Source organism: Chroicocephalus ridibundus, chromosome 4 (assembly GCF_963924245.1).
Source record: "Chroicocephalus ridibundus chromosome 4, bChrRid1.1, whole genome shotgun sequence".
NCBI lineage: Eukaryota > Metazoa > Chordata > Aves > Charadriiformes > Laridae > Chroicocephalus > Chroicocephalus ridibundus.
In genome coordinates this window covers 8,392,541-8,536,719 of record NC_086287.1, presented here as the reverse complement: position 1 = coordinate 8,536,719, position 144,179 = coordinate 8,392,541, and the positions used below count along the sequence as shown (strand labels likewise).

The 144,179-nt window shown below is 41.5% G+C and overlaps 1 protein-coding gene across 3 annotated transcripts; it reads left to right on the top strand.

The window, feature by feature from the left end:
- Positions 1–33,757: 33,757 nt before the first annotated feature.
- MPPED2 (metallophosphoesterase domain containing 2) lies at positions 33,758–143,380 on the top strand. 3 transcript variants are annotated; one of them, XM_063333616.1, is made up of 7 exons: positions 33,758–34,044; positions 39,120–39,363; positions 73,582–73,763; positions 94,572–94,797; positions 137,065–137,180; positions 139,861–139,974; positions 143,148–143,380. In XM_063333616.1, the coding sequence occupies exons 2-7, from the start codon at positions 39,236–39,238 to the stop codon at positions 143,264–143,266; spliced, it is 885 nt and encodes a 294-aa protein (XP_063189686.1). In that variant the 5' UTR covers positions 33,758–34,044; positions 39,120–39,235; the 3' UTR covers positions 143,267–143,380. The 3 variants fall into 3 exon arrangements, with proteins under 3 accessions (XP_063189686.1, XP_063189688.1, XP_063189687.1); XM_063333618.1 differs by lacking the exon at positions 33,758–34,044 and adding an exon at positions 35,238–35,314; XM_063333617.1 differs by lacking the exon at positions 33,758–34,044 and adding an exon at positions 35,270–35,323.
- Positions 143,381–144,179: the final 799 nt, after the last annotated feature.

Genomic DNA, 144,179 nt, shown 5'->3' with positions numbered 1-144,179 from the left:
CCTGGCCCAGGGGTCTTTGCGTTCCGTGCTACTCAGTACGGCATAAACGCTTTCAGTCTTCCCAGGCTTCTGAAATTATTCAGTCCACAGAGGCTTATCACATTGCCAAGCTCGTATAATCTCCTTATCACGGTCAGTCTCACACAAGTAACACCATGACTTATCCTTATGCTGTCCCGGCCAATATTAATGTATTCTTTCCAAATAAAACAGCTTCTAATTGCCTAAGCTGTGTGTGAGCTATGGTCCACATGGGTGCTACTGCTATTACAAGTATTTAATGGCTTTGTAATACCATGAGTATGAAAAAAACCTAGGTAAAAGAAACTTTGGTTTATTTTATGTCGTGTTTCAACAACTTCCTGCAACAGCACTAACTGGGATTCTAATGCAACTTTCTGATTAATGCTTTTGTTTATGGTGTGTGTTTAACTGCATTTTACCAAGAACAAAACTGTACTAGCAGAGAATTTTGAAGATAATTTCCTCTTTTCTGTGCCCACAGGTTTTGTGAGGGTGTCCCCCCCAGCCCCCAGGTTGGAATGTTTGCATTGCATTTGTTTGCCCAGTACAGGTGTTCTTCTCAATGAAAAGTAGAAGTGCAGATTGTTGCAAAGGCCTCTTCTCAGGGCTTCTCTCGTTCTGACAACACGCTAACTTTCAGAAAATTATCAACAGACAAATAAAAATTTCTTCCTATTTTCCTTAAAAACTTGTTACTAAAAACTACACCAATATTATCCTTGTATAAATTGCAGTAACTGTCTTGGGGTCAAGCTCCTTTAACTTTCAAACAATTCTCAGACGAATAATAGAAACTAAGGCAACATTAGTGAATGCGCAATAAAAAAGTTGACTATCCTCAGTCAGTTTGGGTTTCTTTGTGCTCAATTTTTGTATTTGCACATATGGCCATAAGAGAGGGAGCATATTATACTTGAAATAAGTATTTTAATATTATTTGATTGAAATAACTTGAAAAAGCTTTTATTTCGAGCAGTAGATTTGAGTTTATTTTATATATACACGATTCAAGTAGAGGGAAATCTGAGACACCCAATTCCTTCACATCTGTGACCTTCTCTGCTTTACCAGTCCACCTCTGGGATCTCCAGTATGATGCTGCTGCTACATTGGAATTACATTGTCAGAAAATCTGTCAGTACCCTAAAAATGACAGCAGTAGGCACTGATGATCAGACTAAAGCAAAACTTTTCTGAGATGACTGCATGACATCCTAGTCTCCAAGCTGATAAAATATGGGTTTGATGGACTGACAATTCAGTGGATAAAGAACTGGCTTGATGGCCACCCCCAAAGAGTGGCTGTCAGTGGGTCCATGTCCAAGTGGAGGCCAGTGACAAGTGGAGTCCCTCAAGGATCAGTACTGGGACTGGTCTTGTTTAACATCTTCACCAGCGACATGGACAGTGGCATAGAGTGCACCCTCAGCAAGTTTGCTGATGACACCAAGCTGTGTGGGGCGGCTGACACGCTGGAGGGAAGGGATGCCATCCAGAGGGACCTTGACAGGCTGGAGAGGTGGGCCTATATCAACCTCATGAAGTTCAAAAAGACCAAGTGCAAGGTCCTCCATCTGGGTCTTGGCAATCCCAAGCACCGATATAGGGTGGGCAGTGACTGGCTTGAGAGCAGCCCTGAAGAAAAGGACTTGGGGGTGCTGGTGGACGAGAGGCTCAACATGAGCCGTCAGTGTGCACTAGCAGCCCAGAAAGCCAATCGTATCCTGGGCCGCATCAGGAGAAGCGTGGCCAGCAGGTCGAGGGAGGTGATTCTCCCGTTCTACTCCACTCTCATGAGACCCCACCTGGAGTACTGTGTCCAGTTCTGGAACCCCTACTACAAGAAAGATATGGACGTGCTGGAACATGTCCAGAGAAGGGCCATGAGGATGATCAGAGGGCTGGAGCACCTCTCCTAGGAGTACAGACTGAGAGAGTTGGGGTTGTTCAGTCTGGAGAAAAGAAGGCTCCCAGGGGACCTTATAGTGGCCTACCAGTATCTTAAGGGGGCCTACAAGAAAGCTGGTGAGGGACTTTCTAGGATGTTGGGTAATGGTAGGACTAGAGGGAATGGATTAAAACTAGAGATGGGATGATTCAGATTGGATGTTAGGAAGAAGTTCTTCACCATGAGGGTGGAACAGGTTGCCCAGAGAGGTGGTGGACGCCCCATCCCCGGAAGTTTTTAAGGCCAGGCTGGATGGGGCTCTGAGCAACCTGATCTAGTGGGAGGTGTCCCTGCCCATGGCAGGGGGCTTGGAACTAGGTGATCTTTAAGGTCCCTTCCAACCCTAACAATTCTATGATTCTATAATAAATAGAGACAGAAGGCTTTTTATAAAAACAGAAGTTAGTATTTAAAATCAACCTTTGAAATACTGCAGAATTTTTAATTATCCTTAATTTAATTCTCTTATTTTAATTACTTGTCAAATGTTACCTTAATTTTTGTCAGATAGTCTTTTGGATATCGATTTGGGTCAGGCGGAAATACAGACGTGTCAGAACAGACCAAAGCGGGAAGCTGGCTATGTCTCTTCCCATCCTTTTGTTGTGTGTAGGTTTTGTACACGAGGATGAACACCTGTCACATGGCAGAACTGTAAATATTGCAGAATTTTCTCTCTTAAACCTGGGTGGTTTCGAATATATTCTTTTGTTTGAGAAGTTCAATGATAAGAGGACTGTGTCTTTCTAATGAGACTTCCTTTTAACACCTTTGCTCATCTCCAGAAACACTAGTCCCAAAGTAGCAGACTTTTTTTTTTTAAATCCAGAGATATAACAGCTTCCTGAAAGGCATGCAGCCTGCAATTAACTTTTATTTTTTTTGTGGAAGACTCAAACTTTATAACATACTCTTGACAGCCTGAGTCATTTGATGGGGTCCTTCAAGGTAAAAGGGTCATGAAGCATCACAGAAAAAGGAGACTTCTTCAAAAACCCCAGCCCTTAGCCTTTGCTATAACTATACTTCTTTTACCTCCCAAGAAGAAACACTCTGTTTCAAAATGAAATATTTCTATCATGTAGTAATAAACTAACGTTGCATAGAGAGCAGATCTAAAATTGCTCATCAGTTCTGTTCTTTTTGAGGTCTGCATTGGGAAAGGTGATTAGTATAAGGTCCATAACAAAAATGATTTAATTTATTTTCCTGTACCCTGTTCTTTGGTCCAGTCTCTTCATCCTAAATCAATTTTATGAGATACTGCTTGGGGCTTCTGCTTAAGTAATACCCATAATACCAAGAGAATTTACAAAGGTGGACTTAATAGTACAATTATTAGGATCCACCAGATGCCAACTAAACTAATAAGAATGTGTTTAATCGCACACATCAAACCTTGCAGTAGGTCTAATGCTTAATTGTACCAGTGGTGGGAATGAAATCTTGCTCCCGTTGCCATGAGTGGGGATTGGCTGCATTGCTCAGACTCTGAGCTAAACATTATCAGCCATATTGTATGCTCGCTTTTCAAGCTTGAGAGTGACAATCATAGAAGTTCTTTTATAAAAAGGGAAATAATATAAAGAAAATCTCTATGACAACTATGGCACCTTACCTGAGTATGTTAATACAGATATAAAGCACTATTGATAATTGTGTAAAATAATTTTACCCTTTAAATGGAAACTAAGGAGATGAAAATTATACTAATCTATCATTAAAAGAAAATGAAACTTCAGAAGAATTTATGACAATTCCCCTAGCTCACCGTAGCCTTGTGGCATTTGTTACAAACATTAATCACGAAAGACATAATGGTGGTGATAACAATAGTCAGATATGTGGCAAGGTAATTGAGAGAACTGTCTAATCTGATTAGAAAACTGGCAGATGCCATGAGGAACACTTGAAATGTTTATGGGCTAAGCAATGCCAAGGACCTCGACAGTAAGATGAATAGACGTATTTAGTGTGAACTGGACACCAGACACTATAGACAGTCTAAAAGCAAGGTGGGTAAGTGGTGGTGTCTGAAACACGACTGTTGAAGAGTATGCTTCATTTAGGAAAGGTAGAAATTAAAGTGATGGGTGATTTTCTGTCCTAATGAATCTGTAAATTAAACAAAAGGGTAGAATGGCTAAAACAAGGGGCTTGGAAATAAAACGCTTCAGAGTTGATTGAACAATGATCTAATGGAATGGTATCAGCAGTGAGCTATATAGTACCAGACTAAGTTTTGGTTGTGAGTAAAGAACTTTGTTACATGGTTTGACAAAGCATTGTGAGAACTGTGTGGTGGTGAAAAGGTTTAACGTCCCACATAAAAATGGGTGAAAAACTGAGAAATTGGTGGTAGGACCCAATTTTAATTCAGAGTGAGAATGATGAGTTTCTTTATCAAGTTGTTACAGAAGAAATAAGAAGTGATACTGTGCTATGGTGAGCAGTGAGTACATAATAAGCTGTTCGCAGAGAAAAGCCTTGTCTTGGTTAATCTTTTGATTAATTTCAAATTAAATAGGAATATATCTCAGGCTGTTTTTGAAGAAATGACTTAAAGCAATCAAAGCAAAGAGCTATTCAGTGGAGTCACTTGGACGGTAGGACTCTGGACCTGGAATTGCTCTCTGCTTTTGGTTTAAAAGATGTTTGAAATTTGCATCTTAAGCAAAAGGGAATAAACTTGTAAGGAAGGTTCTGAGGTCCAGTTTTGTGATGTTAAGATGGGTAAGCATCTAAAAGATTATTAAGAGTAAAAATCCCACTAGAAATTAGGAAAGAAGCTGATGAACAGAGGAAGAGATCTGTCATGGGTAGGAAAACTGGCTAGTAAGTATGACATGACAAGTGCCAAAGTAAAGATGTCTTAGTCTTGGGAAAGAGGTTGAATGTAAATCAATGGTAAATAGTTCCTTATCCATATTTTTAAAGAAAAGAAGGTGGTGAGAAAAAGTAGGACTTGCACTTAATGTAAATGAGGTGCAGACTGAGGATAATCTAGTTTTGGCCAAACCAGTTGGAGCTGGGTGGTGGTGGCAGGGTTGTCAAGGAAGCCACACGGTTCTTTGTGAGAATAGAAAGTAAGAAAATATAGTCTTAGTAAAGCCAAAATAAAATTAAAACTTGGAAAGCATAACATACAAATTTGCCAGGGAGAAAGTGGTAGAGAAAAAAACCCAAAACTGACTAACTCTGAAAAATAATGTGAAACTATGGTTCCTGTAGTTCCTTTTTATTTTTAAAAGATCAGTAAAACTGTATATGGTGCCAAAAGACAGGAGAATATAAGTTTTGTTTAAGAAGTGTGTGCATGGTGGTGAGAATGGTCCTAGGGAACTGTCTGTTGTTCTAGCTTTAACAGTAACCAGAACTTTAGAGGTTAGAAGAAGATATTAAGAATAAGCAAACAAAAAGTTCTGGAGATTGATATAAAATTGGATAACATACATTGAATTTAACAAAGATAAATTATACCACACCTCTGTGATAATTAAAATCTTTGTTAGAAGTATTTTTTTGTTTAATCCTGACTTCAATAAACCATTCTGTATATGTCTTCTGGGAAAAAACATGAAGGATGGGGTAGAGAGAAATAAGAGAAAAACTGTAAGGTAGGTGAAGAATTCTACAAAAATCTGTTCTAAAAGTAGAAAATTTTGATTGGAAGTAGATTGAATGGAGTTTTTTTAAACGCCACCTTTGAATCACTGCTATTTAATAATATTGGAATAAAAAGCAGGTACGGCATAATTAATTTATTGCAAAGCCTCAAATTATGAAGTCATTGTTATTAAAAAATGAACTTCACAAAGGAATAATTTGGTGACTGAAGTTAATGGAAATGGGAAGGCATTTAATACTACAAAGGATGATGCTATACTTTTTAAGAACTAGTCATAAGGGTTTCTTTTGCAAAATCTGAGCTAATCAACTGGAAATGACAACAAAAATAAAAACTTGAATGTATTAGCATATTACAGGATGAGGGTGAGCTACCACTGTGATGTGGGTTGTTGAAAAAAGCAATAGTTTGATGCCCCTGGAGAAGTATTCCCAAAAGGGAAAGGAAACTGCTAAGGTCACATACGTGACAGTGCTACATGTCATTTAAATTATTGCATGCTGTTCTTGCCCCTGTTTCAGTAATATAGTTCCAGTTGAAAGAGGTGTAGGAATAGGCTGCAAGGATTATCGATGGGGTGGAGAACCTCTCTCCTGAGAAGAGACTCAGATGGCTTGGGTTGTTTAAGCCTAGCAAAATGAAGCTCTAAAAGGGGTTGCTTGCTCTTTACAAGTGTGTTAAAGAAGGGATGAAACAGCTGCTTAAGAGAAGGGAAAATATTGGCACAAGAACAAACTGTATATCACCTGGTCTTAGATGCATATATTTGGGCTGGAAATGAGGAGATCTCTAAGGATTGGAGAAGAGAGATGCCAGAAATGCTGTCTGATGGTAGAAATGGGAGAGAGATGCCCACGTACTGTTAAGATGAAGTATGATTAATTTATAAACCAGATTGTATGATGATGTGGCTTGTGATAGCAGGCAATTAATTTTGATTTAGGAGGTTCCTTCCTGCCCTGTGTTTGGGACCCATTAAATTGTCTTCCCACCTGCCTCAGAGTGCACGTTGAACGTGACGGCATGGCACTGAGAGAACACCAACGATGTCATTTTCAGCTGTGTCAGAAAATCAGGGGATATACCAGTCGAGATTGTTAAAGATCCTATGACTGTTTTCCTGAGTTCTTTCTTACTGCTTTCTAGTTTGCTGGTTTTATACCTACCTTCTGCCTCTTGCAGTTTTGCTGTGCCGATATAGGTCAGAATATTTGGCCAATTCCGGCCTTCCTCATAGAGCACTGAAGGGCAAGGAAGAAACCAGACTTCCTTGGCTCAGAAGTAGGTCTGAATTCCCTTCAGGTTATGGGGTTGCATCCTACAACCCTCCTAACACCTCTGGCACTGCAGGAGTGGACGTGGGAGTCAGAGGGCGATGACTAAATTTCTCTTGAGCATCACCCGTCAAAACAAGGTGAGGCATCCCTTTTGGGAACCACTGCCAGGCAGTTCTGTGACTGCTTCTGAGGCATGCTCGGTCTGAAGTCTGGCATGAAAACTGGTCCTAGAAGCAAAAAGCTGTTGTCTTGCCAATTCCTTTTGACAGTTTTCTTCTGGTAAGTGCCTTCAGTTTTTCTGCAGTCGCTGGGTGATAGGAACCTGGCAAACCATTAATTCACTTTGTTGTTCTGCATTAGTAAGCAGCGGCTGCAGTCCTGTTCTGAAATATATATGCTTTAATGAATGAAATTACATTTATACGTAAACTGAAAAAAGTGTGAGTGAATGTATCTTACACAAGTGACAACTGATTTTTTTAATTGCATTTAGTAAATTAAAAGTGTATATGCTGATGGTAGGGTATTAACACAGATGCCTCAGCCTCAAGAAAAAAAAAACACGCGGAAATGAGGTATCAAGAATAACCTGGGAGGGGGTGGGGGGCGGGGTTTTTATTTAGGAGGTCAAATATTAATCACGAGAATTGGATCTACAGTGGGTTTTGCAAGGTAAGGTAAAAGTTAGACATTGTCTGCAAAAGCCCATGCAGCTGGATTGTTTGCCGATGTATCTTTGTAAGAAATCTTTCAAATAAGGAACCTATCTACCAGAAAGTCTTTTCATGTTTCTTTCTACGAAATTGTCATGAAGCTTTGCCTCTAGATAAGGGAATTATAATGAAATAAAGGAAACATTGTTTAGTTGTCAAAACGAATTTGAAGTGTGACATGTGTGGGAAGAAAGAAACCACAGAAAATTGGATATTGGCTCCTTGAAATTTACGTATGTAATGTGATGACTGTGGATTGTCTAAAAGAATCAACTATTTTGGTTGGTAGAATCAACTATTTTATTGACCTTTCTGGTTTTATGTTTTAAAGAGTATTAATATTAATGACACATAAACAAATACTGCAAAAAAGCTCAGGAAGTATTTATTTGTAATCAACTTGTTATTCACTGTTGCTGCTTTTTTCAAGTTTTATTATCATGCTTGCTCAAATTTCCTAATAAGTGAAATAGTAGATTTGAACTGAACGCTGTAGAGCGTCCATGAAACAAAACACTTTTTGCATCATAAACAAAATATTAGGTTTACTTAGATGATTAAGATTCGCTTTTATACAAATAAGAACTAGTCACATGCCCTGACTGTGAATTAAAAATCAAATATTTTGGTGTAAGAACGACTAATGCTATTTCTCCTAATTACTGCTCAATAACCTTCACAAGGCTAAAGTATGTAAGTATAAAGGAACATACAGAAATATATTCTCTCGCACACACATATCTATATATGAGGAGAGTCCAATGATGAATGAGCATGTTTTAAGATACGGATAGGAATTTAAGGCATTGTGCTTAGCTTCTAATAGCCAAGCATTTGCATAATCAGGATCTTATCAACTTCACAAGAAATGTATGGAATCCCGAAGTCAGCTTTGACAGCGGTAGCACAGGGACCTACCTCAATCTTTTGTTTCTGATGTGTCTTTATAGACAACGCGAGAGTATGCGATAACAATAGTGCAAATGAGCTCCTGTAAGGCAACTTGTTCTCTCAATAATATCATTCGATCCTGTATAAACCATCGGTAATTTTTTAAGTTTCTTTTGAATTCTCTAAGGCCTTTATAAAACGGCCCAGGAATATGCGTATAATATGTTTGTGTTGACAAGGCTGAGGACCTGAAGCGCGGTGGGTGTTATCACAGCGCGGTGACAGAGATGGCACTGTAAAGCTGCAGACAACATTAACTGACGCTTGGGGGGTTTGCCATTGTATGCTCAAAAATGACCCTTTAAAACTAGGAATTACAGTACTTTCCTTCACAGACACTAGCCTGAATTAAAATTTTCCTTTTCCAGAAGGGCTCATAGGAAAAATGTGCTCATACCAACTGATCGATATTTGGGGAGGGGGTAGGCCTGACTAGTTGCTGATAGGCAATCTGTCACTGGTTACAAACTGCTGGAAGCTGGTAGCCACTGGAGTCGTCACTCTCTGACAGCTGTTGGATAGTTGTGTAAAGCGAGTTCATGCTTCGTTCAACTCTTAGTTGACAAATGCCCTGAATTTGAGAAACTACTGTGGTGATTGTCACCAACTGCGATGCCTTTTCTCAGTAATTTCACACTGAAATTCAAGAATGAATGAATTACAGAGACCGAGATGTTCCTTTGCTGCTAAAGTCATAGTGGCCCTCCTCTCTACAAGTGAAAGCGTCCAGGTGGATTTATAAAGACTCACGGGATTTGAGCCTTAGCTCTGTTACACTTATGGTAGACTCTCTCCTTTTATGCTTCTACATGTGATTTTCTTTCTTGGGTGTTTTTTTTTTAGGGTGGGCTGACTGTCCAAAAGGAGACGCTTCACGAGACTCCATGTGGTTGCAGGAAGAGGACCCCAAATGAGCTGTGGGTCAGGCTGAGAGAAGGCCCTGGCTCCAGGCATGGTCCGAGGGAGAAAGGTCTTTCCATCTGCTGTGCTTGCTTCTGAGGGGAAATAATCTGCTGCCTCCTTAGTACTTATAGCACCCACCACACACACACCTTCTTCCTATACTATGAGGTGACTGAAACGTTGGAGAAAAGCTTAAGTTCATTTCTTTCAAGCAGCTCTATGCCTTACCTGCATGAGGAGGTGTGAAACTGCAGCTGTAATCCCCTCTCCCCAGGTGTGCGTTCATATGAAATGAAATTAAATGATGCCGTGCAAACGCATGGCCTCGGCAGGGTTGGGGGGGGGATGCGGGGAACCAACCAGACAAAAAACCCAGTGCCCTCACAGAAACAACAGAGAACTTACACTAATACCGTGTGAAACGCTTCAGCAGCAGCAACATTCATATTTGAACAGCAGTTTACAAAGTCAGTTGAGCAAATCAGAACCGAGTGAAAGGAAGGGTTTAGTAAAAATTTATTTTTTATTGAATGCCTGATATTTTGAGACAATTAAACCTAATCAGGGACAGGATGCATTACCAGTGAATGAAGCCTGTTCAGGAAGACCTACAGTCGCAGTTAGTCTGTGGGAGTGTTTCCCAACATGGCCTTTCACACACCCTGGCTCTTTTTTCCCTGCCCTTCCCTTTTTTTCCCCATGCACGGATGCAAGAAGTGATTGCAGCCCCGGCTGAGGCAGGCAAAGGCCCCGCTTCTGCTCTCTGTAAAAGCTAAAGTAGTTCCACTTACTTTAATGGTGTCAATCCTGATTTACTGTGGCACAACTGAGCTTGTAATCTGGCTCTGAAATAGCAAATTGATGCACACTTGAGGGAAAAAAAGGTCTTATATAAAATCAGGAAAATGCTTTTGTTAAAGTACTGTGAGATTTTTATTTTTGTTTGTGTTGCTTTGTTTCGTTTTTTAATCTCTAGTATAAATTTCAGATTTTTCCCAGCTCCGGTTTGTCACATCAGAGTAAAATGAAAAGAATATGTAGTAAATAATATTTCAGGCTTTGTGGAACTAAATTTAAACAGTGTATTGTTTATGTCAGTGAAATGCATGCCTTTTTCAACATGTCAGGGCACTTCTGATACACTTGTGTTGGCATCATTATACCACGGTAGGAGGAAGTCATTTATTTATTCCCTTTTGGCATCCATAGGATTTAGAGATGAGGCATTGCCCTTCTGGATAGATAATCCAATTCTGATGCTTTCCTTTTTCCAGTAAAACATCAATAATTTGATATGTTTCTATTGTCTAAAGCGGTTTTGTCTTGATGAAAGACATTTTAAGTGGGCAGTGTTTCGGAACAAAATTTCTCTTATGTAGCTTGTCATTATGTGTATGATATATAAGTAAATCTTATCTATTAAATTAATGAGAATGCGGGGAGAAGGAAATATTTTTGATCAGCAGTAACCAAACTCTGAGAGCAGGGAGGAAAAAAGATGTGCAAAAACCTTCAAAATACAGCGCCGCATTGTTTGCAAAAAGCCTGCTGTTTCCTTTATGTCTAAATGATCCGTGCCAGAAGCCCTCTTGAATTTCTACAAGAATAGAGCTTCAGATCATCTGCATTCAGTGCCAGAGTCATGGCCCTGGAACCGATAATTGCCTCTGACAGGATTTAATTACCTTCTCCAGGACCTTTTCTCTGTTTGATTGGAGACCACCCCCTGCCTCCGATCAAATCAGACAGTAATAACACGCCGCGGCGCCGGAGCCAATCCCGAGCCCGGCCGGCGCGGTGACCTTGCCGTGCCGGAGCCGATTGGCGCTGTCGGCCTTGTCGGTGGTGGCAGGCAGCCGTCACCGGCCGGCCACCGGGAGATAAGAGAGCAGCATTAATGCTAATGGAGTCTGTCAGCACGCCGGTTGCGGTTGGAGCAGGCACAAGGGCTGCCCAGACCCGCGGCCGGTTGCCGTTCAGCGGTAGCCCCCGGTAGCCGGCCTGTGCTCGGTGTCACACCGTGGTTATCAGGAGGGAGTCTTCCCACTCTCCCCTCCCGAAAAAAGTGGGGTGAATTTCCTAGGGTGAAACCCGCCGGTATTTTGTTATTTAGATGGAGAACGTCGCTACTTGGTATGCATCACACAGCCCCTCTTTTTAATATTAACTCGACACGTGCAGTCACTATATTATTTATGGTAGTTTTATGTAGAGTCTAAACGTACCCTCAGCTTTAAGAAAGAAAACTGCGTTCCTTTAGCAGTTGGCTTTTGGAGACCTAATGCTTTTGAGGTGAAATAGCAGCAGAATGTAGAGAGCGTTAGTTTTTAGCTAATATTTTCTCATTCTCAGAAATTAGGCAAAATCTTTTGCCCGCACCTCATTTAGCAGCTGGATGCCTTGACAGCATTACTGCTTTGAGAGTTTAATTGGCCGGACTTCAACCGTAAGGTGTGCGTAGCAGCCAAGAGTTAACAGATATTCTTTTGTTTTTGTTCAAAGTTATATTGATCTTGGTGCAGGTAAAGGGCTTGTCCCCGCTCCAGCGAAGCCAATGGCCGAGCTCCAGGTGGAGAAGGGGTAGGTCCAGGCTTATTTCATGCTGTATTTGTTGCTTCATCTGTTTTCACCTCGAAGGGAGATGTAAATGCCATGTAGTGCAATGGAGGGAGGGGGTGATTTGATGTCATGGTAACTTCTCCAACTATCGGTACAGCTGTACATAAAATCCAGTGCTGCTAGAGGCAATGCATCGCGTAGCACCTCCGACAGCAGCGGGGGGATGCTGACGTGGTTCTTTTCCTCCCGGTTCCCCAGAGAAGAGCAGCAGTTACCCTGGTGAATGCCTCACATCACGGTATCGCCCTGCCAATTTGAGAGGCCTGCCAGTACAAACGGGAAAAAGGATCACAAACAGCGCTGCAAGAAGCAAAAGCACAGAAGGGGGGGGGGCTTGTTCTGTATTCCATATCTAGCCCTTTGTGCAAATGCCCTGTCTCCATTTTGCCGGTTACCCTGTTTTTCCCTTTTCCTAAGTTTCCATATAACTGAGGATCCAAGATATTTTCGTATGCTCTGAACAGGAATTACAGGGACGTAGGGCTCTCCTATCTCAAGGCTAAGAAACTTCCATAGGAAAGCGTTGTTTGGTGAAAATAAGTTGTGTTTCTACAAGGCAGCAGATAACCACGTGTGTGTGACTCTGGTCTGACTGAAGGCCAAAGTAGTTGGGAGCTCTTTCAGCCTTCTCTGGACAGTCGGAAAACACAGCGGTCTTCTGAGGTGAAGAGATGATAGGAAGAAAAAAGGTACAGGTGCGATTTTTTTCTCTTTCTTTCAAACTTCTGCTAGCATATAGCAAAGTATGCAGGCTGCTTGTACCGACCGAGACAGCGCACAAATGCTCTTAACTGCCGTGCAAAATCTGCCCTTTTCTCAAAGCAAAATAGTGAAAGATCAAATAGACAATGAACCATCCTGAGTGCAGGTCCCTCCGGAAACATGGAGGGAAAATCCACTAACCCTGACTCTGTAAAAGTTTTAATTTCTACAGTGGGCAAAACCGTGTGTGTGTGTGTGTAATCTGAGGCAAGTAATATTTTTATTTTTTTTTTCATTTGCCCAGACAGATTCCACTGTGAACATGTAATGGTTTTCACTGAGGCACTGTGTTATTTTAAGGTAAATCTGCTGACTTCAGAATGCATAATCAGTTTCATGATCGTAATAAATTATATCACAGCTATCTCTGGTGGGAAAACGGAAAGAAAGTCACAAAGCAAGAGTGCTAGGACAGCTTACTGGGTAGGATGCTAGTCTAGAACCCATTTCTTTGTTGCTCTTTTAAGCAAATAATTTCAAAAGCATTTAGGTCAATTAAAAGCTCATTTTGAAAGCACTGTAGGCACTCAGAATTTAAGTCTCTCTGAAAGATATTTTTGAAAACGTTGATGCAGTTCAGTTCCAGAGCTGTAAATTGGGAATTGCAGCACTTCTTGCAAAGGTGATGTGTGAATAAATATACTTGAAAGGAATTGGAACAAAATAGAAGCTCTCTAAGGACCTGGGATAGACAGACGGGCTACGTAGGCTGTGGTACTGAGAGCATTTATTCCCTAACCGTCATAGCTTAAGCAGCTTGGGCATCTCTTGGCGGGTTGTTCCCAGCTCTTGCATTTGCTGCCACAACTGTTTGCACAGCGGTACAGCGAACTTGATCAAGGAATAGATCCAGCTGGTAAAAGATAAAATATATGCTGACTGCATGGCAACACAAACGTCTGTGCCAGCCAAAACACTGGTTGGCACGTGGGGCGGAACGAAGGCTGGGAGGAAGGAGGATGGGAGGTACTTAAGCAACCTGCTACCGACTGCAAAATCACAGTCTATTCTTATTTTCCAAGTACCTTAAATATTAATCTAGAACAGTAAAGGCTTTGTTCTAATGCCCAAAAAGGACTGATCGTGGTCTGATGAGAAAAGTTGGAGATTTTTGTCACCGATTTCTGTACATGTGAAACTGGCTCTCAGATTTATATGTTAGAAAAATATATAAAGTAAAACAAAACAAAATTTGTTAACAATGGCAGTAGCCCATGAAAGAGATGATTTAGGAGTCATCCTGTCAAGTATTATATTTTGATTTTTCTGAAGAATTTAATAGAAAACATAAAAAAGGAACGCTGCCTTTAAAAAAGACGGCTATAATTTTTTATAACTTTTCCTAGAAGCTTGTATTGTATGTCTGCTGCAGTATTACTTTTTTAATTACCACTGCCTAATTGTGAGATAAATCATTGTTGCATTACCCTTTTATATTTGAGATACAGATACTCATACTTCAGGTTTGTCTTTCCAGGCTTCAGTGGCAGTATACTAAAGATGAATTTCATCTATTCCATGTGACACAGGTTGTTTAACAGGAAAATGTTTTTATTAGAAGAGCTGGGTTAAGGGTCCATCTGGAACCAATTGAATTCTCTAATGGCCTAACCTTCTATTTCTAGAGGGAGAGAGGAGAAAAAGCAGGGAGGAAATTCAGGCTAACAGTGTAGTTCTGCAATGTGAATTTAAGAACTTTCCCCTCTGCTCCCTCCAGCCGCTTGTTCCTGCTCTCTGGCTGTAATTTGCCACGTCCTCAGCTTTGTACATACGGCTACTTCTATGGCTTGCTGTAAATTACACTGTTCAAATAACTGCTGTTAAAAGTCATCATCAAAAAAGGATGGGGGGAGCACTTAAATCGGACAAATGCGGGAAGAGTAAATTGTGCTGGGGGAAAGGAAATGAGCGTGTGTCTATGAGGGAAGACCAGGAGCTCCTCAGGCCATTATCACTTGAGCCAGGCATCACTAAAGCCCAAATGCCATATAATTACAGACTCAGACATAGACTTCTTCAGATTACCAAAGTATCGCTGTGTACCTCCTGGAACTACATGCAGAGGCTTTATCAATGTATGAAGTACTATAAAAATGGGAGGCTACATATTGGAGCCTGGTTTAAAGTCCAGTGATAATCCCACACGTCCTTCCGTTATTCCAAGTGGCTTTGGCCAGAACCTGTGTGTAGCATTTCCACATCAGCTGGGAGGAATTCTGCCCATCATGTGCTACAAATCAGGCTGAGCTAAAAAAAGAAAAGGAAAAAAGAAAAAAAAAAAAAAAACAAGAAAAAGAAAAAAAGGAGATTTGCGATAGCGTATCCTTAAAGGACTTTTTTGTATCAAAAAGGCATTGAGGCAGCACTTGTCCTGATACTGTGTTTATAAACCCAGAATTTATGGAGCTCCCTATTTTGTAAACCTATTCTCACATTCAGGCACGATGTTAAGCAGTTTCTTTCTCAAATGCAGACAGCCTGTAAGACAGCAAATGACTGCTACTTGTCCAGGACAAAGAGGGCTACAGTACATAGATTAATATGTCACGTGGGGTTCTGAACTTTTTTATTTGCATTGCTTGCTCGTTTTCAAAGCAGAGTGTAAGAGTCCTTACTGATATATCTCTGTATTTGTCTCTGCTATTTTAGCAGCATAAAATAAGGTCTCTGCCCCAACCATCTTAAAATTTTGTTAGTAAGCGTTACTTTGGAGAAAAAAATTCTCCGAAAAGAAAATACTTTCCCTTTTTGAAGTTGACCATCAAAACCATTTTATTTCTAAGTCATGTTGTATTATTAACTGGTATCAGGGTGGACTGATAGCACAACGTAGAAAAAGAATATTATGTTGTTAATAGAAACAAAAAGGCTTTGGAGTCTGAAGCTGTGAATTTTGTGTAGCTTGTGTTCCTTAGCACCACATCCCCGGCAAAAACGTTGTAGTGTGGAGCATAGCTAGAAAAAATTAACATTAAAAGTGTTTGTAAAATATTGGTGAATGTATTTGTGTATGTGTTTGAGGAGGAAATAACTGCGCAGTTCACTCCTAACCCCATCTGCTTAAGTGCACTGCACAGTTATTTGAAAAACCTTCTAAAAAAGATAAAATCCTGAGTGCAAAGAGCCTAAAAATGCATCTATATTGAGAAACTGTAGCCAATTGATTATTCAGCTGGCAAAATGGAAATTTCAAGTTGCATAGACAGCTAATTGTGGCCTGCCTATGGAATGACAGGTCTATAATTTTTAGTTTTGTGCACATTCAAAGCCAGTCACCTTGACACTTAACAGTCCATTATCTGCCGGCCACCGACCATATGATGATATTCAAAGAGTGACAGGTCTTTTCCATTACAGAATGATAAAATGCACTATGCTTTATTTGGATAAAGCTGTCTTCACAGACAGAACAAACCAGGTGCTTATCTGATCCTTGCACGCAACAATGACATTGGGCCACCTTTTACTCCACAGGGCTAACCCTTTTTTTTTTGTCATTGTTGTTCTTTTGGGATAAAGATGAGTGAAAGGAGTGAAATTGGTATACCCAGTATTGTTTTCTGGAAGAACAGGTAAGCTGGCATTCATATCTATGATTTTTTTCAGTAGTAAATAAGATAGATTGCAGGAAGCATTGGGACCCAGGTCATGCAACTGCATGATTCATAACCTAGGGAGAAATGTTTCTTTTTTTTATAAAAAAGATTGTTGTGTTTTCAGCATGTATACAGAGCAAGGTCATGAAACACGTCCCAGGATACTTGCTATCAAATAATAAAAAACAACAAACCGCCACAAATCAGGCTGAGACCTAGCATTTAATTCAGACTTAACCAAGGGGCTGGATCCAGCCAGGGACTCTGCTGCGCCTGCCCTGGGTGTGGTAAACGTGTCTGTGGCTCTGTCCCTGGGGCTGCAGCAACAACATGAGACTAGTGACCACCTCTCTCTGTAGGAAAAACAGAGCTTGAAGAGCAGAGAGTGCTTGGAGCTGGTTCTTTAGGTTAGGGCGTTCCTGCCTGGGCATCTCTTCAGGGGCTTGTGTAACCCAGGGAGGGCAGGGGAGCGCTGCTTCTGGAACCAAAGCTCAGGATGAAGGAGTCTCATCCTCGTACCTTGCTGTGCAGGGAAAGCCGTGCCTTGGAGCGCTACGAACAATCTGAGTTTGCAGGAGCTTGCAGTTTTCAGGAACCTAATGGGAGATGGGCCCACGCCAAAGTCATAAACTCTGTTTTGGCCTCAGCACTAATTTCTGTGCCAAATTGTTCTCAGCGAATTTTATTTATTTATTTCCGAATGTGAATTTTTAGTCGGGAATCCTGAATGTGCCTTTAGAATAAGTATTTTCAAACTATTTCTGAAATTTTAACACGAGTCGGTACTGCTGCTCTTCGCCAGCGGGGCCTGTTTCAGCTCCCAGCGACATTAGCACAGACGCTCACTGACTCGCTGTGTGCTGGAGCAAGTGCTGCATGAGTAACCCCGAGAACTTTGCAAGAGATAAGTTCCATCAGCAGTCCATTTTGAAACGGTCTTGAAATGATTAAGAAATCCTGCGAATTACAAATTTACAAAGCAATTTTCTTGAGCATTTAGAGTTAGCAACAGTAACCTTTGCCAGTGGAGAAGATGATTTGAGAATTTCCCAAATGATACAGAGATGCCACTTCAGTATTAAACATTATTCTTTTAGCTCCTTGCTTATTCAAGTAAAGATCTACAATACTTCTGTCATTTTTATTTTTTTCCTATAAGAAATGTACGTCATATGCAAACGTTCAGTCTCCTGTGTTCTCCTGTGTACAGTATATTGCATTTGTTTATAGCTCTGGAGAAAAGGCTAATGAAGAGAGCGTAACTCTGAAGAGAACAGTCATGAGGCTTCATTTGTTCCCTACATGCTGCAATAATCCTAATGCACCTTTTACTCTACAGAATGGCTTGTACTTGGGGAATTGTGTTTCATCCAATTTTCTTGCAAATAATGAACAAGTTCCCCCAGGTTTATTGGCACTATCTTGTGCACGCTTTTTTGGTGTAAATTATTTATTCTACTAATTTAACAGCAAACAGTCCTGGATAGTGAGCTTAGTGAGGCAATTTCATAGATATTGGTTGTAGGTTAATTATTTAGGGATTGAGATATCTCTGGTAATGCCAAATAAGTACAGACCTAATCAGAGAAAGCAATCGAATGCGTCTAGGTTTTCCAAATCTCAGATCATGCAACCGTTATTTGATGGTCATTAAGTTTGGTGGGTTATTGCAAAAGAACACGAATGTGTTTTGAGGTAGCCCACAAGTTAACCCTTATGGTTCCTGTCATTTCCCAGGCGGTCGACCCTTTGGTCACTGTGAGCCAGCTAACCAGAGTGTTCAGATCCACGTACTCTGTTGTTCTGGAGATGGAGACGGTTAAGGATGTTTTTGACTATGCGTCTCGTGGGATAGCTTAGCGGTTTGGCAGCTGCTGAAATATGAATGCTGAAGAATCAACAGATAAATCATATTTAGGACTAAAATAAACATTCTCTGCTGGTTTTTTTAAAGGTGGTGTATAGCCACACAGAGGAGATAGTTTAACTGTTATAATTGTGACTACTTTATTTTTATAGAGAGATTTTGATGCTAATCACTTGAAAAACATGAAACATCTCGAATCCTATGTAGCATCACTATCCAGTGTCAGTTTAATGGGAATGGGTATTGTGTATTTTTTTTAATTCAGTGAGGAAAACGTTATTCTTAATCGGTATTTTTTTTTTTAGCTGACGTAAAATAAGTTGGGCAGTTCATTGGAGAGAAGCGTAAGCTCTAAGTAGAGCCAGGGAAGACAATGAATGAAAAGCAGTGTGAGGAGAAATCTGTGAGCAATGCTTGGTGTGAATAAAATGTTGACGTTAAGGCATAGTTGTTTCCATTCTGTCGTCTTTATTTCTACGGCAAAATTACGGCGCTGTGCTCTGCTGTGCTTCTCTCCTTAAATGGCACTCAAAGCAGCCCTTCGAAAGGGCTAGAAACTGTCTTACTTCCATGTTCCTGCACCTCCTCAGTAGCGCTTGGGGGGGATGTTTTATTTTTGAAGATCTCCAATGGAGTAATCTTCTCCCGTAGGGTATTTGTGTTGGTAGTGTTTGTGTTTATTTTCTCTTTATATTTGTTTTAGTTTTGTTTTGGTTTGTTTTGTTTGTTTTTTTTTAAATGCGTGTATGGATCCCTTTTTAATGTTAAATTTAAAGCAAGCACCTAAAATGTGCCTTGAAGTTGGAGCAGATGGTGGGGAATATTTGAGATTTTCTCTTTTCCTCTAAAGCAGTTCATTCCACAGCTTTAGGTCAGCCTTCATGGAAGTGCTTGCCCCCTTCCAGATGAGCCCTATCTTCTTGCTTAAGAATTTTGCTGAAGGAGTGAGTAGCTCATTGCAAAGCTGTAGGATTCACAGGCTTTCCAGTGTAGAGAGTAGAGGATACGATGGTGAAAGCATGATAGTTTGCATTGGCGAAGGGATGTACCGAAGCATTCTGCACTAATTGGATTTTCTTTAGCACGAAAGCCTTTGTGCCAGATGTGTTGCACTGGTAAGAGAGATGAATAACTGAAGCCAGATCATTAACAAGCAGGATAAGATGGAGTCACTTAGCGGCAGATTGAAGGAAGCCCCGTTCATTGCCACATAAGGGCATTCTGCTAGCAAGGATTTCAAGAGGACAACTAAATGTGTTTCCCATTTCACATTCAATTGATCTGAGATGCATCCTAACAATATGTTATCTCTCTGTATTTCACTATGTAAAAATAAATACAATCCTTCAAGGAGGATGAACAGCTCAGATGTATCAACCGTTCTCTGGTAGGAAGACACGCAAATCTGCTAAATTCTCCAGTTGCTGTGGGATTTTTGCATTTCTAAGGAGACAGCTAATAAAACCCGTGATTAGTGGAAGAAGGTAAGAGAACCTTGGCTAGTGCTTTAATGATGGGGTGCTTCGGGGAAGCAAGGAGGAGACCTGGGGCTAGAGTCTAAAGGCCAGCTTCTTAAAAGAAGCCCCAAAAGATGGGTGTTAAAGTCTGTCCAAGGTTCTGTGCAGCTATGGGGTGGAATAAAGAGATACTTCCAGCCATGAGCGTAGACATCATTCAGCAACTTATATTTTATGGAACCCTGGAAACTAAAAATTAAAAACATGAAAGGAAGACTGTAATAGTTGGAAGAATATATAAGGAATCTTGGCAAACATATGAAATAAAACATATACAGCTGTGTTAAGAAAAATATTTAACTCCATTTTAAATGCCATGAGTCATTAGGATGTGTTAAAAGGCAAAAAGCAGCATAGTATAGTTTTGCAGCAAAAATCAAGAAGGAAAGCTGCATCTCACCTGATTGTAGGATGCTTTAATCACGGGAGTGTGTTGCACTTCTGCTTAGGTGCAGTCCCTGTGCTCTTCAGTCCATCGGCTTAGAATTGTGCAATTAGATGTGGAAATGGAAACACAGTCAAAGGCTTCAGTTACACAGGGTGAATGTAGGAAGGGCTGAACGGGATATGTGGAGGATTTGGCACGATTGGACGTGTGCTAGTTCTTGTTATTTTAGAATCTTATTTTGTTAAGACAAGATGACAATGACAAGTAAGAAAAATTACTTTTTCATAATTCAAGATTTTTATGACCTGGCAGGCTGGAAAAAAAGAAAGAATCTCTTAATATTTGGCTTCTGTGGACTATTCATGCAGTACAGCTATATTTTCTACGAAGTTGAGAACGTGTAGGAAATTGAGCTGTGCGGTGTAATTAGAATTGAAGAGTAGCACATCTAATTTTGTGATACCAGTCTGGCCACTGAGTGAGAGCAACAAATGAAAGTCAGAACTTCATAAAGGGAACGCTTTTCTGACTGTGATAAACCACGTGTTCATTCAGTACGAGGAAGAAAAGTGGATATGGACTTAGAGAGCAGTGATGGATCAGTCTTTAAAAGCCTCCTAGTTTGGGGAAAAAAATAAAATATTTATTTTACTAACCTAGATGGGGACACTTTACCTAGTCCAGTGTTTAAAGTTATGCCTGTATTATACATCTTAGAGTTCTGTAAGGAGATATCTGAAATAGATGTAAATGAGCAAGCCAGGTACTGCAAACAATCTGGTTTCTAATAGTAAGGAACTCAACAAGCCCTAATTTATCCTGTTTGAGAAAACACTGGTTTTGAATTTCTCGGTCTTTCCTTCCTTCTTATACATTTTAAATCGTCAGTGCGGGATGCAGTGAAATTAATGGGTTATGAAAGTGTAATTTTGTTGGTTGTGATGCTACTTCTGGATGAGTATTCATTAAGAAAACCCTGGATCTACCCTGCCAGGTTCCTTCCTTCTGCTTTGCTGATATGAGCTGAGACACGCTTGCTGTAATATGACACAAGATCCAGCACTGTATTTCTAGTGACAGACTTCTTCAAGTTCCCCTCTCTCTTTGTGGCATTAAATTTTTTTCAGAGAGGATATTGTAGATGGGCACGGCAGTAAGGATTTTTAATCCTTTTCATAACAAAACTCAATGAAAATCTTCAGAAACTCAACATACCTTGTCTGCTAGGCTTTGTGCAGTAGTTGCTTTTTTATTTCTGCTGAGAAGCAGTTCTTAAACAGGGTGGAAACCAGTAGGGAAGACTGTACAAAAGGTGTGATGCTTTTCATTGGATTGTCGAGCTGTTTCCCAGTTTACTTTCTGGCATCTCTAATGGCATGGAGACAAAGCGCTCAGCCTATCCACATGAAAAGGAGAGCACAGGGCTCATTTGGATACAGCCAAACTGATCAGGGAAACTTGAAATGAGAACACCTGACAGATTTAGGGGTTTCTGGGTAGAATATAGCCTTTAAAAGGCTCAAGAGAATAACACATTGTCTTTCAGCGACATGTCTTTCAATGAGTCCTCTCATTTTCACGTTGTCTGAAACGTTAAACGGAGATTCCACCTGCCTGTTCCGCAAGTAGGTCAGCATTTGATAACTGCATTAAAATTGGCCTTTCCCAAATCCTCTCTCTCACTGTAATCCTTCCTGTCCCTCTCAATTTTCCTACGTTCGCATACTCCATTATGGAGAAAATCTTGAGTCCTTTTTCAGATTATTTCCAAACTGTCACCCACAATGGAGCTGGTTTGTTTTTGTTTTGGATCATGTTTCTTCCCCAAAAGCTTCTGAAGATAGACGTCACAGATATGATGCCACATGGGAAAGAAGTTTTTTTTATGCCTGTGCAAAACTCCACGTCTTTTTCTACTCTTCTGAAAAAAAACCCCACCACATACTGTTTGGGGCTTGTGAGAATGTCTTAAAGACTGTAGTCAGAATATTAAAACATAGTTGGTAATTTAATTCTCAAGCCTAACATCCAGTTCATTTTCAACGTGGCCTATCACTTCTGGTGTGACATTACTGAAAACCTCCTGATTAAAGCCAGCTCTCTTATGCATACTTTACCTCTGTGACCTATGAGTAGCTTGAAACCATTTGAACTCTGTCTAAATTGGATCCCCCTGGTTGTAAGTGTTACTGCATGTCAGTTCTGTGTCAGTTGGATGGAAATCTTGCTGCAGAGGATGAAAGTTCACAGCTCAGTATTAATCTACTGGGCAAACTACATCTAATGCCTTCAGTTTTCTTGAAATACAGCTTCTGATGACCTCTGACAGGTAAAACACAGTATAGGATTTTCTAATATTCATTTTCAGTGTAGATGTTTAAAATGTAGCGTGTGTCATCCTTCTGTACCAAATAAATGCTGTGAGAGACAAAATTAAAAATAGTGACAAGTGGAGTCTTTTGCTAATAAAATATGTTTAGGTCCAGTACTTCACAATTGTCTTGTTCTCTCCACAGCAAATGGAAATCCCGGCTTCAGCAGAGGAGGCTGCGTACCGATGAACTGCTGGCGAGGATTCCCTTGATATCTGTTGGATGAGACTTTCAAATTGGTGTGTGAAGAGGAGTTTAACAACAAAAATTCCTGAAGCTGCATGGCTTCTGGAGCGGGCAGCATAAATCATTGAGTGCTGGCAGAGTCTGTCTTTAGTTCACAAATAAGAACTTTGAATTTAGCACCAGCTACTGGTTAAAAGAGACTCTGTATAGGTTTGTGCAGCTTAGATGACACCATTATCAACATCCTCTGTTACAGAGTGACACCTTTACTCTGCTCTTGTTAGGGAGTCTTAAATTGCAAGTACATTACATTTAGGTCTGCTTTTGAAGTGACCTTTTTGTACATAAAATTCCAACCAAAAAAAAAAAATAAAAAGTTTAATAGGCGCAGGTTTGTAAGTCTACAACTTCACCTTGCTTCTGCTGAAACTAACAGTAAAACTCACGCCTCTTTCAGTAGACGCAAGTTTGACTTAAATATTTAGTTAGTGGACACTGATCCTGTGTTTCTTGCAAATCCCAAATTGTCTTTGAAAAGAGTGGGATTTGGTAGGAGGAAAGAAATCTAAAATTAAGCTCTGGTTTGTGATGGGACGATGCTGATGCTGGGAGGGATGCTTTTTGGGGCACTAGAGATTGATCAAATTCTCCTTCTCAAAACCCAGCTCCAGTCCTACTGAGGAGAACTGAAAAAGTGGGCTTGTGCTAGCCCTGAACGGAGCCTTTGGCTCCTCGAGAAGCCTGTGCTTCAGCCCTGTGTTTAAAAGAGGAATTTTAGTCTGTAGACTGTGTACCTAGTTGATAGCATCTTTTGAGCCCTTCCAACTCCTCTCATTCTGGAACTACAGTTTGTCATTACAAAACATTGCCGTTTGATAAGTCAGATGAAATATCTCATCTGATGACTCTCATCCTGTCATTCCTCTTCGGGAAGTACAAAACAGTAGTAATAAATCAGTATCAGTATGGCCAGAGGTAGTTTAAGACAGTGGCCATTGGATCAGTTCTTGGACACTTTAGGAGCATATTTTCCCGTTGTTTCCATTTTTAAACCCAGACTTCTAAAATCCTGGGAGCCTGACTCTTTCCTGTGAGCCACACAAAGAAATAAATTTTTGATTATAACATGTGCAGAGCCCAGAGTCCAAACCCTTGGAGTTCTCTTCCATAGCTCTGACACCTGCTATCAAAAGATAGATATCAAAAATCGGTGGAGCTCCCTGTGGGTGCAGCATTCGGGTCACACAGATCTCCGGGAGCCCAGAGCTCATTCAGCAGCAATGCCACGGAAGTGTTCTATAACTATACATGCTATCCGTACACACATTCTACTATAAATATAGAAAAATGGCATAGGGGCTCTTACAACAATGTAACAAGAAGAAAGTATAAAAAAAAAAAAAAAGGAAATTTAGCAACTTGCAGACTATGGCAATCTTGTGGCTTGTGGGCTTTAATCATTGATTTTTGCTTTGTTAATTTGGCAGTATTGAGCGTAGGTAACTGCAGCGTTCTGATCCGACAAATATGTGGAAAAGAGCACGCTGTTGAAAATCCATCAGAAGATAAGTGAATGTTTCAAAGTAACATGAGTGTGCATAGTCAGGTTCTGAGCTGAAAGAATTAAAGTGTGGACTGACAGCAGTGATCTCTTCCTTTACTGTTCATTGGCTCACACTGTTCTTTTTAATAGAGACCCCCAGATATGAAGAAGTAATTTGCCCATTGCATAGCTCCCATATGTGGTAAATTTTCTTTTTTAAGCTTACAGAGTGCTTTATGATAGGGTAAACCTAAAAGAACAGAAAGAAACAAACAACAATGGATGAAATAGTATGGCTTAATAGGTTTTGCATAAGAAATAGCTGGCTAAAAAACATGTATACTTAAAAAAAAGCTTTTATATCAACAGCTGATGTCTCGTCTCAAATATAAGGGTCTGATCTCAAGGCAGGGCAGAACATCTGCTCCTTTCAATTTTATCAATTTAGCTAGAAGTGAAGCCAAGGATTTTAGTGGGATGAAGGTGATTCTGTAGCTTCTGCTCTCTGACCCAACAACGTAAAGTACAGCCTTTAGTCTGAAGCTTGGGCAGAAGCTTAAATATACATTTGTCCAGGTTTATTCTAGATTTTGACCTTCTTAAGGTTAACAGCTTGTTCTAAATGGAAAAAGAGTCATTGTCAGACTATGAGTTTATCTTGCATCTGGGTAGAGACATCTGGGGAAGTTTTGTGTCTGGATTTGTTTTAGAAGCTATAGAGTTTTGCAGGCTTAGCCCCATACTTGGGGCTTGTGGAAAGCTGGGATCTGAACCCCTAGTTTTCCTTTGTCTTTTGCATTACCATCTTTGTATTTTAAGTTTTTTCCCTTTTCACTTCTCCTTTCCAGAGGTGAGACGTCTCAATGGACGGGTCACTGTGACAATGGGGCTGCTACAAGCGGGCCCTGTGACTCTGCTGCTCTCAGCGACTGCCAAAGGCCACGCTGTGCGCAAATCTGACCGCACAACAGGAGTCCCCGGGAACCCGAGGTGGACAGAAAGGTACCCTGGTTAAATTCTCACTGAGCTTTATAAACTGAGTTTATAAACTGGCTTTCTTTCAGAAGGCATTTTTTACAATACGATCACGGTTTTGAATTTGCAGTAATAACATCACAAAAGGCGGAACTGTGGTCAATAGGTCTTGCGGGGGGGGAAACATTGCTAGAAGGCGGCTCCTCAAGTGCTCGGTTTCAGTTAACAGTAACTGACAGAGAAAATGACTTTTTAGCACATAGGTTTTGAGATCACCTCATGGGAAAGGATGACATCAAAACCCGTGGAAATCATGCCTAGATTAGTTTAGAAACTTGAATGTATTACCAGAAAATCCTCTCAAGATTCCACTTACCCTTTTTCTACTAAGACTCCTATCTGTATATTCACTAATAGAAAGAAGCCTTCTGTGTTTGTTAGCACAAGTTTCTAATTAGGCTTATTGATAATTAATCTGGATAAATCCATGTGCAGAAACTTCTCATTATCATTCTTTTAAAGCGTGATATAGGACCTTCAAGAGATGTTTGTTCATAGATATTTTCCATTTCATGGTTTCTCTATGTGCATGCCACAGTGAGATTGTGGGTATAGTTTAGTTAAATTTCCAAATCAGACTACGTTTTAAAGAAATCAGTGCTTAGTATCCACTGCTTGATCTTGATGATTGCCTTTTGTAAATGAAAATGTTGATGTGACTGTAATAAATATCCTGACATAAATATTTTCATTTACAGTAGAGCACTCTGTCATTTCTGGGTCTTTTTGGTTTGTTTTGTTGTTTGATTTTTGTTTTGGTTCTTTTTTCTTTATTTCCCGGTTCTTGTTCAGCTCTGCGAGCATGCTGCTAAGTGGCAGGAGGAATAACATATAGCATGCAGTCCATCATCTGCATTCCCTTCGCATTAGGTGTAACACTGGCATGAAAATCGGAGCCCCTGCTCCAATTTTTCCAGCTGTCTCTGTCTCCCTGTGATCTTTTTGTACAAATTTTCTGGCAAGTCTTTGAATATGCAAGCATATATCCCTTTCTTGAGCGTACATACACATGTTGCTCTCCCAAAACGTGGGTACAACTGAGTAGAATCATTACTGGTTTTTTCAGTAATTTGAGCATGTTTTTACTGAGGTAGGCAGATCCTTAAAACATACAATAATTTCTTCCTTTGTCCTCTTGCTCTCAGATTTCTGTGTAAGTTTGGTTTGTTTTCATTCAAAATATAAGAATAAAGCAATATCGGGATCTTTTCCCTGCCATCTTCAGGGCTTATTTATAGAGTACTTTTACAGCTCCAGGAATTGTTAACTTTTAGGCAATAAATGTCATCTTACTTCTGAGGTTGCATTTGTTTTATTTTCCTTAGCAATATTATTGCTTTAAAACTGTAATATGTTTTCTATTTTGGTCTTTTTTCTATCGCCCCAAGGGACTTGAGCTGTAACTAGGGTTTGCGTTGGCCACGGCGCTGTTCTTATTCTGCACATGGTTTCGGGTAGACAGGCGAGAGTGCCAGGGCCAACCGTGGTATTCTATTGGAAGAGCTTGTGCCAAGATTTGGGCTTGAACAATTTGGAGGAGACATGATGTCACTGTCTCCATAAAGTGAATTTGGACAGGAATGTTCTATTGTATTTTGGGCACGTGTTTCAAAAATAACAATTAAAATAATACCTTGTAGGTGTCCTTAATTTTTGTATTTACTCTCTGGTTTCACAGTCCTTGCCCTGCGTTTCTCGTGTCCTAGTGGTATTTCTGTTTCATTATTTTTCAAGCAGAGTTTGATGACACTGATTTAGCAGTTGCTCACAGTTCACTGCTTCAGTTTTCATCAAATTATACTTCTAGTTACACTAGACACTTTCATCATCAATTTCCATATGCCTCAAAGACATGCAGGGACCAGTTTGCCAACACTGTACTCAAATGTTAGACAATAACGGGAATACAGGATTTTTTTTCCTAGGGTGTCTGAGACAAAGAGTGTAGACTCCCTTGGTTCTTAGCAAGTGTTTTCAGCCTGGACGCATTAAAAATCTAGACAATAACTGCTATGGAATATTGATTTTAAAATGTCAAATCAAGGGCTAAAAATCAACATTAACCAGAGATTACACAGTAAGATCTTATCCGTTTCTTTCCAGAAATCTTACATTAGAGCGCGCTGCATGTGAATTCATGCTTTGCTCTTTCACCACAGAATGGGAGGATTCATAAGCATCCTGAACTGTATTTTCTGTACAACAGAGTTTGATAATTATGATAGTTAACACATAATAAAGATTTTGGCTTCAGGCTCTAGGTTTACGTGTACCTTCAGATCAGCAGTGTTACTGGGGACATTCAAAGTGACATGACTCCTGAGAATGACTGTGAAAGTCTTTTCCTTTCTTTAGGGAGTCTTATTCTTAACTTCGTGCTCAAATTGCAAAGATCTCCATGTTGGAACACCTGACCCCTTTAAAGGTTTTTCATTATGTTTATCTTAACAATTCCCTACAATTTTCTATAAAGGGACCACACTCCTGGCCCAAAGGTAATTTGGGACTTGGATGTAGATGAGCTGGAGACCGGTTCTTATGTCTGTCAAAAGCGTAAAGTTAATTATGCAAGGCATGAAGTGAAGCTCTGGTGCCAATTTGTTTAGATGTAAAGAGGCTAACTCTGAGTAACTGTTGACAACAGTCACCATCATCAGATGAATTTGCTGTTAAACCTGTAGCCTTCAATCTTCAAGACAGCATAGGAGTAATATTCTCCCTTCTGCACCACCATGTAAATTGCTTGACTTGCACTGTGAGCTAAGGTCTGTTTCAGTTTTGCAATTTGCTTTCCTTGTGGAATTTTGTCTGATGTTGAGAATTTCATACCTAACTTTCAGTGCAAGAGGGACCTTCTCTCAGGAACAGAGGGAAGAATTTTTCTCTGTCTGCAGAAATTTCAGTTTGTGGAGTCTGCCACTTGCAGATTGCACTCAATGTGATATAGACCCACTTCATGGAGTCTTCTGTCTGAAGTCAGAAGGACATGGGCAGAGGCAGAGCATAGACAGGCAGCTGTCTGATATCTCTGTGACTTCCCAAAACTCATGGGGACACAGTTCGTCTTACATCCAGGACCAGAGCTGTAGTGTGGACACTGCCACAGGATGAGATGATCTATGCGATGAAGAGGGAAGGGAGCTGTTGGGTAAGTTAAAGGTCAAGGAGAAGAGAGGTTTGTAATGCACTTTACTGTAGTACTAAATGCCTGTTTCCTGACAGAACTTGAAGTTTTGGAATTATTTGGTACCGTGAGCTTTGAGCACCTGAACTGAAGCTGCATTAAACTGAAGATTTTCTCATGCATTGGCTTTGACTCAATGCATTGTAGACAAGCGATAAAATGACCACTTGAGGAAAAAGGCACCCACCTTCTCCTAAACAGGTAAATTGGTATGCAGTAAACAGGATATTTGAACACCTCACATTACTCCCACAGTTGCATATTCCCTGCCACAGCTCATTGACCAGAAGGTGACCACCAAAAACCTTTAGTGCCCTGAGCCTTCGGTATCTGGGAGTTCCTGCTGTAATGTCTTTGCAGTAACTGCTGCACATCAAACAATACCCGCATCTTCATACACATACAAACTGAAGTCACTGCCTGCTCTATTATGAAGGAATAAATCACCCATTCATCCTTCTCAACTTTGAAAAAAGAATGTTTGGTGGAATGTTCAAAACAAACAAAAAAAAAAAGAAAAGGAACGGTTTCTTCTCTAGGTACCTTGACGAGCAGTTACACTGGGAGTTTTTAGAAGGGCAAATGATTCACCTACAGCTTTTTTGCATCACTTTTTATTTCTACAGAGAGCAAGTAGGAAAGTTCCAATCAAATATTTAATTTAATTTAATAGGGGCAAGGCAGCAGACAACCATTATCCTGTGACAATGTTCTGGTCCATCGAATATAAAAAGAATGCCCAGAGGACAACTAGTGATATTTCCTTCAGAAGTCTTACCTGATGCTCTATCAGCATTGGAATGATGTGCTCCTCTCTCTCTGCAGATTCTGATAGGAGGCTCCAGTTTCACTTCCTTTGGAGAATTGTCCTCTTTCTCAAAAAGCTGGTGCGCTTCTGTGGAGAGGCCACGGATTCTTCCTGAAGATGCAGCGTTTGCTGGAGCATTGAACAGGTTAGTGTATGGGCCCGTATTTGTGAGAGAAAAAGGCTGATAAAAATTTGTAACAGCAGAGATTACAAAAATCGAAAGACAAGAGGCGTTTTTTTTTTTAAATCAGTGTTTAGGGTTTAATTAGCTACTAGTTCCAGTTTGTGATTTTCTTAAGGGAAAGAAGCTCTAAGAGATAAAAAAACAGTTTGTATCTTCAAAATTGGGATCCTGGGGCGGGGCTTTTTGTTTGTTTGTTATATCTAATACGTTTTTCTGTTGTTTTCCTAGTGATGGCCAGCATGCGCACTAAATGCTCTGTGACTTACAGGCCACAAATGGAGGGAGAGAGCAATGGGGAACTTTTAATCTATCCAACTATCTTCTGCAGATTTGGGAAGTAATATCTGCTCAGTGGGGCATGAAGCCTAAACACAGTTTTCTCCAGTTGTCTTCGGTTCCAGGCTTACTGAAGAATTTCTACTTTAATGAGGGGAACAAGCCTGTTAAGATGCAGTTTTTGTCAGAATTGCAGTGGTCCGTATTGGGATACGGTGAGTCCGGTGACTTTCAGCGTAGATTGCCTCCAGTCGTTGTCCACTGGATCAAACTCTACTTTCTTAAAATGTTAACAAATCAAAATATGCATTGTTTGGTACTGTAGGTAACTGTAGCGTACCAGCGTGCTCTAGTCGCTGCAGGCTGAAACTGAATTCTGTCTGCAATACAAATGAAAACCCTCGCCGCTCTGGTCTTAAAATGGCTAAAAATCCAGGAAATACATGTATTAAAACAAACAAAACCCCTTTGATACTGTGTCTGAACAAAAAGATAGTGTGAAACACTGACCTAGCTTTTTAGGAAACTGCAGCATACCCTGTGCCAGCCTTGGTCCTGCGCTGCAAACTGTGCCACTCTGTATTATGCCAGCATAGGCATTCAAGAGATTGTGCTGTGGACTAGACTGGGGAATTGATCTGCCCTAAAACCCCGTCTGCCTTTTTGGAAGGAGGCTCTTTTAAAACCTGAATTTGTTCTTCTTGTGTGGTTTGTATCCCTGAATTACGGGAGCAGAAGTGGGGGAAGCAGAGCAGCGGGGGAGTTGTGGAAACACCCTTAAAGTAGCATTGTTGATTGTTTTATACAGTGAGACACGGTCTTGTAATCAGGTCTTCCCTCCTTCGGCCAAATGATGGAATATTCTTGAGGTAGCTTGCTCTGGGAGGACCCTCAACGAGCAACATGCAGCAGGCTGTGGAGCCCAGTAACGCATCGCGTGACGTAGTACCTCCTGACCAGGTAGGATCTGTGTCGGGGCCGATACTGTTACCACAGACCGATGTCATGATACACACTTTGAAAGGGTTTTAGGGTTTTTTAAAATTCCTTTCTGCGTAGAAGGTCACTCAAAAAATCTTATTATTTAAGGAATGAGTTCTCAGAGGTGGACTTTAAATGATACCTTTCTTGTATTACTTCACATATACTTAGGGAAGATTTTTCCCAAAGTAAAAAACAAAGTGAGACGGGTGTCTGTAGTTCACTCTGGACACTGTGTCTCAAAAGTTGTTAGCTCTTCCTTGTGCTTGGCAGAAACGGGACACGGTGTATTAGAGATCACGTAACAGATTTTTGAAGAATCTGTATGCTTTTTGTGATAGTGTTTTCTGTTTTTTAACATGCATCTGCTGCATCTGTACATTTGATGATACTCACTTTGGCTTTGTAAAAATGAAAAAACAAAATCCAGAGCAAACTCTGAATATGACTAAGGTTTCATGTATAACGTACACTTTTAACATTACAAATAGGAAGTATTAAAGTAAACAAAAGCTGCTTGTTCACTGTTTTGAATTTCACCCAACTAGAGAAATCAGTCCTGTGACACAAAAACCCAGCTTGTTTACTTTTTAAGTTTTCAAATTTATCTCTGAGATCCTCTTGTCAAGTGTATATTAATAAGAACAGATTCCAGCCAAAATAAAGGTGTTTTCTGTACTTACAGACTTGGTTTTTGACGCTGCGCTTGTGAATTAGAACAGAAAGCCAACAAAATGCAACTCTTTTCCTCAGAAAACCCTTTCATCCATTTAAGAAAAATATTTTTTCCTTCTTTTAGCAACTCCAGGGCCAACAGATTTCTGAAAGTGGGTACATCTTTGGAAAGCATCCTGTTCTCGGGGAAGCAGAAAACAAGTAGTTTATAAAAAGGAAGAGTTTCGTTATGTGCTCTTGACAGAAAATGTTTCAGAGTTTGTCAAGGCATATATTAAAAACATTGCTCCCGATGACTGTATTACAGCTTGGTGTTGCTGCTGAACTTTTAGTACTGTGAAAAAGATGTGACCTTACAATCAGGTCCCACTCTGGATTCACATGAGCAAAACCCAAGTACCGCTAACTTTCAGGCCACATACCTGGCTTTATATAAGGATTAATGGAATTAGGTAAAGGCTTATTTCAGTACTAGGACACAGAGACACTGATTTGTCTCTCACCATAGAAGGTATCAAAGAGAAGGTCTTTGAGCTTTCTAATTCCCAGTCCAATCACCTACCCAGGCTTCTACCCTGTTTTTCCCTCTGTGCTAAAAGCTCATTTTTGTAGTGCTGGGGGCTCTAGGTGTGGTAAGAGGACACAAATACAGGAAAAGTCCTTCTGCTGCAACAGCAGAGAAGGGATGCGGTAGGTTCAGGATCAAACCTGCTCCTCCTCACCCTCACCCACCCATGTTTTTGTATTTAAGCTGTCAATGGTACCAATGAAGCTATCCTGTCCTCTTTGTGTCCCCAGTTGCTCATCTCGCTCCCTGCCTTCTTCCAGCAGAAACATTTGTGCGGTTATGAACTGGATCGAATGAGGAGACTGACCCACACCGAAACAGGCTGCTTTTCCCTGGTGCTAACTGGATCGGTTTCCCACGTGGGGTTCCCACACGAGGGCTAGTGCAGGTGAGGTAAGGGGGCTGAATGCTGGGTTGCTTCTTTTACAGCACTGTCAGAGTAAGTCAGCTGAAAACCTTTGTTAAAGTGCGTCCTCAGACACCATTCCAGGCAAAGATTCCCTGGAAATCTTGCTTTGATTTGGTGAGGAGGAGGACTCACCACTGCGTCATTTTGTCTGAAACAGAAATTTTCCTTTGGCAGTTCACAGTGGGTACTTCCATTAAAAGGGGAAATGACAATAGTGAAAAAAAATCAGACTGAAAGGTCTAATATCAAATTTGGAAAAAATTATACTATTTAACCTTTTTTTTTTCAGGTTGATTTTTCTTAATTTGCCATGCTTATAAACAGGACGGTCCATCCTAGTGGATTTCTGTTTGGCAATACTGGGGACCCTTCTCATTGTTTTCAACAACAAAGAAAAACCTGCCTACTTGCCATGCATATCCAAAGGTTGGCCAGAGTCAAAATTACTTACTTAAAATATGTAGGACACTACTTACTCTTAGAGGCCTGTTAGGAGCTTTTATTTTCTGTCAGCTCGATTATTCCGAATTATTTGGAATTCTTTTATTTTCTTCTTTTTTCTCCCCATTGTAAGTGTATGACTGTGGAAGTCCCCCCTTCCGTTTGCTGTCTTGAAAGTAAAAGAACAAACACCTCTAATCTTTACGTTGTTACTGTCGTGGCTGTTGACACAATTGCTATGTATTTCGGGGGGGGGGGGGGGAAGACAAAAAAAAAAAAAAAGACAACAGCAACCTCCCTGATTCTACCTCTCCATAGAAAAGCCCCAATTACCCTAAGATAATGTTCAGCCTCACAGGCTAACCCTACAGTACTGTTTCTTTATGTTTTTTCCTGGTCGCCGAGCTTGGCTTATCTACAGAAGGAGCAGAGCACCGCATTAATACCTAATGATGAAAAAGGTGCGGGAGACGGCCAAACCTGTTTCGAGGATTATTGTTATTATTATTTTAAATTGTTGTTGTTGTTGTTTATTTATTTTATTATTTCGTGAGGCCGGGGAAGAGCCGAGCGGCGGTGCGCGGCGGGTCTGTACCGGCTGCGAGCCGGGCGCCTGCCGCGGCCTCCCGGGCGCTGCCCCGGGGCGGCGTGGGGTGGGGGGGGTCCCGGCGGGGTCCCGACACTGCCCTCCCCGCTCCCCCGGGGCCGTGGCAGCCGACATCCCCCCCACCACCACCACCTTGACCCCGGCAGAGCCGCTGCTCCCGCCGGCCTCTCCTGCCGGCTCGGCGGGGGGGAGGCTGCGCCGCACTTGGGAAATGCAGCAGCGATTCCTCCCTCCTCCCTCCCTGCCCGGGGGGGTGAAGTGCGAGGCAGCGGGAGGAGCTGTGCGTGTGTGTCTGTGTGTGTGTGTGTGTGTGTGTGCGAGCAGCGCTCCGTGGCCGCCGTGTTTCCTGGTGCCTGCTCCCTGACCCCAGTGGCAGCCCCGCTCACTGCACCGCGCCCGCCCTCGCCGCCGCCCCGCACCCGGACCCGCACCCGGACCCAGGCCGCCGCCGCCGCCGGGCACCGCCGCGGGGTCGGGCGCAGGCTCTGCCCCGGCCGCGCCCCCGCAGCCCCATGGAGCGGCCCCGCTGCCCGCGCTGAAGGCATCCCCGACCCGCCCGCAGCGGCAGCCGGCGGAGGGAAGGTGAGCGGCCCCGGGTCGGTGTCTGGGGGGGCGGGGGGGGCTCGGCGGGGGGCAGCGGCGCACAAAGCGGCGGGTTAGAGGTGCCGTGTCATGGACGAGAGCGGAGGAGGGGGGGTGGCGGGCAGGAGCTCCGGCGGCGGCGGGGCCAGCCTCCCGCAAACAATAATAAGGATAAAACTGGCCGCCCGCCCCGCTCTCCCTGCCTCCCCCCGGCGTGACCGCCCTGAAGCCCGCTGGGTCGAGTCGGGTCGGGTCGGTGAGGCGGCGGCGGCGGCGTTTCCCCGCAGCCCGGGCGGCTTTTTCGGCGGCGCCGAGCCAGCCTGCCCTGCCCTCCTCCCCCAGGCCGTGCCCCCGCTGCCCTCCGCCGCGCTCCTTGGCCGGGGGAAGGGGATGGTGGGGGTGGTGCCGGGGGGGGTGGGGTGGGGGTTGCAGGGCTGGAAGCGGGCTGGGGGCGGCAGGCGGTGTGCCGGCTGCCGGCTCGGGGGTCGGGGCGGGGGGCGGCGCGGCGGGGCCGGGAGGGTAGGCCGGGGAGCATTGTGCTGGCTGGGGCCAGCGGGCGGGCGGCAGCGGCGAGCAGCCGGCGGGGGGACGGGGCTCCCGGCGTGGAGGGACGCGGGGGTGGGTGGATGATGGTGGTGGTGGGGGGGACGCGACACACGCCGCAAAAGTAAGGAGGGTAACGCTCTGCTCTGCCGTTCCCCGGCGGAGTTTCGCCTCTCCGTTTCACCGGCGGGAGAACCCGCTTTGAAACCCTGATCCCGGAGGCCTCAAGCACTCGGAAACCTTCCGGGGGTGGGGGCGAGGTGCGGGGGACGGCGCGGTTGGCACTGCCGGAATAAAAAGCAGCGGGCATCCCCCCCTCTCTTCCCCGGCCCCCGCTGTGGAGTTTATTGCATCCCTCCCCCGAGCATCCTCCCCCCACTAAAAAAAAAATCATTTCGGTTCTGTAGCGACTGGGGGGGGGAGGTGGTGGTGGTGGTTGTGATGTGAACTTTGTGCGCCATGGCACGTACCGCACAAAAATCGCAGCGATGCCCCCTCGGTGGCAAGCGGGGGTCGGAGGGGGGGGAGCCGGGGCGGGCAGGGGGCGCGGGGCGGGGGCTGCGGCACACGCCGGGACGGGGCCGCGCCGGAGCCATTGGCCACCAAGAGCCATCAATCACCGGGGGGGGGGGGGGGGGGGGGGGCGAGCCCGGCGCCCCGCGGGGCCGCGGCCGGGGCGGCCCGGGAGCCGGCGGCGGGCGGAGGTGGGGAGCGTCGGGGAGCCCAGGTACCGGAGGTCGGTGTGTGGGGCGGGGGGATGGGGGGGTCGGGGTGCAGCTCCCCCCGGTGCCTCCGCCTTGGGCTCGGTGGGGAGGCTGGAGCCCGGAGTTGGCCGCAAACTGCGGCGCAGCATCGCGGGGGCTGTCGGGGCAGTTGCTCAGTGACCCCCCGGGGCGCGGGGTAACACATCGGGGGTGCGGGGGGGGGCCGCCGGATCTCGGGGGGGTGCGTGTGTGTGTTGCGGCGGCCGGTGCCCGGGCTCCGGGTGGGTGTAACGTGTTTTGTTGCTGTAACAGTGTCGGGATAGTGGATGTAGCCACAGAAGGTGTTGACACGGAATTAACCCTTTCCGCCTCCTGCCTTTCAAAATTCCCTTTTCCGAGGCGAGACCCGCCAGAAGGCGAATTTCTGACATTCAGATGAGGAAGGCGTGAATCTTTTATCGGGGGGAAATGCGTTTTTCGCGTGCCTGTGTGTGCGTGTGCATACGGAGAGCTTGCCCCTTTACCTCTCCCTGAAATGTAACGTTGCGTTTTAAAATTACTTATCTGTGCATATTTAGCGATAAGGGTTTTTTTTGACACGGCGGTAGTATAGTGATATAAAATTAGCTGCGCTGAAGTTTGTGTCAGCCGGTGTGTACCTGTAAAGCTGGGCAGATGTGTACAATAGCACATCTCCTCTCGCTGTCGGTGCAAATCCACCCTGGAGAAGGTTTGTTGCTCCCAGGGTAACAGCTGTATTTGGGAAAACGTAACATGCTAAAAAAAAAAAATAAATCTTCGTTTAGGTTTTTAATATAGTCATTCTTACTCAAAACTGACACATAAGGCGTGGAAGATATTGCACGTTGTTTTACTTGACAGATGTGAAAAATAATACAACTTTTATTCTTTTGTACTCATCTCCTGTATGTAATCTTCAAAGAGTGATTGCAGTTGGAGGAAGAAGAACAGTAGTGATTCAAAGTAGCTCTTTTGATTTTTATTTTTTTTTTAAATCTTGGGCCTAAAATAAATTTGGTTTTGAAGTTTTGAAGTGCTCAGCTCCTTTTGGATATTTTCTTCACAGAAGTTCACAGTAAAGAAGGTAATAATTAGATGCTTCTGGTAGGTGAGCTATAGTACTCTATAGAGCACTAAATGGAAATTAGAGAATGGACACAGAAGCCACTTTCAAATTTTACTTATTTTCCAGTCCAGCATTTGTTGTTGAATTTCGTTTTAAAAGGACGCTTTGTTCGGCTTTGCCTTAATTTAAGTATAGAGATTTATTCTTAAGATTAAAGATTGGAACAATGGAAAGCAATTGCAGCTTATATACTTATAATCTTATTGAAAGTCAACCTTAAAGTATTTAATACAGCTATTCAAGTATCCTCTTATCATTTGTTTTATGCCGGTTAGTTGTAATTTCTTTTTGTTACATGGGTTGTTATAAACCTTGTAAAAAATGCTTATTATCTTTATGTATAATTCACTCTCATGAACAAATTGGATTTTTTTCCATGAGTGAACTATAATATGAAATTCAATGTTTTGACCTTTCTTATGCTAGATTACTGAAAATAGTGTGATTTAGCTTTTCTGAAAGCCCAAGTATATTTTTGTTGCTGGTTTAACGTGTTGTTTTATATTGTAGCTTTTAATGATGAAAAAATAACATTAGACATGTAATTTTCACACTACTTCTTAATTTATGCAGACGCTGAAGTTCTTGCTGGGTAAAAGAAAAACTTAAATCTTTTTTTCCTGGGAGCTTTGATGGCTAGCATTCTTGTTAATGACAGTCATTTCTCTAACAGGAAGATGTTTTCATTTGTCTTTACTTTTCAGTGCAAAGCAATTATGCTGCTCTGTGTTGCACACTCTTGGTAGTTCCTATCTCAAAAGAATTACAGTACTTGGAACAGGACTGCAATTTGAAGCAGGTGTTGTGTTTTACTGTTATGCAAAATAACACTAAAATATAATTGTAAGGGAAATTAAGGAAACAGCTGCAAACTTGGTATGGTAACCACTACATTACGATTTGTGAGCAGTTGTTGCACACATCTTACATCGCTTCCAACACAGCAAAGATTTGGTTTAGTAAAGCTCACCTTGCCGATTTTTCCTCCTGAAACTATTGTGCTTATTCTTAGGAGAGAGGATTAGTGCAAAGACCAGACCATGACCTTAGTTACGGAGATGTACTGTCTCACTAGTGGCTTGGGTTTCAAATGGGAACTTTATGGTTTAGTTTCATTGTTGCCTTTTTTTTTTTTTCTTCCCCCCTCCAATGATAAAGAAGATGAAGGATAGAACCCAATTACTGGAATGAAGGCTGCAGAATGTCTTAACCCAACTAACATATGGAAGCCTACATAGGCCTGAGGTTGTAAAATAGTAAAATAAATGGCCTATAGCAGGCCATCTGCCATTTGCAGGGCATTTTCATCATTCCTCATGCCAAACTGGAAATTAGTCTTTGTATTAAAAATATATTTTGAATACAAATCAAAGATTCCAAATGTTTAACGTTACACATGGCAAACACATTTCTATCTGGGAGCTAAGAGAAGTCCAGGAAAATCACACTGGAAAAATACTGCTTAGTTTGATGCTTAGGGCTCAAGTCATTCTCTTCGCTTACCTATCTCTTTGTCTTCCCAGTAAGCACCGGTTTACTTTGGTGAATTACACACAGATATGGAAAAATCCACTATTGTGTCTGGCGACTAAAGTGGGGGGGATCAACTGATGCAAAGTGTCCTGGTTTCATGCAAGTCCTTGCAGCTAGGACAGCGTGCCCCAGCTGAGGCTCTGCCTCGTAAACTGGGCTTTTAAAGAGTTGCTCAGCTTGAAAGTGTTCTTCGAACATCAGCTGATCAATTCTCACAAAGTCCCTCTGAAAGGAAGGCAGCTGAGGTATCCCCAGTTTATCGATTGAAGAAATTGAAGCTCAGATTCTGTGCGGGGAACTCAACAGAGATCAGGTTTGGGAAGTTTCTGGCTACCGGGCTTGCGCTCATATTATAGAACGCTTCCAGTCTTAATGCAAAATATGTTTAAGAGCACTTTGAAGAAGTGAAAAAGATAGGGATGCCTAGAGAGGGAAGAGCATATTTCTTTCATCTTATGCAGAAATATTTATGCAGAAAATCGCACTTAAATCTGTCAGATAAATCATTACTTACTGTCTGGTGAGGAATCCAAACCAGTTTCATTGCTAGCGTGCTAAAACATGGATATTTTGCTAATGTTGTCTGGATACTAGCAGTTCTCAGGATGGATAAATGCTTTGATTCAAAAGTATTTGGGTGTACCTTTTGCTCTGCAACTGCAAAATTTTCTTTCTGCTTTGCATCGGCTTCTCGTAAGTCTCTCAGATGTAACTTATTTTGTAAAGCTGAAACAGGGCCTTGAAAACAGGCGTGCGTATTTGGGGAGAGCCATTTGTCCTTCAGAAAACTGGGTCCACTTGTTAATTTTCATGGTTGCAACTAGCACAAGATGTTATTTAAAATAAAGAATAGTAAATGTGGAGTATTTAACTGGAGCTTTCAACACAGATTCCCCAACCCCCCTGAAGGTAGAGCCTTACTTTAAGCATTCGTCCTTTGGATGTGTTTAATGATGATGGAGTTAAATGATGAGGTAATTAAAGAAAAAATGTGAATAGTAACACTTAGAGAGTTGGGGGATGGGTACATCAAAAATATAGGAAAAGATCTTTGAATGGAAGTGGGGAGAGGCTGGAGTGATGTGTCTGTGTATGTTCACGTCTCCTTTGAGTTGCTAGCAGTGTGTGCTGTCTTTCTCTCCTGGCAGAGGTCCGTGGAGTTGATGAGGAGCTGCTGGGAGTCGGGAGCCGCCTGGAACACGATGCCCTACCCCGCTCCTGGCCTTGGGAAGTTGTGAGCTGCTCATGTCCATAAGGAGGAAGGATGGCTCATGGAATTCCTTCACAAGGCAAAGTTACCATTACGGTGGATGAATACAGCTCCAACCCAACGCAGGCGTTCACGCACTACAACATCAATCAGAGCAGGTTCCAGCCTCCGCATGTGCATATGTGAGTATTCCTGACGTGGCCTTTGTGTGTGCCTGCCTGTGCGCCTGCAAAAGTGTGCCTCGGAGCTGAGATGGCTGCTGGAGGAGTGGGTTGAAGACTGGAAAAATTGGTTAGTCACATTAGCTAATAGGCAAAATGGTTATCAAATTTCTTCCACGGCGCGTTTGAGAAACACTGCTCCATCATCTCCTGGAGATAACTCTTGCTGCCTGAGGCGCCGTGCCACCGACTTCGGGAAACTTGCCCCGACGATGACTAATAGGGTACATTTTCTGAAACTTGTCACTTTACTGATCTCGCTTTAACTCGCCTGAGGGACCCATTGCTTTAAAATTTAAGCTCCCTTCCCCCAGCCCTTACACTCAGCTGCGAAATAGGCCTAATTGGGACTAATTGTCCCCCCCGATCACTGAATCCTTTGTCCTCCCGGTTGCGAGTGGAACGTGTGCCGCATGCTGCATTCCACTCGCAACCCGCCGCACAAAGGAGTCGGGGGCTGCCCGGTGGTTCCTCCCAAGAAATACAAATAACCGCCTTGAAACCGGCGTCCCTGCCCCGAGCTTAAACCAGGAAAAGCATGGGAAGCGGGGAGCAGCCGGCTTCTTACCTCACCTTGTTATTCCTGGGGATTGCGTGACCCGCGGGATCATTCCGCTGCGCGGTGCCCAGGCACAATGGTTTGCCTTAAGAGCTAAGTACCAGTTTTAACTCTGAATTTCCTTCCCATTGTTTAGTTAAGTTTGATCTTTATCGGTTATTTCTGTGAAGGTTCTTTTTTTTTTTTTTTTTTTGTTAACATTAATAGACTGCAAAGCACGTGAAACTAAAACAAAGACGACATCTCTTGACCTCCTGCGCGCCATTGTTAGTCAGGATTTTGGACGATGTCACACCATTGAATTTGATAAGGATTTTGCATAATAAGGGGGAAAAAGTTGTATGGTACTTCATTGCATTTTTGTTATGTAGAAGCCTGCCGGAAGAGTCACAATGTAGGAGTTCAGCACCTTCTAATAGGATTTCTTGTGGTTACAATCTTCCTAAAGGCAACTTTAGGAAGGATGCTGAAGAGCGTCTGTCCTGCCTGTGGCTTTTCAAGGTGGAAAAAGTTTTCGTTAATTACATTTGATTTATTACTACGGCGATGATGTAACTCTTCTTTTAGAAAAGTTTCCATTTCTTCATGCCCTTTTCAGACCTTTTGTCAGCAAATTTCTGTTGCATGTTTTGCACTCCAGACTGCACTTCTGACTGACATTAAGGACATGTCAGAACAAACAAAAGAAATGCAGAAAGCAGTTTAAAAGAGCCCCTTCTTAGTGACATTGATTTCAGTGGGAGCTGATTTTAGGGCCGTCTGAGTGTGGCATTCAACGTTGTAAAAATTGCTTGTGTTTTGTTTCAAAAACTCACAAACATTTATACAGCTAATTTGTGTATGTCTTAAACGATATGGACTTGACAGATGTCGTAAAAAGATATTTTACTGGTTTGAAGAAAATGTGTCATTGAAATAAATACTGAAACTATGAAGTACAATACAGTGACAGTATTTTAAAGGATTTTTAACTCGGAAATTACTCAGAAATACTGTAGCTTTCTTAAAAGCAGTAATTTGGTTTCAAGGAAAGGCGTGGCATACTAAATGGGAGGTCAAAATTTAGAACAATTGGAAGGGGATTGTTTAGTCTCAGATTTACAATGGAAGCAAAGAAAACAACGTTGCGGAGCAGGAGGTGAGCTCAGGTGTAGGTCTGGGTGGCAAATGATGGGTTTTAGAAATCCTGTTGAGGAAAAAAATAACAGGATCCTTCCGGGTGTTTAGAGCTGGGGGTGGAGGAAAGCGAGGAAGTGAAGATGGTATGACTGTGGTATGACTGTGGCTGCGGGTTTGTGTGATGGCGAGAACCGTACCATTATTTCTGGGGAGGAGGGACTTAGATGGTGTGGTGGCCTCAGAAGGGCTCCTTATTTGCCTTCCCAATGTTTTGTAATGGAAGCGTTGTGCGTGTTTCTGAGAGGGGATGTCATCAAGCGAGAAACCTGAACGGAAAATTGGTAAAAATGTAGTCCCAAAAGCAGTATTAACAAAGAAACCATGCTCTTTTTTACCCTGTTGTATCTTTGCCAGTGCCACATTGCTGCAGCTGCCAGGGTTGTTTGATTTGATTTGGTTTTACAGCCTGCTTTGATTTTTTTGCTGTCTTGAAGTAATACATGCGTTTGTAGTTTTCCTTTTTCTAAGAGGGATCTTGAGGAAGTTTTATTCTTCTCTAGTGAAAAAATTATTTAAAAAATCATGGGATGATAAGAAAGGAGCAAAAGCAACACGGGAACTGAGCGTTATGACATGTATGTGAATAGCAGGGCGATATATTTTTACAGGGCCCTGCTGCATACTGTACATCGGTGGCTGGATGCAGCATAAGGAAATATTTCCTGAAGAAAATAGGTTTTTTAAAAGTAATTTCTTCGTGGGTATGCATCTTGATGTGCAAAGGTGAGAACTGGATTCTTGGCATGCACTGAGCCGTTTCTGGTTCTGGTATCCTTCGGGCCCAACTCCCCTCTCGCGCAGAGTCGATGGAGAGTCTGCGGAGCGTCACCAGCGTAAACCTGGTGGTTAAGGCACTACTGGCATTACTCCGCCTGTGCCGTGGGACACGTGTCCTGCGCTTGTTCTCCCGCTTTCATTTTCTGCCTTTCACATGACGGTGTCATGTAGTTCGATCAGCAGGGATGCAGTTCTCTTTTGTCATCTCTATATGTATTTTTACACCAGCACTTCTCAGTCAATCTGTTTAAATCAGGTAAATAACAGTGCATTAAAGCTCCCTTTGCTTGGTCTGTGACAGCAGTTTTGTCAGTTACTTAAGCTCTGGTATAGTATGACTCTCCAATCAGTTTTGTCCTGTGTTTATATTTTATTTCTCTCCTAATTAATGTTTGAACAGGTGTTCTAAAGGCGATTTTTACTGTACAATTATTTTGGATAAAGGGATATCATGTTAAATATTTTGTCATCTTGAAGCAATGCTCCCACCCGCAGGTTTCACTTAGTTTCTGGAGTTGTTATAAAATGTCTGTATTTGAATGCTTTGTACAAGTCATGTTTACTTTCAGTTAGTTTTAATTAACTGCATCACCTTAGTTCCCTGCTTTAAGGGGCAGCTGCAAAATAATCACAATTATGATATGCCTCCCTTTGCTTCTTAAAGATTATTATTCTTCTGAAAGTCTTCATATTTTCCCATTTTTTGTTGGGAATTGTGACTTCAGGAGACAAATGCTTCTTGTTCCTTCGGTGTAGTGCTGTCAAGTATTATCAGGTTAGGGTTTTTTTTGGTTGTTTGTTTGTTTTAAAAAAGGAAAGAGAAGAGAAAGCTTTTAAGCCTGTTTAGACCCTTGAGATGTTCCCTATGAGGCTACGGTCAGCGGTGCCAACGATAGCAGTGAGCAGCGGTAGGGTGCCGGCGGGGGACGGGACGGGAAGGGCAGAGGCGGGAGGAGCTGGCATGGCAGCAGGTACGCTTCGGGGCTTCATCCTGCAAAACCACAGCCTCAAAGTAGAGAGAGAGAGAGAAAATATCTACTATTGTAAACAAACAGTAGAAAAAAAGTAAAAATGACCAAACTTAGAAGATAATTTAATTCATTTGGTATATTCTTCGTTTGCTTAGGTTGTTCTCTCTTTTTTTTTTTTTGTAAGACTTTTTTTTTTTCTTTTAACTCTGCAACTTTGCAGCAGCCACCACAGTGGGTCTTTAAACCATTTTAATTGCCAGGAATTGCCAAGGCTCAGTTTGGTGGAACCTTCCCACCTCGCTCGTTTTTTTCCTCAGACCAATGGAAAGGAGCTCAGAAGAAAATGGGACAAATCCAAGTGGAAAACTTATTTTCGTAGGTTTTAACCAGAGCGAAAAATCTTCCTGTTCGGTTACAACACCCCATTTACTTTCTGGGGGGGAAAAAAAGGGGAGGGTGTATCTGTTGTGGAAAATGCCTGTTTAAATAGGCCCAGCTGGTGCGGGTGAGGGAGTTTTGTGGGGATAAACTAGCTGTAGCCTGAGCTGCTGCAGGCTGAGCCCTGTAGAGGAGTTCATTAGCTTTCCTCCAGTCTCACCAGAATGGCTCGGTGGCTTGTTTTTAGCATACTTGGAGTACACGTTAGAACGCTGGTATGGTTTAAATTCAGTAGTAGGGGAATGAGGAAGACAGAGGTTTCTGTGCCGGAGCAAAAGTCTTCTAAATTAGTTTATTCATACCTAGAGATACATTGAACAATCTGTAACTATATAATTTTACTGTCTTTTCTGTACTGGAGTAATTCCCCATGTGGGTATTCTTATTTTAAAACAAAGAGCATAAACAGAGTTTTATATCAGTAGAAATATATACGTATAGTTGAATAAAGTATTTAAGTGTATGAGTATGTGTAAATGTGTATATATAATAATAATAATATAAAAATATAGCTGTATAATCATAGAAGGAGAAACTTTCAGCTGTGACGAAGCCTTAAATTGTTAAAACCCAGAGATCTTATTAGACTACTAACCTTGAGAAATAGGATCTTGCGTATTTTTTTTTTTCTTGGGGAAACCATCCTGCATTTAATGGGTTTTATAAACTCCCACTGAGATTAGTGGGAAATCATGCATTTGCTTTGTAATATTCTCAACTTCCGTTTCATGTGAGGTGTGTGATATTTAGGGGGAGGGGGAAAGAGTTGGCAGTGGTGGAATATGAACTCATTTGACATTTACAGAATAGCGGAGTTCGTACATGTAATAACACTGGTTGAGAGAATACAGAGATTCAGTCTTAAGCTAGTTAGCTATACCTGCTGTGACTGGGCAGGCTGTGTCGGTTGATGCTGATGTGATAGCGGATCGTAGTTTTGGTGGAGAGTGTTGCTCCGTCCATCAATAATGCTTCTTACAAAAGCATACATAGCTCATGACCTCCTAAGTTCCTTTTCACTACTTGTTTTTCTAAATAAATGGAAAAACCCAGTACTTCCTGAAACAATCAATTTACTTTTAAGCTCTAATCATGAAAACATGAGTATGTTGAATGACTCTAGTTAAAGCTCGAGCTTTACTTCTGGACACGGGGGTTTTTACCGGCTGACAGTCAGCATACCTCCGTGCAGTCTCAGTCACCTTTCCCTCGCTGGTCCCTCAGTGGCACCATCGTGAAACGCAGCAGTTCACGACCCGGCGCGTTTAAGTAAAACAAACCTGTTTTTTCTTAAGCCAACAGCAGTAGCCCTTCAGCAGCTGCCCCGAAGCGGCTGAGCTCTCCCTGCGGCGCGGGAGGAAAACAGCTGGAGGTGAGAATCCGTACAGCTGTCCCAAAATAAATAGTCCCCACTCAAGAAGTGGGCCGTTAACTGATTGCATTTTCTGACTCTCCTCCAATAGAACAATGCAAGACGAGTTGCAAAGATGCTATTTTTAACTGTCATTAAGAAATCTGTTTTACTGGAGGTAGCGCATATGTCAGTGTGAGTTTAAATAATGACAGGTTTCTACTGATCTTAATGATTTTGAGTTACTGATTTTGCAAAATCTAAGCATAAAATAAATTCTGAACTTAAATTTAAAACTTTCTCCTGAAGATACATTTATATTTAAAGCATTTTGAGATGCTTGAGTGGAGCATGCTGAAAGTTCATGCAGAGGTGATGCACAGCTTGGAGATTGCAGTTTTGTAATTAAAACTCAGATTTAGGCCCCTCGTGTTGTATTTATGCAGTGTAGTCGCGTTATGCTAAACTCACTCAAAAATTCATTAAATTTTTGACCTCTCTTTTTGTCATTGTAAAAAGGAATAATATCAACCTGCCTTTAAAAAAAATGTTCTGACATCCCTGGAAGGCTGATGCTGTAAAAGTGCCAATATTATTATTATTATAAATGTAGGACAGGTTTAAAATAATTTTTTGTCACCATTGCCCTATTAGTTACCAGATTTCCAGATTGCCCTGTGCCAAGATGGAAGCCAGGTCTGGTTTAAATTGGTGATAAAACCCTTTACCTCTCGCGCTGGCGGGAGGAGGCTGCCCGAGCAGTCTCCATACCTACCGAAGTCAATCAGTCGGCCCCTCCGTGCGAGGAACGGGCCTCGGGCAATTACCGCCGGCTGGCTGGATGTGAAAGCCGTACCTGTAGGTTACTTGCAGGGCTGGAAGTTCCTCCATACGCAGATTTCGGCGCTGAACCTGCCGCTCCCCGGCTGCTCCCTGTGCCACATACTTTGCTACCTCCCCAGGAGCGTTGGCAGGGCCTTTTGCGAGGCTGGTGTATAGCTCATACCACTGAAATGGTCTGGGTTAAAAATGTCCATTCGGTGCTGTTTGGTGTGGTTTTTGATGGGGTTTTTTGTTTGGTTGGTTTTGGTTTTTTTTTTTCCAATTAGCTGCTTTCAGTTGTTTCTTTCTTGGTGTAGCCTCACCAGTGGTGGGTTACGGGGGTGGGCAGCACAGGTGAGAGGGCACTGAGCTTACGGATCAGCCGAGGGGCAAGGAAGGGAGGAGATGGACATTTATTTCTTCACCTTATTTCTTCATTGATGAAATCGTGCTGTTAAAACACCACCTTGTAGAGTCAGTCTGTCCCCTGTGGTAAACCCTGAGAGGGAGAAAGAAAGAAAATTATTTGTTTTTTTATGCACGCGTATGTTAATGTTCTTTTATGCTATGTTAATGTTCTTTTATGCTGTATTAATCATGTAAAGAAGCCTTCAGTAACAAGTACTTCAATTGTAAGGCCCCATTTCAGTAGCTGAGAGCTGTAAACGGAAATTTTCATTCCACGATCTGATTCTATGTTATAGTTTTACCTGTGTAGTTCGTTCAGTGGTCGGTCATACTGAGTGACAGTTGACTTGGTTTCACGTCTATGCGCAATATACTGTGTGTTTCTTGTGTTGTGGGAGTTGTGTGATGGGATCTGACCAGGGATGCTTCCTGCAGCAGCGCTCCCTGCCACAGTACCTTGGGCTGGAGGGAGACTGCTCGCTGAGGGAGATCTTTGCTGTGAAACAGACAAAAAGATGGATATACGTTGCAATCAGGGTGTTGTAGTGGCACTGGAAGCTTCTAATTTATTTTCTTTTAAATATCGGGACAGTGGGGACATTGTGGAAGCAGCAGATTCTTGCTTTTGTTTAATGCTTGAAGGGTGAGAGTGCAATCTATCCTGCAAAACAACTTCTAGAGCGTGGATTTCCACACAGGGAGTTAAGACAGGTCCCACGCTGCAGATCCCATGGCAGAGGTTGTGGCTCATGATTTTCTCCTAGCAGCAGAATCCCTGCCAGCAGTGACGAGAGAGCCTGTTCCCTGTCACACGTGGCTATTCCAAGCGCAAGGGAAGTGCTGCACCTGCCTACCACACACCTTGTTATTTTATGTTACAAATCCTTGTTTGAATATCTTGTTGGACAAATAAGCAAAAGGAAGGCCCTGTAAACAAAGTGGATTTAGAGGTCTGTGTTAAATTACTGTGCGCAGCTTGATTATGTTTGATGCAGGACTGGTTCAGAAGTGCTGAAGCGTTGGTGACAAACATCGATTCTTTACTGAAACGTTGCACCGTAACTTTTTGAGTTTACATTTCCAATCTTGATGCAACAGAGGTGGCTTAATTTCCCAGGCAGTTGCCTAGCGTGGGTATCTGTGGAAGAATTTAGAAATGGAGGGAGGGGCCAGCACCTTGTCTTCCCTAAGGAACACCTGAGGAGTTTTGTCTTGAATTCTGTAAAATGTCGTGGCGTAACTTAAGATAAATGTGCTTAGGCATTGTAGAAACACCGTGAGGCAGGGAGATTTCTTTAAAACATACATCTCTTACAGCAAGTTATAAAGTTACTTCTTTGAAAATACAGTAAAGTTTGGCGTTCGGGATTGCTTACCTGCACTGCCCCAGTGATGGCTGCTTGAGAAAGTGGAGTGCCAGTGGTGGGTGGGAAGCCCCCTCAGTCTCGCATGGTAAAATCATTCACCTCTTAATTCGTGCCAGGTTTTTCCGAGTCCCTAGAAAGGATTCCAGCAAATTGTGAGCTTTGGTCCTTGAAGCCTTGACTTCTTGTTTCCAGTGGTTTGAATCATACTTGGCATATGCAACTGTAGATGCGTGGACTTCACGATGGTTGTTGCTGCTTGCAGAAGGCCTCTTACTGGCTCTCTGGTCTTTTCTGTAACGTACGCATGCAGAGCAGGGCAAAATAGGGGAAGGAGGTAAGCGTGTCTGCATATATACCTGCACATATTTCATGGAAGATATTTCAGAAGATAAAAAGAGCGTGTTGTTTGATGGGATTTGGAAATTGGGGTCTTGCCCATTTTAAGTTTTGATGTAGGCCGTTAAGATCGCAATTTTTAGGTCTTACTGCAGAGAGCAAGTTTTGTGATACTGTGCTTGGTTGTTTTAGTTGTAAAATGAGGAAGCTGTGGCCAAAACATGTATGTGTTTGAAACGCTGAAGTCACAACAATTCTATTTGTAGTCAATGTGAACAGACTTCATGTAATGATTTTTATCGTGAGCCTTTTTCAAACAAAAAGACAGCATATGATAATCTTGTACCCAGTACCGTGTACAGTAGCAGGTAACGCGCCTGGAGCGGTACCAGGTGGTTAGAGCAGAAAACCCCATGTCTGGATACCAAACAATAAACGTTAGGTACCTGGAGTTGAGTCATTTTATTTCTCTCCTGAAGAGCTGACCATAAAACTTGGTCTTAACCTCTGTAAACCTGGAGATGTCTCCCAGCACATCAGCTGTATGTATCCTGCAGGATCTGCTGCGTGAAGACTGGCTGGAACAAAGTGCTGGTGGGTGAGCATTGGTGTTGCGTGGTGCTGCTGGAGCTTTCAGGGTAGGGGCAGAGAGGATAACTAGAGAGCAGGTCAACCCGTCATCCCCAAATTCGGTTGTCCTCTTCATAACTCTGATGGATCAAGCCTGTGTTGTTTCTTTCTCTGCTCTCGTAGATCAGAATGCTGTCAGCAGAGTTCACTGGTGTAGTCTTCACTGACAGGGGAAAGCTTGCCCCTATTTTTATACATCCTATTTTATAATGGGCGTATTTCCTAAATTTAAATCATTATCTTGAGGAGAGACACAAATAAAAAAAACCCCTAACTTTTTAATGTTTTTAACAAAAGATTATTAAAATGATTGTGCCATGTGGTGTCTTGCAGGATTTGTTTTTGTCACAGGCTGTGGATTTCGTATTCCCCGACCCTCTCCTCCTTGCATGCTGCTTGACATTAGGGCTACAGAGATTCCACTGGATGTTGACAAGGGAAAAACAGGACTGGAGGCTTCCTCGCAGCGGAGTCCCCGCTTACTGTACTGGGCATTAACTTATATCCAGCGCATTAGACTTAAAAGCACACAGCCATTAAGTGTAGTACTCCCTTCCCAGGGGGGCAGCAGATGGAGAGAGAATGGGGGAGGGAAGGAGAAAGGAGTGTGATAGAGGGACTTTTATCTGATGTATTTGTAAGCCAGGAAACTTGCTATTTACCACGTTTACAATTTCTCTGGTATAAGGAATTGAGTGTAGTGACTGGGAGCGTCAGGGTCAGCATATTACTCCTAAATGTTTAGCTATTGTATCAGTTTATGGGAAGAAAAAGGTGCTAGTCCAGTATATCTTCCTTCCTGCTCCCTTTATATAGGGAGCACAAAGAAAAGTCATTATTTTTTAATTACTCCGGGCTTCTTTGTTTCTTAAAGCACATTCACTTTTGGCCAGCAGTGAGAATTACTGAAGGGTTATTTTCTTTCCCGTGAATGGTGAAGCAGTAGTTTTGGGGAAAATCGTTGTTTAGAATTAAAATTTCATGTGGTCCAGCATATTTAATAAATAGGAGCCTTGTCCTGTGCTTGTTAAATGCAGTGATTAGTGACACTGTTATTGCTTCCAGTGGGACAGGGCCAGTCACTTAAGAGACGCCCGATGAAGTGGCTCCCTCAATTTTAAGCCAGGATGCTTTTCAGAGATTTTTTTTCTCTGGCTGTTAACAATGTACATATAAGATTATGATAATTAACAGATAATAAAGAAGAGGGAAACTTCATCTTTACTGTTTGTTTATATTGTAAATTTCAAGCCAGCCAGGCATTCACTTTTCTTCCTGGTGGAAAGAAGTGAATAAATTAAAACTAAATAAATACATAATTATACATTAAAAAAATTGTATAGAACTCAGGTGTAATCTTTGAAATTACTTGATATTTTTAAAAAATTAATTATTTTCATTTTGATTATATTTCTTTGATGTGTGATTGATTTTTCATCATCTTTTTATTGAGTAGTGATGTTTAAAGCTTTCAGGGGAAGGCACGTTTACGAGAAGAGCAAATTTTGTTCTGCTGTCATTATTATTCTCTACCTTGAAAGCTTCCACTTAGGACACCCTCTTTGGGTTACTGAAGGAGAGTTATGACTCATATTCCAAGTCGTTAGACCTTTCGGAGGGTATTTTAATTGTTTGCACAAAGTTCTTAGGTGGTTTTTCTGCTAGAAATGCTGTCTGTATAATGAGGCTGCGCAGATCAAATACTGTAATACAAGTTTCAGGCACCCTCTGAGAATTAAGATGATGATGGTAATCCCCTAGGCGTGGTATATGTTGGGTGGTTTTTCTTCCCCCCAGTCTTCTGCACGGTGACCTTTAGCGGTGTTCTGCTCGGCTACTTTGCATTGCTGCTTTGTGAGAGTGCCGCTGTGTTAATGGAGGGATCACACGTACTGTTCCTCTCGGAACCTGATACATCATCTTGGCAACAAAATGAAGACCTTTAACTCGTGGAGTTTTCATCGTTTGTTGTTAGTTACCTATTACCATAAATTTTATGCCTTCAAGAAAAGAGGTTGTTTTTAAAATGTAAGTAAGTAGACTAGAGAAAGGAAATCCTGGTATTAGTTTCAAGGAATTTAAATGGTCTATGTTTAGGGGGACTTTCTTTTGTTTTCAGGCTCATTCATTTTAGTCATCATTAATACAGAGCATATTTTCCTGAGAAGAATCCTTTCTTTCAGTCTAGATTGGCAAGAGTAATATTAATTTAAGTTGAAAATTAACTTTGGATCACCTGGCTTCCTTAGTAGTCTGTTCATACCATCATTTATTACTCTGATACGCAAGATATCGTCAGTCAGTGTTTCTCTTAGGTTTTTAAGACATCATTCTACAGAATGGGAAAGACCTTTTATGAATCATTTTATTCAGTGCAGACTTAAAAGGTGTAAAATGAAACAGAGTCAGGAAGTTGGTAGAGGTTTTTTTTTTTTGATCAATTAGTTCAGACTAAATGTGGGTCTGTAGAAGATTTGGTACAACAAGTGGCAATTTTCTGGATATCTAGTTATAAAAAGGCAATGCGATTTCTTTAGGGTCCAGACACTTGCCCAATAAAATACAAGAGGAATGTACTGGAGGTGACTAATACAAATTAAATGGAAGATGAGAAATGGATAAATGGTCTCAAGTACCCAGACATAACCAGAGATAAGATGTTGGCCTAAAGTGTAGTTCTTAGCACACCTTGCACCTGCAGCTGTATTTCATTTGTTACCATTTTACTGTCTGCATGTGTGTTTAAAGGCAATCTTGCTCTAGCATGAAGCGTAGCAGTAATATGTGGCACATTATTGCTGCAGCAGTAGTGTCGGAGTCTGCCTTTCAGGTTTGTATGTGTTTTATTATTTTCCTAACAAAAGCTTTTTTAGATTTTGAGCTTCCAGACTCGTGCCTTGTAGTTGTTCACAAGGGACTCTGGCAACGCTGACCAAGAGGTTGTACGTTAACGTACTGAGGCAGGGTCATTTGAACCGTTCAGTGCTGTGCCCAGAACCTCACGGCTTTAAAGGCACACTTTTTTTTTTTTTTTTTATTCTTTACAATTTTTCTTCTATGGGGCTTAGTGCGCTTGTGAGCGGTGTCAGGCAGTGCACTGGGAACAAATTCTCTTTCTCCACGTATGCACACAGAGCTATTGTAGTTACTGTTAGAGCTTCCCTCATAAGTTCCCCACAAACGACTGCCGTCTCTTACCTGTAGGGACTTCACGTGGAAGCGGGAGGGTAGATTAGTCTCTGCCTCCATTCAAACTAGAGTTTCTTCAGAGAACGCCAGTTTCCGTGGTGGTCTTTGTTACATGAACGTCTTTATAGGAACTAGAGCGGAGTCCTTTGTGTTTTTTTTTTTTTTTTTTAAGGCACTAAACAGCTTCCAGGGGGTAGAATATCTGTTTGTTTAGGGTCAGAGTAGACAATGAGCTCTAAATGAAAAATCAAGTATCCTGCTATCCTCTCCCGAGTCATTTACTCTTAAACTATATACTGGTGTGCATTTGTAGGGCATGAACAGGGCTGACAGGTATGTTCAAAGAATTTACGGAATTTTTTTTTTTCCCCTCTCTATTTTCCAAGCAGAAAAAGGCAGAGAACTAAGAGCTAAAATGTTGACTTGTTGACGGTATATTATGTATCAGCCACATGGGTGGCTGCTGGAGTTGCCATCCCCAGCCTTCTGATTTTAGCACCCTCCTGAAGGCCGTTATCCTGCAGGAGGAACAATTGAATGGCACATAAAAACATTTCCTGAACTGCCTTAGTTTGCACTTCGGTATATTCCTCTAAATGATAATCAGCTCTAGGTTACTTGAATACTTTGGCTCGAAACAGTGCTAGTCAAGAGCCAGGGTATATGGGTGGCTGTATCTAGAAGTATGGTTAGGAAGCTCAGAGTGGGCAATGACACTTGTTAGCAGCAGTGTTCCGAGGCCTCGCATACGGAAGTTACGTTAGGCAGCATTTAAATAAATGTTTTTAAATGTTGAACTTTTGCGGTCATTTTTGGTCCAGTACTGTAGAAGGGTTGTGTTACTATACGTGTGAGTTACAGATGTCATGCTCATCTGTGAGCATGATGGAGTTGAGGTCTGTCTCCGTGAACATTATGTCATTACGTTTGTTGCCAATTTGTGGTAGTTGTACTACGGTATCTCCTAGTTGTAGGCGGCGTTGTGGCTGTGCATCAGTTGCAACTTGAGATTTTAGTGGGGTTGGTTCAATGATTCTTGCAGATCTCATAACGGAAAGGGCTTTTAAAAACAGGTGGGTGTAGTATTAAAGCAATGACTACATTGCTTTAGCAAAAAATGTTTTCTGTTTGTCTTACTGATGCTGCTGCCTGTGTCTTTGAAATGAAGTCTTCTGATCCATTACACAGCTACACTTCTGTTTTCTCTGAGGAGCCTTATGACATGTCTTCTGCAACGTGTGGTACGGCTGCCAGTGACCTGGCAGCTTAATCAAGTTAGCAGTTCAACTGTACGAAGAAAAAAGCCCTTATTCATTAACCCCCGTGTATCTTTTGCTAATTAGTAAAGGTGGTGTGGGTAATTACAAAGAAGACTTGAAGGTAAATTGAGACATTTTAGGAGGTATTTCCCCCACTGTGAGAATCTGGCTTTGCGATGGCATGGGGGGACACCAGTCCACACGTGCAATTTAAATAGGTCTGGATTCTGCGTTATAAATATGCACCGAATGCAGGGGAGAAAACCAGCACGTTCTCTCAGGATGCTGTTAGGGCCAAGCAGAATCTCATTAGGGACAACTTCAAAGATCAGTTCCTCATGTCCATAAAAGCAAGCGTAAATTATCTTCTGTGAGCCTGCTGTTAGCAGTTGCACTGTTACATTATGCATGATTCTAGACCGCGCATGGTATGAACAAACTGCACTATGTTTCAGCGCTGTTTTTCATTTTTGTGCTAAGCCTGGCAACTTTTCTATATATGTATATATTAGTGGTGTTTTGGCTAGTGTACTATTTGACTTAAAATTTCCTGTTATATTAGCTGTTAGTAGTGACACAATGTCTGAAAAGGACTTTTAAGGTTCTACAGTGCTGATGTTTTTACAGAGGAATGGCATATCGACGCCTCCCTGTACTGACAGGTTTACTTGCTTTCTCCTCCTGCTCCCTGCACTCGGTAAGAAGGAGCTGAGCTGCTCCTGGCTCTCTTGGAGTGAAGCTTGGAGGAATTTTCTGTGATGCCGCTCTGCAACACTTGACCTAAATGTTTATGAAAACAGTAAGCGAGTAGAACTTTAATAACTTGTGTTTTCACTGAGCTATGTACTCACCCCATCATGTAAATCTGAGAGGCCAGTTTGTTGCTGGGAAATTGTTTTGAAACCGTGAAGTGCGTGAAGTTTTGTCACAAGTTTCAGCAGGATCAAGATTTTTGAGCTTAAGTCTTTATTATCCTTGCAGAAACACTAAGATGCCGTGGAATATTTTCCTAAACTGAGCTATATTGCTAAAAAGGGCAAAATACCTTTTTGAAATGCTTTTTCCTTGTGGTATTTCTGCCTTTTTTATATGGCTTAATCACTGATGAAGCGAAGGTAGGAAAGCATTCACTTGCACGCTTAGTCAAGGTTCATCACTGCCTTCTGATGTGATGCTGAGCGCCCAAAGGGGTCAGCAATCTGATTTGCACCCTGCCTTCTCAAGGAGCTGCGACCTGGGGCTGCTGTAAGCTGCTCAAACTAACGTCCCTTGTAACACACACTGTGGTTTGAGAGCTTGTTTAGGTCACCGCTTGATCAATTCATAATGGCAATAGGTGTAGGAAGCTGTGGTTTTATGAGGGCTTTTTTGCCCCCTGTTTTTTTTTTGGGGGTGGTGGTACTGCCAACTCGAATAGCCCTCACTCTTCTGCTCCACTGTTTTGTTCTCCCACGTGTGTCCGTGTTGTACGTGTAACATAATTGGGGAATTTGGAATAAGCCCCTGAAGTGAGAGGAAGAGAAACTCCATGTAGCCCAGTTCAGTTCTCCAGTCCTGTTCACCGTCTGTCCTCCGTACTGGCCCGACAGGGGAGACGGAGGAAGCAGGAACCAGCTGCAGCGAGAGGGGACGGGGAGCTGCAGAGGCTGGCGCTGCTGCTGAAGGCCGAGGTTATCAAACCGCATACCCGTTCTGATCAGTAAGGGTTTTGCGGTTATCGTATGGCTGATTTAGCGGTTCGTTTGCAAAAGTACTTCACGAGACTTAGGTACCAAGTTGTTGGTTTGTGTGTCTTGTGGTGTTGGATGGTTTTAGAGTTCAGCGCGTAGGTGAATTGCGAAGCTAGAATGAACCCACATCAGACTTTTGTGTAATTTCCAAACAAAGTGTAAAGAATTCCCCGGCGTTGTGGAAAGCTGCAAGAATGATCTGAGGTAATTTCTACATCCTGCAGAGCCTGAGTGTGCTTACGGAGATCAGTGGGCCAGAGTAGTGCTTCGAAGCATGGGGAACACTGAGCTGCCGACTGTCCTGCCAGTGCTGCCACGGCCAGTGACGGCGCAAGGCACCAGTGCGAGGGCTGAAAAGAAGTTTTGGACTCTAGGATGGCGGCTCTGGACTTTCCCTGGTACGGAGGCCCCTGGAGTGCAGTGTGGTCCTACTTAAATCTGCCCCGACTGGATGGGATGAAGGAGGGACGGTCTTTGTCACGTGGAGGCTTGGACTGCACGTTCTTCTCTCCTTGAAACCTCTTAATCCTCATTTACGGCTCCTACCTGTGACTCCCCTGGAAGAAAGGGCAGTTAGTCTGAACAGAGGCCAAGTCTATTTTAGTGAAGTTTGCTGGTATAGTTCTAATGTTAATCAAGTTAACAGATCCACCTAATGAGGACACAGATTATGCTGGTAAAAAAGCTTATACTCCTGACAGCAAGCAGCTAGATGGAGAAAAAATATGGAAGCAAAAGACTTGCTCCTTCCTGGGTTTGGGGTTTTTTGTTTTGTTTCATATATACCAGATCTTTTACTGTTATAAAAACATTGCAAAAATAATTTTCTCTAAGTGACATCATTTTCTAGTGCAGAGTTGTCTGAATTTTAATGAAATTAAAAAACATTGAGTTCTTTACTCTGGAAAACTCCCAGCTGCTTCAGCTGCCTTTTAAAATCTAATAAGCCAAAAAAACCTCCTTTAAATTTTTTTTTTTTCTGCTCACCGGCTGTAACAGAGGAGAACTTGACTGATCTTTTTTTTTTTCTGTCATTAAAAAATGAAGGAATAAAAAAAAATATCCACACGGTGTGTAGTCGTTTCTACACGCGTGGATGTCTGTACATACACAGATAGTTGGTGCGTACCCGTTTCCCAGAGAGCGTTTACATGCAGTAATAGCTTTGCCATTCTCTGGAAGCTCACTTCCTTTTGACATTCTCTTGACTTGGGTTTTTAAAGCCCGTAAAACCCCAGTGTGGTCTGTTATCTCGCTAAGGAGTGATCGGTTTCATTAGAAGTTCAAGACTGCGTTGGGAGGAAGTCTTCATTTGCCATCATTGTTTAGGTCTGGCTCTTTGTCTGACCATAGCAGACAATGTTTGAAATGAGGATAAGATAAGAAGTGGCAGCGATAGCCATGCTGCAGGGTTATGGGAAGGGCACGAAACAGCGTCTGGCCATTGGACTTTAGAGGTCTGATTCTTAGTTGTAATGGGTGATTGAAATGTTCTTCTCACAGAGTTGGCAGTTAATGTGGCATTCATGTCAGTGTGTCCCTCAGGAAAAAATGAAGTGGTTGCAGGAAAACAAAAAAGAAAAGAAACGAAGTCTGTAAAACTGAGCAGAGCGTAACTCCGTTTTTCATATGCAGCATGATCACTTGCTGCTTTTAAAGTTCAAATAAATACATGAGACTCTGTAAGGGTACAGCTTTGTTCCAGGGAGACGTAAAAAAATGGAGTAACAAAAAAGCATGGATGGTTAGAACGGAACCGGGGAAAGCAAGGTGTGAAGAAGGTTGTGAAATACACATCCCCTTAGCACAATAAAGAAAACCCAGTCAGGGCTCTTGTTATCTCAGTATATTAAAGTTAATTGCTTCTCTTTTTTTCTTTCTTCATTCATTTTGCTTGTTTGCTTTTAATTTGTCTGTTTAGGAATTCTGTTTCCCATCCAAGCCTAATACTGTCTCTAACAAAAGGGGTCATCTAGAAGTCGAACATACGATGCAAGATCAAACTGTCTGGAAATACAGTAAACTCTCATTAGAGCGAGGAGTTTCCTATTTTTATCTTAGTTGGAAGAAAAAAGATCCCACTTAACATTTAGGAAAATTGCAGTGTTGATCCAACATGTAGCTTCCGCTGAAAGGAGCGGCTCACTGCCGTCATTCCTGCTCTGCCCCAGTGCTCCTGTTGCTTCACTTGTGCCGGTACTGGTGAGCTCCATCGGCACATCGAGGGGCCACACAACTTCCAGGGCTGGTCCCAGTCAGCAGTTCTGCCAGGAGAAGTGGCAAGGTTGGGCACAGGAGAACAGCTAGATCTAGGTCTAGGTCTGCACGACTGTCCTGTGAATACTCCCTCCCTCCTGGGCTGTGACGCCTGAAGGTGAAACCTTGACTTGTAGTACTGGCTCATGGCAGTCGTCCGTGCAGCTGCACCGTGAGTGGCATTGGGAAGAGGTTTGACTGAAAACAGGCCTGGAAACGAGGAGTGGTTGGGAGGATGAGACCGGCCACCTACCTGTCTCTAGGCTCCCAGTATAGGGTTAGTGGGAGAGGAAGAAGGTCTCTTTTCCCTTTTTCTCAACAAGTACCCATTACATGGCTCATGACTCACTCTGGCTTTTAAGGAGGGCCAGGTCTGTGCGTGTGTGTTTTGCACTGTTAGCTTGCAAGTACTGGCCTTTACCAGGTCTGTGAATAGGGTGGATGGTAAAGGTGATCATCTTCATAGGCTTCCCATACAAGTTGTTATCTCCCATGAGTCAGAGCTTGGTGGGACACTCATGAAAGAGAGAATCACAGGCTGGGAACCACCAGGGAAAATCCAGAAGGAGACAACAGGTCTTCATGGTCAAAAGTTTCCTCTGTTTTGTTTAGTGGCGTGAAAAATCACAGTGGAGTTTATACAGTCAACAGCACTTCCCTGCACTTACATCAAAAGTAAGAGTGGCTGTACATTGTGTTATCCTCTGTGTGCAGCTCTGACATCTTGTTAAACTGGTGGCAGGCCATACTTAACGTCCCAGGGCTGAATTCCCTTTGTACCATACTGCAGTTGTCCCTCCACATATAAGCATGTACCCATCACGCTTGGATTGGAATTGCATTTTTGCCACCAGGCTGGGAACTGAAAAGTGAGTGGCACATGCCACGAGTCAGAGACCTTGTTAAATTCCTGCGAGGTTAGATTCCCTTCGGATAGTTGGCTTGTGGGAGTGGAGCGCAGCTAGGCGTACCCCTGCTTGCTGAGGTCTGGGGGCTGGTGGCACGTACACCTGGCAGGTCGCCTCGTACTGGGAAATAGTTCAATGGCAAGTCTAATTCAGGCCATTCTCTGGGCACGGTTATTTAGCAAAGGTCAAGGGCAGAGCGACTTACTGGATCGTGTTTGGGGTGTGCACGGAGAGAGAGCGGTTCATAAGGCAGGGCATCGTGACGCAGGGGATGTCCTTGATTTATATGGAAGTGATTGTCAGCCCCTTTAATTAGCTGATTTACAAAAAGTATACACCTGCGCTTGTTAAACTAAGTTATATTTGCTGCTCTCTTGGTGACACACCGTAAAGGGTGTACAAGCATTGGATCATAGTAACAGCGAGGTATTACTTCAGTGAGAATTAGGCTTTGGGAGATTGCAGTGGTTCAGACAAGAAAAAGTCATCATGTGATGTTTCAGACAAGAAAATGTCATTTGTGTGGGCAAGATCAGCATAGTTTTTTTGGAATTGCATGATGTTATCTTCAGCAGTTAAAGATGATCATTACTTAAAAAGAAATCTAACATTTTATTTGACAAGGAGAGACACAGACGTGATCCTTGTTACTATAGGTAATACCAATGGGAAAAAAGCAAGCGCCAGAGATGCTTTCTTATGCAAAAATATTGCTACTGGAAAGCTTCTGAGCATGTTACTGCTTGGTTTCTCCGTCAGTCTTCAGACAAAACCATTCTTGAGGAAAAGTTCAGAGCAGTCAATTTTCCAGAAGGCGGACTCACCAGAGCCTCTTAATTCTAGAAAAAGCCGGTTTTTCCCTTTAGGGATATAGTCAGTCTCAAGCCTTCACAGTCTGCAGAAGATGAAGGAGCTTGGGATTTTATAGGCCAAAGTAAACCAGTAGAGTAGAACTAGATGGAATAATCAGTTGCAGAAGGGATTTCTGGAGCAGACTGAAGTATCTTGCCAGTTTTGCCCTTAAGGGCAGAATTCGTTATGAAACAGTCTGTAAGGCTGTTCTTGATTGCCAAAAAGTTTGGAGGGAGGAAGGAGGAGAAAGGTTGCAGGAAATTAGTCACTTTAGTCGAAGAACCAAGAATCTTAACTGCTAATTTTCTTTAATATAGATGACTGTTAAAGCATCGATGTGAAGAAAATAGTTTCCCTTAGCTCACATTCCTGTACCATTATGGTCACTGTGACCTCTGGCTTTACTGACTCCACCAAGCACGAGCACAAGCCCTTCGTGCTGTCCAACTGGAAATTTCAGTGGCAACGCCAGAATGCAGAAATGTAAAGAAAACTAAAAAACAAATGGTTCCAGATGTAAAGGAAGAAATGGTTAAGACAGCTGTTCCCAGGTTTTAACAGTTGTCGGGTATGGATTATTATTATTATTTTTTTTTTGGTCTCCTTAAGCAACTTAGTGAATTAGCCTGTTTCCTTACTTAGAAAATACCGTAACAGTTACAAGTGTGTCAAAGATAGTGGGAAGTTTTAGGGAATATCTTTTACAGAATTTTTAGTAAGGATTTTTTTTCTGAAAACTCACAGAAACTTTTTTGGTTTGGTTTTGTTTTGTTTTTTAATTTGCAATTCCCCATAGCCTTGCAGAGCTGTTGTGGAATTCTGCCGTAGTCTGTCCCTGGAAGGTATCTTTTCCTGCTCCATAATGACAAGGAAGAGAAGTGGCATTTTATTTGCGTGCTGAGAAAAATTACTGTGGATGGGTCGGTGGGTACAATTTTACACATATTCTTAGTCAGAGCAAAAATGGTTTTCAGTGTTTAAAAAAAAAACCCCAAACAACCCACCCCAGTTAGTATAGCTTACGCTGAGTGCACCCTGCTATTCCGCGTATTTATGTATTTTGGTTTTGCCAGTTTGTCAGTTTTACTGTGAATTTTCAAGTAGCTGAAGCTTTCCTTAATTTTTTTATAATCGGAATGCATGTTAAAAACCTGTACGTTTCTTTTCCTTTTAAGTACTAAGAGGAGTATGAAGATGAAAACCAAGACAAGTGTGTATCCATATAGGGAAACTGATTCAGAGAGTTCCTGCAGAAAAGGCTGTTCTGCAGCTGGTACTCTGAAAAGCCTCTTGGTGTGGACACTCGTATTCTCTAGGAAAAGTGCTTAAGCTAAATCAGAAAACAGGACTGTGCCTAATAAATAGACTCCCTGGGGAGTCATATAGGAAACGCTATGGCATTCTTAATTCACATAGCCTGTCTTGCTTCAGAGTAACCTCATGTTCTCGTGCTTCAAGAAACCAGAAGATAGATAAAAACAATGGAAAAAATTACTTTGCATAAAAAGGTGTGGGGTTGGTTTTTTTGGTTAAATTTTTTTTTTTTTTTTTTTTTTTAACTCTTGGTTTGGGGGATCTGAGCTATTTCTCTGTCTTAAGCTTATTAAGGACAAGTTTGGTGGATTTAATCTCTGTGCGTGAGACCTTGCGTATCACTGACTGTGGGAGCTTAAGTGTTGCATTTTTCAGTTTATGCCTCACCAGCACCCACCACAGCGGGATGGATTTCACCCACCTTGGTTATTCCCAGCTAAATGTGAAATGGTGGTTTCTATTGCTTCTGCTGCAGATAGGATGTGTCATAATTTTTACGTGTCTAATGCATCGGCTGAAGTAATGAAATTCCCTCGTTTGTTTTGAAGTGTAATCAGTGAGATTGCATTTGCATCGCTTGTAACTGAAGCACGTCAGTGAAATTGCGTTGCCCGCATCTCATTTTGTATCGTAAAGCGTTACGTGGTGCAGCTTGTTTCCCTCCTTCCCGGAGCTTTTCAGGGTGATATTCTTTCTGTAAATTTCAAAGCTGCAAAGTATCTGATTTTTGTATTTGGCATAGAAATGACTTTCTGCGGGGCACTTCTACATCTGCCACGTGAACTGGAATTTTGGTAGCGCACAACATATGGATTTGGAAAGAGCTAGTTTTCAAAGCTTTCAGGGGCTTGTGTTCTGTTGCATATTAAGTGATTACTAAGTAGGTTTGTACAATTAGCAACAACCTCTGAGTCACACATGATAATATCTTACTACTACTCGCATGTGGAAGCTGCCTATTGAGTGGTTTCAGCCTGTCTGGCTTTGGAATTGACTTGTAGATAATATTGAAATCAAAATGATTCTGTTGTTCTTCCCTCTTTTCCCCTGCCTTTGTTACAGGTGTAGAAGCGAAAGCAAATGCATTTTTAAATTGAGTTTTCTAAAAGTATCCCTGAGGTAGATTTCTATTTTGACTATAATTCATTTTTGGATTTATTTGATTTTTGGGGATACATATTTGGAAATAAATGGTTTAACACAGTAAGAGTAATTGCTAACTGCAGAAGTCAGTAACAATTCTGATAAATATGAACGTCCTGGATACTCCCACTGAGGACTTTTTAAGTCATTAATTTTTACAATAGAAGTATAAGCAAAACAAAAATGTTCTTAGATAACCTATAACACTGTGGTTGCCCACAAAACCTCTCCCTCTTAACTACATTATTGATAAACCCCCCTGATCGTATATGCAGCAGTACTTCTCATAATACTGTATAAATGTGATGTATGTCAAATAAATGCCATAGACAAATTATAGTGATGGTGCAACAAAAATACTCCGTGCTGGTTTTTATCCGTAAGTTATTATTTTTATTTTCTGTGAGAAGGCACTGGTGCTGAGTTCAGCGGCCCCTAGTATGTAAGTTACTCATGGCTTAGGAGAAAGTGTATGAGAACACCAAATAATGAGCGAGGTTTGAAAAAGAAAAGGAAGGGGGGAAGAAAGTAAGCCAGAAGGAATTGTGCATTTCTAAGGAGTATCTCCGGCTGAAGCTACATTCGTGCGGTGTTCTGCTAGTGCAGGCATGAGATTTTATTTCTCCCCCTGCCATAGCTTTATCTAGCAAGCTCTTTCTCCCGTGAACTAATGTTTGTATCTTGAAATACTGTGGAATGTATACTATTTGACCTGTGGCTTTTTTGTCGTAAGTTGTAAGAGGGAGAAAACTATCTAGTATCATCTTTTTAGCTGGGAATGCATTTGGCACAATCTTTTACGAATAAAAGAACCTGCTTTCAGTATCTACGGTCCAGCGCACCACAGCCCTCTCCAAGCCAATGACCAAGGAATTGCGGCATTTTGATGACTGAATCCAGTTCTGTCTGACCGGGTGTCATGTTAGACATGTACGTCAGGGAGACCGTGTTAGCTGTAATGAAGACAATTGCACTAGAAAGATAAAGGATAGAAAGAGAAAATTGCAAAATTCTCTCCAGTAGAACTTGATGCCCAAAGTCTTTTATGTTTCTGTGTCTCCTGCAAAGTTACTGTGAAGGGCTGAGCGCATATCTAAGAAAATTATATGAAGTAAATACATGTTTTTCCGTACATCCTGAGACTGATTCAGATCTCTCACCAGTCTAAACTAGAATTCAAGTTGAACTTAAGATGACTGGCGTCAACATTTGTGGCAATAGAATTACTGGGAGTATAGAAATATCAGGCCAGCTGCGTGACTATATAATATGAAAGTGCACATAATTTCAATCAACCATTTCAATATACCGAGCTTTTTGATAACCTGGATGCTGAGTAGGAACCTGTGTTTTGGTGTTGGTAGAAGCTGGTTAGTAGTCTCCTCTCTATTCCTCTTAAAACCTAGAACTTAACTTTAGAAGAAGAGCTAAATTGCCATCTGTATTTCATCATCTTCCCTGCAAAAAGCTTCTTAAACCTTAAGAGGAGCTAGAGGCTGAAACCTTTGAAAAGGGCTGAAATAATTCATATAGGAGAGACTGAGTGGCAGAAGGCCTTTAAAGACAGCGTAGCTGTTGTGCAGAGTTTTATTTATTAGGAAAATAGTGTTAGATGCCCAGATTTCAATGGGAAGCGTTTTATTACTAGTATCTTCAAAAACTTTGTTACGGTTTAGACTCAGGAGAGAATATACGCCCTAATGGAGAGAGATTTTTAAACTGGTTCAGATCCACAAATGGATTTTGTTGATAACATACAGTGTCTGCCAATTTATTTCCTTAAAATAGTACCTCATGCTGCACGAATACTAGGAAATTTCTTTTTATTCGAGTTACACGTTCCGCTCTGTTTGTTCACTGATCTCCTACTAACATCAGTGACAGTTTCACAGGCATGTTGATGGCACTCTATGCCCTTAGCAACTTAAAAATGGGAGCCGGTGGCGTTTGCCCAGCATGAGTTGTCCCTCCTTTGAACAGATTTTTTTGGACTCGGTTCCATCACCCCTGTGGAAGTCAAATCATAAGGCAGAGCAGCAGAGAGCCTCATGATTAGCGCTCTGTTTCGGAGAGGGGTAGCACTTCGCTTGCATGGAGATTGAATTGCATCTCATCCCCGGAGAGGGTGAAACCTTCCGGTCAGAAAGTAGAATGGTTGAGAAGGCTAAGTGCAGAGTTTCGTACTTGTACTGTATACTTAGCTTGTGGATTAAAGAAGAACGCTTGTATTTCCTGAGCTGCAAGCCACTGAAATTTCAAGTAGTTACTGTACTTTAGACCAAATATATATTGGGGAAAAAAAATCAGAACCAACCTCAGGTGTTTCTCAGCAAACACCCTCGGGGTCAGTCCTGTGGGTGTCTAACCACTGAGTATTTGTTTCTGAGAAGAATGCAGATTTGTAGCAAATTCTAAAAGATAATCAGTTCTCCTTAAAATTCTGTGCGCCTTCAAGTCCCGTTGCCTTATTACTTAAGAGTTATTGTCTATTGCTGAATTTGTCATCTCCAAGAAAAAGTATTGGGTTATGCGTATGAATTCTGTACATTTTAGGACATTCTAGATTTTATCTCAATGCAAGTGGGCATCAAAAATGGAGTTTATGCTGCAACGCATGCTTATACAATTCCTTTTTTTGACAGAACGTTGTGATTATAAATCGTCTCGTTAGTTTCCTACATTTGTCCCTCTGACCAAAATCGTCCTAATTTCTGAGAAAGATGGCATTTTTGATGTGTCAAGTTAGAGTAAAACCAATTAAATTTAATCTGTCTTGGAGATCTGCTTCTATTTGTTTTAGGGTGGGGTGTTTTGGTTTTTGTTTTTTTTTTTTTTTTGCATTACAATATTAAAAACTGTTTTACTATTGAAGCAAAGGCTTGAGCCTTCTCTGTGGTTTCCACCCTAGAAATAAGCCCGCCCCATTTTATGACTTGTGCAATTGAAATGATTGGAGGGATACCACACATCAGTTTAGCCTCACTCTTGCTGGGTTACAAAAATGTGAATTTTTCAAATCTTGTTCTCCTTAAATTAAAATTCTATCTAAATTTACTTCTCTTCAGGGTTTGGGATGACAGATTATATGTATACTTTGAGTACATTTAATGAGCCGGTGTTTGTAGAGCTTATAGTAGGGAAATAAAAATGTGCCTTTGGTGTAGAGAGTTTATCAACATACCTTCCTAGTAGGTGCAGTTTTGTCAGCAAATGAGTTCTTTCAGGGTGGGGGGAAGGCAGAATTTACAGCAGTCCCCCAACAAAAACAGCAAAAGAATGTGGGAAAAGTGCTTCTTAATGACTTTTAATTGAAACCATACCAGCATAAAAATGGCTGGTTGGTGTTTTATTAGTGTTTTATTTAAAGGGGAAAGTTTTGCCTGGGCCTTAGAGTGATGCTGATACTGGTGTTGATACTGTTTTCAGTTCTGTTTTGCTTGTCTAACCTTTGGAAAGGCGTGTATACCCAAATTTTCGAAGGTATTTCATTGACTAAAAAGAAATCTCATCTGCAAAGGGACGATTAATAGGGTTTTCAAAAGCGCTCAAGCAATTCAGTTTCTCAATTCCCATTAATATCAAAGGAGGTTAGGTCCTTCAGAAAAAAAGACCAGCTGACTATTTGCCCCCAAAGAACACTATAGAAAATTGGGATTTTACCTCTTTCTGGTTTTATTACTGACCAGAACTGGGTTTAACAAGCGTTTGGACTCTTAATTAGTTGAGGTTTATATTGGACTGAGAAGATGTATTATTATAAATTCCTTATAAAGCCAGGTTTTCTTAAGTTTGCCCAAATGATGACAGTGGATAATATAGGTCTTTTCTGTTTAATCTCATAAATCTCACTGGAAGTAAAACAGCTCCAAAACCTGTAATAAAAAGATCCATCATTTCCCTGCAGCTATAATTGTTGGAAACGTTAGCAGTAAGCAGCTGAGCAGTGTGCTGAATCCCTGTGTGGGTTTGTAAATGTAATTTTTTTTTTTTTCCTCATTGCACCGAGACACAATTAATGCTATTTCTGAAATAAATATCAGACCTCTTGTTTTACAGTTTCCAGAACTCTCTCTAAGGTTTTGATGGGTGACACGTGTACATGGAGGTTTCCAGAAGAGGTGTGGCTTTTGAGATAATTTGGAGTAGTCCGTTCTTAAATACGTGTCCTTGTACAAATAAAATCTACCAGCGAGAGTGTTGAGAGGTATTTGCATCCCGTTTCTTCTTAGTCGAAGAGGAAACCAGATATTTTCTTGGTGTTTGACCATACTGGAAGATGGAGTCGAGTTAACAAAAGCACTAATATGTATGATTTAAGCAATTAATAGCTGACAGCAGCCAACTAAAGCAATGCTATGTTTTGACATTCATTGTGTTTATTGAGAGGAAATGAGTATTTGGCTTTGTGTCATTCAGCATGTGTTGTATCACAAAATCAGCTCTGTGTATGTGCATGTATATGTTTTTCTGGATGGAGATGTCTGGATGCCTATATGATGCGTTGGATTTATGCTGTAAGAATTTCTAGGCAGTCCACCTTTCCTTGGAGGCTACAACGTGATCAGATAGCCTGCCTGTCCCTTCATCAAAGTTTGTGTAGTCTCCCTTTCAAAATCAGGAAATCGGTTATAAATACTGAGAAGTTAACCTATTTGCCAATATTTGCGGTGTAGGAAAGGAGCTCCTGGAGGGGGATGCGGAGGTGGCCCTGTGGAGATTGCTGACTTGCAGTCATTTGCTTACGTTTTGTTTTGTTGTTTTTTGCCTCTCCTCCCTGACAGCAGGCATCCAGCTGAAGCAACCATTGCCACCTCTGTGGCATGCCAGTACTAGGAGCGTTTGCTCTGCTGGGTTTCCTTCCAGTCCCACCACCCCGCCTGCCTTTTTTTCCAGTTTGTTTGCTACCCTGCTGGCTGAGGAAAGCCATGGTAACCTGTGGTGTCTGGCTTTCCTCACGGGTACTAGGATTTCTTAAGCAAGAAAATGGAAATGGTGATTGGCAGCTGGATGTGGTATTGTCCTTCATCTCCTCCCCCTTTTCTGGGCATGTACTTTTTTTTTTTTTTTTTCCCTCCCTTTTAATCAGTTTCTGTCACCGGGCCCTCATCATGTAGAGTCTCATTTAGGAGTGCAGTCTGCACTTAGGTGTGCCAAGAAAACCAGCATCTACCCTGTGTTTGGGGGCAACCATGGTGAGATGACTCAAGTAGATGCCAGGGCCTGTTGGACTCGGGTAGCTGGGCCAGTTCAAGGAGCAAAGTCAACTGGACCTTGCCCTGAGCGTGGGTGGCTGAGCCTGTGGCAAAGGAGAGACAGCCCTAGATAAAACCCCTGGGGCTTGGTGGGTCCTTGGAAAAAACCCCAAGGTCTCAGTCACCACCCCAACAGTCTTACAGCCTCCCTTAGTGTAATTTGCCTTTTTGTGGATATTTTTCATCCAAGAGCCTTAGTCTTGACTGTGTGCTGTTGGCTCTGGTGTGTGCGTGGCGATGGCCCTTTCACTGGTGTTTGGTGGCGGTGGGCGAGGGGATGGGCTTGCTTGGCCATGGGGTGTCACGCGCGTCCCCATGCGCGCTGTCACTGCTGTGGCTCTGGCTACCGGCGTCCTGCAGCCGGGACACGTCAGGGGGTTGCAATGTTGGGTGTTGCGATGGGTGCTGTCACGGTGATAACTGTAAGAAATAAGAATGCTTCAGTAGAGGAAAAAAGAAAGTGCCTGGATCTTCCAAGCTGCCTTAAAATTTGGGTAACCGCATCCAGAGCAGCTGTGGCACAGAGAGTTTCTACCCCTTGTCGCTTTGCGAGAGTGAAGCGGCTCAAAAGATTTTGAGTAAGTTTTCATGAAGAACAGGGGTCTGTATCTGTTCCACACTTGATGATGCTGGAGTTTTGGTTTGTAATCTGATAGTGTATGAAGTCTTTAGTAACGTATCCATGTTCGTATCAGCCTGATCAACTAAACTAAATGATGTTACATTTTAAAGACTTTACATTAATGTTTTGAGCCGAAGATTTTTAAACTCGTTATGTTAAATGTTTCTAAAATGCTGAAGTTGGCCTAATATTCCTGAGATTTTTTTAAAAAAATAAGAATAATTACACATCTTCTATTTTCCTTCAATTTCTTGAACATCTGCAGGGCATACAGATGCATTTCATGCATTCTTCTTCAAGTGAGAGATTTATTGATATATTTTGATGAAAATAATTAAGCCACAGGTCTCACACGATCACCCAATTCCAGGAATTGGGACTGGCTCTACGAGAAATAACAAATGTCCCAGTGTAACTAAGCTGTGAGATTTGGCTATGGGAACAAAGACTTTAGGTACGGTAGCAAGGAGTTTTCAGAGAAATTCCCATTCTTCTCTTCTCCTGAACTTCCCGTGCCAGAGGGAGCATGTCTGGAGGCAGAGGTATGAATTCAAAGAAAGAAAAATTTGAAGATGTAGAAAATGTATTGCTTTTGTTTTCCAGTTTCAACACAATTATCTTTCGTTGCCTTAGCTGAGGAGGAGGAACAAAGAGCACTTAGAAACAAGCTTTTTAAAGTGGTTTTGCAGAAAATGTTTGTATTTTATTCCTAAAATAAATATACCAAGCTAATTGGCTCTTTGAAAAAGTATTTGGTTTACAAATTTTGAAAATGAGAGTAGCAGGAAGAGTATGAAGATTTTGCAAGAGGAAGCTAAACTGTAAATAAATAAAACTACGACTATTCATAGCGAGTATGAGTAGGTGTTTTTTTTTAAAAGCCATTAATACAGATATGTTTTTAATATAGAATAGTTACTAGATAGTGTGTCTCCAAATGACTCCCAAACCAGCAGAGTAAGTGCAACAACACAGAGAGATTTTAGGTGGTACACAGACTTGAAGTCTGGGCTTAAATGGATCGATAATGAATACTAATTTAGATGTCATAAAAAAAAAAACAAACCCACAAATTCGGTCACATGTGACCCAATGGAGGAATTATTAAGAGATGAAAAGACAGCAGTGTACAATGTGACAGAGCCTGGGAAGGACATGGGCCCGTGTGTCACGGGGCTCTTCATGCATCTGGTGAGTCTGGGAAAGAGTAAAATTATGTGGTCTTCTGCGCTGTGAGTGTTCTGTCCGGCGTAGGTGCAGCATTCACCAGGGTGATTTATTCCACTTCAGGAACTGGAAATTCTTCCTGGCTTAATGTTTAAGATTTTTATTTAGTTTTCGGGGATGAATTGGTTTCTTGGGAATTGTTCTGTAAGAGGGGATTTGGGGTCTGCATATCTCAAATCCCACGAGAGCAGGGGAGCTGTGGGCTGTGGGCATTCCCAGGGACCGGCTAACCCGGCCTGAGCGCGGCATTTTCACTAGTTGAACTCACCCATGCAGAATTACCCTCTGGAATCCAAACTTTTATTTCTTTCAGAAAAATGGTGCTTGTGTCTTTTCTAAATTTGCTTTGAAAACAGGATCCTGGTGTAATTCTGCCTGCAGCTATGGCTCTTGGAGGGCTGCACTGACTGCCCTTTCTGTCTCGGAGGTACTTTCTAATGCTGATGATTTATAAAACATCATTATGAGTAACTAGCGTAAGCTCGGGCCAAAATCCACAGCTAATGCGTCTGTTCCATAGCATGACATCCTAAATCAAGTCCTTTGCCTCCTTACCTCTGAAAGGCCCAATGTTTTGCTGAATTCAGCCCTCCTTACCTTATCCATTGATAACTTCTGCATTCCTCAGTGTTGTTTATTTACTTAATCTCCGCTTTTTAAAGCGTAAAGCCGTGACAAAATTGGGGGTGCGCTGGATGAGGACAGGGTACAAGTCCAAGTCCGCGCAGTGCCCGGGAGCAGCAGTGGGTGCCGGCAGGGCAGGGGCCACCCAGCGGGCTGGCTTACACCCACGGCTCCGCTGGCTTGGGAGTGCCATGGGAACCGTGGTTTTGGAGGAAGATACTGATTAGTGATAGCCGAGCAAGGCAAATCAGAGCCTGGGTTGTGTTGTCCTTTGATTCAGCTGCAGCAACGTGTGAGGAACTGTGAATCCGAGGTTGGTACCTGAGGGACTCTTGCTCTAAATGAAAACAACTGGTGGTAAGGGCAGTTTAGTAAAGCCAAGTAATTATCTGATAAACAAGGTCCTTAATAGAACTGCATGAAGATTACATTGTCCCTTCTGATTTCTACACCCTTGTCATAAATGCATTAAATGCGACAGATCTTACATTACTGTCATGATCTTAGAAAGTAGTCATTGCTCAACTGTCTTAAGGGATTTCGTTCTGGGTCTTACGTAAACTTTTGAAAAAACACCTAAGTGCCTGCTTTTTGAACGTGCAAAATATCGTAGGATAGATAAGTACCTGTTAACAGCTGTCTGTAAAGGAAGTTAGATGCCCAAAATCATTTACCAACATAAGGCCAAAAAATCCTCATTTGTTTTGATACTTGGCTATTTTGTTAGGCTGTTTTCCATTTCCTGATTGCTGTATTAATCCCAATGTATGAACATTTAAATTATTCTGGAATACCATTTACTACATCTTCCCATGAGCATGCTTTTCCAAATGCAGTAATCAAATAATCTGGAAAGTGTTTCAGTCTGCAAAAAATAAGAGTATTGGTGGTGATGAAGAGTCTCAAAGTTATGTGGATGTACTGTGTTTGGAGCAAATGGTAAAGAATATGTTGAATTTCTTAGGTGTGTGCTCTGGCAACCTGATCTAGTGGGAGATGTCCCTCCCCATGGCAGGGGGATTGGAACTAGATGATCTTTAAGGTCCCTTCCAACCCTAACAATTCTATGATTCTGTGATTCAGCAGAGATCAGCGGTGGGCAGAGCTGAAATAATTATTTTCTCTTGTTGAATTGCAGTGAGGGCCAGATGCATACCTGTTACAGAGCTTTTAGAAATCATAGAATCATAGAGTGGTTAGAGTTGGAAGGGACCTTAAAGATCATCTAGTTCAACCCCCCTGCCATTGGCAGGGACACCTCCCACTAGATGAGGTTGCTCCAAGCCCCATCCAGCCTGGCCTTGAACACCTCCAGGGATGGGGCAGCCACAGCTTCTCTGGGCAACCACAGCCAGTGCCTCACCACCCTCAGAGTAAAGAATTTCTTCCTAATATCTCATCTAAATCTCCCCTCTTTCAGTTTAATGCCTTGATTCTGGCACGCAGCTGTCTTTAGCCAGGCTGTAATCCCCAGACATAGGGTCGTGAGCTGAGCAGGCCGCCAGAAGAAGGGATGATGGTCACAGCCCAGGTAGAATCCTACTAGTGAGCAGCGTGTCACCAAAAGCTGTGAAAGGGCAGCGCCTCGCCTGCTGGGGTAGCTGTCTCACGAGTTCAGAGGCCAGTCCTCTCATGATGTAGTGAAAAAGAAAAATCTGGCATTACCGTTTGCCATGCTGTAGCTGTGGATGAAAAAAAAAAAACCTTGAGCCTTTAGGACTGGCAATAATAGCACTTTTATTAAGTTTCCATTGAAGGACTGTTTTGAGTAAGATAAATTTATGGGCTGAACACAATAACCATCAGTATCTCACTTTCAGATACTTAGTAGGCAAGCACTACTGAATAAGAGAAGAAATTAAGCTATGGTATAGAAAAAAGGTTACTTGGCAACATCATAGTGTTTGTAAAGAGGAGAAAGGGTCAGGAATTTAATGAATTTCAATTATAGAATTTTCTGTAAGTCAGTCGTTGCATGAATAGAAAAATCCTAAACCAGATTTCGGTGTCATACTGTAGTAGAGATTGCCTAAAGCAAAACAGGGCTTGTTTGGAAACAAACTGCAGAGACCAGCAAAAGCAGAGCTGCAGTGTGTGAACAAAACTGGACGCCCCGGAGGCAGACGGGGCTGGGCACAGCTCAGGCAGAGATGATCTGAACAAGGTATGTGGTACTGATGGAAGTTAGTTCATGTTTTCTGTTGTCTGGAGTAAATATACTTGGAGGTGTGGAGGTGCTGATTCAGAGACCCTCTTGTGTACTGCGCGACGTACTGTTGAAAAAGTTTCAGCCTGCCTTCAATAATTGGGAGGAAGACACCAAATACAAAAGCGCTATGGACTATAATTACAGTTTTGCCCAGCTTGCCAGTGCGATTTGAATGGGTAAATGAATTTTGCTCTGTAATAATAACCTTATTAATTTCTGACCCTTGCAGAGAAGAAGAATCCACTGGTTGTTGGAGTTCAGATTTCTGCAGCGGGTTTCTGTACCGCTGACCAGTTGCACGACTCAACTGATCGTACCTGGTGCTTTGGGTAGAATAGGAGGTGCAATACCAAAACAAACAAACAAACATCTACCAAACTGCTCCTTCCCATACAGTTTAGCCTGCAATAAAATCTGTTTTTAAAGCGAAGACCAAATTAAAGCAAACATTGTCTTGTAGAGCCTGAACTTTGCAAATTAATTCAGTGGAGCATGGCAACCAAATGTGGTACGTTTATGGTAAATACAGTTTGATTGGAAATACTTAGTTATGGTGCCTAGGAAAATGCAGTCTAACAAATAATATCTGCCCCCCCGTGCTAAATATTTAGCTGTTAGTAAACATTCTACCAAATCTAAAAGACTCAGTAAAATCTTATTAGTAAGTTGTCCTGGTTTCAGCTGGGAAAGAGTTAATTTTCTTTCTAGTGATTGCTTTGAAAGGAATGTCAGTAATACCTGTTGGTTTTAGTTGTTGCTAAGTGATGTTTACACTATTCAAGGACTTTTTTCATCTTCCCATAGAAGCACAGGCGGAAGGATGGAACGGTCAATGAAATATTCTGTACCATAGTCTTCATGCTCAGGATGTAAATGGGGGTTAGCTGGGGGGTGGGAATCTGTTTCACTGCTCTGGACAGTGCCAGTGTGGTGAGAATGACCTGTGTCACTATTATTATTGTTATTGTTATTTTTCCGTTTCTGTTACTGTTTCTATTAAACTTTATCTCAACCCATTAGGTTTTTTTCTTCCCTTTCCCTTTTTTTCTTTCTTTTTTTTTTTTTTTTACTTCCCCCCTTCTGGGGGTTAAACCAGGCTGGGGTTAAGCCATGACGTAAGTGCGTTTGCATGGGCATTTTTCCATTGGAGACCAGTACATATCCGTATGGGCTTTGATTTCTTGAACACCTATAAACTCCCTGGTGTAGGGAGCTGAGTTGGTCCCTGGGGGATGCTTTTGGTCTTTCTCACCTATGTCGGGAGCTGAATCTTTCACGCAGTTCAGCGTATAGTAAATACTAAATACTAATTTAGTTTACTAAAAATACTCAATACAGTTCAGTAAATAAAGGTATACTTCAAAAGTATATTTTCTTAGGATTTGTGCTTTATTTTCTATTACTGATTATACAACTGTATATACAACTGTGCGGAATTAAGAACAGATTCACAGTGATGTGTGCTGGTTATTTGTTTTTCTTTTCATTCGGTGTGGAGAGCAAAATGAAGAAAACACCTTTAATTTTCTTTTTAATTGCAGGCACTGATTTTTGAGTGTCTGTTGTGCCACTTTGTCCCAATAAGTCTTAGAACAGCATTATTTTGGGTGCCTTAAAACACTTAGAGCTTGGTTTCACTGCTCTGATGATTTGAGACGTAAGTGGACTATTACACTGACATAACTCCTAAATACCTCAAAATTTCTAGCTGAAGCTAAGCTCTAGCCATGGTGAAGGAGGCACGTCAATGGAATGGGCTGAAGTTTTGTGGAGTTGGGATGAGGTTTTCCGTGGTGTCAATCCAGATGCTGTGCTATTCAAATGTTGAGTTAAGTTGAGCAAATCAAATTACGGTAACTCTGCAGAGAAATAAGTGCTATTCCAAAGTAGGCAATGGGCTGCCTTTTGTATTTTAAGTTATTCTGTTACAAATTAGAACTTCTAACCACAAAGTATGCATAAAGCACATCTCTTCCCTATTATTTTTCTCTATTCTGCTTAAATTTAAAAAACAAAACACCTCAAAACTAAACTTCTATGGTGGGTCAGATATAGTGGATAATTAACAAATGTGGCTTGCAAATAACCAGTCGAACTAAATCTTTAACATCAGTGGCTATAGAAAAAAATGTTTATCTACGGTTGCTGAGTGCTGCACCACGTTAGTTCCTGACTTTCTAGATTTTGGGAAGGTGAGCTGAGGATTTTGCATGAGAGTAAGAATTTGTCATTTGACTCAGTTCTGCAATTTCCAGGCTTCATCAAAGCACTCCTGAATGTACCTGATTGTGTGTAAAGAAGTGTTCCTGCTGGAATCTATGGGAGTGCTTATGCCCTTGAACAAAATCAGATGCTAAGCTGCTCAGCTCAAGTGCGAGCCTGTTGCCGGCCCACCTGCGACACCTGTTATTTAATGGCCCGTGTACGTGCTCATGTGTAAGGCAGGTGATGTAAAAAATATATCTGACTTCAAAGTCTCTCAGTTTTTTTCCGATGTTTAAATTGCCTTTAGTATGGGCATATCTTTTGCATTTTTTTAATTTTCCTTCCTTACCAGGTAAGCATTTTGAGAAGCATTCTGGTACCCTCGTGGATTTTTGGCAGTGTTGTGTTACAGAGTCATTTCTTTCAGCACGGTGTGTGTAAATGGCTGTGTATGTGTGTGTATGCAAGCTTATGTGGAAATAGATCTGAAATAATAGATGTGAGGGTTTTAACCTTGTAACTGTTACGAGATCTTTATGTGTCTGCTTTAGGGTCGACCCTATCCCATATGACACTCCAAAACCAGCGGGCCACACGCGATTTGTCTGCGTCTCAGACACACACTCCAGAACAGATGGCATCCAGATGCCTTATGGGGACATCCTTCTCCACACGGGCGATTTCACCGAACTGGGACTGCCCTCAGAGGTTAAGAAGTTTAATGACTGGTTAGGTAAGGAATTACTGCGTTTTGGTGACCCCAATTAACCTCTCCTGTCGAAGTGTCAGTCACTGCCTCCTAATTGAATTAGAGCACTTGAAAATCCCCCCCTACCCTTGCTTTGCTTTGTCCCCATGTGATGTGCTGTTTCTAGCCTCAGTCTGATTCTGTTAATTAAGACAAATTTAGAGACTTTGCTGTCTTTCTGCATAATCGTGGGGGAAAGGATTCCGTCATTCCGCAGCAAAGACTGTGTAGCCTTCTGCGTGCGTTGGGAGGGTGGTGGCACCACATAACGAATGCGTACAGCATCCTATTAGTTGGTGCTGTGGGGTTTTATGTCCACAGCCAAAACTATTGCTCACTGTACTTTGGGTTTACCATAATTGAAAGCAGTGCTGAAAGCTACAACATATTTGGAAACGATGAGAGTCCTCATTCCCACAATATAGGATGGCAAAATCAATAATACTGTTTGGAAGAGGAGAATTTTTTGGTGCTGGTATTCACATGATTGCCCCTTTGAGTTAGAGTACTGGCATTTTAACTTTGAACGCAGGTGCCCAAGGCCTCTTCGGTAGAATGCCTTTCATATTCTGCTGTATTTGATCCCAGTGTCACGACAGCGTCTGGCTACAGTTGAGGGCAGTTAAATTGCAACAGCAGAATACCAAAATTAAGGGGGGGAACTTGTGCAGGATGCTCCTGTTATAAATGCCACTGGTAGGCTGGCATTTATATATATTTAGTCACCATCTCACCAGGTGACTCAAGCAACTGATCTTCAAGAAATGCTAGAATGAATTCACAGCATTATATAAAAACCTTTGAAAGCATAGCTTTGTCATCACGCTCTACCTCCATCACTGCACTCACTCTTGCCTGCTGTATGATGGCCACATCTCTACATGCCTTTAATAGCATCATTTTATTCCATTGGAGTTCCTTGGCTGACCCTTCAAGAGATAAGTAGAGAATATCTGGACTTATAAAAGGAATTTTTAAATAGAAGAGCTTCCACATTCTCTATCTTTTCACCCTCCTTTGCATTTTATCCACACTCTTCTCTTTATCTTCCTTCTGACCTCCACCTTTTCTTCTTTTTATTGCTGTGCGTGTGGGACTGGGGCTTCCAGATACTGCCGTATTACTGTAATTTCATTATGTAATTCTTACTTCCTAGAAAGCAGTACTAGATTTCATGGGCTCAAAACTATCCTTTTTCTAAGAATGTAACTGCAGGACCGGGAAGTAAGAAGTTGTACGAGAAGGAGGTGAATATGTACATAGGTTGAGGGAAGAGACACAGTAGGAATCATCTTCCTCAACTTTTGTGTGTTCTTTATGATAACCCATAAGTGTTGGTTGTGTGAAGTAGGAGGAGGAGTAGGAGGAGGAGGAAGCAAGGTAAGGGCAGTGGGAGGCTGCACAGCTTCCCTGGGAGTGGGCGGCCTGGTCCCAGCGAGCTTCAGTCCTCCTAGAGAAGCTGGGCAGCACTGCTGTTCACCGAGGGTCAGACGTTAGGGATGCCAGGCATCTCCAGGAAAGGAACCGCTTTCTGGAGAGCGTAGACCTGCAAAGTCTGCCCTGAATACACTGCTAAAAGCAGTGTCTGGTTGCCAAAGTTCCTCTTTAGACCTCGGGTCATTTCACAAGTATTGTTTTGATACAGCCAGAGTCTGTGCCCAGTGCTTGGCATCTGAAAACGCGAACTCAGAACTGCTGAAAGCCAAAACAAGTATGCTGCTAGTGTGTTTTTAGCCTTTCATAGGGAGTTGTAGAGAATAAGCAGCAACTTGACCATTCCTTGTATTTAACAGGTGTTTCATGGTGATGTTATTTTATAATTTGCATCCTTGGTTTAACATTTCCAACAGAAGAATTATAACTCTTTGAATAGGTTTTGTTCCAGCCTCAGTATTTTATCATGGGGCTTTCTTAGCACCTATATATATATATAGTTCTTGTAGAAGTCTGCATAGTATTTATCTGATAAAGCCGATTTTGCGTTCTTTGGCAATCAGTGTCACTGAAACTGGAAGCTTTGACTGTCTGAGGACCTACTGGCTTTGGCCTCGGGCTTTCACGTTTCAGATACAGAGAAAACTTCTTTTGTCATTTCCTTTTTTTTTTTTTTTATTTTTTATTAACAGGCACAGTGTCCACTTGCATTTTCATATATATGACAATACCAGTTATTAGGTTTCTGGCATAAGGTGAGGCAGCAGATTGATCCCCCTGTGGAATCCTGTCGTGTTGGTGAAGAGTTGCCCCAGTGCTGTCCTCTCTTCACCTGCAATCAAAACGCTATGCAATCAGGCAAGCCCTTTTGCCACTTTATTTCAGGCTCCTATCTGCAAAATGGGAATAATCGCATTTTACTATTTGCTGTGTATATTGTGAAGATTAATACTGTCAGGGCTGTGAGGTGATGATATGTAATAGTGTAAAAAAAATACATACCAGTGGCAGGCAGGACCAAGGAGGATTCCTTTTTCTTCTGTCCTATAGTGGGAGGCATCTTCTCTCATCGTAGGTAGGAGCCTTATTCTAAAGCAATGCACTGAGAACTCCCACCAAATACAGCATTGTCCTTATAGATAGGGGTTTGCAGATCTTTTGTGCGCGTGGTTTCTCCCTTGGCAATTGTGTTGTAAAAGCAGTAATGAAGACAAGGCATCTGTATCGTTTATACCTTGAGGGAGAGAAGCGAGATCGCAGGTAGGCTTCATTCGGCAGCGTATCCCACCTGCTCTGCCGTAAAACAACGGGGCCCCATCTCCACTAGAGTTGTATAATCAGGTAACTAAGACACAGTAACTGTCCGTAATTTTCTTGGCAGTAAAGCCAAGGGAAAAGTTGAAAATGTGATTATTCTGCACCCCTGCTTCGCCTGTACTTCACTGGGTGTCCCATGTGCCGGAGTTTACAGGGCTGAGAGCGCTTCTGCCAACCCTGAGGCTTTGTCTTTTGTGGGTCTTGCATGCCTTTGCAACTCTCCGGATGTCTCACCTGAGCAATACCTTCAGCATCTTCTTGTCCATCCATTTCATTAACATTCATCCTTCTTCCTTGTCTCTGCAGCCAAATCACAGAATACGCTTTCCACACCCTCCTTCCTGCTCCTAGCTCTCAGCCCTTCCTCCAACTTTTACTAATTCTTATGCTTTTTTCCCTTTGGCTGATAAATTTTCATTATTGGTTTTGCATGAAAGTCGTCTGGGCTCATACATTGAATAACCTCTGTGGTCACTTAGTGATTACATGCGCTGGCTGAGGTAATTTATTCACTTTGTTTTGGTGTGAACATGTCCCTCGGGTCTTGTAACTGCTGTAATCACTTGACCTTACTGACTGTTAAATGCTTTAAACACAGTTATTTTAAATTTATAATTGTTTTCATTAAAAATCTCTTATAGTAACTTAACTGACCTTGGAGTAAACACAGCATTATATGCTGCGGAAGAATTAAAACGTTATTCTATGCCCAGTATATTTCTTACTGAATGTTTCAACAATACTATTATTATCACTGTTCATATTTTTCCCATCCATTCTCATTCAGTCATATATGGGAAATGAAATAAAGGAATATCTAATTATAGCTCTGTCTTCATAGTGCAATATTTCCTTTCCTGCGTGATGGGAAGTGACTGAATAACTCATAAGAACTGAAGAGAAAGCAAAGATAAATTCAGGCAGATAGATCTTTAATGAGTGACGATATGTTTATTGTGCTCAATTAGTATGGGCCCGATTGAGCGTATCCTTACTTGTGTGAATAATTTGCATCTGGTTTAGTAATTTTTCTCAAATAGCCAGGTTTGATCTTTAAGCTTTTGTCTAGTATGGCCTGACTGTGTGCCATTTTGCAGGGGGGGGCGGTGTTTGGTTTTTGGGTTCTTTTCATGCAATGTTTCTAATATAAGGCTTATTACCCGATGAATTAGGCAAAATTCTACAGCGGTCGATATGGATAGATGCAGTAGGTGAAATCACTGCTGGTTAACGTCTGTGGAGTTGAGAATCGAATATGGCTAGGTGTTTCCTGAGTTCTTTTGGGATTTGGCAACTTGACTGTTTAATGTCTTCTCTTTCATGTCACGCTTTTGTTTTGAATGCATGTTTCTTTTCATTTCTGTGGGATAATGACTTGAGGAACTGTGTGAATAGTGGCCAAACGTACATGGGTTAGTACCGGGACAAATTTTTCTTTACCTGAAATCCTTGCCTTAAGTATAAACATTGTTGATAGAGGTCACAGAAAAAAATCACCTTTTTTTTTTTTTTTTTCCCCCGTGGTGTAGTTCCTCCATCCCATTACTTTAAGTGAGAAGACAAGAATGATTGTACTGTTTTAACTTGGCGATTTTCTTGTTACGCTCTGCACGTACGGATGTGGTCCTCAGAAACGCCTTGTCAGTTTCTTTTAAAGTTCACTTTTGTGTCAATGTTTAGTTATTGAAAATAGCTGCTTCAGCTTGGAATTGCTGGCTGTTGCATGGAGTAGACGACAACATGGGAAGAGCACTGGAAATGTGGTGTTGCTCTCGGAGGTACGGACAGACACTTGGTTCCAGTCTGCACTTAGGTTCCTGCATTAGTACTGTAGAAACCTGAAATTATATTCAAAACTGTACGCCAGACACCTGCCAAAACAGTGTTTGATCTTGAAGATAGTGTAATTTAATCTTTAAAAAAAAAAAAAAAAAAAAGAACTGTAACAAAACAGTGTAATAGTAAGATCAAGCTCTTCTCTTATCACTGTTTAAAAACTCAGGGTCACATTCCTCTTGTATCTTTTCTCAGTCTCTCTGGTCTGGCTCAGTTATTTCCTCATTTTATCTAGGCTTCATCTCCTCTCCAGGCATATTTCATTTGGGGTTTTGTGTGGCTGTGTTCCTCTTGCTAATGTACACTAAAACCAGCTTCACTATGACAAAATATTTGGTCTTCAGCACTTTAGCTCCTTAAAAGTATATTTCTGATGTGAATTGTTTTAGCAACTGACGTGACACTTTTTATAAAGACAAACCAGAAAGCTCTAAATTCCTCCAAATTCAGAGGGATATTAGCTCAAAGTATTCTGAACTAATTTAAAACCAGAAGGAAGCGTATGAATATTTTAAAGTAAAATTATGGCAATGAAAACAAATCTCTTCCTATTTTTATAAATTGATTTATTTCGGATTTGTGTTTTTACCATCTGGAGCATATTTTGAACCCTATATTGCTCTACTTGTTGTAGCTAGAATGAATAATTGACTAAACATAAAATACCATTTTGATGAACAAAAGTCTTAGCACTTGAAAAAAAAAAATTGCAATCATTGCAAGTGAAAGAAAGCGCTGAGGTAGCTTTAATCCTGGAAGCGTGTATGAGTTTTGCACAGCTGTTCTGGGAGAGAGGGAAGCAACTCCCTGGAAAAGCTATTAGTCTAATTTAGAAAACAGCTATGTCTTCTGTGAGTGACTCTGGTGAGGAGCTTCTTCAGGCTTCAGACGCTGGAACGGGACACGCGCTTATTTTAATACGAGGTTGAGCTGGCTGCTGAAGAGAGTCGAGCCTTCTGTTGGTGTTGCCGTCCTGCTGTCCCTCCGAGACTGTCAGCACGCCGTGTGATTTGCAGGACCCAGACCACGCTGGCTGCCTGTTTCGGAGGACATAGAATCCTTTAGGATGCTCTGAGCTGGAGAATATTGGAGAGCTGAAGGTGCACTGGCAAGCCTGTACAGCCACTCTTATTGTGTCTACTTATTAAGTCTAGTTGCTAATAGATGCTGAATGTTATGAGTTCGGAACATCTTGATGCAATTTCTTTCAAAAAACCCCACATTTATACAATGAAATCTAGAGTCTTCAAGTTTTTTCGGTTTGGTGGGTTTTCTTTACGTATTTGGTTCTCTGGGGTATGTATCGCACTCTGTCTTTATGGTAGAGTTTTTAAAAGCTTCTTCCAAGTTTAGATCTTATCGCAGTATCGCTACTAAGAGTATTTCTTTTGATTTTGTTCTAACTTGAACTGTGTTTAATATCACTGTTAAATTCTCATTTGTACTCAGTTTTAAATTCCCGTATGGCTTGACTAAATCAATCATCAGTGCTCAGCTTTTATTTGTATACACCTTGTTAGATACATTAATAACAACTTTAATTTTTTTTTTTTTCCTTCTCAGAGGAATAAAAAAATAATCTGAATGTTACATTTTATTCTATTTGTAAAATAGTGGGAAAATATAGCCATGTGGATTTTTGGTAGTAGGCTGATTAATGTATTCCTGATGTAGCACTCTATAGTGAAATGTGAAAGCAAAAGGGAAAAAAGTGCAAAATTCTGCTTCTGTGCTGTGGTTATTATAGCTGCTTCCTCATATTTATCCTCTGCTCTGAGTCAGATACTAGATGCTTTGTGGAAAACAGAACCCTAGAAGTATAACTTAAAAGGTAAAAATAGAAGAAATTGTACAGAAACGAGTGTCGAGATAGTAAAATTTCCACTGACTAAAGTGGAATTTGTGCATGAGGAGCGGTATAAGTTTATTCATATCTGATCAGTTGTTTCTTGTTTTGCTCTTGTTATTTACTATCTCTTAATGGCATGCAAAGAACCTTGCAGCTTTTTACTTACATTGTAGTCGCTAACTTAGTAGAGAGAAATACAGTGTAAGATTCTCTATACGAGTTGCGTGCTGCCTCCCGGGATCAGTCAAACCAAACATGAAGGTGTTATTTGACAGCCACTAGAAAGCTTTGGCTCGGGTGAAATGTACTTTCGAAGAGAGTTCTGGAAGGAGCGGCTCTTTATGTGTTTAAACCTAACATATTCATTTGGTAATTTTCAGTGAAAGAAAGGAGCCAGCGAGCACTGGAAAGTATTGCACAATTCTTGGACAGGGCTTTCAGTCACAATAATTGCGCAGTCACTTCTTGGATCTGCTTCCCTGGACCGTTGTTGTCTTAAAGGCGGGGGATAATCAGGTTTCAAATAACAAACCATAACCAAAACAAATTTATAAAATAACCAAAATAATTCTTCCTTTCAATTCCCTCTTTCCCGAAAATCCACTTTAAAACAGAACAGAGATTTAAGGTTGTTGTATTGACCAGGCATGAAACAAGTAATGCCACCCAAATAGAAAGTTTTACAGAGATTGTCATCAGATTCTTCCTCCAGCGTTGCTGCCGCAGCCGCGTATCGTAACATGAGAATGATTTCAGTGGAAAGCAGTCAAAGTATGTGTTCTTTGTCCACCATCAATTTCTTTTGTCACTTACGAATTAAATCTTGCGTCAAAAATACAAAGGGCAAAAATGCCCCTCTGTGAAATTTTCACATCATGCACACCGCATTAACAATATCTAATTAAAAGAAGAAGTCTTTCTGTTAGTAGAGCATCACGTTCCTGCTTAGAAAGAACAATGGTTTCGGGGTGGAGGAGTAGCTTTGAGCAGAGAGAGGTTGGGGCTGGGGGGAGAAAGCACTGCAGATTTTAGTGTAATGGGTAGTCTTCAAAGAAATTTTATTTCATCATAAAGATTAGCAGGCTGTGTAATTCAATTTAAAGCTGGTTGGCAGTGTCCTGTCTATTATAAAGTCTTTTTTTTTTTTTTTTTTTTTAATCAGTCACCACTGTTTTTTTTTTAATGTATGCAACTACAGAACCTAGCAGACGGCAGGAATGATCTTCGGGTTTTGTGCTTTCCACCCCCCTTTCCTCGTTTCAGTTCTGCATGTTAGGAAATGTGTGAGATTACCTTAAACTGAGCTACGAAACGGTATCTCGGTGAAATGCCATCCTGCATTTTTTTGGCTTGTATAAAATGATTTTTATTTTTTTTTTCCGTGGCCAAACAGCCACAGAGAGTGAAGATCTGCTAAAAATGTATAGATTGGGGGTGGTGGTGGCGAATCAAGCTTAAAACTCAAATGTTAGCATTTATTTGCACTGTTGGGGACATTACTATGCTGTAGAAAAGCAACATACAGCACTTTATGTTAATGCAAGACTGACAGACCTTTATCTTACAGTAATTGCCTATACTAGGGCGTTAATAAACGTTCCAAGAACTCCTGACTTTTTTTTTTTTTTTTTGTTAAAGGAAAATAGATTGTTGCTCCTTGCTGACTATAACCAGCCTGCGTAGCTTGTTAATTAAACCTCTTGTTGCAGTAGGCTGAAGATGAGTATTTGAGCCTGGACAAATTCTGCATGCATTTTATATATGGGGAATGATGCGTCTTGGCACAAAAGGGCTGCAAAAGAAGGACCTGTGCAACTCCACCTCTCGCACTGGTCCTCATCGTGCCTGTTAGAAGAGCTTGAAATCTTTTTTGACTGTATTTAGGGAGTATGTTATTTTCAGAGGATGGGCATTGTATTCCTGAGCAATCTGGTACCACTGGTGGGGAGAAAAAGAAGAGAACCCCTCTCCCAGGTCCAAAGGAATCTGTGTGTTCTTTGTCCTGCTTTGTCACCCTGCGCATGACAGCGTGAGCAACGGTGCTTGCTCCGCAGGGTGGTTACAAGACCCGCCGGCAGCATCTTCTCTCGGTAGATCCCAGTGCAAGGCTGGGTTATCCCATGGCCTCGGGCTGCTCTTGGCATTCGGCTCGTGTGCGGCCCGGTTCGTGGTGGCCCTTCCACAGCTTTGGGAACTGGGTTTCTCAGGACTTGAGATCGCGTCGAGGCTCAGGTCACTTCAGTGCCTCCCTTCACTGGGCTGTTCTGGTCCCTCTTTCCTCATCCTGCACCCCAGCTGTGAGGTGACGGTTTCCAGACCCTCGCGTACTGTTGGTGGTACATTTATTGGAGAAGGAACAAAGCAGCACAACAGGGGACAGCAGTGTCGGAACAGAGGTGAGAAGATGCGGAGCCAACATGGAAGAGAACAGAATAACATCAAACTAGGGGAGGGACGGTGGCTTGAAAGGAGAGAGCACAGGGATGTAAAGTATGGGAGATTTACCTGCTTTTTCCAGAGCTTCATTTCTTCCCGAGTTAATAAAATTAAGAAATGAGAGCTTAGGAGCACTTTGTACTTTGAATTTCCTGTAACTGTTGATAAGTGAACCTTAAAGACCTCAGAATTATGTACATCTTTTCTAATGAACCAGTATCTTTGATATTACAGGCTGTGCTGGGTATCAGAGTGCAATAGCTCCTTTTCTCCTGAATGTTGCCTTTAAAATTTTTTTGATGTGACCAGCCACAGAAACATGGAGAATTTTAATTTAAAACAGAGCTGGAAATGACAGTTACCCCCATTTCCTTACTTTTACCTGAGCTGCTCTCCCCTATACGTTACTCTTAAGGCTCCCTGCTCCCTAAGCAGCATTCGGCATTTGTGTTCGCTGCTGGCAGACGAGCAGAAAAACCGCAAGGCAAGTGTTGAGGTTTCCTGCATTTTTGTGCAGAAGACTTCTCCTGAGCCTTGTGGGGAAGGAGGTCGTTCCTTCTGCTCTCCTCCATCCCTGCTGAAGCTTCGGTGGTCGCCGGGAATAACATAATGTAGCTGTAGCCGTACTCGTGGTCCTGAGAGTAAAGGTCGTGGACTAACATTCCCTCTTAAAACCCCTGGCAGAGTAATTCCCAAGGGTGGCCGAGGTGGCCACCGCTGTCCCTGGGGCCAGGGGGAGGCAGAGCCACTGGGCTGGTGGCCGACAGCTCTGGCTGGAGATGTGGGAGCGGGTCCCGGCATCGGGGTGAGTTCCTAGAGAGGATGCGCGTAGAGCTCTGGTGGAAGCAATACAGCCATTCATAAACAAATGCTTCCGTCAAGCCAGCTGTAAAAACAACGATGCTTGCCTTTGAGGTGAAAGGGCAAAACCTTAGCAGAAAGGAGTATAAATAAGAAATAAATTGTTACCTTTGTGTAAGTGACTGAAATAGCTGTTCTCGTAGTGCTTTGCCTTAATGACCAGCTCTGATTAACTGTAGTTGTCACTTTATTCAGCAAAACTTAAGGCCTGCATATCGTGGCTTTTTATGGCAGTTTTTTCATTCCTGTTTTTGCCTTTTTTTTGTTTAAAGTCTAGAAATGATGGCTAAAATGGGTAAGTCAAGAGAGACTCTACACTGCAGAAAGCACAGTAGATAAAAAATTGCAAATGCTGCATGCCCCAACAGTTAATGATAGCATTTAATTAGAGAAATACGTATTCATGTACCAAAAATCCTCCGTGTACTTCTGTACACACAAGGAAACTACTGCTGCGTCAATGAGATTTTGCAGCACCTTGTGAAAATGTTACTCTAAATTCAAAAGCACAGATACAAGTATCATAAATCGCACATATCCGTTTAACTTGATTTAAAAACATTTCGCTACCGTGGTAGGTTAGGTGCTTGCTATTATCCTTATTTTATTAAGGAGCAGAGATGGCTGCAGCAGAGGTCCGGTGTACTTGTAGTAACGAGGATAGGAAAGATAAAAGAGTTTCACCTGAATTCAGTCACAAATAAAGCACGCAAACTCTGTATATTGCAGAATGGAGTTTACATTACATATATTATTTTTCATTCATCTGTTTTGTCCTTCCTTCTTTGGAAGGACAGTTAGGTATTTCAGCATGTAGGCTTGCCCACTGAAATTCAAAGAGCGCAGCATCTTGGATTTTTAAAATACTTCAGTCTGAACTGTCTGTCATGAGGTCCTGCGATGCTGTCGTGTATATATGATTTGGTAATTGAAATTCTGCAAAGCCAGGAGAAGAGAGGAGGTGGCAAGAAATCGTTGCAGGGGTGAGATTTGGAACTCAGAAATCACTGGCACCAATTTCCATAGTTATCGCTCTACACCTTTGTCAGGCTTAAAGTTTCCTTCTCTCTCTCTCTCTCTCTTTTTAGTGTTCGGGGTTACTCGATGTGCTTAAACTTACGAGGAAGGTATCTGAGGCCGTGTGCCATTCTGCTCAGGCTAGGAAAAAAAAAAACCTGCATGAGAAGAATTCAGTCCCTTGTAATAACATGATTCAGCTGGAGTGATTCGGTTGTCTCCTTTAGTAGCTAAGAAACCTCTCTGCGGGCTGGGTTATTAAAAGGAATTTCCTTACAGGGCTCAGGAGATTCCTGGTATCCAAGTTCATCTTGAAACACTATAACGGAATGTTTAGGTTTATTCAGAATAATAAATTTAAACGCGGGATTCGGAAAATAATACTGGAGGTTCATAAAGACCTGCCTGGATATTTTTAGTTGACTCTGATTTCTGTTTGCATTTTCTGCGTGCTTTCTCTTTGGTTTTTATCCTCTGTAAAAATTTCAGGAAAAGACCGTGGAGGTGGTTGTGAAATACAGTACCTCCTGCTGTCAAATGGATATTGGGCAGCTTCTGGGAGCGGAGCTTAGTTCAGGTTTTAGATTTCTCCCGACTTAAAAAAGGAAGAAACAATTCCCAACAAACATCAGCGTTGCCATTGGAAAATACGTTTCAAAACATCTTTGAATATCAAACTTGCTTCTTATACTTCAGTGTTGACAAGCAAAAGCACAAAACGTGATCACAGGGTACCGTTTCAAAGGCAGCTAATTGCTTTAGCACACTGGAGAATGTTACATTCTCGGAGTTATTAAAAAGCTGGTGTCCTGCTTTTAGACAGCAGCCCATGCTTTTAAAACTGGGATATTAAAAAAATATTTTATCTTATTTCTTCTTTTTCCTTCCAGTTTATTTCCCTTGTAATTTTTCCTGTTGTCCCTGCTGATTATTTTTTCCCTTACCGTTATGGGAATTTATCCCGGTTACATTAGTATTGGTGGTCAGTCAACTCTGAGCCTCCGTATGTTTTGTAGTTTACCAATAATGTACTCGCAAATTGTAGTTTTGAAAGGAAGAATTTCAGTTCCATGTATAACAACTGAGAAGTTATGAAAAAAATATTATATTACAGAAGGAAAATTGGAAAAGTTATCAGAAGTTTCTTGTTTATGTATTTGAGGTTTTTCTTGTCATAAGGAATTCTCTGATCGCCTTCCTGGGGTATAGAAAAAAAGGGGGAATTTGGAAGAATTTTTTCAGAAATACTGACTAAGCTTTAGCAGGCTGTGGGGTAGAAGGAGGCGTGTGCCTCCTGCTTTGTGCATTTATAAGTCTCAAAGACTTTCATTTAAAAATGAGAAAACAAATAATGGGAACAAGTTCAGAGAGGAGATAAATGGGAGAATGTTTTTGGTGATTCTCTGTGTTTCCTGATTGATTGATTTCTTTGTTTATCATTAAGATATGCAGGTAGATATTGGAAGTATCCGGATGGAGGTGTGTGTTTCAGTCCTGTGGATGGAAAAGGAAGTTTTGCTGCTCACATAACAGTCCCTTGTCAATAAGGCAGAAAAATTTGGGGCAGAATCTAGATCTGGGTCCTGTATTCATAATTCTCATTTTCCTTCAGTAAGTTTTCCTTCAGTAATTACTGAAGAATCGATATCCAGACTTGTTTCTCTTTTAAATAAAAATTTTACTTCATCTGGAAAATCTTGTCCTTAGCATTCGCTGGCCTTTTGCAGTGTTGAAATACATGTACATGAAAATACCGAGACATTGTCTGCGATAATTATGATTAGCTTAATTACTTTCTGTGTAATTGTTTCTCAAGATGACCTCCTTTTTGATGGCTTTTATTCATTTATTTTAGAAAAAAAAGACTTAATTGGAATTGTAAATTACAAAGGGTACGTTATGGGAAGTAGGTCCAGATCTGTTTGTGTCAGACAGTCACTGTTGGTTTTTATATTCTGAAGATTCATGGAGAAAAAATCATTTAAATTGATACAATATGTGGGTGCACAAGGTAATATCAAGAACCAATATATTATTTCAAAATCTGGTGAGTTTCTTTATAGAGGATTAGGTTATATATAGTGTGGAGACTCCAAAAAGAAAATAGAATTGTGTATTGATGCCTTTAGAAATATTATTTGAGGGCAATAAAATGTTCCCTGAAATTCCCTCCTGAGTGGAGAAAATGGAGTTTGTTTGCAGTAATTGCATTTTCTAGCATTTGCTTTCGCACTTTCCAATATGAGTTAAGCCAATTGGAACCTGTGATTTCGTTTTGCTTATTGGCAAAAGTACCATGTAAATTGATCTGTGATGCATTTATAGAGAATGCTTTGAAAATTTTGAAATAGAGATGGCTTCCTCTTATTAGATTTAGAAAGTATTAGGGTTCATTTCTGTATTTTAGCCTAATGTAATAGTAACCAAAAATGTTCCTTTTCAATTTAGTCTTAATCAAGTTCAAGGAGAACATTTCTACTTAGCCCTGCTGGCACTGTGAAGGCAGAGTTTATGTTCCCGTTCTCAGCCTTGGTATTCAGAATTCAAGATTGGAGCCATCTGAAACCACACCGAGCTGAAATTGATCTAAAACTTGTCAGTCCTGGTACATTAAGATCTTGATCACAAGAGAAAACGTAAAATTCTGTTGGACAAAATACAGCACGTTTCTATGTATTTGCAGTAGATGTGCACTATAGACCTTAAACTACAGGGGGCTACAGGGGGCATTCTGTTTAGAGGAACACCCTTCAGCTCTGCCAGACAAAAGATATTCTTGCCTGAAAAGCGTATATGTATTATTATAAGTGAGTGCTATTTCACTTAAAGCACCTCGTTGAAAGCGTGCACATAGCACCAGAGCGGTCGTGGTAGTTCTTTGTGTATTGCTTTGCTACGGGGAGAAGAAAAGTAGCAGGAACTGCCACTTCTGCAAGACTCATTTTTGTTTTAAATTAAGGGGGAAAAATAAGGCTATTGTGATTTGCAGGGTGGGTGTTGTTTTCAGAATTTTCTAAATTTAAAGCGAAACTTCATAGCTGTCAGCTTTTTTTTTTTTTTCTTTTTTTTTTTTCTCTCTCCTTCCTGGAAAGCTCCATCTTTTAGGTTGCACAATTACAAGCCTGAGAAGAAAGCCTTTCCAGGGACTAACAAGCAGAGAAATCTGTGCTGCTTCCGTTTCAAATTTCATAATTTTAAAGTCAATTTGGGGGGACTTTTTACACCTAAAGTTGGCAGTGCTGTGAGCTGCAAAATCTGGAGGCTTTTTTGATTTTGAGGTTAGGCTAAACAAAACCTTTGCATTCTGTCTGTTTCAAAACAAATAAATGTTATGTATTAACTGATAAAACCTCAGTGAAGCTTCCCATGTTTCAAGAAAAACTATTTCATTAGCAGTAGCTCAGTGAAATTCAAAACAACTGGGAGATCAAACCCAGCACGCGTAATGTCAGAATAATGTTAAGCTGTGGAACACTGAAGTGAAACAGAAGACAGTCGCTTATGGTGTCCTGCGTTTTTTCCTTTAAGAGAGGAGAAGGATATTAATCACAAACAGTTACATTAGAATAATGTTACGGTTGAGACATAAATACATAAAAGCAAGGAATTGTTACCAATGCAGAGCATCATTAAATCAGATCCCTGATTAACTAGGTTCTGCGGTGCGTATGGCCCTGCCGCGGGGCTCATACTGCACTTGGCGGTGTTACGGCCCAACGTTGTGCGCAATTCACTATATTCGCCTACGGGAGAGAGAAGGAGCCGTGTCAGACCTCTCCAAGGCGCCCCAGCGGGTTCTGCGGTCGCTGGGACGGGACCGTGTTTGCCGCCATACCTTGGCGCTGCGTAGCTGAGTTACAGGTGCTGAGGCAAGATTCGCTCGACACTTCCTTGCTTTCATGGGTTTATGGCTCAACCTTGGCATTATTGTAACGTAGTTTTTTGTGTTTAATGTTTCTTAGACTTGGTTTTCCATTGCCAGCATGGAAGAAATCCTAATGCATGAGTTTCAGAGGAGAAGGTAGCAGTCTGAACCTGCTGTGTGGCTCGATCCGCAAGTGTGAGTATTAACGCTAGAGCTGTCAGGCCTTGTGAAAATTAATGAAGCCTGACGGTTACAGAGTGAAAGGTCAGAGGCAGAGCTTGCACTTACCTAACATTTCTGTTTTGTTGTGTCTAACAGCGTTTTCAACAAAGGGGAGCTTTAATGTACAAGCTTTAGATTTATCACAGGAATTCAAGGGTCTCAGCCTTTGCTTCTCCCTGTGCTGTGGTCTGATGTTTGCTTTGCATAGAGGCAAAACAGTTAAACTTTCGTTCATCCACTCCTCTTGCTGTGTTGCCCGTGTGTGTTTTGCCTTTATTTTTCCTTCTCCAAATTTTTCTTTTGGAGAGGGGGGAAAAATAAAGAGGCATCTGAACTGATGGTAGTTTAAAAGCTGGTGGAATACTTTTCATCAAGATTTTGAGAGATCTGAAACTTCACTTCTTTGGACTTCTTTAGAAGCATGTTCTGGGTTTGTGCATGTTCTTTAATTTGCCTGATGTTTTGTTTTTAATGGTTTCATTCTGTAGATTTCTACAGACGCAGAAAGGTAAAATGCATAGAAATTCCTGGGTTACGTTTTCAGCCAGTATGTTGGTTGACATCAGTCTTAGCTATTCCGTGGAGGACTTTTTGTGAAGGCTATTTGATGAAAACAGCCAGAATATTTTCGCAGTCAGTTGGTCAATATCATCCTAGACAAGATGTTTGTTTTTCCTACCCGGTTTTGGATCTCAGTACCTGCGGTTGATTGATGGTGAGAGAAGCCCAGCTTATCATGTGAAAGCTCGAGTCCATATAACTTTACTTATATAGTCTAACTCTTTTGTTGCTGCCGAAGGAGAAACTGGAGCCTTTGAGAGTCTGTCTTTGTTTTAAAAAGCTGAAAGGGGTCTGCCTGTGTTGTGATTGTGCCGTAAATGCTGGGAAGAGAGAGTAACCATGGCCCTGAGATGCAGTGGCCTTTCCATGAGAGACCTCTACGAAGAGTTGCAGAGCTGATGACCAATAGTAGCAGGTTCTGCTGGTTGCCCTCACCTGCTGCCCATCGGTGGGCACCTGTGGCCAGACAACTGGTGGCAACCTGTGCTGCTGTGGGGACTGGAAGTCCATAGGAACGACACAAAATCTGCTCCTTCAATGTTTATCTCTGGACGTGTACGTGGTTGGTTATAGGTGAATGCTCCATGACCGGTTTTGCACTTTTGAAGCATATATGATACACCGTAAATTCGAGGTGATTCACTTGCACAGGCATCTCACTTGTACAGATTTCCCTCTTTTTGAAGGGACTAAGATTTGTACTTCAAGGTTTCTCGGCCCATTTCTCAACATATGGCCAAAGGGTCTATGAGGCGTTCAAATGGGCATGAAAACGATTCACGTTTCATGGAAGTGTCGTGTGGTTTGAATAGTTAATGCATGCCTATGCATATTCAGAGCTTCACATCAAAAGCACTTGTGTGTAAATACAGCTTCCTGCCAGTATATAGACAGCTAGTATCACATTATTTCTTATTACCCTAATTCCCTGTGGGTTTTGTAGGTAACAGTAGTCAAAAAATAATGTGATTTTCTATTTTTATAGGGACTCGGCAGTCAATATTCATTGCCAGTCAGACCCCTTTTCATGTCTGGCAGCTCTACAGAATTTGGGTTGTGTGACTAAATTGTACTCGTATGAAGCATGCCATTAAAATGGGAATGGTTTTCAGCAGATTAAGGACTACTAGGATCCAGTACTTAAGGTGAACTTAAAAAACCCACAACTTAAAAACAACTTCAAAAAAAAAGGAAAAAAAAAAAGAAAACAGCCTCCCAGCTCCCCGGCTCGTCCCATGTAATAGGTGTATTTAAAGTCAGTCTGTTGTTCAGCTAACACTTTGAAGTGATATAAGTTGCTGCAGCCAGCAAAAAAAGTCCTGTTTTACCAGTGTTCACAGAGCCTCATTCTTCTTTTGCTACATCAGTTTTCAGCTGTATCAGTTTCCGGATGCCCTGTGCCCTGTGGCCACCAAATCCTTGTGTTGGCAAGAGGTTTGGTGGCACAGGAGTGAGGGTGAAGGCTGGGGGGACACAGGTATGTGGGACTGTAACTTGAGGGTTGACTTGTTAAACCAGAAGTCACAGAAATCTTCCAAAACTCCCAGGTTAATGTATTTACTATAAACAGTCCAGTTTCACAAGTTACTCACATTTAAGTATCTTTGCTTTTATTAAAGCAAAAGCGATACTGACCTTTTCTCTTCTGGAAGAGAACAACTTGCCTAATCGCAATATTTTCTTGATCAATGATGAAATTGTGCACCTTGTTTCTACTGTTGAGGGCTGATGTTGAAAAACATCTTAGCCAAAATAGTGTAAACATATTGAAGATAAACAGGTGCACACACACGCACACCCTGCGTATATACACATAAATATATAGGTTTTCAAATACTCTACTGTAAGTGACTCTGCTTCACAGACTTGGTGCCCTAATCATTTTTAGCTCCTGTAATCTTAGCCTTTTGATCTCACCTGTTAAACATTTAAGTATTTTTAATTTAAACTCACTTATTACGCTGGGAGTTGATAATTGGGGTTTCTGAAGTGCTCCTCCCAGCAAATGGATCCAGCTCTTTTCCTTGTTTGGAAGGCAATTCTTCTATCTGTTTTCCAGATTCACAGTATAAATTAGAATGCATAATATTACTGATGCATGATGGAAAATGTAATAGGTAATTAGACTAATAAAGACCAAATGTGGCTAACAAAAATTTAGTGAAGGAAAATGAGGAAATGCCTCTCAACCTGTGTATTGTGCTACGGCGTCTCGCTCTGTACAGACATCACGGGTGTAGATATGCAGGGATTAACCTGGTCAAGACGAAACTAAAATGCCGCGGAGTAGGAGGTTTTGTGTGTGACTGTTTATGCTTCCATATTAAACACAGAAGGTCAGCAGATTAGAGGCAAAGGGCAGGACTGCCAAAAGAAAACATCCGAAAATATTTCATAAATTGTATCGGAGAGAACAGGGCCTTTCAGGAAGGGAGAACCTGAATGCAGTGAATAAATAGCTAATCTGATTGTAGGTAATTTATTACTGTGATTAGTGCTATATAGTCTTTCCTCGGGGAAGAGGAAAGAAATGGATGAGACTTCCTCTCGCTGCTGCCCTTCGCTTGGCCCTGCCTTTTCATGTGTTTGCATTTTGATGAGTCCTGTTGCTCATCGCTAGCTCCCGAGCCAGCTCCGGGAAAGGAAAGCAAAACGTGACTGGTTATAAAGTTGGGGAACTAGGTGGGGAGCCTGGTTAGACCTTGGTGCCCATCCGATGGTAAATATTAAAGTATGTGCCAGTATGGAGTGAAGCACGTCTCCTCTCGTTGCTGGAGGGGGGACCTGGGTCCGTAGCCGTCACATCCAGAGCAGCAGTGGTTACTCTCCAGCTCGCAGCGGGGGCTGTGCAGTACCGCTGAGCTTACGGGTAGATTTTGCGAACGTTGATCCCTGTGGGGTCTTTGGCAAGGTGTCTTGCCTTTTTCCTCAGTCTTGGCGTTGGTTTTTTGGGTTTCGTTGGCATGGCCGTGCCCTGCGCTCCCTGGCGGCACCTGGGAGAGGCTGTTCCCCCTTCCTGGCTCTTCAGACCTAACCAAGCAGAGCCTCTCTATAATCTTAATAAAATCAACAATTGTCTTGACGCTAATTGCAGTAAATACTGCAATGTTTGGTTTTCCTTACTGATTTCAGGTGCTTATATAACATGTATAATGTTACATTCCTATGTTTTAATAATCACTGATGCCAGCGTTGGTTTGTCTTTTTGTGCCCGGTGTGTCTTCCAATTAAGCCCTTTTTCTTCCTAAGGTGTCAAGATAAAAAAGCATTGACTTCAAGCAAAACGTTCCTTAATTGGACGTGATATTAAGAAAATGGGATGATTTTCAAATTTATCAAAATACATGGGAGACAGCGTAAAACCTGAACACTTACCCAGAAAGATGACTTTTCTCTGCTAAAACTGGCAAATGTTGATAACTTGGCAGAAACCTGAATTTAACTTCTCCAGCCTACTTCTCCGAGAATTTAATCACATCGAGCTTGTTTTGGGGGATTGATAGTTATGACAAGTGTATCAAATTTCATGCCAGTGGTATCTTTTATGTTTCCTGAGAGAGGAGAAAATAGCAATTTTACCTTGTGCCCAGGAGTCACAGAGAGCAGGAATTGTAGGTACCTGCCACATCGAGTTTTTAAATAAAAATGAATTGCAGAGCAGCTTGTAGCAGGGATGGGGAAGGGAAGGGGGAAAGGAGTGAGGCATAAGCTGCAGAGGAGCATTTATTGCATTCCCCCAGCTTTTAATGTAACGCAGCGCCGCAGAGGGTTATGAATATGTATGACTGTGTTTTGTTCAGATGTGAGGTGTCTATGAAGATGTCTGCTTGTTTTTTTCAGGGGATTTATAGCTTTTTGTTGTTCTATCCAGAATTAACTAATTTTGCAAAGATGACATTTATATACACATCTTGTGTAATTCCTTTTTCCGTGCTGTAAATATTGAAAAGCAAAGGGTTTGACTGGTTCCCCTTAAGATTTATTTAGGGGGAAGTTAATCTTATTGTAAATAGTTACAACTTTACTTTTTTAAAAAAAAAAAACAACCACATAAACCCAAGCAGTTTTGAAAGTTGAAAGACAAGTTTTAAACTAGCAAAGCCACATCTGTTTAGGAGAACTGTATTCACGAGAAATACATAGCATCCAGTACCAGAACTGGAAGATGGACACATAGATTTCCACATACATTTTGTTGCCTTTATGAAACAAACAAAACAAAACCAACTTTTCCTAAATGATTATTAGGATTATACACCAAAATGAATGATTTGGTATAAGACCAGGAAATGAGGCTTATGGTGAAGGCAGCAAAAGGGAGATGTGAGTCTGGTTTTAGCTTTGGTGCAAACTTACATGTGATTTTTGGCAAGTCACAGTGGGACAGATTTTGCAAAAGAACTTGACTTCTGTGAAGGCACCATAGTATGGGACCATATTTTTAAGGGAGCTCAGCACCCAATATGTTTATTGGGAAGATCTGGCACTGATTGCTGGTACCAAGTACTTGAAAATCTGTCTCTGAACTCCAAAAATCTGGCTCCGTGGGCCTGATCCATGCCTTGTTCCAAACAGTGAAAATAGTTGCCCTGAGTTGAGGTGATCAAGCCTGGACTCTTTATCTGTGACCCTCATGGTAAATGAATTAACCACGTTTCCTTTTTCCTACCTGGCGTCTTACTCGCTTGAGTTCCATGGGTTCTTCTATGCGTATGCATCTTACTGAAACGAGATACTACCATTAAACCGAATTATTATGATAAAGTGAAAGTCCCTTGCAAGTGAAGTGGAGCTTGAAGAACAGGCTAGGTCTGGAATAAATGCCGCTTCTTGTTGCGTTCTGTACAAATTAATCCAAATAACTGTGTAATTTAAAAAACGACAGCACCAGCAGCCCAATTCCGTACCGCATGGCCTGGTACCCTCCCAACGCTCTTGTGAACCCTCCTGCAGTCTGTGCTCTGCCCAGCCACTCGCACACCCAGGGCGTCTCGCTGCAGTCGCTCCTGTGGATTAGGGCTCAGGACTACTGACGGCGACCCAGTCCCACGAGCTACGTGGTAGGACTCGGAGTCACCTCTAAATCAGCACGCCATCAGTTGAAAGCAAGGGAGCGGTGGTGGTTTAGGCCACCTTTGGAGCTGGTTGGGTGCCTACCAGCTTGTTTTGTTTAATGCTTTTTATTATGACATTGCTTTGTGTGACATTACTTTACGTTTTAACACAGCTTCATTCAATGGAAGAGAAGCGGTACTAATAACTTATGCTCAGCATGGAGATGCACACGGATCTTGGGTATTTCGTTCTGTCACTGCTAGCTGTCTGCTTATTGTGTCGGCAATGCTGGTGTGGGAGGAAAACGTGCTAATTAAGTCCTCTTTTTTTGTTATTTCAGGAAACCTACCATATGAATATAAAATAGTGATTGCTGGGAATCATGAACTGACATTTGATAAGGAATTCATGGCAGACCTTGTTAAACAAGATTACTACCGCTTTCCCTCTGTGTCCAAATTGAAACCAGAGGACTTTGACAATGTTCAGTCACTCCTGACAAATAGTATTTACTTACAAGATTCAGAGGTAACAGTTAAAGGATTCCGAATATACGGTGCCCCATGGTAAGTCTCAATTTAAACTTTCTTTGCTGTTTATTACTTGAACCACAGCAGGAGTCATTCCTGCTGAAAATGCATGAAGCTGCTTTGTTGCATTGCCCTGCAGAACAGTATCAAACTTCACTGTAAACCCCTCTGAAACAATTGCCGCATTTTTTTGTGGATAAATAGGCTATATTTAGCCATGCGTGTGAAATACGAGGGAAAGAATTGTAATTATTTCTGTTCAGCCTGCTGAATGCCCTTAGAAATTGTGGACTCAGTATCCACTCTGTGCTCGTGGATGAACTGCAGTGGCATCTCGGGGTGTATTAGGGCAGGAAGCCGCATTATAGCGTGTGCTGCTTAGGTATCTGTCTGCTGCGCTAATAGATTACTATGGTACCATTTAACCCCCACACAACACAAGGTTCAAGGCAGCACGTGCTTTAAGCGTTATTTGTGATCAGTTCTAGGCATTTTTTTCTTTTGCCTAAAGTTGTGATAGCAAAATTTCAAGCCAGCTGTGACCGCATTCCACCCCTGTGCCAGGCATATGCAGGAAAAATTGCTGCCCAGTTTTGTACTAAGGAGACTCTCCCTTGTTTTTGTTACGTGTTGTTTAATTGTGATGCCTGATGTCTCTGCGCGGAATCTTGGGTAGCGCTTGTTTTAAATTCTCATGCTAACAACAGCCGCAGTCCTTTGAGTCTCTACCAGAAACCTGAACTTCAGCGATGGTGATAATCGTTATGCGACTTGGCATTCTCAATTGTCAGCTGAAGTACTTACATGCTAATTTATGCACACCTATAAGAAGGGTTTATTATAAGCTTAGAACTTACATTTTTGATGGCAGGCTTGCTTTAAAGGTGAAAGTAGAAGAGGAAGGGGGAATGACAGGGATTGAACCAAGGAATGGGGCAAACCTCTACAGACATTAGACATTTTCCCGTCATCTCATCTCTATCAGCAGTTCACTTGGCCCCCGGGCCTTGGTGATTCATACAACAACACACACGTTGATGCTTCTGACGATGCCTTTTTTTGTCATATCCGTACAATTAGTGCTGGCTAGAAAACTGTGATCTAGCTTTGTATCTCACATTCTTGACTTAAGCTGGTGATTTTTTTAATTTAAGTCATAGCCTTTAGCTAGTGGTTTAAATCAGCCTGACATTGCTTAGCTTAAAAAAACCCACAACCCTAAATCCTCCAGTATCAGCTAATTGGGAAACATGATCTTACTTCAGGTAATCATCTCTTAAAGACGTTTCAAAGTAATTTTTTTAGTATAGCAGCATATAACACAGAAGAAGACGGGGCACATAAAGGCCTTGAGTGGTGTGGGGTGGATTTGAGACTCGCAAGGTGAGCAGCCGTGTGAGCTGGGAGGTGAGCTGCTAAAATTGTGTTCAGCTTCTTCATGTGTATGTCTGGGACTCAGAGGGCTTGTATTCTTCAGGCATCCAACGATTACAAAGTGTAGGCATCTTTTCAGATTTATTTGTGGCAGGTTTACTTGAACTCTCCTACTATAGACCTGCTGGAGAGATCTGGGGAATGTAGGAGCCAAGTCTGGGGAAGAGAGGGTTTGGTAGTCTGAAATGGAGAACTGTGTGGTATGCCTATTTTTCTCTCTTTTGCTTCCCGAACCCATAAGGGCCATCTGTTATCCTTTTGTCTCCAGCTGCATTTAGAAGTTCTTTCATTTTGCAGGTACACGCATGGATTTAGAATGTTTGTTCTGAAATACTAAGGGACGCCACATCAAGGAACTGAGTTGTTTTAACCGTAACAAGTGAATGGCATATGTAATCTAACCTAGTCATGGAAGACAAATCTTAATTAGTCCTCCCTATAATCCATTGATAACTGGATTTTTCCAATTAGTGATCAATGGGAAATAAAGCTAGACTGCTAGAAAGGCACACTGAGCTTCAACCAAGTACAAACTTCTCCTCTTTCTTCAAGGATGTTTCATTTGTGTTCAGCTGTGAAAAACTGCTGTCAGTGCATGTTTTGAGCAACTGTTGATGTGGAGTTGAGGCTATCATTTTGAAAACACCTTTTTAGATCAGCTAGTCTGTGTTTGGAGCATTGAGATGTGGTGGTGCCTTCCTCTTTCTCTCTTTCTCTTTTTTTACACTGACAGTTCCTGGAGAACGTAAAAATTCAGCTAGTTTCCTGCATTTTACTTGATCTTTGAGAGGAAGAAAAAGTCACATCAGATACTAGAAAAATATGTTCCAAATCTGTTCTGTGCCTGGAAACTGAGACAGAATGATCAGACAAGCCTGTTAGCACTTCTTAATTTTTTCCTCCTTCCCCTCCAATCACATTGCACTCCACTACTATAAATCTTCAGATTACCCCAAAGGAAGAGAATTTGTGGGGGTTTTGTATGTATTTATGGCCTCCTTACCCCAATTAGTTCTGTCACAGAAGTGGAACACTAGTCATTAACCCAGAAGATGCTCCAACCCTAAAATGAGATAAGTTGGCACGTTCAATTTATGTGCATTTTTCTAAGTATTTCCAGAGGGAAAAAAATTCTCATTTGCTGATAAAGCTACTGGTTTTAATTTAAAAAGAGGGATCAAACCAAGAATAACAGCTGTGATTCTGGAGGTTTCAGCCTGTCAGGGGTTTCTAAGAAGTAATTGCCAGAATACTGGGAAAACTGGCTATAAGTTATCTATTTAGAAAATGTAAATTGCCAACTCAGTGTAACTACAGAAAAGAAATATCAGTCCATATTCATTACATGTTATTACTCATGGTACATCTGAAAGCTTTCTAAAGACCTGAGAGAATTCAAGTAGTGCCTCCTAACTTACAATTTAGTAGAATTTGTATGTAGAAAATAACTTACAATACACGGGAGCATTCACGTGTATTTGCAATTGGAATGTGCGGTGGTGCATATCAACAGCCTCTAAGGAGCAGAAAATTTGAATTTAGCCTGATGGTTCTGAGAGTATTAAATGGCATTAGCTGGAGGGGAGTTGAAAACAAAAGTATCAGCCCCTAAAAGAGAAAAGGGCAAGGGTGGGACATGAGTCATGCAGAGCTCTGCTCGTTTTCAGAGGTGGAGAATGTAAAGGACATTTTCGCACCTTAAATAGGAGATTCTTTGATGTGCCTTAAAGGAGCAAAATGGCTGAAGATTTTCCGTTTGGTCTACAGAGAACGATCCAGAAAGACATTTCCCTCCTTTCTCTTCCTTCTGACTTTGCCCTGTGAACTGGCTTGTTTGGTGGGGAAATTATTGATAGTTTATGGAGTCAAAACTCTTAAAGATTCCAATGGAAACATTTTCTCCTTTGAAAATTTGAGATTGAGGCTACTTAGTGAACAGGACAAAAAACCCCAAGGAGTAAGGGATCTATGAATTTTTAAGCCTTCAAACTCCCTTTGTGAAGTACACATAAGCATAACTCGTACTGATGTATCTGTAAGAGGATAAGGAGAGACAGTCTGTTTTTACGGCAGCTTTGGGCGCTGAACGTGTATAAGTGAATATAAGTTTTAATTTAAATTCCAATGTTGTTATTTTTAAATACGTGTGTTTTTTTAAATTATATTTGAAATTGTTCCCCCACAATAAGGACTGAATTTACTGTAGTGTAGACGTTTGAATACAAATATTCTAGCAACGTCTGTTTTCTAATGAAGCTTTAAAAGCATTCAAACCACCAGAGAACTGCAGTTAACTGGAGCCAGAATTTGTTTAAACCATGTTTTGACAGAAACAATTGTGCAGGGAGAATATTTTTCTCTGTTTTATTTTGTTCCGCTCTTCAGCTCCACAGGTAGCTTTTTTGGTTTGCTTGAAAGACAAAAAGAGTTGAAATGAAAAAGTATTCTGATAAACTTTATTTTGCGTGCGTAGAAATTCATGGTAGTTAATTTCACGAATAACGAGGCAATAAACTTATTTATGGATTTTGAATTCTGTTCTGCATAAAAATTCCACAAAAAAGTTATAAGCCATAAGTATAAAATAATCTAATAAAGCAGTCATTTACATTATTTTTAGCTATTAAAATATACGGGCAAATTCCACCCATATTTAGCAGAGTGAAAAGTAAAACTGAAGACCCAAGACTTTCTGCATATATATTTGTTTAGATAACCATGGCTAGATGAATCTTTTTGAGAGGAGAAAATGTTTCATGTAAAAGCTAATTTGATATAAATCAATGCATTTTAATGGTTAACGGAATCAACTTTATGGAAATAACTGAAAAGCACAAATGTAAAAGATTAAAAATTGATTATTTAAATAATGACTGAAACCTGCGATTTGCATCATTGTGATGAAAATCAATTCATCCTGAATGAAGCTGGGAATAAAGCTCTTCCCTCCTGACAGGAACAGCAGCATTGTTCAGCAATATCCTGCGCATTTGTCAGGTTGTAGCTCGTTCAGGTCTCGAGAGCAGAAGCACAAAGCTGGCCTCCCAGTTGCTTTTAATGAATACTAGTGGGTTTTTCCTATGTCCAAGAATTTGATCTGTAGGGTGATCCAGAGGTCAAGAACAAACGGCTCACTATCGCTCACCTCTGCGAAGCCAAGGCTTTCATTTGCTTTTTTTAGTAACTCTAGAGGAAGTGCCTTAACTCTTTTGCAGAAGCAAAATTTTAATTGGCATAGATAATGCAGCCGTAAGAAAGTATAGACGGCTTCAGTCCTCTCCTTTAAAAATGATGGGTTGTGCAATTTTTTTTCTTTCCTTTTTAGCCCAGTGTAGATTCGGGGGGTTTCGTCGAATGGTTTTGCATCGGTTTGAAATTATTTCTATAACTCTGTTTCTTTCCCGGCTTCATTTGCAATCATATTTTAATACGAGTAGCTGTAAGTTAGTACCTCTCCCTTGTTTTCAGACTTTGTGTTTATCCTGTCAGAAAAGCATCAGATGTTGGGTTTTTTTTCTTTTTAATTATAAGTTTTGTAATGCATCACGGATTTTGCTGACAGTCTTCAAGTTCTTGAAATAGCAAGCAAATTAACAGCAGATATTGAGCGTGAGGACTGGAAAACCAATTGGCAACTCACATGATAGGATTCAGATACACTGATGGCCTGGAATGGGTCTCATTTCTTTTATTTTCATACCCTTAGTTGGCAATTAGCTTGCGCCTAAAAAAAGGGAGGGATCGAAATCGGACTACTCAGCAATAAAGTTCTTCATTGCTGTTTAGCAGTGAGGAAAGCAGGGGCAGACTGGACGAGACTGCTGGTGGTGTACCAGTTTTTCGGGAATTCCGGCGTTTATGCAGTAGAAGTCAGCAACCGAGAGAAGTATTGGCAAAGACTGAAGTCCTCTGTCTGTGTGTTAAACAAACACACCACCGCTGTAGCGTGGCTGCGTGTAAAGGTGCAGGCTTCTGTTTCGTTTTTCTTGGCACTTATCCTTCGAGTCTCTCATTTTAGGATTGAAGAATGTATTCCCCCCGCTCTAGAACTGCAGCGGTTTGTTTACGTTTTTTGCCTTGTTGGGAATGGTGCTGATTTTTCTTCACTCTCTTTGATATCAGATTCACTTCTAAGTAAAAAATTTGCCCTGTTTACTTTTAAAAACTTTCTTTCTTTTTTAAAATAAATATTGGAATGTTTGTGGTTTTCAATACATTGTCTCATAAGTCATTTTTAATACTATGGTGCAAACCTGTCCTGGCTAATTCTTTGGTAAGCTCTGCATCTCGGCACTGGGGCACATCGTGAAGTCTTAACCTTTCCTTCAGGCTTGATTTCAGCAGGAATAAGAACTTCAGAGTACTCATCACTATTGTAACACACAAACAGCATCTTATTTGTGGGTGGAAGTCTAGCCAGTTAAAGCAGATGTAAAATGATGGCTCTCCTAACTCTTTTGGTTCTCTCCTTGGGGTGGAAACAGGGATTTGAGCTCCTTCAGATCAGAACCACGCAGATGATTGTGGGGCATCTGTGTCTCCAATTCCTGCTCTGTTTTCCTGGAGTTCAGTGGGTGCTCTGCAAAAAAGCAAAGAGCCCGAATGAGCATGAGCCGTGCTGTTGAGGGGCTCATTATTTGTGGTGGTCTCCTGTCCACAGCTGGAAGTGTCGCTTGCTCAACAAGGATATACAAGTTGGGCAAACATCAACCCACAAGTTGTGCTGGTCTTTGTAGTTTTGTGTTGGTTTGTTCTGGATTTTGTTTTTGCTTTTCACTTGCCAGCTCTCGGGAACAAGAAGTTTGCTTTCCTTTTGCTGAGCGCTGGAGTTACACAGTGCTCAATGCGGCATTCGTGTGGACTGAGCAGGCTGGAAGCATTTGCACCCGGTGAGGAGTTGGGAAGAGTAGGGATTAATGAGAATACTACAAAACTCCTGAAATTTTCAACTCAGCCACTATAGACTTCATCTTGGGAAGGGGGCTGAAAACTCTCAGAGAATGAGAGCTGGGGAAAGGGGAGGGAAGGGGAGAGTTAACCCAAACGTGGAGATACTCTGTTCCTTACAGGATTGCACTCAGTGTTGTGTGTTGAAGCTTGCTTGAATAAATTCTTCTGTGTGGCTTCTGCACTTCAGGACACCTACTTTTCTGTTTGCTTCTACCCGTATGTGCGCCATACCGCTTTGTGGCGGCCTAGTGCAGGCAGACAACACTGAAAATACCATGCTGTTCAGGTTAACGGAAAAATTATTTCAATCGAGGACAGCCGCCTTCAGAGTAGGAGAGTGGAAAAGTCAGAGAGGGGCTTGAGCTTTGACGAGCTGACATGAGGACAGATTTTGCATCGGATGGTGCCCTTCAAGCCCCATTCCTTTCTTTCCTTCATTGCCCCTGTGCGGTATACCCCGAGCAGGAAGAAGTAGGGAGCAGCTGGATGCTTGGAGTGCCAGGCAAAGAGGCTGCTGGAGGACGTGTGGGCCAGTGCCAGCCAGGGCCTGGCTGCAGGAGCTCAGAGCAGGAGGAGGTTCAGGGTCCTCTGGAGGAGCTGGTGAGCCGGAGGAACCAGGACTCCAGCGAGGAACTAAGTGGGAGGCCAAGGCTTTGCTGTAGGGGTAGGAGGACTACGTGAGGGTGAGGCCCACCAGCCCAATGGGCATGAACGTGTGTGTGCTTCCAGCGGGATATTTAGATCCAAACAGAGATTTAAAATCTCTGGATGCACGAATCATTTCTAAGTCAGGAGTCGTGACCCTGAGTGAGAAGAGACTGCATGGGGTGGTACCCGCACAGTGCGAGTGCCAACCCACACTGCAAAAATGTAGCCCAAACCCCCCCCTTTCAGCAAGGTACCTAAACGTGCCAAGTCCGGGCAATGGATAGTTTCATCGACTCAGTGAAATTAGTAATAAGCTTTAATTATATATATAATTATCAGTTAAATACAGATATACATATTAAGAGCATTGATGAATTAGGTTGGAAAAATGAGGGTACTTTCAAGTGTCTTTACAAGACGTGGTGAAATGAATGAGATTGGGGGTTGACAAGGGAGAAGGTAGTTCTTGTCCTGTGTACTGTCAGGAATGTGAAACGTCCCTACAGGTGGCTCACTTTATCGATTCAGGACAAAGAGGAAAAAATTTGGAAGCATTTACATGGCTTCAGGTGGATGATAAAGCTCACATTATGTGATGGTGATAAAACGCAATAGAAATGGAAGAGAAATGATGTTTGAAAAACTGTACTTGGTTTACGAAAGTAAGTCAAGTAGCAAGTGACTCGATTTTGTTAGCTCCCAGTGAAGAATCAGATTTCTTATGACTGCCTTCAAGATGATTTGGGTCATATTTATCTAATACTTATTGATCAGAATGCTAACTTTACCCTGACATGTGTATAAAACGCTTAAAGTAATTCACAGAGGCCATGAAATGAAGCAAAAATTGCACAAGCACTTCAAATAAGAGAACACTGATCGTGAATCTGAGCATAGACATAAAGGTCAAGAGTGACAGCTACATTCGTCAGATTTTCATGAGAATCCGTTCAGTAGAATGGATCTGGCACCTTATTTCAGAACCGGTCAACGCTCATGGATTCAGTTGGAAATCAATGAGACTGCTGGGTATTTATAACCACCTCTAAAATGCTTAGGTGCTAGTCTTTATTATGGTTTGTGTGCATCTCTAAAGTATGAGAGTTGCTGACATTTCTGACTCTACTAGTTAAATATCAAAATCGTAATATGGCTGAGAGCTGTGCTCGTATACGTGCGCGCAGAGAGAAGGCTGAAGCAGTGGTTTACAAGCAGGAAGATGTCAGCAGCTCCTCGTTGTGCCATGGCTGAGTTGTGTATGCCCTGAAGTAGAGGAAATCCTCACAAGTGCTGATTCCCTGCTGCCTCCTCAGTTAGTTGATTTGGGTTATCCAAAAGTGCCGGCTCCGGCACAGCCCAGTTCATGTGACACAGACCCAACAGGTGAGCTGTACCTGCTCATTAACTGTGTGCCTGCGTGAAGACCTATAATTTGGCCAGTCTTGCTGTAACATAGCCGTCTTGTAATGTACAGTCAATGGCACTAATGTAAAAATTATATCCTCAGTTCGTTGCCTGCCTGTTCTCTGGGTAGTATGGAATGAAAATAGTCACAAGGATAAGTTACAAATAAGGACATAGTTTTATGACCTGTGTATACAGTGTGCCCGGGGAAAAAATAATGGGAGTTGCCACCTAGTAAGTAACTCCATTCTGTATTCCTCCTCTTTGGCGTTTTGTATAAAGCCTTCTCTGTAAACAACTTGGTATCCTTTTATATATGTGCTTAGCTGGGTGCCTTACATACTGATGGGCATGTCATGCTTGGAAACCCTGTGCCCTGTGGCTGCTTTGACAAAGGAAATAATTCTTCCTAGAAAATGACCAGATGATGATGTGAAATCATCTGATGTGTGTCATCGTATTTCTTTTGCGAGTAGTGTTGGTGAGTGCTTGAGTGTTGTATCTGCAGATCTGCCAATGTGTCTGTCCTCTGCTTTTCTGTTTTGGTGCTTCAGCAGCGTTTGCCGGATGGGTAGGACTGACAAGTTGTATGGTCTGGTTCCTCAGAAAATCGGTTTATTTCTGTCCACATGTGAATCAGTGTATCTTACTGGCAAAAGCTGGTGTTTGCAGCTGCTAACTGTATTGCCCTCTTGAGTAAGGTTTATGAGTTTGTACCCTGAGAATGTGCTTATGGATTGTGTATCGCCTCAAACTTTATATAAGAAAGCTTTACGTAAGGAGGAAGGCTGAATCTTTAAATCTCCTTTTCCTGGCACAGATTTTAGTGCATCTTGTTTCCGAAACTGGGAATGTAATAAAAAGAAATGGCAAGAAAGGTGTTCTCTTTAACACCTCTCTTGGTGTTCCATCTGGGCTGCTTGGGACACTTCCATGTCCCGCGTTGCAGGAAAACGGAAGAGAAAGGCAAACGGAGTGCTAATTCAAAAGCTGTACTTGCAAATTCTTCCTGTTTTTAATATGGGATGTCCCAGTACACTGTAATCCCCGGCACTGGGGGTACCCTAATTTGTTTTTTGAGTTCTTGGTAAGTTTGTCTCCCTCTTCTGTTTGTGAATATAACTCAGGTTTTATATTTGTTGAGAAACCTGGGAAATACCATCTTTCCTAAGAATGTTTTCTGTTGCTGAATGTTGAAGATTCTTTTCAATAAACTAGGTTTATAAGGTTCAAGAATAACGTAGCTTGTGTTCTTGTGTGTATAGCACCGGAAGAGGTTAAGCTTCTGCGAAAGCTTAGAAAACATGGAAATAAGTATAAATCACTCTGATAGAGTTCAGTATATCATTTAATCTTTCTGTAGGTAGGGAGGTATTCTGAAACACAAAGGATGAAATCCATCGTTCCTAGAGTAAGAAGGACTTTTACGCTTCATTCAGGATGTTGGACGGCAGATTCCACGTGTTTAATGAAGCGCTGGCTGCCAGGGCTACCTGCGCCGCTTCTGAAGCAGGCACAGACGCAGAGTTTGTATTGCCGTTCTCTTCACTACATTTCGTTATAACCAATCAAATGGAATACTTTCAAAAGCAGAGAAATAGTTTTCCTCAGAGGCACAAGAAGTTCCATCGTTTCCTGTACGGTGTACGTGTAGACACATAGTTCACGTGTAACTTCTAATTGTTGTTGAACAGTAGCAAAACTCCGGGCAACGAAAACAACGTACGTTATCCTGCGTTTCGTTTCAAAGGGATTTATTTGTAGGACTTTTCCCTGGCCAAGTGCCTTTTCCTCATGCAGTGGAATCCTGCTCAGGGCCAGCAAAATCCGCTGGCCAGGATGGCACGGCAGGAGCAGCAGACCTCCTCCCAGGGTCAGGTGGGGTATGTGGGATCTCTGCTGGGTCTCAGCATCTGCTGTCGTATCGCCGTGGCAGCAGTGTTTTGAGTAACAGCCGTTTATATGTCGATGTTGTATTTGCTGATCCATGCGTGTATAACTGAAAAGAGTAATTCCTGCAAATTGTGTAATCACCCAATCTCAACGGAAATTTAAGTGATACTTAAATGTGAGGTGAAAGCGTGCTTTATTTCAGAGAAAGATTTTGGCGTTGTTTCATGAATTTTGGAGTTAAAATACAGATAAAATATTCTGGTCCATCTGATCTCTGGTCCATCTGGAAGTGAGCTGTTTTAGCACAGAACAGCGAGACCTCGCCATAAGGATGCGCCTTTCGCTGATAATTACTAGCAGTCAAACTACCTAGAGTGTACACCTTTTCTTATTTATATTCCAGTCCTGTAACCTTCCCTATTCTCCTGTGCCTTTGTTCTATTAATCTACAAAACAGGGCTCGACTTGTGATTAGTCCTTAGAGGTTGTTTCTATTAATCAGGCTGCAAAACAGGTCTACTTGGATGTTCTGTTGCAAGTGCTTAGTGTGCTTTCCTCATCAGTCCGTGGCACAGAGCTCCTAGGGTTGTCTTAAATGGCAATGAAATCAGTGATGTGTCTGCGACACTTTCTTTGTGTTTCTGTCTTGATTGTGTTGCTGTAGGATGGGGGAAATAGAAAGAGGGAAATAATTGCAGTCCTGGAGAAAATTGCCAAAGTTAGTGACGTTTGTGGCTCCACGTTGATAGGGAGCCCGGCGGCAGCTGCAGGACGGAGCCTGGCACAGCGGAACCGCTTTGTAGGTGCGTTTTGAGTGAGGAGAACCTGCCCCATCTTTAAATGTGAGGCTTAAAATCCAAGCTTTGATTACAGGTAGGGGGCTAAGTTTTAAATTCTTTTATAGAGTTCTAAAGATAAATCTATCCCCCTAACATTCAGGGAGTCATTTGAGATGATAGTGCGTATTTTTCTGCAGTAGGTAGAAAGCCAGACAGATTTCTGCTGATATATAGAAAACAAAAAAACCCATATATCTAAGAATTACTGGAATATAAACAAAATACCCCAAACTGAACTGTTCTGTAACACTTCCACTATTAGAACTTATTGTAAAATTTGAACAATAAACAGCATATGTATTGAGAAACTAATCTAGTTTCATTATAGAAGATATTACTAACTATAAAAGCGTAATGATTTATGCTTCTAATTAAATACAGTATTTCCTCCCTCTAGGAGGAAAGTATCTATTTTTGAAAAGTATCAGAAGAAACAAACCAGACCCCCAGCTATTTTTCCAATACTGTTCCTTTGGTGGGTTTTTTTTTTTTTGGCCTTTTTTTTTTTTTTTAAAGTTTCTGTTATGTTGATTACATATTGCTTTGCCAGCTCAATAAAGTCCGTCACTGAACTATAAAGAACTTAGGCTGCTGTCTGGAAAAAGCCCTGGCCCTGAGGCAGCAGGGTTTGTCTCGGCTGCTGTGCTTGCCTCTCACTCTGTTCGTGCCCATTTTTTCTGTATTCCCACGGCACATGCCTCGATTTCTCTAGCGCACAAGCTTAAATTACCAGCCTTAGCAAAACTGGTCCAGTCTTGGCTTCCAGTGAAGTCCACACCTGAGTTCTTGTTGGCTACGCTGAGAGCTGGTCCCTCGCCGCTTCGTGCCATCATTTAACCGCTAATTTGAAAGGCTTGGTGCTGCCTCACCCCCAGCTACAAACCCCTTCATCAGGCTGTGGTTTGTCCGGTTTGACCTTTCATGGCCTAAAGAGCGGAGGTAAAGGCCAGCGTGACACCTCCCTCCCTCCCTCCCTCCCTCCCTCCCTCGGCTGACGCAGTGCAGATGGAATGCCTTCGCTTGTGCCTTATCGCTGACGTGATCCTGACACCAATAGCCGAGCGAGCAGCTTACGCGCAGCCAGGTAACCTATTTCACAGCAATTAAGGAGTTCCCAAAGGTATCGTGCTTTGCAAGTTCCTCGCGCCCGCTCTCGGTTGTGGCGGTTGAGGAGGAGCTGGGGTTGTGGGTTACCACCTTCTCCCAGCGGCAAACCTTGAGGTGTTACAGAGGGCTAACCATTTGGAAGTGCCGTAGAGTAAAGATGTTTTTCAGAGGTTTACAGACTAGGAACAACAGTTTCTTAAACAAATTAGTAATAGTTTGTACTGTCCAAGGGGATTTTCTTTCCAATTCTAGCCATCTTTGTATAATGCTGCTTCAGAGCCACCACTGTGAAATTTTACATATATTGTTTTTACTAGGAATTCAGAAGAAATAGGCTCCCCAACGTGGTTCTCTCTAGTCCCCTTTTGGTAATTTCATTTTCACCCAGCTATTTCTACTAGTTGGATTTTTTTCTTCTTTCTTCTTTTTTCCTCCCTGCTTATCACTTCCCCAATTATCAGAGAAATCACTCTTCCTGCATTGATTCATTTCGACCAGAGTCTGGAAGGCACAGAGAATCAAATTAACTAATATTTTACTTTTGCATGTGATTAATGCTAATGCTCAGAAAGAAGAAAATACTTTGCTGTGATTTAATTTTCATTCTCCGGTTGATTCCCAGTGATTTAATTTTGCAGAGGTTTGTCTCTCTGCTTATTGTCTTTCGTGGAATCATTGAAGTTAGAGATGGAAAAGACTTAGTAAGTCATTCTGCCATCACGGGATTGTCTCCTACGTTGTATTTTTGAATATTTTGCCTGGTTTTAATGAACGAAAAAAAGGAGGTTTGGTTAATTCCTTTTGAGATTGTTCTTTAGTGTAGTAGGTGTTATTAATGGGAACTACTGTTCCGCGTATATTCTTTCTCTGTTCATTTCATTTTTAAAAAAATCCAAATTGTACCATATTTGAAGAGATGTGCCTAAAGGTTTCTTGTACCTTGGGCGGTGTTTATATTCTTGTACCTTTCAGGCCCTGTGTCAATTACATTATATACTCGGTCTTCGTAATCCTTTCAGATTTTTCTCTTTTGCTCTTTCTTATTCTGGTAACCTTTTATTTATGTTCCTGGGTATTGGATTTTGGTTGGTTGGTTGTCTGGTGGGGTGGTTTGGGTTTTTTGTTTTGCCTTTTTTTTTAAAATTTTCACAAAAGGCTGAGAACCAAACCCCAGTAATTCTGCATGGATGTCACAACCGTAGTGCATGTTGAGTGGAGATATTTGGCTAGTTGAAATACTGATGTAGTATGGCGACCATATGTTTCATTGCTTCTGCAGAAAGTCCAGACTTGCGTCACACTGTCTTTTTGATGTCTTGTGATACATCCGTGTGTGTAGCCCAGATCGTTTTATTCTTTTTGCCATTCGTGCTGCAAGCTCATACACAATTTGCTGTCAGCTGCTGCCCCTAGGTCTTTTGTTTTAGCTTAACGGCTTTCGGGTTTCTTCCTCTCACTGATTATTTACGTTTTTTAATTCTTCCCAGATGTGTTAGCCTGCATTTTTTTCAGAAGGAATCCCGTTTTCTTCTCTCAGTGTTTCTAAACCACTTTTGCATAATTTCTTTCCCCACTGTCATGTTTATAACACCTCTCGCTATATTGAAATCTGTGAATTTAATTAATGTACTGTTTACCCGTTCTTCCAGATCATTAATAAAGATGTTAAATAAAACTGATCCTAATACCAATCCCTGTGGCAATCCACTAGCACCTCCCTTGTGCTGCTGCAATCTATTTGTTTATAGCCCTTTAGCCACTATTCATCTGTGTGATAGTCCTCACAGGCAAGCCAATTTTAGGTTTTTGAAAAGGGATTGTATCACATTTTGCCAAAGTCTGGGATGATACAGTCACCTATATTATTTTAATCTACTGACTTGACTGAATTTAATATATTTACAAAAATTAAATGGGATGAAATAGAGGTATGGTTTTGGAGCACTTTGAAATCTTAGCAGCTGCGTAGCTGTAATTCTCTTTTCTTAGAGCAATTACACCTCCTCCACCCCCACCCACCCCAATTACACTGTAATTTTATTCTGTGCTGAATTTAGACTTACTAGGAGGTAATTCTCAGTATCACTCCTTAATTCACGGTGTACGGATCAGCACCACGTTTCTCACTGCTTCTCCGGGATCTGATTTGAAAAACGAAAGTGCTCCAGATAGAATTGTTCTGTTAATATTTCCAGCTTTGAATTGTCTATTGCTTGTTTGTCAGCAGTCATTGTGGGCAGAGCTTTGTTATTTTGTAATTTATATATATGTGTGTGTGTATGTGTGTAGATGTGTATGTATATATATTTCTATTTGAAATTTCATTCACCTGTTTGCAAAAGCAACAGCAAACTCTTGCCTTAAAATTAAGTGCACACTTTCATCCTTGTGAAATTTGTAAGATTTATGTGGTTTGCTTAAGTTCAACATGGGTTTAAGTGCTTTCTTGCTGTGTGGCTTGGGGGTATGTATCATTTGCTTAGTAGCCCACTGAATTTATATTTCATTCAAATTCAAAGATACTTTAAACTGCAATAGGAAAAACCTTTTGCTTCACGACTTTTTCCATTTACATTGCATGCATCTGTATGAACTTGAATAACAAGTTGTGTCATCAGCAGGTGAATAAAAACAGTCTTGGGAAATTTCAGTTTCTTTTATTTATGTTTGGCTTGATTTGGCTCCGTGCAAAAATCGATTTTTACATTATGAAAGGTAGTGTGGAGAGTTTATCTGTCACAGCTTGGTTGGAATGGCGTGCTGTTCAAATCACTGGGTCGTCATAACCAGGAGAAGAAAAGGTATTAAAATATGGGTCACGGCCCTGATTTACGACTGTGCTAATCCAGAGCTATAGTAACATAAAACCAGAGCACTTGTTATTACCTTTTGGTCGGTTGGGGCTGGGGAGCGCTGCAGTCCGAACACAGAAACAGCTCGCGGCGAGCGCGGGGCTCGCACCTCACCGGCCGCTCTGAAACGGGCTTTCTCCCTTCTCCCTGCAGCAGAGGGCAACTTCTCCAGTGACACCAGGCAGTGAGATGCCGTATTAAATGACTTTAAACACAGTGATTTTGATGGCATCCTGCAAGCATTTCAATCCCACTGAAATTGGGGAAGGGAAGGGAGGCTGGGAGACAGCTTAATCTCAGTTCCACAATCAGCAAAGCTGGGCCTGAGCTGCCATGTTGCCCATTAATACAGAATTCCTCCAAGTCAGCCGGGTTTCTGATTCATTCCCTGGGTTTCTGGTTCATTCCCCAGAACATAAAACGGGGAGTGTGTGCTGACTGCAGGAAGGACACGGTTACTCCTTCAGTTGTGCTCCACATTTTGAACTGGCCAAGTTCATACTGGGTAAGTTCTTTGCATCGTGTTGCTGCAGTTCTTTGGTCTGGAGTTTGGTGGAGTTTTGGTCTAGTGCTAGGTACGATAAATGGGATTTACCGTCTTGTTGAGCAATTACTTCAGAACAGAATTAGTACCTCAGTAAGATCTGCTAATAATGAATAGTGAGAGATGCAGTGACAGGTTTGGTGTGTCTCTTTGTACTTCCGTAAACGTAAGGATGTCCCATTTGAATTAAAGTGCTTTCTGTACAAAGCAGGCACTGGAAAGCGGCACGATATATTTTCAAACGGTGTTACTTAGCTGGTGTATGGTCTTAGCGTGTTGAACCCCTGAGGAGAAATCCACTAAGAAGTTTCTGTACCCTCCCATCAGAAAGCCATGTGATTTGCGCTTATGCGTGTACGTGAAAGGCCATTTCACGTAGGTTACCGCTGTGAAATAACTTTAATTCAGACTTTATTTCTTTATTTCAGAAAGACTAGTAGGTAAGAGGCAGATACATAAATACATGAGTTTCTTCAGGAGGCGAACTGTTGGGTCATGGGCTCTTGGCCTAGAGGAGAGAGAGTGTGCTCTGGAAAGGTGTCCCTAGTTTGTGAGAGCTGGCTGCATGTGCATGTCGGAAACGCCTTTGAAATTAATAGTTAGCACCGTTACTACGCTAAGTGGAATTACTATGCTAAGAAGAATATGTATCTTCAAGGAGATCTGGTCCTTCTGCTTCTTGAATGATACTGTGCTGGCATGTATCACAGTTTAATGATATGGCTATTTTTAATTATAGTATTTGATCTATATTAATTGCTGCAGACTGTAGTAATCGGTGGAACTGAACGTTTAAAGTTTGTTTGCAGACCTGCAGACTGCTAGGCAGCTGCTGCCTATGGTGACTGGGCTTCCAGTTAGAACCGCGTGGATGCCAGAAGGATGGAGCGTATGGCTGAGGGAACGGGGTGGGGGGGCAGGTCCCAACTCTGACACAGTCTCACTATATACAAGGAGCAGGAGTAGCTGGTTTCTTTGCCTTAATTTCCTCATCTACAAGATGAGGCTCATAATATTTATACGCTTTCCTCGCTGCTTGCCATTTGGACAGGAGTTTCAGCACGTGAAGCACTGTGAGAGTGCCGAGCATTAGCCTTAACTTATTTTTAGCAAGGTGATCCGTCAACGTACTGAGCAGATGCAGACTTTCTTTCATGAATGGTTTCAAAGGAGCCAACGGGACTGTTTGCCTGCTCGAAGTTTGTGTACTTGCTTAAGTATTTGGCTGGATCACTGCTGGAAAGCTAAGTAGGTGTCTATTTTTTGCAGGATAAGAAGGGGCGTATTTTGAGATCCTGTTGAAGTGGAATAGATAGCTGTGTTACTTGAAGTGGGAGCTGATAACGTGTGATTTCAGGACACTTGAAGCCCTCTTCTCCAAAAAGAGGAAGGTTAATAAAAACCGTGCGCTGAGTTTACTTCCTGAAATTTCTGTTTGGGATGGCAAACGCATCACTCATTAATAACTGGTTTATTAAGAAAGATTAAAAGAATGCAGACAGGCTTCAGTCTGTACTGCAGTAGCGTGGAGTCAGGGAACACCATCTGAAATGGTTTGCTGGAAATACTGTGCTCTCTTGTTGCTGTCCGAGCCCAGCGGCGGGCTGGCTAACGTGCCTTTAGTACAGAATCCGTTCCCCGAGCCAAGTCTGTACCCAATGCCTGTCGAGAGCTGCTTCTCCGGAGGAGGTGAGGAGTTGTCGAAGACCTGGGTGATCCCAGCCCTCCTCTGCCCACCCCTGAGCTCCGAGTCCAGCCCGTTTTGTTTTCCATGGAGCTGTTAGGATGCTGCTTATTCTTCCAGTAGAGCCACCTTGGCACTGGGTATCTGTGGGGAAGATACTCAGACTTCAAAGGAATTTAGACCTTCATTTGAACTTGAGGGTGGGCCGCACATAAGCACCCGTGGGAAGAAATGGCCCCTTTGTGCCTCACAAAATAACACTAATATTCATTCATACCTACTAATTACCGCCTTTATTTAAAATCAGACTGAAAGTAGAAGATTCAGTCTTCCATCAAAGGCACTTCCCAGGTATTTGAGAAAAGAGTCCTGCAGTCCAGGCGGTGAAAACCGACACTTCTTCTTACCTTCTATCAAAAGCGGTGTTGAAATGTGGGGCCTGTTATTGTATATTTATTCAGGCATCAATCACAATCAAGCCTCCTGCTAGTTCATCTGTAAGGGCATTGTAATCCTATTTTTATCAGTTCCTTCCTGTACATCAGACAGTTAAAATAGCATGAGTAGGGGGCAGACATATCTTAATGGGTTTGGTTCACAGAGATATCGGTGACCGGAGGAAGAGTTTTGCCGAAATTTCTTCCTGAGCTGATAAGGTAGATAAACAGGGGCAAGGTGCAGAACGAGGGCACGCCGTGGGGAGTAGAGCATTGGATGGCACCGTAAAGGAGCTGCAGAAAGATTAGGTAGGACAGTATTACTTATGGAAAGACCTCCGGAGCAGATGGAAAAAAAATACGTTACCATTTGCCAAGTTACCTGTTTGTAAAAGAAAGTGTTTAATTTTTTTCGAGGTGGTCTGGTGTAAGTCTAAGTGATTTTTTTTTTGTTGTTGTTTTGTTATAGTTAGCTTTACTCTTGTTTTTGCTATTCTACTTTTAAAAATCTGTGAGTGATTATATATTTGAAAAAAGTTGATTGGCAATGTTTCATTCTTGTTAAATTTGGATGGCATGCAAATGATTCATTTAAATAATAGCATAGCTTACTACACATTGAAGTTATTACATTTTTATTTTACATTCTTGCACTTGATACTTTTTGTATATGCATTTACAGTTTTTCTGGTTATAAAGAGGTGAATTACACCTTTTAAACTCTGTTTTGTCATTCATTCAAGCTGTCTTTGGATGCAAATTATTAGAATTAATTTATGAGTGAACACAGAGAACAGTTTAAAATTTGTCCTCTTACCAGAATAAAACTACCTTAGAACTTCTAAATCCATAAAGAAAAGTTCATCAGAGCAAATTTTATCTTGTAAGACAAAGTATTACCTTTGTCTCCGTTTTTAAACTGATCTATTGTTCCTGGTCAAGCCAGTCTTTCAAGATTGCGGAGATAATGGCCCTAGTCTTTCATACTTAGTTTTTATTCATAAATTGTGGGTGGTACCTTTGCTTTTCTGATTCCCAGTGTATTTTATTTATTTTTTTTTTCATTTTAATTAAACACTAATATGAACTACTTGTATGGGCTAAAATAAAAAAATACATTATCTTCTACAACAGCAGAAACTAATCCTGTAAAAATTTTTTTCAGCAAACCATGATTCTAAGAGCTTACCTGGGGACTTCTGCCAGTTCAGTGACTTGACTTTTAACTTTAGGAGCACTTAAACATTGATTATTTTTTTAGGATATTAATGATTTTAATATATTATAGTAAGTGTAGACTTTGTGTGGGTAGTTACAGATTGAGGGTAAATGTTAAAAATAATTAGGTGCCCAAAGCTGTAATAATGTTCTTAATATAAACTAGAATTCGTTATGTAAAAACTCAAAATAAAAATCCGTGTTAATTAAATCAGAAATGTGGGTTTGTCTCCCCACCACAATTTGTTGTTTGAATCTTAATAATTTCTGCTGGGCGTCTGTGATAAACTTGCTGAAGAGAACAGAGAAGCCACACAGGGTTCAGAAAAGGCTGCTTTTCTGCTTCCCCCCCCACATTGTGCTCGGGGTTGCAGCTGCTTGTGATACTCGGGTTTATGTTTAGTCACACAATGTGAGAAGGTTGTGCTAACAATGAGCTGAAGATTTTCAATGGCGCTCCGCTGTGTTTTTATTTTAATTGTAGTTGTTGATTATTCTAATTGTGCATTCCCAAATACCCTTTCGCATGTAAACTTATTTTAAAATAAATTGCGCAAGAGAGCGACCAATCAGTAAAGTCACAAATATTTTTGGAGACTGAATGCGTTTTGCAAGCGATACAAGAGCGAAGACATCAGCATTTTTCCATGACGAATAGTGAAAACTAGCAACAAATAACAAGAAGCCAACCCGCTGCTTGCAAACCAAAACTGCCTACACAGTAAGCTAAACTTCAGTATTTCTGGAGTTGTGTGGTGCTTTCTGGAACACGCCTAACGCAGACTGAGGTGAACTTGTGCCCGGCTGCGACTTGTGGAAAGCCGGTGGTGCTCTCATGGGGATGGAGCGTGCTCCTGCTGGTGGCCTCCAGCCGTCGGGGCTGATGGCATGCAAGCCCTGCAGGTAAGTCTTCCCCAGGGCTCTCGCGCAGACGTTGTTGTTTGCCCTTTTTTTTGCTTCTGTAATGGAAGTTCATGGCGTTTTTCAGCCTACCTGTCGAAAGCGCTGGCCTTTCGTACAGAAGCGTCGTGCTGAGTTGTGCATTAAAAATCTTAGATCATCCTAATTTCGCCACGGCTGACCTTACAGCGTGAGCAATTCAGTCTTGCTGTTTGAGGAATAAACTGTAGTTCCAGAAGAAATTCTGCACAGTTACAATAATCTAGGCTTTTCTTTTGTTGCGGTTCTTAACAGTCCTTTCAAGAAATGTTAATCATTTCTGGAGGCATGGTACGTAAGTTAATTTAAAAGTTGGTCTGACCATTTTTTCTCTTTAAATGACGAGAAGGTAAATACTGGTGTGAGCAAAAGATGTTATTCTAGTGGGAATAAATGGTGGGGGCGGAGGGGTTTGTGACTTTCATACCGCAGCTTCCATGTAATACTTCTGATTCTAATTGTCTTGGACTTCCCTCTCACCCCACTCTGGTAATATTTCAGGTGAATTCGTTTTACTCCAGCAAAAGCTGACAAGAAAGGGCAAACTTCGTATAGGTATAGAAACTGCTTGCTCTTATATTCTGTTCCAGAAACGAGATTTTTTTCATTAGCGCGGTGATTCTTTAAAACAGCCGCCCTCAAGGTGGCCACGCAGCAGGGGCAGCTCCCCAGGCTCTGGCCAGAAAATCCATCTCGCGCTGCTGCTCTCCGGCTCCCGCTTGTCACTGCGCAGGATTGAAAAGTTGCTGTTCAGACTTGAAGCAAAGAAGTTAACAGGCTGTGGATCCTATGCTTGATTTCTCAAAGACGCGATGAGGCTGCTGAAAGTGAGCAGAGGAGTCCATCCTGCAAATTTTCATCTGAAAAATTGTATTTCCTCCGCTGAATGGTGTGTCGGTAATTGTGTGTGTGTGTGGAAACGTGGTCTGTCGTCTTCTCTTCCTGATTTCTCTCTGTGTTTTCACTATTCCTATCTACTCTTTTACATTTTATTCTATGGAGATTTTATATAGGTAACCAGTAACATGCTTGTAGCCCTTTGTGTAAAATTTTGCTACCTCTAAAGAAGACGGTGCTTTGTAAGCAAGGCGTGATCCAGAGCTCACTTTGTCTTTCCGTTGACTTCAGTGAGCATTTGGTCGGGTCCTTCTGATTGCGCCTTCGTGAATTTCCAATGTTTTAGTGTCATCACGAATGAAATACATTTTGCAATAACTCTGCAGTAAATGCCTTGCCAATAGTCACCTGATTAAATCTTGATACAGTTTAAATCAATGGGCAAACTTCTCATTTCAGTGGGAGACGAAGTTTCAGTCCATGTAAATGACTGTTGGATCTGGGATGAGAAGACAGAGGACCGTTGTTCTCCCCAAGACAGGCAGGGACTCACTCTGTTTTGATATATTTTGCAGTCAAGCAGAAGTTACCGTATAAACCTTGCATTGTGTGCCTGATATTGTCCATTTAAAATAAGACATTGTGCTTGTAGAGGCTTTGGTAAACATATGTTTAAAGGTTAAATGGTAGATTATAAAACATAGAAAATGGCAAATGATATTTACCTACGTGCATACATAGCTCTTGTAAGAGAGCAGGCTGACCTGGGTGGCTTTGGACAAGGAGATTGGTGGCAGTGGCCATGCAGTGTCGATACAGCGGAGAGAAGTGGGTCTAGATTTTAACAGGACTGGGCCGACAGGTTGCAGTGATTTTCAATCTGCTAGTGCCAAAGGAGGCTTTTTGGGCTATGAAGTTGTGTCTGATTTTGGTACCATGTTATAAAACATGGCACTTATTATAAATAAATCTACTGTAGTCATCATAATGAACTATCAAATAATTATCTCTGATAGTTACCCTATGTGAACTGGTTTTCATAATTTAATATCTTTAAACATGCAAAAAAAGTATAGCTGTTTCCATGAATAGTGGGAGCAAAAGGCCCTGATAATTAAGTCATTTTATCTTTGGGAAGAACAGAATTACCATCTGAAATATTTATAGGAAATATCTCAATGACCATATAATGTATCAAGTCCAGTTAGAAATCACCATTTCCTATAGCTTGAGTTCAACAGAAGTTAAAATATCTTTGCATAACACAAGTAGAAGTCAAAAGTGTTATTAGTCTCTATTTTATCATGAAGTTCTATTCTCAAGGATAAAATTCCCAAGCATACCAAACAGAGAGGGGGGAGAAAGAGGGGGTAAAAAAAGAGGCACCAGATTTCCAAAGAAACAAAGAAAATGTCTGATTAGTACAGTTTGGTATAGTAAAGTAGAAAAGTTGAGAAAAACTGAGATAAGTAGAAGTTTTGATATTGAGCTAGCAAAATTGGCATAGTTCAACTGAGAATCTGTTTGTTTTCAAAATCCATGCGGAAAGCACTCAGTCCTAAAAGTGTCTTCAGCATCTGCAGGCAGGCTGCATCACTACTTTGGAAAACTCGCGCTACCCATTTTTAGGCCCTAGATAGCTTTCTGACTGTGGTCCTCTGGGTCTGATCCAAAGCTTATTTGAAGCCAATAGGATTTTTTCCACTGATCTCGGTAGGCTTTAAATTACGCGCTCGATACCAAAGTTCTTAGACAGCAGATGAGAAAAATTTAAATACTGTGCTTGGAATTCTGCCTGATTAAGGATTGCAGATTTACATTAAGAAATACAGCCAGTTCTCCATCTTGATGCCACCTTTGGCATCCAAATAGCTTAGAAAAATATGTCTCCAGGCCTGAAAGAATTTGAAAATGGCTTTTGCTTTATGCCTGCAAGGAGTCCTTTGTTGCAGCTATAGTCTGAAAAGTTATGTGGATGCCGTGTTTTCCACAGTGTAGATGTTCTCTAGTATTTCAGGGTATTGTTTTAAGAACTGCCTGACATTGAGCAGGTATCGGTTCGTTATGCAGATAAAAATAAAAGATTAGGGATGAAAGGCAGCTCCCTCTGAAAGCAGTAGCGTTGGCTCCTCAGTTCTGTAAAGCCACGATTTCGTTTTAAAAGTTAGTTCAGGAAACAAAAGCCTTCCCAATAAAAGGCACGGCCAACGTAGTTTCCTACTGGAGGACTAAATAAATAAGAGGATCCTTATAATTCCAGCTGCTTTTCAGCTGTACTGTTACTTGTTGGAGACATAAACACAACTATTTGAAAGAGTATATGATATTATTCTAAATTTGTTAAAAACTATTAAGACTTTCACTAAACAATTTCAATACTAAAAAGAAACTGGTTTAAATTTTAATTTTTTTTGAAATTTAGATTGTGTTTGTGACGCAGTCCAATACTATCACGCTTTAGAAAGGCAGATGGGAAGGATAAGGGAAAGTGTCTAATCCACACACCACCTTTATAATAACCCTATTTATAATGCGGGCTGAAAACGGAGAGCTTTTTAAGTTAAATTGTGTGGACTTGAAAGCATCAATGCTGAATATTTTATGCGAAGCTTGTCAAGGGCCCTTACTAAAATAGCTTAAAAGCAGTATCACAGTTGCCTTCTTATAAGCATTGCACACTTTCAAAGAAGAAACATGCTGAAGGGTTTTCAATATTGCCAGAAGTTGGTATATATATTTTTTTTAGGTGTCAGATTTTATATGCTGTGTATATGCAGGCATGCTCATGTGAACAAACACCTTTTGTTCACCGCATTTTTGCAGAAGCTTTATTTTATATAATGCATGGTGTTTCTTAAGGTATAGCGAATTTTTTGTTGTTTTGGGGGGTTGGAGGTTTGATGGGGGGGTTTTTTGTATTTAAAAGCTGAGAGTTGAAGCTAAGCAAGAGCCCTCCGCTCCCTTTTTAGTTAAAGGGGATAGAAAGCAGCACCTGCAACCCATCCCAGCTGCTTTGAACATCAGCCCGTGGACAAGTTGAATTACCCTTCGCAAGGGCTTGTCTCTCTCCGTTGGCTATAAAGGAGCCCAGCTAACTCGCTTGTACCAAACGTATGACTTTTGAATGGCTAAATTTAGCTGACAAGGACTCTTTAGTATTAATAGACTCGCATTCACTGTACCTAATAATAACAGGTCATGTTTGTTCCTGATGCTTAGTAAGAAATAAAGCTACAGCAGGGATAGACTTATTTCCGTACAGATATCGTGACAGCGATTTAGAGGCTGAAAAATGTTAAGCATTGTGGAAAACTCATTCCTGATGACAGCCAGCAATAGCTTGTATTTTAAACACTTTGCGAATTCATCTATCTGAATAAAAGTTGCAGTTAAGCAATTAGACATTGAAACAGAAAGTTAAATACTGCTCTCCCTTTTAAAAATTCATAATTACAGGCAGAAGTTGAACTGCTCCAACATTTGATGAGCAAAGTTTGATAAGGAGTTGTACGTTTTGATATGCGAGCATGTCAAACTGCTTTAACGTGTCAAATCGTGTTCATTTTCTATGCACTTTTTAAACTTGATTATAATTGCCTATCATGTAATATAATGTATCTTGTTCGTATATATATGAAAACATATTTAGGGACTATATTATGTATATGTCTGTGCGCACATGCATGCATAGGTTTATTGGCCTTACGTGTAGGGGATGGTGAGGCTATTCCTCTAGTTTTTTGTTTGGTTTTCAAAGAGTATTTAATTCATGTCTCCTGAATGAGGAGGACTTTCTGAGGAAGTCTTTTAACCACTAGAGAATAGAATAAACTGAAGTCACCATCCGCAGTCCTCTGCTTCCCTTCCCCCTTCTTTCTCCCAGCAGTAGCCAAGGAATGGTAATCTAAGGAAATGCCTCGGGTTGTGGGTCTCCTGGGGGCAGGTGACCAGCATCCTTGGAAGAGGAAGGTTTCACACGCATCCCACTGTTGAGCGCTGAAAATATATCCCCAAAATGTGGTACGTCTCACTCGTATTGTCTCTGTCATGGACGATTCTCATCATTTGGGGCCTCAGTTGTGTACTGTTAAAGAAAACAATTGTACAGATTTACATCTTCAGGTGAATCTAGCCAAAACGTGGTCCCGAACTCTGGTTTTACCTCTGCTTTCCTAGTGTTTATGAGACCATGACGACCTCTTGGGTTTTTTCATGCAGAAGGTATTGTGGTGGTCCAAATGATTTCTTTGGAGCATAAAGGCAGGTGGAGGCTGACTAACAGCTTGTATCAGAGAATGGATGGCAGCAGGGCCTTATAAAGAGGGTAGAATGTGAAGTTTTAAAGTGGATGTTGCTAATAGAAATGCACCTTTTCATATCTTCTGTGCTCCCAGAAGCAAAGCAATATCAAAGAGCAGAACAGCGAGAGATGACTTATTGAAAAATAAATCATGGGTGAAATTTTGAACATTGACTTCAAGGAGACCAGCATTTCACACACAATGATGCGGGTGCTGGGTGTTTCTCGGTGGAGGTTGCTGCATACAAATGCCTTTTTCAGCATGGCTCAGGAGTCGTTGCTGTGAGTGGCAAGTCTCCCTGTCTCATTGAGGGGAGGGTAACAGGAGTGTTACTCAGAGTGAGCGGTTACTCAAATGGAAGAGGGAAAGTAAGCAACATTTAGGTGTTAATTGGTAATATAAACCCATCGAGTTTTCTTCTAGTGGTTACCAGCTCTATGACACGAGCAAGCCTATATAGAGAAGTTGCCTTTTAAAGGCAGAAGATTATTATTTCATTACAGCAAGAAAAAGAGATATAGAAAAGAGAAACCTAAGTTCAGAGTTTGATCTTGAAGTTGTCCTTAGAACAATTCATTGTAGTTAACAGAAATGCATCAGTTTAGGGTAATGATAAATGTTACCGTAGTCTTCTCCCCGCTGTCACTGAAAGGAAGTCTTTGCAGATTCTGAAATCCCAGTGAGCAGGAGGCATCATCTTGTACACAGAAGTTTGCTGAAGGATGTTTTCTGTATTTTTTTCAGTGATACCGTTCAAGCCTCTATTAATACACATAAAATATGTATTATGGCCACATGGCTCAATCTGCTGTATTACAGGACACTTATTGCTGTCAGTCTCTCATTAACCTTAGTGAGACAACCCATGGTAAAAAAATATTTGCAAGATGTGGCCCGTAGTGGTGTTTTTTTTAATAATGTGTGTATGTACGTACATATATACACATACCAGGTTTTCTTAACCACCGCTCTGTATTTCAGCCTGCATGAAGTCACTTTGCAGAGCTTACCTCTGTTACCATTAATGCCTGGGAGTGGACCAGGAGCCAGGGGCAAAAGTAAATTTTCACATTTGCCAGGCATGGTTCATTGGAGAAACCAGCTCTGTTGCTTTCTTGTGCCTTTGCTTACCTGTCACTGTGGCAATACGTAGTGACATTTCAAACTGCTAGCATGGAAATAAGATAAAAAGTGCCTGGGACAACTGGGAAATTTCATTTAGACAGAATGTCAGACCCTAGTCTCCAGTGAAAATACTGTAGGTTTACCATGTCCAGCTTTGCGATATCATTTGATGTGAAATTAAATCAGAGGCCAGCCGTGAACAGGAAAGCGGTGGAGCCTGTTCAGTTTTAGTTTGTTGTACAGTTCTGGTACTCCTGATCTCCGTTCCTGGCCAAGAATGAGTTACAATGGCTAACCGTTTACGAAGGTGTTCTGAAAGCGTGATTCCCACAGAAATGTTTTTTAATTCCTTGCATTACCTTGAAGTTTGAAAAGTTTAAGTCTCTAAAAACCGCGTTCTGGCCCTCGTTGTTCCTGTGGATCGAGTTCGCGCTGGCTAACAGTTATTTTGCTTTGCACAGTAACTTAACACTGATATTCCAGGACAAATAGGCACCAGCGTGGCTCCTGAATGGGTGAGTTACATGTATTCATAAGCCATTCCATTCATTTCTCTGACATGGAAAAAAGGGTAGGGCTGCTTTCATCCTGCTGCCAACCCTTTTATCTCTGAAGAATCAAATTTCAGGAAACCTTTCTGCCTAGGTCAAAATTTCAAAGGGATTCTGTAATATTTGAAAAGTTCAGCATCTTAATTCTCCTAATTTTAAGGGGAATGTTTCTTTTCCTACTGAGAAGACAAAACAAAGCGACCCCCCCGAAACAAAACAGAAACCAATGAAAAAAAAACCCTAGAGCAAACCCACGGGTTTGGAGATGTGGGGGTTAGTAAAAATGCGTTTAGTGTTACTTCACTTCCTACTATTCAGGACAGCGCATTGTTAAAACTGATGCAGTGTTTATACACATTGTGGTTATGGCTATAGTCGGGGCTATTGTTGAAGGATGTTATACAGACATTTATCATAGTATGTCAGTAAACCCATTGTAAAAATGTCCTAGTAGTTAAATGAGGCTTAGATTTAATGAGGCTGTAAGAAAGGACCGATTTTTTTATCATACTGTAAATAAGGTTCCTATAGCAATGTCATTGGGATTAACGTGCAGATTTTCTTTTGTTTCGAAATAAGAGCAACATGTCCGTGAAGTTAGGCGAGCAATTTGAAATACGCACTTTTGCAAAGCCTTTGAAGAAATAGTTTGCTTGGTCATTCTCTGACTACACGGTGATAGTAAATGAAGATGTGAAATTATAAAAAAATTCACACACGCCTCCCCCCATCATAAACTAATAACACAGTTTAGGTAATAAAATCCTAAAACTAATAAATACTATGTTAATGGCTAAATAATACATTGTCAATGGCAGAAAAACCCTCTTCAGTACTTCTAAAAAAGATACTCATATAACATAGTTTCAGATATTTGTGCTACTTCATATGCTAATGGTGAACTGATTTTAATACATGGTTTGAACACTGTTGCTACTGAGAAATGTAAAAATGAGGCTCGTAAGCATTAAGGTTTTACCCACCAACATTTATTTTTCTCGTAGCTGTGAAAACAGCCATCTAAAGCTCCAAAAGGTAGTAATTGGGACCACATTTTAGCTTTCTGCATTTATTTTCAATCTGACATATTTTCTGTGACGTATAGGGGGCATGCCGTATGTTGTTTAAATTGGAAAGTACGAAGCTCTAAGGGGAAATAAAAACAATTTTAACCATGTGAAAGGACATTGTCAATAGCATATTAGGAAGGGAAGAGTGTCTTAATTATTCTTCATGTGTTTCTTTTACGGTAGGGGCGCACTGTTATCTTTAAAACTGTAGTTTGAGGGTAAAGCTTTCAGTGAGTTTTGCCACCAGAGAAGCAATTCCTGCCCTGAAAAACCAGTGCTACCATGCTCCAGTCCCGTATTTGTGCTGTTACAGATTTGAACACTGTAAAACCAAATAACTGAAAAAATCTTCCAATTCTGTTTAAAACACGGGTGATGTCAGTGACCCCACCTCGGCCTCAGCAGTGCCAGCAGAAGGGAGCGATGCCCATGGCATGGGGGAGCGGGGAGGGCTCAGGAGGGAGGCAGGAGGTTTTCCAAGTGGTTTTGATGCCAAAGAAAATTCTGTTGTGTACCTTAGTGCTCGGCCAACTGAACTCCGGTGGGTAACAGATAGACGTCTTACTGCGAGTCTCTCTAATGGTTGTAGATGGAATTGTGCTAGTCCACTCGCGAGGGACAGCTGGCCGCCGCGCAGAAGGCAGGACTACCCTGGGCTCCTGCCTTTCCGACAGCCTGCTGCGAGCGCCGGGATGGGGCACAGCCGCCTGAACAGAACTCAGCTCTGCTTCATTTGATGCCAATTTTAGTATAGCTGGCTTTAAGAGGAAGATCCAGACAATGGAGTGTCCTCAGGGAAGGGGAAAAAAAAAAAAAAAAAAAAAATGATCGCTCAGGATGAGGATATTTGGATCCATGGCAGCAGCCATAAACACAACAACTTTCCTCTTCCACCAAGAAAGATCTTGACTTAGCCAGGGACTTGCATGCCCCATCAGTGCTCAAGGTTCCCGATACATTCTCTGCTTAAGCCTTTCTGGGGCATTGCTAGGGGTGTGACTCCCAGTGCTTTATCCTACAAGAGCAGATTCCTGCAGCTCTCTATTTAGAAGGCTATTTAATGTTAGCTCTCTATTCATTTGGAAATAATGGTGTTGGGGAAAAAAATTTAATTAAAATGGCTTCAGAAAGTAGTTAATTATAAAGCCTACCATGGCCTGAAGTCTAAAATACATTGCAGACTGAGAAATCACGTAGGGGTGCATTACTAAAATAATTAATTTAAAATTTTACATATATCACCCACACAGCAAATGCCGTGGCTGCTGCTAAAATGAGTCCAGTGCCCTTCAAAAACTGTGAGCATCTCTTATATCTCCCACTCACTCCCTTTTAGATATGCTTGTTTTCTTCTTTATTATGGGCGTGCACTTTGTGTTAAGAACATCAATTTTGTGGAAGGGCTTTGGGTAAGAAATTAAATCTTCGCCGCATTTAATTTTAGCGTTATCATTGTGTTTTGCGGGGCCAGGGTTTAACTGGGTGAGCGCCTGATCTAAGACGGGGAAGAGGTGCACAGACCTACTGCTGCCCGTGCCGTGCTTCCTTCATCTGGTGCAGCCTCTGCATTGAACCGGATCCGTCGGCGTTGGCTGTTAAACCAGTCTTGGACCATTTACAATCCTGCCGGTTCCCTTAAGGGATAACAGAGATGTAGGGCTGCACCGGTGCGCCGGCCTTATACCACCATGGGATCCCATCAAGGCCATCCTTCAAGTTCAACACCGTTGTACCCGATTGAGGGCTTTTCTGCGCTAGCGCTGCTGTGTCTGCCTACGTATGCCAAATAAGAGTTAAGTGTTGCAAAGCCTCACCTTTAAGCGCAGGAAAATAGCTGGTGGGTTTTGGTTATTTGGGGGCGGGGATGATGTTTTGAGGGTTTGTTGTCTTGTTTGGTTTTTTCCTTTACTTTTGAAGAAACAAGAACGTGTCCTGTGCAGGTTCCGGTTTTGTGATCCCATCCAAACCGTACCTGCTCTCCGGTAGCTATCAATATGCTGAGATTCTTGCCTCTTGTCAGTCTGATTTCTAGTTGGTGCAGGTTCTTGACATTCAGCGCTTTATCAAACATAGGCTGCTTGGCACCTATTACCACTGATCTCAGCATTGCTAATAAACAGCAACATCAAGGCCATATTTTCTGGTTCCTGTCAGACCACTGCTTTCCTGGGTGAAATAAAAGTCCTATTAACATGCTCCTCCTCATTGGCTCTGACAGTTTGATTAATTAGGCCCCCTCTTTAGATGACCTCTGCACTGACACGACAAGGAGGTGAATATAAAATGAATAGTTTGCCCACATAATGGCCTACTGCAAGTTTCAGATTTTTATCAGATCAGACTGAAGTCCGGGGCCTGTATTAAAACCTACCGCGTACAGCAATATATGGCTGTGGGTTATGAACCGCAGGCTTTACAACACGGTTAAAGAATTAAAACCAAACCAATCCTAGCCATCCTGATATATTGACTTCTCCTTTAAGAATTAATCTTTCCTTTACGCTCTTGACCATACAATACAAATCTAATTCGTTTACATTATCAAATAAAATGACCTTTTGTTTTCAACAGATTTTTTTATTGCCAGAAAATACAGTATGTTAACTCTGTGGTTATTCAGCCTCCCATAAAATACTAATATAAAGCCATTATTCTAGTGCCACTCTATTTAAATGTCAGTCTGCCTTTCTGTTATAAACCACCAGTTCATAGGCTTGTAACTCATCGGTAAAAAATCTACTTCAGGTGAGAACTTGGAATATGAGCTCACAACTTTTCTTTGGAAGTGTGTTTTTTTAAAAATACGAGTGTGTATGATCCCAGGGGATGAATATGCAGTTGTGAACATACGGCACGGCATCCGTCGGACCAGACATGCCTGATCGTGCCAGCACGTTGCCCACCACAGGGTCCCCTGACTGGGGCTGGTACTTTGTGGTTCCAGGAGGAGCGGTTTGGTCAGCCGGCTATGCAGAGGTTCTGGAAGTACATCACAATCCAACTAGGAGACATCTCAGCCTTTTCAAAAAACCTGGAGTTTTGACTGGTGGTTCATGAGAAAGACATCTTCCCTATGTCTTTTTTTTTTTTTTTTTTTTCCTGCTGCTTGCTTGCACTTAATTACATTCCATTAACACTCTCTTGAAGGGAATTAGGTGTTGCACATTGCCTTGGAGAGATGGGGGTGTCAAAATCCTCTCTCCATCCAGGTGAGAACTGGGAAAAGCACGAATAGCATTTCGTTGATCAGGTGGAGTCAGTGAGGTAAAAATTCTACTACAATGGTTTCTAATTAAAGTTTTCATGTTAGGATTTTTTTCACCAGAAGAGACAAATTAACTCTCATTCAGTCTGTAGTAATCTGCATCTCCCACAAACCTCTTTGAAGGGACAACGTGAAGGTGGGTGAGCCTAAAATTAAATGTTGCGTAAATTGACCTGCATGTAATCTGAGCTGCTTGTTTAATGATCTTGAAGCCAACAAAAGCGAGTGACCCATGCTTAAACAGATCCTTTTCAATTAAAATAATGCTCCTTTTACCTCTGCGATGCTGAATGCTCTCTGCAGTCTCTTCAGCAGCTTCTGCTTCTTTTATGACCCTAATATGTTGGGTTTTTTTCCTCAGTCTCTTCTGTCATTTTTTTTGGTGTTCATCTGTTGTTTAAGTAACTGCATTACTTTTAATTGATTTGCTAAATTAGCTCATACATAAGACAGCTCCTCCAGGTAATAACCTGAAAACGTTAGCTTGTATTACTGGGGTCATGCTTGAGTGCTACAGCACTTGGAGTCTTCCTTGGTTTGGGAGCGCATTGTGCCAGTTCTTCAAGGTATTTGTTGGACTCCTCAGGCAGAGCAACAAGAGATAAATGTATTTTTGTACATGTATATATATACACACACACACACACACACAGGTTGTATACATGTAATATCGAGTATAAGATTTTTGTACGTGTGAACTTTGTTTGCACACAGGTCTCCTCAGGTTGCCTGAGCTGCGAAGGAGGTGTGATACGCATTTGGAGATCTGTGATCACCCTTTTCCCCAGATAACTTTTTTTAAAGTTTCTTGGTTGACAGAATTTGGCAAATGAAGTAGCAATGGTTTTGGATGAAGATGAGACAGGAGCTGCTGATTTTTCCCTTCTCACAGACTCCAAAGCAGGATCCCAGTTTTCAGTAAAGGTGAAATTCTGAGTAGGCCAGATGTTAAATTTCTGCAGAAAGCAAAGGCTGTAACAAATGAAGCAAAACTGCGTATCTTTTAAATAAATGACATTTCCTAAAACTTACAATTAAATAGTAAACCAGTGTCACTGCTTCAAGTCCAGCCATGGTATTTTATACTGTACCTAAATGCCAAATAAGCGTGTATTGTGACACTGGAAACTCTTTTGGTTGTTTTGGCTGTTTTCATCTGGTTAGTGAGGGTGAGTGACTTCACATCCAGCTTCAAGAGTAAGCTGAAACGGAAGGTAGCACAGAAGTCAAACAAACAAGAAAAGCTGGGAGCATCCTGTGGCCTAATTATAACTAACTGTTTCCATTCTTTTCTGTAAATTTTCAGAAGGTTATGTTACGAGTTGCTACGATTAAATACAGTGGGCTATGTGTGCATGGAGGACTAATTCATGTGAACCTTGTTTGGTTTTCCTACCAGGCGCTCTGGAAAGTTTCTGTTTCTTCTTGAAGAATGCTAGGCTGCATTTTGAGCAAAACATAAATAAAAATAGTGGTGGTATTTATAGATAAACAGCACCACCTGGCAATAAGCAATCTCAGTGTCCGATTGTAAATCATTGGAATAGGTAAGGATAATTGGCTTATTGTTAAAGACTAATAGTGAAAATCATAGAGGCAACGTTCTGTGTCTACCGTCTGATTTGTTTTAAGCAAGTCACTTAGGAATATATTCTGGCAAATTTATTCTTGGTGTAGTCAACCTAGTTCTACACAGTGCCTCTATGAACAGTGTATACCTAGAGTGTTCTGAAGATAAATAATTATCACTTGTAAGGTACTTTAAAGGAGTTTTTGAAAGCCTTTGAGTTCCTGTGATTGTGATGCATGTTTGTGCTTGGTGGTTTTGGGGTGGTTTTTTTGTTTGTTTGGTTGGTTTTGGTTTTTATTTTAAACTTTTCAGAAACAACAAAGTGGTTTGTTAACTCTGGAAAATAGATCAGGAAACCAGACATCCAGAACGTAAGGGCGCAAAGACCAAAATCTTTTCTTCTTGATTCTCTGTGCTAGAGCATGGAAGTGTTATATGGAAAGCTCTAAAGCAGTGCAAAAATAAGACCTAAATTTGGCTCTAATGTAAGCCCACTGTTTGAGAGACTTTGTAATTAATTACAAATAATTTTTGGGCCCTTTTTAGGTGTGTACTAACCATAGTTATACTGTGAGAGATTAAGAGTACTGGTGATGGGTTTCATTCCTAGGGTGGCTCAAAACATAGATGTGATATCTGTAGGTATTCCTGTAAGCATAAAACGCCAAGTCACTGCTGTTTTCAGAGGATTATCTTCAGAGAACAACAGATTGAGAAAAGTTACAACAGATTGAGAAAAGTTGAGTTTTCAGGTAGCCCAAATATTGCTTTTTCTGCAGTCATCTGACTGGGTTTTGTGCCATGGCTTACAGAAGTAGCGACATTTTCTAGTGTTCTCCTTCATTTGTTCGTCAGGATTCAAATAGATGGGATGGAGCTGCAAGGTCTGGAGCTGGTACAGGGACTGGTGATGGGTGTATGGGGGGCTGGGGCCCCTCCGGGCAGCACTGAACTGGAACATTGGCTCGGCGGCTCTTAGGGAGTCCCTAGCCAAAACTAACCCTCTGGGGCAGGACTTGCCGTTCATGTTGGTGTCATGAAGTTACATATATTATGAAGAGCAGTAAGGGGTGCGGACGTAACGTTACATAAAAGTGCTGAAACACTACATAAAAATATGTATCTGGAATTCCTCTGGTTTGTGGCTTTGGCCTTTATTGATGAATAGGCAACCATGTTGTTCTCTGACCAGCGTAGCCTTTTGGAAGGAGCTACAGAGACTCTCTAGCGTTGCTAAAGAATTCTGGTTTAAGTAGCATTCAAAACCATGAAGTTTCTAGAGGCTGTTCGGTAGGAAGGAGAACCAAATTCATCAATAGGGCAGGTATAACTTCTTTTGAGTGTTTTATTTGTTATACTAACTTATATCCGGCTACATGTGTTCCACGGTTCACTGAAATGTAACTTGTTTTAAAGGCAGCCATCTTTCTACTTTTATAGTAGCCATCAACTACTACTTTTATAAATATATAAGATATTCAACAGAAGCTACTGGATGTAATTACACCTGTACAGATTTTGCTTTTTTACATGTCAAACACTCCATCCCAGTGGATCTGCAAGAATATGCGTTTATTGGAGAGGTCTTTCCTTCCCTTTCGCTTTTGCTCTACTTTAATTTAAAACCCTCTTCCAGATCTACCTGGGGTGGAAGCTTTGTCAATTTACATTTCCTGCATGGATAATAAGAGGCATGTAGAAAATTAATTTAAGATGTAATACAAGTAGCATATTATAATCACGTTTACTAGAAGAAACCAAGCATCCAAGCATCATTCTATAACATGCACAGTTAAACAGAATTGAATCAAAATTTCAGCCAGCTGCTTTTTTTCCTTTTCTTTCCACTTTTCCCCCTGGCCTGTCTCTCAGAATGGACATTCCGTATGTTGTGGTGAGCTTTGGGGCCAGAGCGCTCCTTCCTCTAGATAGATATCCTGCAATTCTCTATGTTTCTACAAAGACCCCAACATTCTACCATAACAATTTGAGGTGTACAAGCTCTTTTCAAGACCACAGCATCCTTTGACAATTCCAAGGGTGGGCGTACCCTGCACAGGGATGCAGTATGGGAACGAAGGGGAGAACGTGCCCTCTCTGGAATGAGAAGAGGTTCTGTAAATCAGCCTGGCGTGGTGTTTCCTAGGCCTGAGCTGCTGCCACAGTGTTCCCATCACCATGCAGGGAAACCTAGCTGAGACTGGCGCTAGCTTACACCAGGTCTTATCCTTCAAGCCATCCTCAACCATATGCGGCACAGAAATATGCAAGGTCTAATACTTGCTTTTATTAGTAGGCCTTTGTAATTCTGTTCTTTTTAAAAGTAGAATGAAATTAGCCCTTGAGTCAAGTTTGAATTATTTTCTTATTTTTGGGATATTAAAATATCTCCCAGATCTCATTAAGTAAAGCCCTAAATAAAATAATTGCAATACAGTTAGGGATTGGAAAACCTCAGGAGATTTGGAGGAAATTTCCTCTTTGATGAGCAATTCAGATACTTAAACAATGGTTGCCTGAGTCATAAACTTTAAAAATTCGTATACTCCTTTCCTCTCCTTTCCAGTATCCACCAGCTTCCTCACATCATCCCCTCCTCTGCTTCGTTGTATATTCTTTCTCCACGTCCTCAGGGGGCCCCATGCTCTGGGCCCTGCTGTCCTCCGTGTCTTGTGATCCTCCGTGACATTGCTGGCATTGTAACCTCCTGCCTCTCTGCTCCTTTGGCTTCAAGTTTCTTAAACCCTGGCGTGTGCGTGTTCTTATATGTTTCTTTACACAACTTCCTTCTGTTGTTTTTTGTACATTGTAGTTTTTCGTGGGTTGGGTTGTTTATGATTTTTTTTGTTGTGTTTTTTTTTTAAATAAGTCTTCCCCTCAGAAGACGAGTTTTGGTCTTAAATACTGTCTGTGGTGCTCTGGTATTGTTAACACAAAACCTGTGAAAAGAGTATAACATTTTATGTTCCTCCTCCAAAACGCATCACTAACCATTCAAGACATGGGACAGAAGATGCCAGTGGCTGATATGGGCCATCGGAGAAACCAAATACTGAAAGGTGTCCACAGAGGTAGTAGGCTGTAGATTTGGGGACCAGGGCTCAGTTACCCGTCAAGAAAAGTTGGGGCAGCCTGGAAGCAGCAAAGGCAGAGACGCACAGAGGGCGAGAGAGCGAAGAACTGCAAGTTGGATAAAGGAATTCTCTTCATGTGCCATTTTCCAGCCGTATGGATGGCTAAAACTGCACTTACTTCCCTCTCTGTCCCTGGTTTAGGTGATAATCTGGTCCACATCAGCACATCCATGGAACGTGCTGATGGCAGCAGTTGAGGTCCCAGAGTTTTCTTTCATACCTCTCAGAGGTCCAAGCATGTGTCTCTATCTGATAGGAATCTAAGCTAAAGCCTCCATTGACCAGTTTGTACAACCTGAGATAGTATTTGAGAACAGCCTGGTGCAAGGAGAATACCAGGTCATGCTAGCTTGTGGCGATGAGGTGGTTGCTGCCACTTCTCATTGTGGAGGACTCTTGCCCTCCAACCGTAGTGGAGACTACAGACAGTGGAGACATAGAGGAGGCTGAGGGGAGACCTCATTGCCCTCTACAACTACCTGAAAGGAGGCTGGAGAGAGGTGGGTGTTGTCCCCTTCTCCCAGGTGAATAATGACAGGACCAGAGGAAATGGTCTGAAGCTGCGGCAGGGGGGGTTTAGATTAGATATTAGGAAGAATTACTTTACTGAAAGAGTGGTCAGGCACTGGAACAGCCTGCCCAGGGAGGGGGTTGAGTCACCATCCCTAGAGGTGTTTAAGAAGCGTCTAGATGTGGCACTTCAGGGCATGCTCTGAAGGGCAGAGATTGTAGGTTGGTTGGTTGGACTTGATGATCTTAAGGGTCCTTTCCAACCATGAAGATTCTATGATTCTGTGATTCTGTGGATGGGTGGGGGTTGTGTTTCTCAAAATGTTTTGTTGTTTAGACAACCAGCCAGTGTTCAGAGGTTGTAGTCAGTTGAAAGAGAGAGATAAAACTTGCAAAAAAAATATAATAAAATAACGAGCATCTGTTGAAGCTTCAAGTTTTCATAATACTGTAAAAATAGATGAACTATGTTTTAGAGACTTCTTGGCTTTTGTGCAGGTCAGTAATAAGGAGATACATACAGAAACGTGTCTAACATAATCACAGTACTGGTAACCCACTTTCAGGAGAGCTTCATCTGTTTAAAGATGCAGGGTAAGCAAAATCCCAAGGAAGCAGACCCCGTGATGCTTCCTTTGGTTGTGTGTTATTGTCCTCGCTTTCTAAATGGGACACTGAGGCACAGCAGGTAAATCCTAGTGGGAATGAAACGCAGCTCGAGCCTCCAGACCCTGCCTTTTACTGATACCACAGCACTGCATATGATGAGCACATTTAGGAAATCATTGAGCCTGTAAGATTTCTTAGTGGCTGTTACATTATGAAAAAGCATTTGACTATTCGCTATAAGAAAGAGCTAAATGGGGAAAAAAAAAAACCACAACAGGTTTTGTAGCACAGAAGGCAAGCTTCAGAGCCTATTTTATAGAAGCTCTTAACTTGTAAAATGTGCGTCCTTAGTACATTGTGCACTTGCCCTGCTCAGCCCTTTGTTTCCGTGATGACACACGCGCTCTCCTTCCCCTTCTCCCTCGCCCCACGCTACAGTCCCTTTCTGTTTATTCCCACCGGGCACGCTCTCTCCATTGACGGAACGGCGCCGGGCACGTGTGTGCTGCTCTGCCCCGGCAAACATTTGTGCGCAGCGTTTGGGGCGGAGGGAGGAGGATTTGAAAGGCTTTTCTTTTCCATGCACAAAGGTCACTTTTCTTTTTTCTTTTACCCCTTTTGCTGTTTGTTCTCTGCTAGTCTGCTGCTTTCGCCCGGGACTGTAACAGATACTTTGGGGACGTGTTTGTGGGTTAGTCCCTTAACTGAACAAGTCTAGGAGCCCCTATCGGTGTCCGGTCCCACCATTTTTGTCCTGTAAATGGAACCGTCTCTCTCCCTCCTGAGCCAGGTCTGTGTGTTGGATTTGAACACTGGCAAAAATAAAGAGCGTGTCGTTACTGTTATTAGTTGTGTAGAAGTGCTTCCTGCTCGTGATGCCTTTTAGACACCCGCTTGGCTGGTGGTCTCTGGAAGGAAAAAAGAAATTTTTGCCTCCTGTGCACTTTACTCATTGGATTAAGGATAAAATCGAAACTTTCCTAAAAGACTGCGTAGTCTTAAAAAAATGAATGAATGAATGAATACATGGGATTAAAACCCCGTGAGATGATTTATTTCTTTCTAATCCTGTTTGGAAGTAACTATTGAAATAAATGGATTTACTGGTGGAGGTAAAAGGAAAACGTGAATCTGGAAGGTCTCATTATACGTTTACCTTTTGAGCTGTTGAACTCTGAGGATAAGGTAATTTAAATTCATGAGCCAGAGAAGAGATGAAAGTAGGTAGTAGGAGATACCATCCTTTAAAAGTGTTAAAGTTCCAGAAGGAGTTGAAATTCCTGTATCACCTGGATGAACTTGGCCATAGCCTTGCATCTCCTGTTTTCCCCACGTGACGATGTTGCTTCTGAGGTGTGTGCCCCAAGGAGCGGTTGTGATTTCCTGTCCTAAAATAATGCTCCATCACTGTTAGGGTTTTTTTTTGGTTTTGTTTTAATAGTGAAATGGTAAAACCATACAAAGTTCTTGGCAGAAGGGAGATCCGATCACCTGCTGGAGAGGCAGCTCTCTGCCATTAAAAGCAGATGGATTTGTGTGTTGTCAGGGGGTTCTCCCAACACACCTGCAAAAGGAGGGTGAGTCTTGTCGTGAAGGTTAAGATCCCCTCCTTCTTGGTATTCCGTCAAGTGATGTCTGTGTCTCTTGCAGCACGACGTGTGAAGATAATACGCAGCCTACTGCATAAGCATTCTTTTAATTGCAGAAAATGTACCTTCCAAAATGCCAGGTGGAGGGGGATCTGTGGGGCTTCCTGCCTAGAAATGAAGAACTGGAGAGAGTAACGATGAGCCAGGTGTCTGCCTTTGATGAGGATATTCCCTGTGTCACATCTGGTGCCAGCGTAACTGCTATCCCTAAACGATAAGGAAGCTTTGCAGCCAGGGGAGGGCTAAGCTGTCAGGTGAGCCGGGGATCAGGAATTATCCTGATGGATTGATGGCACATGAAGGATGCTGTGACGTGCAGCGTGGTTCTGGCGAGCAGAGGCTCAGTTAGGCTTTACCAGACACGGGCTGACACACCGGGCAAGCGGGACCTGCGTCATGCCGTGCATCGGGTATGAGGATGTGTTCTGGTCCGTCAAACGTAAAATGACAAAATCATTTGTAATCTCTCATTACTAATCCCTGTGGTTTTTATGTCTGCACCTCCCTTGTGGCATTATTCAACAGCTGATCGCTTTCTTTTCTTGCCAGCTACTTAATAATGAAGTATACTATTAATGTGTTTAGGAGTTAAGTGACATCTTTTACTTAGAACTTCACAGGAAAGAGAAATACGTCAGTTCTTAAATGCAGTTACTGATGACTGAGTAGCCTTTACTAATTGTTTGCACCTGATTGCAACTCAGCACAGGTGGGTGCAGCCAAAGTTCATTACAGACACTTCTTCCTAGATATGAGGAGGTTTCTCCCAGTAAGTAACCAGCTCCAGAAGGTGTTACAGAAGGCACGTAACTGTGTGTGCAATTTTCCCCCTCTAAATTATTTACAAGTTGAGTATGACTCTATTTAACTCCTACGTATGCAAAAAAGGGCACTAGGGGGAGTGAAATATCCCTACCCCATATCCCTTGATAGGGTGCTGCTACCGACAGTGCGGGCTTTGTCTTTCTGGCGCGCATTTAAAGTTTGCTGGGGGTAAACAGCTATTCATCTGTCTGCTCGCGGGATTCACAGTACATCAGCTCCATTTTGTCTGCGCTGCAACACGGCGTAGTGCAAACATCGGGTGACCTTCCTTCTGATCTCATCTAAACCTGAATCTGTGCCATAAAGCCTTTTTTTTCTTTTCTTTTTTTTTTTTTTTTTCTTTTCTTACTGGTGGTGTTCTGACCACATCCTCTTTCCTCTTGGCTTTCTGGTGATGCCGGAGCCGCCTCTGAAACGCAGGGACTCTGGGGTTGCGGAGTCAGGGCACAGTGCTCTCATCGAATATCCAGCGCAGGTTCGTGTTTTAAATGCCCGAAACCTAAATCTGTAATCCAGGTGTTCTTCCAGTCGTGCCCGATCTTCTCCCCGACTTACTCATTTTGTATGAAAATATTTAGTGCATTAAAAAAGTATTCAACTGTCTTTTTTGTGTGTGCACATGCTGCATAATGGGGAAGGTTTCTCGAAAGTTTTCTTACAAGTGGATTCCCATGTGGTGCCTGTTAGTCACAGCTAATTACAGAGGCTGGTGAATGAAGAATATATTGGAGCTCAGGTTCCCCTCCTCCTCCTCCCCCAGTGCTTCACAAGAAAATAAAATAAAAAACCTGCAGACAAATCCAGGTTTTTCTGTGGTTGTAGTCTCCAAAGAGCTCCAGAGAGATCACAGATGTGGTTTCACATTTCAGGTTTAACTATGGTGTAATAACTACAGTATTATCTGCAGGAGAAATGCAAGTGGGGAAAGAATCGTTAATTGACAGTGAAAAGTTCAACCTATGCACTGTGTGTTTGTTTTTTTAAGCGGCTGAATGTTTAGCCAAACCATATTTTAACTTTTAACTGCAGCCCTGAAGGTTACGATAATCTTGATACGCTAAAACCTAGGAACATTATAGGAAAGGAAATTTAGATCCGTGTTTCAGAAAGGTCAATCACAGCAAAGCAGAAACACTTGCGATTTAGCTAAAGAAGGCTAAGACACACATCCTTCAGTTTTAATTCAGTTGCATGCAAACCTCCTGCGAGGTACGCTGACCTGGCTTCACGACACCTGAACTTCTTTAAATGTTTCAGGGGGCGCAGAGCAAGCCGGCAGTGAGAGGTGAAGTTTCATTGCCGTGCACGCTAGGAACCCATCGCTTACATAAAATGTTTAACGAACATCTAATTTTTCTGTCTCGTTAGCGTCCGTCCAGCATCCAGGAAGCCTGCTAGGTTGAATGAGTTCCTGCGTGTGTGTGTGTAGTCTTAAATGTTAGTTCCGTAGGACTACATGGGATGTGGCTTTTATTTGTTACTAAGACACCGGTGACCTTCCTGCTCCTATATTAGCAGCGCCTGCTGTTTTCCCATACTGCCCGTTGTCAGGAATTCAGACCATACATAGAACTGAGTATGATCTTCATCGGTCAAATTATTGTCTCTGGCGAACAAAATACTTCCAATAATAATAATAATTACAAAAAAAAAAATCAGAGATGTAATCTCAGCAGGAAATTTCCACTTCAGTGCATATTTGAAGCTGAAAATATGCATAATTTAAAGGGTGCAGGAGGCAGATTATGTAATGAAATTATGTAGGAATCTTAATGGTCTCTCTCTTTTTAACAGGTATGCTTTTCCTTACGGCTGGTTTGTTTGGTTGTTTTTTTTTCTTCCCAATTTTTATTTGCAGAACTGCAGTACGCAGAAGACTGACTGCAGGAGTAGCTTGAACTCTCAGAAAGATGGCCCGGCTAGGACCGGGAGCATCCGACCTAGAAAATGAAGCATCCCAGTCCAGTTCTGTTGCCTAAGCTCTAGGAGACACATATATGGATGAAAACTCTTAAAATTATTACGATTCCAACAGCCGTTGTTAGTAACAGGTGTAAATACTCTCTCTTCAGAACAGTTGCTCTGTGGACCTACCTGATACAGAAAGGCTTTATTATAACATACCTGCATCAAAACCATTCAATTTGGCTGTTATACACTGAAAAAGTACTCCTAGAAGGTCCGCGTTTCATCACCACACATCTGGGTTGATGGATAAGCCAATGTCTCAGAGCAACGCTATGCTATGATGGCGGAGACTGAGGATCTCCGTCTTCCTTAAGAAACACTAAAGGAATTTTAAATTATACGATCTGTTGAAAAAGTCATTGTGTGCTCAGGACCTCTAGGAGGCTCAGGAGTTCAAAGCCGAGTTATGTGACAATGTTCTGACATGAAAAGTGCTAAATGGAGCAAGTTTGGGTTTAGTGAAAACCCGTAGTACAGACAGCGACTGTAACCCCCATCACAGCCCTCCCGTTGAGCTGTTACCCACTGGCTGCCCTTCGCTCTGAGAAATTGTCTTTTGCCTCCAAAATCTTTGAGAATTTTGCTTGTTTTGGTAGGTAGCATAAGGAAGGAGTTGTTATGTTTGAACATCCCCAAACTTTGTAAGAAAGCTTTGGATTTAGTCTGTGTTATTTTAACTTTTTTCCCTTTCTCCAGTGGATAAACTCCCCCAGGGCTGAATACTCTTGTACAAAAAGAGCATAGGATATTAATCTAAATTTAGACGTATACATTAGTGTATGTATGTATTTGAACTAGTTCGTTTTAGCAGCATCCCCTTCAAACAGGCTGTCTACAAGTCATCTCTGAAGTACAGAAATTATTTTCATTCAGAAAAGTGGGAGAAGGGAAGAGATTTTTATTTTATACTGATGCAGTTCATCTTATTTTCCCCCCAAAGGACACCGTGGTTTAATGGATGGGGCTTTAACCTACCCAGAGGTCAGTCTTTGCTAGACAAGTGGAACCTTATTCCTGAGGGAATTGATATACTAATGACACATGGACCTCCCCTTGGTAAGTGAAACAAAAGCTGTGCGTGATCTTTTGCCTGAGAATTTTCCTTTCAAAATAAGCAAAAATAATAATGCTATAAGCTACGCTGAAATTGCACCCTAACTGAAAACCATGAATTAAAAAGCCTTTTTGGAAGAAGCGTAAAGTGGTGATTAGGCTTAGCAGATGTGTTGAGCTTCCTGGTGCTTTTAAATAAAAATTACATTTTTTGTTGTAACTCAAGCTAAGGAAGATCAAATATCTGATTCCTAGCCATTAGAGTTTGGGATTTTATTTAAGAATAATATTCATCTGACAAACATCCCATCCTATCTCCATGGGAGATCCAATCCCGTATGATTTTTCAGAGGTTGACTAAAATGTCTAAAAATCTTTCCACTACAATGACGTTTCCTTATGGTTTTAGTATCAAGAGCTGGTTCTCCTTGATAATTTCCTTGGAAACGTAAAATATGTAACAGTATTTTTAAAGCTATTAATTGTCTTATAGCAAATTTGTGAAAGAATAAAATTACTTTCTCAGATAATTATTCCTTACTCAAACTAATGACAGGGGAGCACAAGTACGTGAATGCATAGTTTGTTTTTTCATTAATTAGTTGAAGGTTTCATTTAGTTAAATTTTGCCTGCCTTGTAAACGTGAGTAATTCACTGATCCCCATTTTAATTCTAAGTTCTAAACTAAATTCTGATGGTCTCCAAAAGACACTAAGGTGATCATTCAGCAGAGGCAGGAGTACCCAATTTTGGCATATCTGAAGTCATTAAAGACCACATTAAAACTGTTTGAAAATTCCCACTAGTTTTTCCCTACCCTGTACCCCACAAGATAGCATTGCGCATTACTTACTGCTTTTCTTTAAGACACGTGTCAAGCAGTCTGGGGCCATGTTTTAAATATTTCAATTGGTTTTACAACAACCGAGCGTCTGCCTTTTATAAATACGGTGTATGAGGATAAGAAAGTGTATCAGTCTCTTCTTCATTACTGTTCTTCTTAGTAGACTGTGGTTTTGTCAGAGTTTCAGTAAGTTCTTGAAATCCATGGAATCAGAGTGTCATATGATCACCTGAAATCGCTGACTTTTGAGACGGTGGTAAATATAAAAAAAAACTTCCCAGAATTGCAAGGTGCCATTATTTAAAAAAAAAAAAAAAAAGCATCGAAGTGCTCCCAGAGCTGCTCGGTGGCCGCGGGGTCAGGAATTAATGCCTGCTTATGTTTTGTACCACAATTAAGAGTCAGCAATCTAAGCAGAGCTAAGGGTAAAAAAAAAAAATGTCCAGAAAGTTTGCGACCGGTAATTTACTTTTTGCTTCTTTTATATCCTGGTTACTCTTTTAATACTACTAAAGAATGTTTTAAGACGATCTGCAAATTGTCTTTATTCTTACTAGAGCTGCCGGCGTGCTGCTGTGATAAAGCAGTGATGCACCATCCACTGGCAGCGGAACGCACCAGATATTGAAAACCAACGCTTTGAATAGCGCTCTTTTAATCTGTTTATTTTCCCAAAGAAGCAAAAAAACCCCCCACAAGCATGTTTATAATGTTTCACGGGTGCTATTTTAAATGGGTTGCTAATCCATCTGCTCTGAATTGGGTTCATATAGAAATACTGTAATGCTGCAGATGCTAATGAATGCTTTAATTGAAAAAGCGTACTTAAATTTTGGGTTTGATGGAGATAATGAAGTTCAATTTCCAAAGGTCCATGCGGTATTTTAACTACAGACACAGACTGGGTGCAAGGACTGTGCCTAAAAGGAGAGGGTCTAGGTCTCAGTCTGCATGATAATATTGGCAAAATGCTGCTTTTTAAATTACGTAAATATTAAGAGCTGTAACCTGGACTCTTTGTTCTCTCCAAAATTCAGTCAGGTTCATGTCACAACATGTTTTTACTACCTGGGATAAACTTGGCACAGGGTGTAATTGCTTTAAAGTCAGTAGAACGATGCTACAGTTGGATGTGGCCCCTGATTTCCCTTTTACTCCTCCTCATCCATCGTGCCCTGCTGACCCTTTTCAGCGCTAGTCCAGGCAGCAGAGTTCTGTAATAACTGGTGCCAAGTTTTGTGCATTTTTCCATATTATCCGTAGGACCGAGCGGTAACGTAGTGAATTAGCACGAGCTTGTTGGAAGCTATTTTGCTCCATTGCTTGTAGTTGGTGACCGGGGACTCGGAAGGAACCTGACATTTGCAGACCCTGGTCTTCTGGAAGTTGTGGGAGACTGTATTTTAAAGCTTTGGGGCGGCAGAGGTAGTGGGTCATAGAGCAGCCGATCTTTCAGAGGTATTTTATTTCTGGAGTAACCGCCTATCTGGCTGGGGAAGCGGAGTGCTGTGAGAGCCGGGGGAAAGGGAAGAAAAATCTGCAGCAGTGCCGGGAATAAATGTCCCAGGTTTTCAAGGTGGAAGATGAGTTTAAACCTGTAGTTTAAAAAACCAAATCACATCCAGAAAAATATTAATGCAGATGGAGGAAGGAAATCTTAAGGAAGACAAAGTGACAGTGAAACATTTCTTAAAAGCCATTGTGTGCTTTAATGGAGAGGTTACGACTAGAGATAATGTAATAAACCTTCCATGAATTATGACTTCCTGAAAGACTACGTGAAACCTTACCTGAATAGAGAAAATTAATAGTATTGATTGATTGCATTTTGCCTTCAGGTTTTCGAGACTGGGTTCCAAAGGAGCTGCAGAGAGTGGGTTGTGTGGAACTGTTGAACACGGTGCAGAGGCGAGTAAGGCCCAAACTCCACGTCTTTGGTGGGATTCACGAAGGTAAGGAGCAGCACCACTCCCCTCTTCGCTCTCGGGCTGATTTCAAAGCAGCGCATTTTGAGGGTGTATTGCAAAGGATGGATAACGATTCTATGATAATGGCATATTGGGCTAAAGCAGGGAGGGAATTGGGGGAAGTGACTGCGTGCACAGCACTTTGTAAATTTATGTTAGAATTAAACCAGACCATTTCAGGAACGTGTGCTACATTTAGCCACCTACATCTTTCACTGTGCAAGGGTTGTTCCACACAGGTTATTTGAAAGCAATTCAGATTTTGACAAACTTGGTTCGAGAAACAGATGAGATTCTCCACACTTGCAAGCCAAAATGAAAATGATCCCCATTATTCCTAGCACAGGCGCCAAGAAAGGTGCTAGAAAAAAGGGAAAAGCGAAGGCAACGTACTGTCTCAGCTCACCTCCCTCGGCGTATAAGGAAAAGCAGAAAGGCGAGGATCTCGAGTCAGACATCAGGAGGAGAGATTGCCAGAACTCACTCCGCATACGTTTCTAAAAGCATCCTGTAATACAGTTTGTACTGCGTATGCCACCGTCCAGCAGGCTCATATTTTAGAAGAGATAATTCCCCACTCTCGGTACCAGATCAGGCAGAGTTTGAAGCTTCGGAAACAATAAGCTCAGTTTGCGACAGTGGAAGAGACTGAGAGACTAAATCCATTTTGGAGATACTTAAATATTTAATACAATTTTGTAGCTTTCATGTGGCTGAGAGACAAACACTAGGAGTTCTGCCTGAGAGAGAGTGTAAGACTTTGTGACCCTAGAACTCGAAATTACACATTAAATGCTTTATATTGTCCCCCCTGGAGGTTTCTCCATTGACTCTAATTAGGTTCTCCATAGGCTTAAAGATTTGGAGGGCTTCATAAAAGAAAAATAAAAAAAGGACAGCTTTCTCAACTAGTGGTGTTGGTTTTTCCGAAGCCCTTGTGACTTCATACAATGAGGTTTTGTGCCTGGAGTCTGTAAATAAAGAGTTTATAATGGAAATACTGACATGACCTTAAGTATAGTAGCACGACTAGCAGTCTTCTCATGCCCCCAGGAAAAGATCGGGTATTTTGTACAGTATTAGTGCCTGCATATTAAGAATAAGTGAATACAGCAGGACTTCCAGCTAAAACTTGTGAATTATCTACAGCCTTTGTGGGCACACTGGATGATGAGACTTCTAGTTGTAATAGTGTTAAGTAATGGGAGAGGAAGGTACTGTGATGTACAGGATCAGTGCTATGAGAAAGCACTGAGGGACCACGTGCAGCACCTTGCATTTAAATCCCATAGGAAAGGTGGTAGCACCTATTAAAAGTGAACGTTCAGATGCATTCTCACAAGACTATTAACAAAAAAGTTTAAATCCTGTTTAGTACTTACGCAGACGACATCAGAACGTCTTGTTTCAGTACAGAAAGAAATAGCCAAGTGTTAAGAGCATTATCTTACAGTGCAACTAATTCTCATCCAGCTCCAGCTGAGGTGAGTGTGCGCCACATTACATGAAATCAACGGAGGCTTTGCACACATTTTGGTGATGCGGGGTTTTTTCCTGGTTGATAAGCAAGAACGACTGCAAACAAGGCTTTTCCCACCATGAGATGATCTAAATCAAAATTGCCAGTCTAAATAAATAAAGTAATGCAGGCGGACAGTGCAGCAATTCTGAAGTGATTATTCTTTCTGATAGACACTGTGGGTAGCTGTATTTATCTTAGCTTTCAGACAGCGCTGATCTGTACTGTATCGTAATGGTTTAAAAGAAAAACATTTTTTCCCTGTGGGTTAGCAATGGGAAGTTCTCTTTCTCCATGAAAGAGATTTTAGGTTTGTTTTTTTGTTTTTTTTTTTTTTTAAAGCTGCATTTGGTGCCACATTCTTCCCAGATTTTTTTCTAGCTTCTTTGTTAGCTCTCTGTGGATATCAGCTGAAAACAATGGCAAAGCTTTCTCCCACCTTCTGCACTGGTGGAACCGGAGCCCCTGTCTCCTTATCCCTGGGAGAATGTCTCTAAGAGGAGACCTTCTACCTTCTCAGTGTCTCTGCACTTCTGTTATCATCTGTTTTCTCACATCACGTTTGCTGAATGAAGGCTCAGGTGTGACTCAGTTGATGGCTCGCTATAGTTTGCTCCACTTGCCCAAAATTCCTGGAGTGCACGGTCTGTTCCTGGGCGGCTAGTGGCAGAGAAGCTGGAGGCCAGCAGAGAAAGAGCTGCTGGTTCCACAGGCACACTGTGAACATAAGCGTTGCTGCCCAGATGTTCAGAAGGTTTAGAACAGTCTTCAGCGTCCTGAAACTGATGCCAGAACGTTACTGAGGAGTCAAGTCCTTGGCATGCTGAAAAACCTGCGATTGCTGTTCGCTTCTTGCTCTTTGATTTGGGAACAAGTTATCAAAATCCCTTCGCAATGAAAAGCAGTCAGCCGTTTAACTTTCACCTCTGGTTTCTGCTTAAGCCGGGGTCATCCATTGACCTCCAGTGCTCCAGTGTTTGTAGCAGGAGGTGCCTTTCCTTAGTCATGATTTTCACTGGTAGATATCATATATATGTATATACGTGTGTATATATGCACGTGTGTGTGTATGTAAAAGGTAAATATTGACATACGTATATTTTTAACCAGCTAATGAGTTTCTGAGGTTTCACAAGGCAGCCTGAACCCCAGCTTGGCAGTCCTGTGATGAGGAACTGGATGATGAAGGCCGGCACGGGGAAAGCTTACTGGGATTGTTCATTGCCCAGAGAGGGGTTTTTGTAGGCGAAACCAAAGTTACTTCTAAATCTTTTATTCCTGATTTGTCTTTTTCTTATGACAGACATTACAGGCATGCAAACTACAGCTCACTAATTAAGTAATTAGAAGAAGTATGCATGATTTTTATTTCTGCTGTATCCGATTGCAACAGAGGATTTTCCATGGGGGGAAATGTTTGTACATAAACCGAAAGCATCAGTTCTTATTTCAAATACAGTACATTGTATTTTTTTTCAGTCACGCCTTTGTGGCAGCTTTCAAGAGCTTGTATCATTTTGAAGGGATTAATTTAATTTTATTCCAAAGCATTGATCCCGCAACAAGCTTTCAGTGGAGCCTGCCCAGGGGCGGTATCGTTTGTTTATATTACAGTAAGTGTGACACATTCTCCCTACAGGTTATGGCATTATGACGGACGGTTACACAACGTACATCAATGCTTCAACGTGTACAGTCAGCTTTCAACCAACCAACCCTCCAATTATATTTGACCTTCCAACCCCTCAAGGATCGTGAAGCACTACTGCACATTTGGAACTGGGGAAGGTCTATAAACTGCCATTTTCTAATTATAAAACTTACATTCTCTTACATGTTTATTTCAAAATTGGGGGAGGGAGGGTGCGAATTTGGGGGAGCCATGGGGTTTTTGGTTTTGGGGCGGGGTTTGGGGTTTTGGGGTTGTTTCTTTTTTTGTAAATTGCTGGTACAAAAGAAACGAGAAGAAAAGTTAGAGGTTGTGCTTTTTGGAAATGCAGCATTCATTTTAAATTGATAAAGCATTGTGAATTTGTAAAATGAATTTTGTTTTTCAATAAATTTGCCATTGTAAATTGTTATAGTGTTCTCAAAAGGACAGCCAAGCTTTCTTTTAATAAGTGAGAGACCTTATTTTAATATTGTATTATAAGCTAAAAAATAGGCAGCATTTAAAAACACCCAAATTTGCACAACTTATGTTATTGTCGGCGTTTTTTAAGTGTCTTCTTTTTCCCTAGGTCTAAATGTTAGCTTTTCATCTCCACTTATATCAATGATTATTTTTTTTATTTTTTTATTTTTTTAATTTTTAGTAGCACAAACGATATTTTGGGGTCCATTTACCTCTTGATATGTGTGCACGTGCTGGAACTTGGGTCTGTTAACAGTAGAATGCAGCAAGGGGAGAATAGACTTCTCAGTTGTTTGTCTCTACCAGCTTTATACGTTAAAGACTGATATAGATAGCCACAGCCTGTATGTGATATCTACCTTTTATTGTTTGTTTTTAAATTATTTTAGCTTTAAAAGACTGGGGGTGAAAGCTGCAAAGAGCAGGTATTTCATGCAGTAAAAAAAAAATAAAAATGTAAATGCGGACTCCTTTTAAATATGAATTTATATATATATGTATTTTTTGTGCATTATAACTAAGCTAGGATTTAATATT

What these genes read in the sequence shown, in the direction of transcription:
- MPPED2 (XM_063333616.1), top strand. Translation starts at nt 39,236, where the DNA reads ATGGCTCATGGAATTCCTTCACAAGGCAAAGTTACCATTACGGTGGAT. An exon ending in GAAGTTTAATGACTGGTTAG is followed by an intron (nt 73,764 to 94,571) that starts GTAAGGAATTAC and finishes TTGTTATTTCAG; the next exon opens with GAAACCTACCATATGAATAT. An exon ending in CGAATATACGGTGCCCCATG is followed by an intron (nt 94,798 to 137,064) that starts GTAAGTCTCAAT and finishes TTCCCCCCAAAG; the next exon opens with GACACCGTGGTTTAATGGAT.